We start from the raw sequence: 142,835 nt of genomic DNA, 5'->3' as shown, positions 1-142,835 counted from the left end.
CTAACGCATGAGTTTTGATATTCCTGCCTCAACATTGGTATTATCATTAGCTATGAGCACACTGCGTATTCTTGATACCCATACCAATGGCCACTCCCTTTCTGAGTCTTGCTAAGTTCTGGGCCTCAACAATTTCCTGTGGGAATGAGTTCCATAGTTTAATGATGTGATGTGTAGAAAAATATTTCCTTTGATTGGTTTGGAATATCTCACCTTTTAATTGAATTGACTGTCCCCTGGTTCATGTGTTATGAGACATGGAGAACAGAAGCTCCTGATGTCCATTGTCTAGCACAGTCATTTTTTATATACTTTTGTCATGTCCCCCCAACCTTATTCCTCTCTTTTCTACAGTAAACAATCCCAATCTTTACAATCTCTTTCATGTTAGAGATTTTCCAATCCCTCCATCATCCCTGTTGATCATGTCCAAACCTCCATCAGTTCTGCAATATCTTATTTCAGATGGGGAGATCAGTACTGCACACAGTATTTCAGATGAGGCCACACCATTGATTTACCTGAAGCAACTAGACTATTCTCTGTAATATTCACTCTTCCATTCCATCTGTGTCCTAACATCGTTACTTCTTTGACCAGAGCCGCACATGAGATTGAACACAAACCCAGCTTGATGAAACAAACTTACCCAGAATAGTAGCCGCTCATGACTAACTCCAGGGCAGGATGGAGAATTAGCCTCCTACTCAGAATCAGGCACCACCTGGGTCCTCATGCTTCAAGGTCAGGGTCCTCCCTACACAGTTCTGGGTTTAGGGGCGCACTTAGGGATGGCATGGTGCCGGATGTCCCTTCTGCCAAGGCTGCTTCTGCTTCTACCCTTTGGAGTCTCTATCTGGTTCTCCCCCCACTCCCCGTCACACACACCCAGGCAGAGCGTAGAGAGGAGAGGCACATTCCTGTCATTTATGTCAATGTGATCATGCATATTCACTGAATTATAGTATTAAGATATTTGCATGAAATCTCCAGATTTTGGAACCTCTTGCCTAGATAGACAGGATAGATCATTAAATAGATTAGATAGATCATTAGATTAGATCTAGTATTGCAGGGTACTTCCTTCACCTCATCGACCTCAGTGGCAGGGCCTGGAGTAAATCAGTCTGACTCTGAGGGTTTTTCTCTTCACTCTGGTTTTATTTTTCCTTATTTACATGGTAGGCCTCAGGGTAGGCCCAAGAAGTTCTCTTAAGCAAAAACAAAAAAAAAAAATCTCCAAACTCACAACGGAAACAGGAATACATGTCCCTGTCCCCTCTCCCTGGTGTTACCCTGCTATGCTGGCTCCTTCTTGCCAGTCCTTCCCCCGGGCCGCTGTTAACTCAGTTCCTTTCCCTATTGGGAGGAGAGACAGCCTTCCACCAAGCCTTTCCTTTCTGGTGGTGCCACTACCCCATTGCAGCCTGTCTCTCATCTCTCCCCTCCTCACTCTCCCCAGAAGGGGTCGTAAGATCACTGACAGCCTTTAACTGGCCTTCACCTGAGGTAACCTTTTTTCAGCTCATAGGGAACAGGACCTTCACCATCCAAGGGCTGATATATCTGCCCCCCACCACTCTGTCTGTCAGGATTGACTTTGTCACGATAGATAGATCCACAACTTCTAGCCACTTCCCATTAATTGCCATATGTACAACCCACCGCACAGACCATATGCTTTTTCTCTTAGGTTTCCTCTAAACAATTCTTTAATTCACACCAGAGGGGTGTCTATTTTAGTCCCCACTAGTGAGTCATGCACTAACTGACCTACGTGGACCCTCGTGGCGCAAACTAAAAGTTCTCACATTAACATAGGCCTATCTGAAACAGGGCTACGGTAATGCACACCAGAGAACTTTCGGTGCATGCCAACAGGGCGCACACAAGCCAGTTAGCAAGCAGCATGCTAGTGCAGACTACAATTTACCCCTCTGACGTGGACTAAAGCACCATGTAGACAAACACTTAGTATATGTTTCATACTCCAGATGTATCTAGGGTCTGTTAGTGTCTTTGACTAGCTCTCTATGACACTCCCTAGTTTAAAGGAATCTGAAGATGCTATTGTTTCACATTCTTTCCTTTGTTTTTCTTTTGAGTAGAGCATGTATATTTCGCTTGAGCACAGGGTGTATTTTTCTCAAGCTCTTCTTTCTTGAGTTCCCAGTCTTCATCTGTCTGGTCCAGTTGAATTCCTTTCAATCCTGCCTCCAAACAGTAGTCCCTGCACTCCACCTCAGCTCTACAGAAGAAAGAAAAAACATCGCCATAACCACTGCACACTGCGCAGTCAGACTACACTTGTAGGACTGCTGTGGACTTTCCATTTAATGAAACACACTAAAACATTGCAAACCAGTCACACACAAAAATTCAGTTAAAAATAACCAGCCTAAGTCTCTTCATTTCCCCTCTTTCTGCTATCGCTTATTATTTAGAACTAGAGATGGTTCAGAACCAAAACACCAGATCAGAACAGCAGGAAAATCTGAAGAAGTTTCAGGCCCAATTTACACTTTGCAGATGGTGGTGTCTCTAAAGTGGTCTGACCCAAACCTGGAACCATAACAACCCTAAACTTAATTTTACATCCAAATCCAGATTTGAACTTGGCAACTCAAGCCCACTTCTTCTTAGAAATATATTGTTCTGCTTTATTCACTAATGCAACTCTGAATAGCATTCTGGGATACAGTTTGCATGGAAGATGCTATAAAAAATAAAGCTGTGTTGTAGAAGTTCAAATTTTAAATTAGAAATGTAAAGAAAAATTACCATAATACGCTAGCAGGATCTCTGGCATTTCCTACATTTAGTTTTAGTGCACTGTCATGAACATCTGTCCTTCTACAAGATGATTAAAATAATTATCTTATTTCTGTGCATGGCTCTTTGGATGAAAGTGCAAATATCCATGAATGACACTGATACTCATGAAGAGGATACTCTTGCCATGTACATTCCTCATTAATCAGGTGAATAACTAGGAAGAGAAACATATCCACTTATTTTATTTTGTTTAACTATTCAAAGCTGTGTTTTCTGTATATGGGATGCAGACAAAGAGTAGTGCATATGTCAACCAGACTCCAATAGCAAACATGGCAGAGAGAGTGGTTCTTCTGGAACAAAAGTTCTGTACCTCTTCAAGAATGACAGCTAATAGTTGTAATGTTCAAAATGGAGGTAAGGCTATTGTATCCAAGATAATTTTCCTAGTGATCACAATAACTGTGGCTACTGAAAGGCTACCTCTACTCTAAGTTCCTGAGAGTTTAGACCTGATGGTTAAACCATTAATCCATCTTTAAGAAAAGGATTGATGATTTTCCATCGACAAAACCTAGATACATAACAAAAATTGAGAATAATAAGGGCCAGCTCCTGGCATTTGCTGATGATTGCAACTCCTGTTGATTTCAAGGGATCCTGTGGATTCCGGACACCATTCTGGATGAGGGCCCATCAGGGTTGACACAAGACAGCTTGACCAGGAAGGGGCCTCATAGAACAGCAACTGTGGCTTCAACATTAAGCACTCTGAAAATGAGATGGAAACATATTGAAGAGCCAGGTTCTCAGCTTCCTTGCACCTTGGTTAGCCATTGGCACTGGTGCAAAATTGGTGTAAAAGAACCCAAGATGGGGAATTTCTGCTGCAGAACAAAACTGATGTAAACTGTGTTTTTTTTGTTCCAGAAAATATCCCAGGCCTCTGACACAAACATTGTTTTTAACTCTGTACATGACTCTCCATGTGATACTCAAATATCTGGGAGTGACACGGACCCTCAGTAACAGAATACACCTCACATTTACATGCCTAGTATAGCAGGAACAATTCCATTTACGTATACATATTAAGCCATGTTTTGCATGCGTGACATATAGAGAGAAGGGCAGCGCATCTGTCGCCCAGATTCTAACACAGCGCTGCATGAAAACCTTTGACCTCTGGGAAAATACTTGTGTACAATGGGAGGCAAGAGTTGTAATGTTCCCAAAGCTTTGTTGGCTTTTGGCTAAATTCATTGTGGCTGTCAAAAAAGAGAGGCCTGAACTCAGGTGATAAGATCTTGACCATTCTGGGGATCTCCAGGTTTTGCTTCTTGTGCACAGCAATGCTAAGGGTTTTCTATATGACATTCTCTGCTAGCTTCTGTCCTAGGACCAATGCATAACGAGCATTCACAGCTGTCAGCTGATTTCTAAGCTCTCCCATCCTCTGGGCAGCCTGTTTATAGCTCTTTTACCATGTCAGAGTTGCAGATTTCAGCTCCCTTTCTTCATCCACCTAAACCTGCAAATCTCCAAGCTGAGAGTCTGGTAGCGTCTCATGCTTATGTTTTTATCCTTAGTCAACAGCATCCCTTTCTTCTGTGACATCTACAAAATGCAATGTTATTATTCTGTTCCCAGTCTCTCAGAAAATAACACTATGAAAGACTTGATCTTGGAGACATATTTGTTTTTCTTTTCCATGGCTCTGGATTTTCTGTGGCTTTTGCCACATTCATCATTTCTCCCCTCCTCTTCTTCTCTCTCTCTGGAGTCACACCTGGCAGATGCAAAACAAGTAAGCCAGTTTCAGGAGCCCCCATTCAAGAAGTGAAAAGCATAATGTCCTTCTGTGATGGGGTGTGGACCCCACACTGGCCCTGCAAGAGCTGGGCTAGGTCAAGAGGGCCCAAACAGCTAATTAGGCTGCAAACAGGAGAGCTTTAGGCTGGAGGCAGCTAACTAGAGAGAAGCTCACCAGCAAGGGACAGGTGGGGCTGATACAAAAGACCAGAAAACAGGAAGCAGAGGGGGCAGCAGGGGAAAAAATGCAGTCACTCCTTGGGGGAAGGGAGGAGTGTTTGGGCTGAGTTATTCCCAGGGAGGAGGGAGACTGGCAAATGCAAGGGAGTGGGAGAGACCAGGAAGTATGGAAGTAGTTTAGGGAAAGACAGTAAGGTTCAGGGAACTAGCTGGAATCCGGAGTAGAGGGTGGGCCCATGTTCCCCTGCCAGCCACTGTGGGAGTGGTACTGTGAGGCAGTGAAGCAGAAGACTGCCTGAGATGGCTGGAGAGCAGGAACCTAAGGGGAAACCCCACTAGTGACCTGGCCAGAGGGCTGAGTCAGGGAGAGAACGCTGTAGTTCCTGCGAGCAAGAGAGGAAGCAGGGGACAAACTGATGCACTGTGAGTTGGAAAGTAAATTTCTCTTTTAAAATATGTATTTAATCAAAAATCTAGGCCTGCCTCTCACAGAAGTGAAATGCAGGTTCTCAGGACCTGCATTAAAACTGCCTGGGGTCTGCGTCAGCTGCCTGGCTGTCTCACGAAACTGGAGCTGAAGCTGCAATTGCTATTGTCACCCCATACTCCAGCTTGAGAGGGGGGATATCACATCACCAGAGAAGGCCTTGGCACTCGTCAGCTCCATTGTCTGTCCTTAATCATCAGCATATGATCTAGCCCAAAGGGTTTTATTTTAAAAACAGTTTGTTTCAGAATAGTTTTTGACATTGTAACATGTTTTATTTGTCTGAAGGCTCCTGGGTGTTACATGATATATTACTTTGCTTCGTAACTCATGTTAATGTGCTTTGACTATTAATAATAGTGTTGTTTATTAAAACTTTTACTCCAGTAATTAAATGTGAATGAAATGCGGAGTGCCTGGCTTTCATTTACACTAAGTCCCCTTTACACACCTCTGGGGTGGAAAGGGCATGTAGCAGCATTCCTGCAGGGCCCTCCTGGCTCCTGCCCCTTCTGGGCTGAGAAAGTCACACAGAGACCTTTTGATGCAGTGCTCACCTGATGCTTTTAGTTATAGGTTGTGCTCCCACCACCTTTCCACCATACAAATAGTCCCCTTCTTGCAGTCCACCGGCAGGAGAGAGGGGGCAAGCTATCTCTCTCTGCTTCCCCTCACTGCCTTTCCTCTCCTGCAGCTTTCCTCTTTCCAGCTCCCCCCTGGCTTCCTTCCTCTGGGACTCTTAGCCAGCCCCAGCCTGATGAGGCAGCAACTGTTCAAGCTTCCCCAATCAGGGACAAGTGGTCAGGGCCGGCTTCAGCGTTTTCACTGCCCCAAGAGGCAAAAAAAAGAAGCCGCCGCGATTGGCAGCACTTCGGTGGGAGCTCTACCACCGCCACTTCATTCTTCTGTGGCAATTCGGTGGCTGGTCTTTCCCTCCTAGAGGGACTGAGGGACTCGCCGCCAAATTGCCACTGAAGAGCCAGACGTGCCGCCCCTTTCCATTGGCTGCCCCAAGCACCTGCTTGCTGAGCTGGTGCCTGGAGCTGGCTCTGCAGGTGGTCTACCCAGCTCCAATTAGGGTGACCAGATGTCCTGATTTTATTGGGACAGTCCCGATTTTGGGTTTTTTTTTGTTATCTAGGCTCCTATTACCCCCCACCCCCCATCCCAATTTTTCACACTTGCTGTCTGGTCACCCTAGCTCCAATTCATCTCTCTTAATTTGAGCTGGAGTGAGAGAGGGTTGGCTAAGCAGTTTTCTGCTTAGCACCCGGTCACAGGGCCCTTAGTGTACCTGAAAATCCAAGCAGAAAGTTGGGCAGCCAGTTTCACAACATGGGACCTGCACTATTGGAACAGACCAGTGGTCTAAGACATATCCTCCCTTTAGTAATGGTGTCACTGGCTCTTCATCTCATTCTGGGATACAATTTGGGTAAAATCAGCTTTTCCAAGTACAGTTGTATTGTATCTTTGAGATCTAACTAAGCTAGTAAAGCCAAAGAAATTTTTTTATTCAGATTCCAGTTAGAATCATGGCCCATTTCCAGCAGCTAGTGTAAATTGGCATAACTCCATTGAAGTCAACACTAATTTTCACCACAAGCAAACACATATGATCAACAGAGCAAACATACAAATGGCCTGTTGGGTCAGTTGAGTGTGGAAATCACATGTGTAATTCTAAATGATAGCTTTTAACAGTGTAAATAATTGTATTCCAAAGGTGAGAAACAGTGAAAACATACATAATAGCGTATTGACTTGACAGATCTGGCTAAATTTGAATGAGTATGTTTTTGTTTGAATATTAAGCAGGAAAAAATTAAGGATATATGCTCTAATTTCATAGTTACATATGGTTAGTGCAGTGGTGGTGGTGTACGTGTTTCTTGAATATATTATTTTTTGCCTGCAATTAGAAGTAGAACTGTTTTTTGTCCTAAATAAAGAATGTATTTGATTTATCCCTTCTTTTGCAAATTATTTGTGAACCAATCCTGATTGCTACCAGAGTAACTGTTATTTCTAAGCATTAACCGGTTAGCTTGGATGAACAGTGTTCTGCCAAAGGGCTGTTCACTTTACTTATTCAGTGTTCATGCCGTGCAATTGGTCACCCAGGTCACACAATTCTTTCAGCTTCCTCAATGGATGTCTGAGGCTTTTAAAAAATAAAACAAAAAATGGTGAAGAGGAAATAACAAATAGTCCTCTTTATGCATGAATACCCCGTTTTTGCATGTGACTATGGGTAGTCATATGACGAACAACCAATCCCCCCCAAATATCTGTGGGAACATAATCTCAATGGCATGAATGTTTGTGAAGAGTGAAGAAAAAGGGGCCTAGCAACCCATTCAGCATTAGAAGACTTGCTAGTGAGAAGCCTTACGGATGCAATGGTAAATGCTTGAGGTAGCTATGAGACAATAGAGCTGGCTGGAACATTCTCCACAAAATGCTTTTGCATCGGAAATGTGGAAAGACACGAAATTTCGAAATCTCAAAAGTCTTCACAGAATTAAATTGTCACACTCCGGCCAGCTCCGCACGAGTTAACTCTCCCTTCTACCTTCCGAGGCAGCTGGGATTTCTTGGGTTTAGACCCAGAAAGCAGGGACTGGTTTGTGTAAATTGGACGGCCTAGAGTATTCTAGTTTGTTTTGGAAAATAAATATAAAAGCCTCACAGTCCTACTATTCACTCACAAGAAAACAGCGTAGCAGTGACAGCACCAGTTGAAGAAAGCTAGTGAGGCTCTTTTCTATTTCTCCCATCATAGAACCAGGATACAGCTGAAGCTCATCAGCCTAGAAGTGGGAACTATGGATATGTCTACACTGTAATAAAGCACCCACCACTGGCCTGTGTCAGCTGATGCAGGCTCAGGCTGCGGGCCTATAAAATTGCAGTGCAGACATTTGGACTCAGGCAGGAAACTGGGCTTTGGGATCCTCCCTCTCCTGGAATCCCAGACTGTGGGCTCCAGCCCAAGCCTGGACATCTACGCTTCAATTTAATTGCCCCATAAGCCCGCGTCAGCTGAGACAGGCCAGCCATGGGTGTTTTATTGCAGTGGAGACATACCCATAGTTTTCTGAAGAGCTCAGCTCCCCTGTAAGCACCACTGTGAAGCGGCCAGATTTTCACAAGGGCTCAGTACCCAGAAGCTCCTGTTTATTCTCTCTTGAAAATCTGGCCACTTCATTTCAGAGCTTAAATAGTCATAGAACATTTAAAATTCAAGCCACTTATATATGTGCCTTAAGGGGAGCTCCTGGGTGCTTAACTCTTTAGGAACCCTGGACCTATAGCCAGAATACTTTGAAAAGATGGAAAATGATGACGTGCTGTTCAGTGGCAGCAAGTCACTTAAGATAATTGGCTCAGTGGATTCACTGAAATCAACAAAGGTCTTCCCATTTGCTCACCCCTGTGCAGAAGCCCAGCAGAAGGCCTAAGCACATTTATATGCCACTTAAACCCTAGGGCTTGCACAGGTTTTAGCTTGAAATGCGAGTCATGCATAGGCCATTGCGCTGGCCCTCACTGGCTTCCACTTCATTTACTGCGGCTGTTTGCAGAATTCTGTCACTACTTACATTTCTAAGAACTTCGCACAGTCTTTGTGGCCGTAGATTTCTGCAATCCTTCTCGGAGTGTCCCCATAGAGATCTGCTGCATCGATGGTGGCATGCAAAAAATGAAGAGTCCTTAGCACACCTACTCTTCCTGATTCAGCCGCAAAATGAGCTGGAGTCCAACCCACATCAGTTCTCAAGCAAAGGCGAGCGCCGTGCTGCACAAGTAGCTTTACCATCTCCGATTGCCCTTGTAGGTATGCAGAAAACACAGGGAGAAAAAGAAATGGTTCAAAGGTGCAATAATCAAGATGCTCTATAAACTATATGGTAGTGTAAAGAATCTGAATCCATGGACAACAAGCACGGCCGTGACGTCACCAGCTAAATGGCGCGTACTTAGGAACTCTGGTTCCAACACGCACAAACCTCTATCACTTGTGCTGATGCTCTGCTAGCTGAACTAGTGTTAGGTCTTATAACCTCTGTAGACAGAAAATAGCCACAATCAGCTGATTGGGTCTGACCTTCCATCCAGACAATGGTACTGAAGTTCATATCCACACATGTGGTATACAGTATATTACATACTCCCTCTAGTTAGGCAGAGCTTGTCCTCGAGCATCTGGGCTACAGGAATTCAAATCTCAGCAGTTGGACGACATCCACTCTGAATGCATGTATGAGCTTCAGCTGGGGTGGCCATGGTTTATGGCTGTGGATTGGTCATTGCTGCGTTTCCAGCACTTGCAAATCTGACTCTTGTGATTTTCTTTTTAGGGCATGGGTATTTTTTTAAAATCACTAGGGACTCACATAAGCAAAATTAAAATCTATATTTTTAATACCTTTTTAAAAATAACGAGATCCCCAGTCTCTTTATCCAGACCTCATGAGAGCAGGGTCAACTCAAGCTTTTTTCATGCCCCAAGCGGCGAAGGGGGAAAAAACTCTGCCGCCACTTCATTTCTCGGCAGCAATTTGGCAGTGGGTCCTTTGGTCTGAGAGAGACCGAGGGACCTGCCACCAAAGACCCAAAGTTGCCACCCCTTCCCATTGGCCATCCCAACCACCTGCTTCGTTCGCTGGTGCCTGGAGCCAGCCCTGCCTGGGAGATGAATAAGCCAATCAGGGTACATCTACACAGCAAAAAAAAAAAAAACCCTCAGCAAAATCTCAGGGTATCTCTACACAGGGATAAATGACCCATGGCACAGTCATGGCTGACGTGGGTCAGCTGTGAGGCTAAAAATAGCGGTGCAGACATTCAGAATCAGGCTGGAGCCTGGGCTCTGGAACCCAGCGAGGAGGGACGGTCTTGGAGTCCTGCTCCAGCCGAAACCCAACCAACTGCACTGCTCTGTCTAATCCCACAGCACAAGCCCCAGGAGCCCAAGTCAGTTGATCTCAGCTCTGAGATTCGCTGATGCATTTTTATTTCTGCTGTGTAAACAAACACCTTTGAGACTTACCTTGTTCTGTGGCCTTACCCAGAAATACACGCACATTTTTGAGCAGCCCAGTACAACGAACACTGTAGCACAGATAAGTGAAACACGGAGTTCAAAATTCACCCACAATAGCCCTTATATACCATCTCTGTGCCACGTTAACTTGCCTCCCGGTCGGGACCCTGCTCATCTGCAGAATATTTAACCACAGACTGCTGTATTGTAGTCATTAACTCTTTATATTTCACCGAGCCTTCATCTATCCCAGGTGACATTAGTCAATAACAGAAACACTACATCTCTGGGCAATATCCTGTCCAGCTGTGATCGTGGAAAGAAAGAAACTGCAGAGAGATTCACTCAATTCCTAGAGTGCCCTAGTGGCTGGCCAGAAAGCAGTGCAGATAGATTCGAAGCCTACCAAATATGGCTCTAGCATAGAAATAAATACTTAGGTCCTGACTCGTTACTCCATTGATTCCAAAGGGAGTTTTGCCAGGCTGAAGGCTGAGTAAGAACAGAGCAAAGACCTCAGGATCTGACTCACAGATTTTTTTTAGTTTGGGGAGGGAGGCTTGGGTGGGAGTCAGAAAGACATAGATTTTTCTGTGCAAAAACCTGTCCTTCCAGCTTGTTCTCAGCTTTGTATTCCATCCACGCTTACACATGATTTCTTTCCCTGAAATGCTGAGGGAGAAAACCTGGCTGAGTTCGGACATGAATACAAAGCACAGCCCTGGGCTGCACAGCGTGTGAAACTGTTCATCCAGGTCAATGAAAAATACTGAGGAAAATTTTATATTGATGTTTAACGCTTTGAAGAGCTGGATGTAGGGTGTTTAGATTGTGAGTGCTGGTTGCAGAGGGTTAGCATTTTGTATACTATTGTGACACAATACAATACACAATGGACCGGAACCTCTTTTGAAGTCAATGGAGCTATGCCAGTTTACGTTAGCTGAGAACAGGCCCAATATCAATAACTTAACCTTTTATATCCAACTACCATTAACCTGCCACAGTGAGATATCACTTTGTTTCCCACTCTTCCAAACTCCTATATTTCATTTAACCTTTTATCACTTGTCCTTCTCAGCTCCAATCCCAGGGTTTCATATCATCACATATTCTAACATAGGTCCCAATCCTGCAGTGTGTTGAGCACCTCCAGCAAGGTCCTGGGTGCCCTTAATCCCTGCTGAAGCTAATGGGAGTTGAGGGCACTAGGTAACTGCAGGAGGTGCTCAGCAACTTTCAGGATCAGGCCCTTAGACTGTAAGTGTAACGCTGATGCTCCAGGTTGGGTTATCAGCAGCAGGGATCAGACCCCTGGATCTTAATACGTAAGGCTCAACTGCCTGAACGAAAAGATCCAGCTCTCTGAGTCAAGGACATAGCTAGCTATTCCAGTGTGAAATTAAAGTGAGGGAAGAAACAGGGCCCTTATATGCACACAGTGTGTAAAAATTACACATTAGCCCTTTAAAATAATCAAACTTTATATAGACAAGAAATTATCACTTGGGGTCCAATCCCACATGTTCTTTTACAGGCAAAATTCCCTTTCAATTCAATATTTTGTCTGTTTGGGCAAGGACAGAAGACTCAGAACCTCTCAGTGTAAATATCGGTACGCTGCATAACCCCATTAATAGCCTGCACAGCTGTGGTGCTAGAACAATTTGTGTAGTGGGGGTGCTGAGAGCCATTGAACCAAACTGTAAACCCTGTATATGATGGAAACTACTTCAAGCCAGGAGATGCGACAGCATCCCCAGCATCCCTAGTTCCAGCACCTATGCTGCATAATGTAGTATAATAAAAAGCAGCACTATCTTCTATAACTTCAATGTCAGGATCTACATGGGCTACTGAGTACAGGGCTCTCTTACCTTTAGCAGCAGCCCAGTGTAGTGGTGTCCTGTCATTCCAGTCCGTATCTTTGTAATTCACATCACAAAGCCCTTTTTTCAGAAGCTCATTCACTAAATCGTAATCGCCCAGAGCTACAGCTTCATGAAGCTCTGTCATGTTGCACCGTTCTAACAACCCCTGGTACAAGAACAACAAAACAACAACTTCATGCGCATGCTTTATATAGCAGTTTTCAGTAACTGGGGCTCAGAAAGCCTCCGCCCAAGAGACAATTTGAAAGGATTAGGCAGTATCCACACTGAACATTCAGACATTAACCATCTGTAGCAAGATTTTATCAAAGGCCAAAACAAGAAAGGCAGAGAGACAAAAAGAAAGGAAGAAAATTAACATCCACAGTTAATTGAACTTAAACCAATTACTGATTACAGTCTGCTGGTGATGTTTGCTAGATATTTAGTCTCTGAGTTCAGGGAAATCTGTTACAAAGTGCAACTCAGTAAATAAAGAAAACCACAGATAAAACCATAGTGTATTTCTCAAAGATGTCGCTGAAGATCTGCCAGCTCACGACACACATTGGCTTCCAAGTCTGTTGTTACTTATTTACCATGGAAACTGGCTCCTCCCTTGTTAAAGTTGCAGGCTTATTATACAGTTTTGGTTTTGGTTTTTTTTTTAAAAGAAAAGACGTTACTGCTCAGATATTTCCCATGTTTTTTGGGGCATTTCTTGACATGCCACACTGCTTATAAAAAAATATAATGCTGTTCTCCCCCAGGGGCATGCTCTGCATTTGTGCAGGAGCCTTGAGGCTATCCCACAGCACAGGCGCTATCCTATGAATCCCACTGGGTGTGAGGCCCGTGCAATGTGTGTTATCCCACTTTGGGTCTCTCACTGTGTTAGGAGATCACTTAAGTGGCTGCTTTGCTGACAAATTATGAGCCTCTCCAGAAAACAAAACTAGCTCTTCTAGGAACACTGGGTATTTCCTCCAGTGATGTACTCAGCTGGAAGGATTATTGCTAAGGAAAGCTCTCCCTTCTTCCAAGTGCAGCACGCAGTACTCGTCTCTTACCAAACAGGGTGCTAGGAGCCAGGCTTTAGAGATTGATGCAGGTTTTACTATAATAGATGCACAGGGTCTACAAGCATAGCACAAGCAGAAGGGGTAAAGGGATCGTCTCCTTTAATGCAAAGGGTGCCGTTCACTCCTCCTGGCACAAAGCCTCAAGAGGGAGAAGAGCCAGTTGAGTTGAGTGAGGAAGCTAGTCCAGGCAGGCACAGAAAGAACACAGGCTGGACAGCTCAGATACAATGTGTATCAACCCCGCCCTCCCCCAGGCACCGACGTAACCCCAGGCGGGGGAAGGGGAGGGGACCGGGAATCCCCACGGGCAGCCGTGTCGCCACAGACAGCCGGGCGGAGCAGACCCATCTCCCTCCCAGGACCCATCTCCTCCACACACACACTTCACAGAGCAAAGCTAGTGGAGAGGAAACCAGACAGCATGGGACAGACCAAGGCAGTTGGGGCATGAGGTAACAGGGGAATGTAAGTTGAAAATTGGGAGATGAATTGTCAGGGGATTTCTAACATCAGCTCAGGAAAGAATTGTTGGCCAAAATGTCCAATTCACTCAGTACCGTTGTGCATGGACCACCCCGCTGCTGGGAGGAAGCACACACACTCCTCCACAGCCGTAGAAGAACTGGTTCCAAGGTCAGGGAATCGACAGAAGGGGCTAACCAGCAGGCCCTTTCAGAAGTCCTGAGAGGCCCAGAATACTTCCAGCTTTGGAGGCCCCTAGTCATCATAAAAATAAAAAATGACGACACATAAAAACAAAATAAGGCACCAAAAAAAGAGTGAGACATAATTTGAACATTTTTTTATTTAGTAAATGCTTTTCTGGCCTTTTTCTATGCAAATGCACTCATTATTGAGGAAAAATGTAGCTTTCGTGCAGTGTCACAATTGATATTAAGCATGGGGAGCCCATTCATATGTTCTTGTCCCATAGTTGAATAGTGATAGTTCTTTACCTGCTTCAACACATTGAAGGTGCGTTCACCTCAAGCCACCTCAAGCAGGCAAACTGACAAAAATACTCAGTGCAATTGTGATATTAGGAAACACCCCAGAAAGTCCAAGTTCAAGTATTTCTTGAAGCAATTCCTTTGGCTTGCAATCCAATTTAAAGTTCATGGAATATATTTGTTTGAGGAAGATGACCTCATCACTGAGATCTTTCGAGATTTCTTTGTTGTACTGTTGCTGAAATTGTTCAGCTGCAGAAAGTAAATCTTCATTACTCAGTCTATTGAACTGCCAAAGAAACCCAAAAAGGGTACAAATTAGTCGCAGTGACTCATATTGACATGTAAGACCTGATTGAAAGAGTCAATGATGACAAGGAAGACATTGACCCTATAATGCTGCTCATCATTGGATTCAATAGGTAAGTTGCTATTGGTGGAGAACTCAGATGAAATGTCAATATTCTGGGCTACTAATTTGGACTCAGGATCACATCCCATTGTTCACAAATCTGTTGAATGTCATTGATAAGAATTTCAGTGTTATCTCTCTCAACATTGCATGCTTCAATTACCAGATTAGTTTGGTGGACCATCGTAAGTAGCTTCATCCACAAAGATGACATCAGGATGGATTCAAATTTGTACACATGCTTCTGAATAGACTGAAGTTCAGTTTGAGCCTGTGCAGTGAGATTGAGAGATTCAAGCTCATTTAAAGCCTTTTTCACTGAATTCAAATCAGTCCACCTAGTTTTGGACAGGGAGATATTGCTTCAGATTTCCCGCCCTCGTGGACTACTACTGATGAGATTGTACATTTGCTGAACAGTTCCAAAGTAAGTCATTGCCTCCTTGCATGATTCAGCACAGTTAACACCTACAAGATTTAGCGTGTCGTTTCCACAGTTGGAGAACATACACTTTGAATTATGCTCAAGCAGAACTGCTTGTACACCTTTGTACCTCCCAGCCATATTAGGTCCATCGTCACAGGCTTGACCCATGCAAACTTGAAAATCTAACTTAAAACCTTCTAGAATTGCAGGTACTCAGGCAGCAAATTTCTTTTCCAGCTTTTCTCGTGAAATTATCAAGCAAAATAAACCTTTCTTCAGTTGAAAATTCTGAGCTGTCTACAATCTTAACATATCGAATAACCATTGTAGTCTGTTCCTTGTAAGAACAATCTGGAGTGGCATCAACAATGATTGAAAAATACGTGGCATCTCGAATCTCATCAAAAATTATTTTTTGTACAAATGTCACACATAGCTCAATAAACTCATTTTGTATGCATGTGGAGAGATAATGGACTTGCATGCACTTTTGACTCTCTTGTGATTCTTGAACACGTTTAACATGCTCTGATAAAAGTGAGTCATATTTGTTGAGATCAACTATGCCTAGAAAGTTTCCATTTGCACGATCACAAATAAGTTGACTGGAACCAAAGAAAGCCAATCCCTGCTCAGAAAGAAAAAGGACGACATTCAGGATGCGCTCAAGAAGTTTTTTCCAGTTATTAGTTTCTGTAGAGAGTTCAGTCAAGAGTAAATTCTCAACTGAACTTTCATCTGACACTGTCCTACTGGCTGATTTCCAAGCCAATAGTTTTCTCTGTGTGACGTTGAACTCTCATGTGATGGTACTGAGTCTTTCAACTTCCTCCAACCTCTGTTGATGCTTCATCCTGATTGATCAGAGAGAACGGATGCATTTGCAACACTTTTGTTCGAAATGAAGCAGGGTGCATAGTACGGAGATTGTATTTCCGTACTCCAGCATAGCCAGTTTCTAGTGCAGGTCTCACCATTTGGAAGAGTTTTGTCAGCAGACGAGTAGGGAAAGCATGATTATCAGCATCTCGTGGAATGTTACTTGGAATTTCAAAACAACTAATTTGAAGAAAAGATTGCATTTGGACATCATTACTCTTGTCAATAATGCCAATGTCAGTCACAGTCAAACCTGTAATACTCACAAATTGCTCTTGCTGCGTAAGATCTTCCTCTTCCTGTTGCTGTTGAGTTTCTTGATTGCACACAGGATCTTCTGCTGCATCTGTTACTGTTGGCACATCTCCTTCTTGACTACTGTCCTCATGTTCAGGTATTGGCATTGAAATATCACCTGTTGCAGTTGCGGAGTTTTCATTACCTGTAGCATTGTTTGTTGGGTAAGGTGTGTTTTCCAGTGGTTTCAGAAGTTATTGGCTTTGAGCTCTTAGCTTCACTCAGTTGTTTTCGCCGTCTCTTGCTTGCACCACTTTCAAATCTCCTCTTCATAGTGATCTATCTGGTCAATATGTAGCCTATCTACACTTGAAATATTCTGCTGTAAATAAGTAGCTTATCTACACTTGAAATCATCAATTGTAAACATGTACACAAATGCTGAAAAGATTTAAAACGAAGAAATACTAATTAAGAACACAAAATGAAACAGTCAGACAGATTATTAACCTTATCGCTGAATCAAAACTCAAGCACGCAAGGTATCATATAACAGGCTGAGCTGAAGACAAAGGGAAGACATATAAATATATATAGTAAACACAGACATGGACACAGACCGAGGGATATTGTCCAAAAATTTCAAACGTGTGTCCTCATGAAACTCACTGTACAAGATTGTCCTCACAAATTTTCACCTTGAATCTGGGCCTATAGACTACAAAAGCCTATAATGATGACCAAGCTAGGACTCAACCAACCAACCAGTCACCTCTTTTAGCTACCATATGACGATAATAATGAGGAATTCTCACACATAAATAATTTCTTAGTCACCTAGACATAAAAGTATAAAGACACTAAAATGTAACAATTATCTACATTTCAACATGCAATTGATCCAGCACCAGCCACTAGTAGTGGTTTGTTTATATAATCAGCTGATCTGAGAGGACACGTTCATGATAGTCTGATCTTGTGCCATCAGAACTGATATTTTTTTATTAATATTTATGAACATTTTTCACTCTTTAATATGGCAAAATCTATATCAGTTAACAAAAAAAATTATAAAGAGTCCTGTGGCACCATAAAGACTAACAGATCCAGACTAACACGGCTACCCCCTGATAAAAAAATTATGTCTTTTACCAAATCACATTTCTTATTTGCTTAAATTTGCAGCTCAAAGCTGAGAGAGTGTGTCACATTTTGCTCCTATATGGATGTGCATAAAATCAAGTTGTGAAACTTATCAAATGCCAAAAAATTAACAAGTGTCTAAATCTGAGGCCCACTTTGAGTCTGAGACCCAGGACAAATGGCTCTCTTGCCCCTCTCCCCACCCCCCATTGGCCATGCTAATTAGAGAGATGAGGTGGATGAGGTAATATCTTTTATAGGCAAATGGCCTTTCTGATAACAATCCCTGATATGAATAGACTTTCACAGCTCAGCCGAGCTTTACATCAACTGAAAGGGATAGAGAAAAGATGACAGGGTAAAATCAAAGTCAACAAGATTAGGCCCCAAATCCCCACCTCATCCTTGCCTTGTGACCCCCCCATGCAGGGGTGGCTCTAGATATTTTACCACCCCAAACACGGCGGCACGCCTGCGGAGGGTCCACTGGTCCCACGGTTTTGGTGGACCTCCCGCAGGTGTGCCTGCGGAGGGTCTGCTGGTCCTGCTGCTCTACTGAAGCTGCGGGACCAGCAGACCCTCCGCAGGCACGCCTGCAGGAGGTCCACCGGAGCTGCGGGACCAGCGGACCCTCCGCAGGCATGCCGCTGAAAGCTGCCTGCCTGCTGCCTCCCCGGTGACTGGCAGAGCACTCCCTGCGGCATGCCGCCCCAAGCATGCGCTTGGCGTGCTGGGGCCTGGAGCCGCCCCATTCCCCATGGGCCATATGGGGAGCTTTGTATTTTGAGAGGGTGTTCTCAGATCAGCCCAACTGCCAGTGGAGAGTTACCCAGCTGTTCACATCTGGCCAGAGCATCTGGAATCTTAGCTTCCAGCCCTGGAGGTGGGGAGGTTGCAGGGGAAAAAGAGGTCTGGGGGCATCTTGGAGGGTCTCTGGGTCACAACATGCCATCAAGGTTTACAAATGGGTCCTGAGCTCAGAAAGATTGGGAACCACTTTTCTAATGGCCCTTGCTGTCTTCTGTATTTCAGAAGCCACTAGAACTCAACCTTGTCAGAGTAGTGTGTATTTATGTAGCTAGGCTGCACATATTGTAGAAAGTGAATCAACACAGTTATTTGGACTCCACTATGTCCATATGGTTCCTTCATATGAGTTTCCCCATATATAAAATGGGGATAATGATACTGACTGCTTTTGTAAAACACTTTGAGAACTACTGATGAAAAGTGCTAGATAAGATCTAAGTGTTTATTAAGCACAACACAGACAATGGGAGCATCTAAAAAAAGTCATATATTGTTGCCATAGGAAGTCACAAAAGTGTCATTGGTTTCAGGGTTTCGGCAGCACTGATGTCACATGCATTGTATTCCCCTCCTCCACCTCTCCAACCCTGCTATTGTCCTTGCTGAACCTGTTTCTTGAATAAACACACGTCTCTAGGGCTGACCTTTTACCGACATTAAATTCTACCATACAAACGATATGCTCTGCTGGATCCAACCTTCATTTAGCACTACAGCTGGTCAAAACACAGGGGCAGAGGGGGAATCCTGAAAATGTTCGCAAACTTCATTCCCATTTTCAACCAAAAATGTCATTCAGATTTCAGCCAGTTCTCACCTAGTCATATTCACACATGCACTGAGCAGCCACATTCTCTCCTACCCTGGAGGGAAGCAGTCTCAGAGATCTGTGAAGTTCACTCCGCAGAGCTCTCACTCTCCCCTTCTCACATGCCACACTCCCTGGCTTGAAGTGGTTTCCCTCATATGCAGGGTTTACAGTTTGATTCAATGGCTCTCAGCACCCCCATGATAGAAATTGTTTCAGCATCCCTGCAGCGGAGAACAGAATTTGGCTCAAATCACTGCTACAAGGAGCTTTCAGTGTCAGAGCTAGATCCTACTCATGTGCGGTACAACACAGGGATGCTGGAACAATTGAGGGGGCAGAAGAGACTGAGAGCCTTTGCACCCAACTGTAAACCCTGTATATCAAAAGTTCTCAAACTTTGGTATGTGGACCACCGGTGGTCTGTGAGCGCCATTCAGGTGGTCCGCGGATAGTTCCCTCTAAGGTGCACACCCGGACAGCTGCACACGAGAGAATGAAGGGCCACGCACCTAATTAGTGGCGCTGCTCAGGTGTGGCTCCACTAATTAGGTGTCTGGACTCTGGAGAAGATGCATATGTAAGGTGAGGTGGTGGCCTTGGGGGGAATTGGGGGGGGGGTAGGTGGGAGGGGGCAGTGGGGAGAGAAGACGGGGTGGAAGGAATTTGGGATGTGCAGGGCAGCAGTGGCCAAAGAGGCCACTTTCCCCAGCTCCAGGGCTGTGGCTGCAGGGGTGAGACAGCCCTCCTTCCCAGCCTCATCTCTGTGGCTGCTGTGGTGGGGGAGATCCCCCTTTCCTTCCCAGCCTCATCTCTGTGGCTGCTGTGGTGGGGAAGAGCCCTGTCTCCTTCCCAACCTCATCTCTGTGGCTGCTGTGGTAGAGGAGAGACTCCATCTCCTTCCCAGCCCCAGGTCTGTGGCTGCTGTGGTGGGGGAGAGACCTCCTCTCCTTCCCAGCCCCAGCTCTGTGGGCTGGCTGCTGTGGTGGGGGAGAGAGGGGACATCCATTGCGTAAGAGAAATAAGACTACTGATTTTAAAATATGAGTTGTGTGCTTTTATCTGTAGAACAAAAAAAATTAATAATTATTGTTGTTTTTAATGTAGTGCTTTTATCCCAAGCACTTTACAACAGTTAGCTAACGGTACAAACAACATTTGGAAAGATCATTAAGTGATCCACCAAGACCCTCAGCAATTTTCAAGTGGAGCGTGGGAAAAAAAAAAGGTGTGACAACCACTGTTGCATAGGATGGAAACCACTTCAAGCCAGGGGGTGTGGCAGCACCCCCAGATCCCTAGCTCCAGCACCTATGCTCAGCTGCCCTGGTGCAATTGGGGCTGGTGGCAGCACTGGCTCCCTTGCGACAGTCTGTAAAACAGCCAGGGGGCTGAAGAAGTAGCACAGAAATGAGCCCCAGCCTGGCTGGCTGTGAGTGAGCTCCAGCCCCCGCGCCGTGCGCTGTTACACAACCTCCTGTAAACACACAGCGTCCTAACGGCGAGGCCCGTCACTGGCGTTCCGGGCCCGGGGGGGACGCTGCACAGAAGGAAAAGCTGCCGCTCTGCAAGGAGCCTTGCAAGTCCCTCCCTTCTGTGGCGAGCCAGGCAGAGCCCGACAGAAAGAGAAACAGCCCCGGAGCAGCAGCCGGCGAGTGCGTTGGCTGTCTCGGGGAGCCAGGCTGCTCCAGGACAGCGGCAAGCAGCGCCCCCGGAGACAGGAGAGCCGGGAGGCCGCTCCCGGGGACCCCGCGCAGGAGGTAAGGGGCGTGGGAGAAGGAAGACAAAGAAAAGAGCCCCGGAGGGAGGAGGCTGCCAGAGGGGATCTGTAAAGGGCTCTGTTCTAAGCCCTGTGTTTCTAGCTGCCCTCGCTCCTCTTTCTCAGTCCAGCCTGCCCCAGGCTAGCACCTGCCCCACATCCCCACTCCCGGCCTGGCATCTCCCCCTCTGCCCAGAGACTGTCTTGTGCCAGCCCCCTCCACTCAGACTATCATCTCGCCTCCTCCTGCCACCCAGAGCAGCATGTCCTCACCCCCTCCCGATGCCCCCCAGAGTGGCATTTCACCCCCGCGGCACAGACTAGCATCTTGCTACATCCCACGGGGCTAGTCCTGTCCAGCAGACACAAGTCAAAAGCGTTTTGCAGCCTGATTCACTGGGGCTTCTGGATTCAGCGCGCCGCCGTCTCCCCCTCAGCTACCCCAATTTTTTGTGCCATACCTGCTGGGGGAGGGAGGAGTCCTTCCTGTCGGACTGGGAGGGCGAATAAGTGGCATGGCTTGGATCTGATGTATATACGGAGAGAGTTGGAGGAAGAGTGGATGAAGGCATCCCAGAGCCAGGGGAAACTACTTTGTTCTGGGGTGTACAAAGAGGGAGTGAGCCTGGGAATCCAGGGGACTTTACATTGTCACCAAAACTTTGCACAAAGCAGCTTGTACTGCACCCTACATGGCATCGGCATGTGAGTAGTTTACATGCAGTTACTGAGGTAGAAACAGCGACTATGGTGTCAGCTGGATTCACAGCAGTCATGATATTATTTGTAGTACCATAGTGCCTGTGAACGTCACTCACGGAACACACACACACACACAAACACAGACTGGAAGCTTGTCTTTTTGTTCTAAGTGCCAGACGAGACAGCAGAAGGATCAGTTAGAATCGATTAGTCTCGTTATAGTGTGTATGACAACACCCATTTTTTCATGTTTTCTGTGTATATATATCTTCCTACTGTATTTTCCACTGCGTGCCTCCGATGAAGTGGGTTTTAGTCCATGAAAGTTTATGCCCAAATAAATGTTAGTCTCTAAGGTGCCACAAGGACTCCTCATTCTTTTAGTGGAAGGATGTAAATTGATGGGGTGGGGAACACAAGGAAACAATGAGACAGTATTGGTCAGCATGATAGGCAGTGGTGGCAGCAGGTCAGCTGCCTAGCCACTGTCAGATTTAAATAGATATCACGGCAAAAGAGAGTTTTAAGGAGCAATTTGAAGGGGAGTATTGATGTAGCTTTATGACTGTGGTGGCAGATCCTCAGTAGAGCTAGGCTGATTTACACTAGTCCAGAATCTGGCCCTCTGTTGTGTCTTATTAACATTGAAACAGTGGACCATGTGAGGGTAAGCAGGAGATGCATTAATATGCATTATTATGATTGTTCTTTATTGCCTCAGTGCCCAAACATGGGCTACAAGGCTCCCAAAGCAGATAAAAGTTGTAAGAGTTATTTACAACACATCATTTGGACCTATTAGCTTCATCTGTGTTGGAAAGTTAGTCATTAAACAAGCAGAAGAGTCAACAGCTATTTTATATTATATTATTATTCAGTTTTGTGAGGGGTGAAGAGTTTGCCATTCTGCCCCAAGGAAGAGCGGGGTCACTAGGTACCATGCATAAGCTGCCTCAGAAATACTAGAGTCAATGTGTTAGATTAGATTGCTATCTTGCCAGCCTTTCTGCAAGCTGCCAGTTGGGTCTTTTTCTATTAAAGACCAAGAGGCATTAATGTAAGGAACCCTTGTGCCAAAGGAGGAGTTATATTTTGCTACAACTGTAAAGAAAGGGTATGGGGCAGAAACTGCTTCCAAGGGGCAGAAAGATGCTTTCCAAGTAAATGCACCCAACTGGGAGTTACACGTTTAGTTCCTGGATTTGGCAAAGATTTACAGTATGACCCTGGGCAAGTCACTGCCTTTCAGAGCCCCCTTTTCCCATCTGTACAACGGGGATACCATTACTTCTTTGCTTTTCCTTGTGGAGTTTGATGCTACAGTGATGGCAGCTAAAGACTTAATTTAGTCACTTTGTGTAAGATGCTTTCAAACATCAGCTAGAAGTTGCTATAGAAGTGCAAAGTCTTATTGTTTACCAGACTTGGTGCCTAGAGCAGCCCTGTCGTATTTCGCTCAGTTGTTCTTGTTCGTGGTCCCTGCAGTACGAAAGCCTTTGGCTTAAGGACATTCTTTGTCCTCAGGCTCCGTCAGTCTGATTCACCACTCATCCATTAGTAACTATTTAATCTGACTAAACTCTTCCTCCCTCTCAACCTTCCTAATAATACAACATGCTGAGCAGAGGTTATGGACAGGGCCAAGCTCAGAAAAACTGACAGTGTTTGATTAAAGAGATTAACTTTCCAGTCCTACCACCATAAAGTGTGAGAAGTTTCCATTTACTGGAGGAGTGGGGGGATGGGGCTGCTCACAAATTAATTTGCATGGAGGTCACTTGCCTTAGCCCCACATTTCCCTTTCTCTTTCATATATGCGATCCTAACTCAGCACTGACCTTAGCAGTGCTGACTCATGCCATGCTGTAATAAAGTTTGGCATGCATTCTTATACACTGTTTCAGAATGAAATACTTGTTTCCAGCTTCCTTCGCTGAGGCTTTTTGCATCCCACATTTTAGGTGGGTCATACACTTTAAAGATCTCAGGAACTGGGGAACTCATTCATTTGCGTAAGAGACTTCGGAGCAAGTTAATGTCATGCATGGGCCAGTCACAGACACTAAATTGTATTGCACCACTTGTAGCCTGTGTTTATAAACTTCCTTGTGGTCAGGGTCACTCACTGACATGGATGATTGTCCAGAACAAATTGAGTAGCTAGCGTACATCATGAAAACAAACAGGCAAGGGAGCGTCTAATGATAATCATCTAGGGCCTGATCCTACCGCTCTGACATAGATGTAATTGTCACTGGAACCTAGGGGAGTTTTACGTATGAGAGAACTACAAGATGAGGCCTAAAGTGGCCAAGTGAGGCCAGACCCTCAGCTGATTCAACTCTACTGGTCAGTGCTGATTCACTCTAGCTTTGGATCTAGCCCAGGGGAGTTTAGAAATGAATAGTTACCTTTCTATATGTCTTGAGTACATAAAGGAGAGGCCTCCCTGACTGCTCTCTGCTCCTTCCCCAGGGGCTCTTGTGACCATTTCCCTGAAGCCCTCCACATGGGCAGGCAGTGGTTTGCCACCAGTGAAATTGCAGGAGTGGTTAACATGGAAAATTATGTGATAAGCAGCACTCTGATTCCTCTTGTGTCTGATGCCAATTGACATCCCTCCCCACTTTTCCCCAGCTCTCTCTTCTGCACTTACTCCACTAATTCCCCTTCTTGTCTGATGCTCCGCTTCATGGCACTTAGCTGCAGACATGCTGCTCTATACTATACAGCTGTAGACTCACTATTCCTCCTAACTTCAGGCCCACACGTAATAGTGGGAATAACATGCTTGCTACAGAGCATTAAACTAGGAGAAGCCTATAACAAAAGTGTCACTTCAGTCAAATATTGCCAAAGAAAGGCTCCTGCCAGCATAATGCAAAGTCTAGCACAGTGGGTCTCAAACTTTTTTCCTGGTGACCCCTTTCACATCGCAAGCATCTGAGTGCGACCCCCCTAATAAATTAAACACACTTTTTAGTGCATTTAACACCATTATAAATGCTGGAGGCAAGTGGGATTTGGGGTGGAGGTTGACAGCTCACGACCCCCCATGTAATGATGTCACGATCCCCAGAGAGGTCCCAACCCCCAGTTTGAGAACCCCTGGGCGAGGACCTTTGAACACACTGAAAGGAAGCGCTGATCAAATCAAGGTGGTGGTTGGTTTGTTTTTTTGCTCACTAATTTCCTTTAACTACGTATCTCTTCCTCTGCAGTGCCACAAACTTACTCTCCTTTTACTTAAGTGTCAACATGATTGGTTCACATACAGAAAACCCCGTGCAAACAGTGCTTGAAGTTTACCAGTTTCTTACCATTTCCCTTGACCAGTAACTGATATTTTTGATATGTTGCAGTTGTGCATAGTGGGTTGTGGGTTGTGGGGGGGGGGGTTGGAGCTAGAAGACATTCTCCATCGCACATTTATATAGTGCAGTTCTTGTAGTATGCCCATATATATGATCCAAAGAAGAGTTAGAGCTGGGGGCTCATCTACCTTCAGATACATTTCACACATTATGTATGCCCCAAGAACAGGCAGATAAGTGGCAGGATATCCTGAAACAAAGTTTTGGGCCTTTACTTTCTGAAGCAGCTGCTAAGGGACCAGAGTACCATTCCCACATAACACACAGTCTTTCTGGGAAAAATCAGTTAGAAATAATTGCACCTCAGATTAATTTAACTGGCTACAGCATTGGGGATTTAGTCTCTCTGCCTCAGTTTCTCCATCTGTAAAATAGGATTAATAAAGTAACATATTTGCAGGAGTGCAGGGGTGCTTAGAAGAAAGGTACAAATAAGTAGTATGATGATAATGAAACAGACTGATGCCCACAAATGCCATCAAAGTTAAGGGTCAGCATTTCCAGTCCCTCATTTTATTACTAACTCAGCCACAGAAAGGTGTTGTAAGATGACATAAGGGTTTTTTTTCTGTGGGATTCAGGCTGATTGGGAAGCTCTTCCCAACCTACTGTGACCACTGAAGTACCACATCATTTTTCTGTGTTTAACCCTGCCCCCCAGATAGACACTTACAATTCCCCAGGGCATCACCAGGAGTTGCTCGGGTAGACCTTATAGCACAGGGATCGGCAACCTATGGCATGGGTGCCAAAGATGGCACACAAGCTGATTTTCAGTGGCACTCACACTGCCCGGGTCCTGGCCACCTGTCCGGGGGAGGGGGGCTCTGCATTTTAATTTAATTTTAAATGAAACCTCTTAAACATTTTAAAAACCTTGTTTACTTTACATACAACAATAGTTTAGTTACATATTATAGACTTAGAGAAAGAGACTTTCTAAATGTCTTTTAAAATGTATGACTGGCACACAAAACCTTAAATTAGAGTGAATAAATGAAGACTCGGCACACCACTTCTGAAAGGTTGCTGACACGTTATAGCATAGTTGTGCCCTTCCTCCTGTAAGTAGGGTTCTGGTAACTACAGCTTCCTGCCACCAAGAAGAGAAGGGGTGATTCATCAGCACCAGATGAATGGGTGTTTCTGAACAAACATCAGTCATGCACACCCAGGCCTTCTATGTTTGAGGCAAGGAGGTCCTCAAGATTCACTGGACCCTTTTCTTTGTATTAGAAAGGAGGAGCTAGCTCCAGTTGAGCAACAGAAGACAGAGCACTAGAGCAATGGTATAATTAGTGTTATGCAGCTAAATGTGAACTGCAAATGTATGTATTTTTTTTTTAAATCCCCCAAATACGTTTGTAAAGTGTGATCAGAGCTGCATTTTAACCACGCTGGAGACGTACAAAATCCAGACTGTTTGGTCTCTTAGCTAGAGGGACAAACAATTCCTACCATATAAAGGGCTTTGAAAGACCAATTCCTTCCTAAGTTTTAGTTCCCTGTTTACAATAATAACAACAGTCATTCACCGTAGGAGAGATTTTTCAGTTTCTTAGGAAAGTATTTTAGTTAAAGCAGATTATTATACTTTCAACAGTTTCCTAATCTCCCCACCTGTGCTGGAATCCTAAAAAAAATACATTTTTCACTTAAGGATTTTTAAAAATCCTTTGTTTTACTAATATCTTGATTAAAATGGAAAGAAGTTTGAAAATCTAGTTTGCTCCCTTGCCATTTATGGTAGTTTATTTAAATTAGTGCACACACTGCAGGTACACACACACACACACTTACTTCTGCAAATTGAAATTGGTGTCCATTTAACTCTCTGTGGTTTCATTGTAAACTTCTGTTTTTACAGCCATCCAGAAGGAAGATAAAGAATAGAGTCTGCTGGCACATTTAATGATATGTATGAAATTTCAAAGACAGACTTACAATTATTATGTCCAAAACTACATGTGCCCTTTTCTAGCATGGCTACAGTTTCACTTAATTTTGGTTTGCTCAGTTTCCTTCTAGGAAAGAAAAATTTAACTAGGCAGTTCATAGCAGATTTCAAAGCTGTGCGTAGCTTATTAGTGCCAAATTGAATTCAATTTATTTTTCATTGGGGTCAGCTACAAAAACTAATTATTAATCTGGAGTCTTGCTAAAACTAGAATTATTGTCAACGGCTTTACTCATTTCAATGTCCAGTTTAACCATCAGTTTGCAAAATTCATAAGTCAGTGGTGTAAAAATGAGAGCTTTAGGTTCAACTCTGGAGCTTACTGGGTATGTGGGTATATCAAAGATACTCAACTCACAGTTAAAACAACGAGGCATCCTTATGGCACCTTAGAGACTAACAAATTTATTTGGGCATAAGCTTTTGTGGGCTAGAACCCACTTCATCAGATGCATGGAGTGGAAAATACAGTAGCAGGTATATATACACACAGTACATGAAAAGATAGGAGTTGCCTTAACAAGTGGGAGGTCAGTCTAACAAGACAATTCAATTAACAGTAGAATACCAAGGGAGGAAAAAATCAGTTTTGTAGTGAAACAATCTTCCACACAAATTTCCTCATGGCTGGACTTTACAAAAACTAGACAAGCCACGTACACCACACACTTTGCTTCTCTCCAGAGGAAAAAGGACATTAAAACTATCTAAGCTCCTACATGCCACAAGGGGCCACAACAGTGGTTCCCTTAACTCACTCAACAATATTGTTAATCTATCCAGCTATACTCCTAGCCTGGCAGAAGAGTTTATCCTATCTCAGGGCCTCTCCTTCTCCCTCCCTCCGCCCCCTAAACATGATACAGTTCTGCAGTGTCCTAAAAGCCTACTTTTAACGTCTCTGACTCAAGGAATATTTCCAACACACCACTGAACAGCACACTGACCCACAGAAATCTTCCTATCAATGGTACAAAAAGGATTCTGCATGGACTCCTCCTGAAGGTCTAAACAACAGACTGGACTTCTACGTAGAGTGCTTCCGCCAACGTGCAGGGGCTGAAATTGTGGAAAAGCAGCATCACTTGCCCTATAACCTCAGCCGTGCGGAACACAATGCCATCCATAGCCTCAGAAACAACTCTGACATAATAAAAAAGGCTGACAAAGGAGGCGCTTTAGTCATCATGAATAGGTTGGAATATGAACAAGAGGCTTCTAGACAACTCTCTGACAACACATTCTATAGGCCATTACCTGTGGACCCCACTGAGGATTATCAAAAAAAAAATACATCCTCTGCTTAAAATACTCACTGAAGATGCTCAGGAACAAATCTACACTGACGCATCCCTAAAGCCCCAACCAGATATATTCTATCTGCTACCCAAAATCCATAAACCTAGGAACCCTGGACGCTTCTTCATCTCAGGCACTAGCACTCTGACAGCAGGATTATCTGACTATGCAGACTCTCTCCTCAGGCCCCACGCTATCAGCATTCCCAGCTATCTTTGAGAAACCACTGACTTCCTGAGGAAACTACAATCCATTGGTGATCTTCCAGAAAACACCATCCTGGCCACTATGGATGCAGAAGCACTCTGCACTAACATTCCACACAAAGATGGACTAAAAGCAGGAATAGCATCCCCAATGTCACAGTAAACCTGGTGGCTGAACTTTGTGACTTTGTCCTCACCCACAACCATTTCAGATTTGGGGACAATTTATACCTTCAAGTCATCAGCACTGCTATGGGTACTCACATGGCCCCACAGTATACCAACATTTTTATGGCTGACTTAGAACAACGCTTCCTCAGCTCTCATCTCCTAATGCCCCTACTCTACTTTCACTACATTGATGACACCTTCATCATCTTGACCCATGGGAAGGAAGCCCTTAAGGAATTCCACCAGGATTTCAACAATTTCCACTCCACCATCAACCTCAGCCTGGACCAGTCCACACAAGAGATCCACTTCCTAGACACTACAGTGCTAATAAGTGATGGTCACATAAGGCTTTATGGAAATATGCTTATGAATGTATATATGACATAACTGGAATATGTTTTATGCTACATATGCCATGTAACAAGTCTCCGTAAAGGTTATGATCTACTGAATCTATTCATCCTATTTGTATGCTTGTAACATTTTTGTATTCGAAGTTATGAATATTGGCTGTGTACTTGCTTGATGTTTTTTTAGCCTCAGTAAAGCATTTGGTCAGCTTCTTGAGAAAGGATGTGCAAATTAAGTGCTCAATCAAGAAACACTTAATGAACAATGGATCTTGGAAGGCTCCAATCCACATAAGAAGTCTTCCTGGAAACATTCAAGATTGCATATGGGCAATGGCTGCTGCCTGTAAAAACTGAGTCATGCATGGACCTGTGACTTGCCCATGTGACTCCAAAACTCCATCTTAGAGCTGGACTTTGCATAGGAGAGATGAGGGGGCCTCCACCCACAAGTCTATTTAAGCCTGAGAGAGACCCCTCCATTGTGGTCTTCAGCTGACTCAAGAGATATCCTTTAGGGGTGGAGAGGCTACCTGAAAGAAACTGGAACAAGGGACAGCAACCACAGAGAGTGTGATTGCTGGACCCAGAGTAGAAGGAGACTAGTCTGTAAAAGGAAGCTTACTGGTACACGTCTGAGGGTGAGGTTTTATCTCTATTCAGTTTTCTCACTGTATTAGGCATAGGCTTGCATGTTTTATTTTACTTGGTAATTCACTTTGTTCTGTCTGTTACTACTTGGAACCACTTAAATCCTACTTTCTGTATTTAATAAAGTCACTTTTTACATATTACTGTATTTAACCCAGAGTATGCATAATTAAAACAGCTGTGCATCTCTCTCTATCAGTGTTATAGAGGGTGAACAATTTAGGAGTTTACAGGGTAAAACGGATTTATTTGGGGTTTGGACCCCATTGGGAGTTGGGCTTCTGAGTTCTAGAGACAGGGACACTTCTTAAGCTGCTTTCAATTAAGCTTGCAGTTTGTGGCCGGCAAGTGTGTCTGGCACAGCCAGGCAAGGCTCTGGAGTCCCAGTTGTCAGGGGAAGCAGGGGCAGAAGTAGTCTTGGTACATCAGTTGGCAGCCCCAAGGGGATTTCTGTGATGCAACCCATCACAGTCACCACCCTATACTGGAAACCTACTGGCCACTATACTTACCTACATCCTTCAGCTTTCATCCAGACCACATCACATGATCTGTTGTCTACCGCCAAGCTCTAAGATACAACCCTGTTTGCTCCAATCTCTCAGACAGAAACAAACACCTTCAGGATCTCTATCAAGCATTCTTAAAGCCACAATACTGACCTGGTGAAGTTAAGAAACAGATTGACAGAGCCAGGACGGTACCCAGAAGTCACCTACTGCAAGACAGGCCCAACAAAGAAAGTAACAGAATGCCACTAGCCATCACCTATGGCCCCCAGCTAAAACCTCTCTAGTGTATCATCAAGGATCCACAGCCTATCCTGAAGGATGATCCCTCACTCTCACAGGCGTTAGGAGGCAGGCCAGTCCTCGCTTACAGACAGCCCCTGATCTGAAGCAAATACTCACCAGGAACCATACATCACACAACAAAAGCACCAACCCAGGAATCAAATACTGCTACAAACCCCGGTGCCAACTCTGTCCACATATCTATTCAAGGGACACCATCATAGGACCTAACCACATCATCAGGCTTGTTCACCTGCCCATCTACCAATGTGATATATGCCATCATGGGCCCGCAATGCCCCCTGCCATGTACATTGGCCAAATTGGACAGTCTCTATGCCAAAGAATAAATGGACACAAATCTGACATCAGGAAATAAAACCAGTAGGAGAACACTTCAACCTCCCTGGATACTCAGTAGCAGACTTAAAAGTGGCAATTCAACAAAAAAAATCTTCAAAAACAGACTAACGTGAAACTGCAGAAATGGAATTAATTTGCAAACTGGACACCATCAAATTAGGCCTGAATAAAGAGTGGGAGTGAAGGTCATTACAAAAACTGGTCTTACCATACTAATTCCCCCCTACTTTTACTCACACCTTCTTGTCAACTGTTTGAAATGGGCCACCCTCATTACCAGTACAGAAGTGATTTTTCTTTCCTTAGTATTCTACTGTTAATTGAATTGTCTTGTTAGACTGACCCCCCACTTGGTAAGGCAACTCTCATCTTTTCACGTACTGTGTGTGAACACACACACACACACACACACACACCTACCTGCTACTGTATTTTCCACTCCATGCATCTGATGAAGTGGGTTCTAGCCCACAAAAGCTTATGCCCAAATAAGTGTGTTACTCTGTAAGGTGCCAAAGGACTTGTTTTTGTGAATACAGATTAACACGGCTATCACTTTGAAACCTGTCAACTCATAGTGCTTCTAAAGCCAAATGTCTCTTCAGTCACCAGTTAGAATCTTTACTAAAAGGTTATGGAGGGTTGGTTTTTCATTATTTTTAAGTCTGTGGCTTAACCCATAGGACAATGAGCACATGTTCATCCTCACCACTTGGGCCTAAGGGATAGTGTGCCGTGTCTGTCTTCTCCTTGTCAAAGGGTCCCTAATGTCCTCTTTCCTGAGGAGATGCTTCTCCTGCTGGCAGTCTGGCTGAGGTGCTTACATGTGCTGTGAATGCTCTGTAGCAGTAATGCACATCAACTCCCCAGTTGGCGGCAGGCTCCTGGAAGTAGTTGGGAACCTGAAGCAAAAGGGGATGGTGCATGAAAGAGTGAAGGTAGGATGTGGAAGGTTCCTAAAAACCCCAGACGTGATAGCAGGTGAGAAGAAGGGACTTAGAGCAGGCATTAAACCAGATCCAGTTCCTTCCTATCTAAACATCCCCACATCAGCAGCAAGAAACCCTGGACGTTCATTAGCCAGACCCTGTGTAACATATGGAGAGCAGGTAACTTTCAAAGGGTTAAAACAGCAAAATCAGGAGAGCTCCTCTCTCTGTCAGAGTCCTAGCACCACATCACTGTATAACATCAGGAGAGCACACAGCCATGAAACTAACAGCATTTTAGCGTGTTAGTGCTGAACAGAGAGAGTGGGAGCCATACCATTAGTCCAACTCCATACACTGTCTCCTCGCCTGCTTGGTAGGCAAAAAATAGATCACAACCTTGCTATTTATGCATTGCTTTACATGCTTTGCTCCTTTTTCTCAAACTCTATGCCACCAGTATACTAGTATTGCTGAAGGATAGCTGCTTCAGTAGAGGAAAAGTTTCAAATTCCATCATGGCATAAAGCAGACATGGGAAATTACAGCCCATGGGCCGGACTGTCCTGCCTGGCTCCTGAGCTCTCAGCCGCTCACCCACTGCCCGCCCCCCCCCCCCCCACAGCCAGGCAGGCAGTGCTCTGGGTGGCGGAGCTGTCTGCTCCTGCCAAGCAGAGTGGCAGCATGTCTGGCTCCGGCCAGCGCAGCAGCCAGACATGCTGCTCTACTCAGCATGGTAAGTGGGCTAGGGGGTTGTATAAGGGGTGGGAGGGTCCCGGAGAGTGGGGGTGAGCAGTCAGGGGACAGTTGAATGGGGCGAAGGTTCTGCCGGGGGGAGGGAGTGTTGGATAGGCGTAGAGTCCCAGGAGCAGGGGTGTGGATAGAGTCGGGGCAGTCAGAGGACTAGGAGCAGGGGGTTGGATAGGGGGTGAGGTTCCAGGGGACGGGGCAGTTAGGGGACAAGGAACAAGGGAGGTTGGATGGGCTGGGGGTTCTGAGGGGGGCAGTCAGGGGGTGGGGGCCAGGCTGTTTGGGGAGGCACAGCCTTTCCTACCCAGCACTCCATCGTTTTGCAACCCCAATGTGGCCCTCAGGCCAAAAAGTTTGTCCAGTCTGGCATAAAGTATTAATGACCCAAAGTTTTCCTGGGCAACTACCCACTCACCTATTTTTAACGTGGTTAGCTTCAAGATTTTCAAAGCACTTTTCAGTTTGTTTAGGGTTTTTTTTTGTTTTGTTTTAAAGGTGTTAGTACCATCCTCGATAAGATTTTCTCAAAATTATGAATGATTTACATTCTGGTTGGCAGAAAAATAGTTACATCCATACTACTAAAATATATATTGTATTTCTCTTTTAATAACTCCCCTTTTAACATTAAAGGGACAGTAGCTTTAAAACAAAACCAAGTTAAAAAAAAACCACACAGTAGCACCTATCTGTGCTACAGTTGGATAAAAGGAAAAATATATTTCCCGTCAGTTTCATGTTGTGGATTTAACAGCATGACAACTGAAGACAACTTTATAGTTTCCTCTGTATAGTTGGTTTCCTTTAGTCTTTAAGCTATTTAAGGTTATAAACCACAAAAATGGTGAGGTAGAGCAAGGTGAAGATACTTTTAACTCTGTTTGAAATTCAGTAGATTGCAACTTGGTATGGTGTGAGTGGCTTTCACTCTGCTACCTGCTTTTGAAGTACACTTTTGTTCAGATGGATTCCCATCACCATCTGTTGATGCGTTAACCTCTAGCAGGCAGAAAGCTAAGCCTAAACTCAACTTTACAACCATGCCAATATTGAAGAATTGCAACTCAGGTGCCACAACAACAATAGCACTGTGTTGCCAGTATTCCATTCTAATCCCATGATCCATGTGTGAAACTTCCATTGTAAGTGACCTGAGTTCAATTCCTTGCTCTGTAGCAGACAGAAGTTAGGAAAGACCCTTAGTCCTTCTGTGCCTCAGCTTCCCTTCTGTAAAATGGGTATGCTCGTACTTCCCCCACCTTGCTGCAGTGCTATGAGGATAAAGATGCCCAGACACTACAGTAATGAACATGTAAGTGCCTTAGGCCTGGTCTACACCGGGGGGCGGGGGGAGGGAAGTAGATCTATGTGAATAACATAGCTGAAGTCAACATACTTAGATTGACTTACTGTGGTGTCTTCACCACAATGAGTTGACTGCTGCCACTCCCCCGGCGACTGACTGCACCTCTCGCCGAGCTGGAGTACAGGAGTCGACGGGAAAGCGCTGGGGGGGGAGGGGGTGTCAATTTATTGTGTCTAGTCTAGATGCAATAAATCGACCCCTACTGGATTGATCACTGCCCGCCAATCCAGCGGCTTGTGTAGATATACCCTCAGACAGGTCACAAGTATGCACATTATCCACTCTATAAGACCTTATCCACACTAGAAAGGATCTCCTGGTATAGTTCTACTTCCTAGTAACAAGGCCAGTTCCTACCAGTTCCCCAAACAAAATAAGCTATACCAGCGAAAGCCCTTGTTTGTCTGCATAGTTATGTCCAATATTTTTTCCCTCCACATTGCTAAATGACACAAAATACACCAGCAACACTCTTCAGTATAAAAAGGCCTTCAGAAGATTTAGCTCTCTGAGCTCCTTGGGGCAAAATGCCTAGCACGTAAATAGCGCTACCATAAACAATAAATCTGCAAGATGTAACATAACTATGCAGAAAAATAAAGACAACAGGAAATACACTTGTGACCACTATGAAGACAGAACTAGGCCAGGTGCCTGAAAATCCACAGACAAATTAATAATGAACCATTTAAAATTTAGTTTTAGTTTAAGTTATTGGTGAAGTGCCTGTTCCAGTTCAAAAGTGAAACGAACATATTCAATTTTATTACTCTAGGGCAGGAGAAAAAAAAAAAAGGGAAAGACACCTCAGCTCATGCTTTAAAGAAATCAAATGACTGTTGTAAGACAAGTAATTTCAGCTTTATTAAACGTTAGAAAGTCATGAGGACTGTTTTAGCTATTGCTACAGATTACAATGTTAGCATAACTAGCAAAGTTTAATTCTGAAAACAGAACTATCCCTGTTGATTTATTTTTGAAGGAGAGACTATTGTTGAGAGAGAAACTCTTTGACAAGACAAAGTATAAAACCTGTATCTGTTCCACCATCACGTTTGTGCAACAGCATTTACATCTTCAGTCACCCTCTACATTGTTTTCCTGGCCAGGAGAGCATTTGTTCATCAGTCCCTTCTAGATACCCCTTTGATGGTGACAACACAACACCACCATTCTGTCTGTTCTGCTAATGGTCTTTGCAGCAGGAGGGTACAATGTCACAGAGGTGGCAGAGGCTTGGAGACAGTGACTTACAGCCCATCTGGTCAGAAGTCCCTTCCTACAGGAGGTGGGTGTTACTGGCCTCAGCCCACCTGGCCAGGATCCCTTCACAGGGAGGTGGTCGGAAGCAGGCATAGTAGCACAAGTGAGCCAAGAGCCCTTTGCAGAGGTGGTGGGTGGTATCAGACAAGGCCCATCTGGGCCAGGAATCCCTTTGGAGGGGGAGGTGACACACAGAATTGGGCCTGGGCAGCACATGCAGGCCAAGCCCCACTCCCCGCGGCATGGAGAGGCAGCATATCCGGGTCCAGAGTCTCCTCTCAGGCTGGTGGGGTGGATTATCCTAGCAGGCCAGGTCGAAGTCATCCCTCTCCTGGTTGTAGTTCAGCACGTGCTGGCGGATGCGGGACGAGTCGGTCCAGGTGATGAAATCCTCCATGGCCCGGGTCACCAGGTAGGCGGGGTCGGTCACCACCTCGGGCCCCACCCGCACGTGTCCCTGCTCGATGAAGGTGACGGCGTCGCGCAGCTTCTGGGCCATGCGGAGCCGGAGCAGCAGCCAGGGCAGGCGGCGGCGGCAGAAGGAGCTGGCCGAGACCCGGTCGCACAGCTCCAGCGAGTGCTTGGAGCTCACCAGCCCCAGCCCGTAGAGCTTCTCCAGCAGCGCGGCGGTGCAGCGGGCCCGGAAGGCGGCGTGGGCCTGGCCCAGGTCGCGGATGCGGCGCGCCAGCTCCCGCACAGCCCGGCTCAGCTGGTTGTAGCGCGTGTAGTCCTCCCGGCGCTGCAGGCGGTAGCGCCGCAGCACCCGCAGCTCGGCCAGGTTCCCCGAGGCCGCCTCCCAGCTCACCAGGTCCAGCCGCTTCAGCAGCTTCTGCTCGTGGAACTTCAGCTTCCGCACCATCCTGCCGCGGGGGGCCGGGCGCTGGCGGGGCCGAGGCTGGGCCGGGCCTGCGGGGGGCCGGGCGCTGGCAGGGCCGAGGCTGAGCCGGGCGCTGGCGGGGCCGAGGCTGGGCCGGGCCCGCGGGGGGGCCGGGCGCTGGCGGGGCCGAGGCTGGGCCGGGCCCGCGGGGAGCCGGGCGCCGCCGGGACCGAGGCTGGCCCACGGGAGCTGTCTGTCACGTGTCGCCGCCGGCAAGCAGTACAGCGACCCCGGCGCGCTCACAGCCACGGGCGGGGGAAACCGGAACTTCCGCCTCGCCCGCTGCCCTTTGCTCTCATTGGCCAGCGGGAGGGGCAGCCCACCAGTCACATTTTTGATGGGAGGGGGGAAGTTGCGGACTGGGAAGTGGTGCATGATGGGATACAGAGGGACTGGGAGCCAGAGGCTGCGGGGTGGGGGTGGTCTCTCGTGAGGCGGGGTCTTGCGGCGCACGGGTCGCCCAGGCTGCACGCGGCGGGGGCGGGGGGCAGGCGGCTGGCTGGGCGGAGCGGGCAGCCGCGTCGCGCAGGGGAGCCCGAGGCTCGGACGGGTTCACAGCCCTGGCTGTGCCAGGGGCCTGACGTTAGCTCAGAGCCCTCTCCTGCCTCCCCTTCCGTCCAGGAGCCCGCTCGCCGCTTCTCCCCTCCCAGCCCGCCTGCCCAGCGCCAGTCTCCACTACCTCCTGCACGTGTTCTGCGGTGCCTGCCCGCTGGAACCGCCTTCTGGGGTCTCTCTGCCCCCTCCAGGCTGAATCCCTCCTGCAAGCCCCCCCTGGCTTATCCCTCGCCTACCCCGACTCGCTTCCTCTGTTTAACTTTGTATTTTGGGATAAAGTTCATGACAGTGGCTCTAGTATATAACGTATTATGACATCACTAGTGGTTACTGTCCCCAGAGCCCTTTAGAACCTCAAGAACAGCATTTATGTAACCACCCAAGTGTAGACAATTGCATGTTAAAGGCAAAAGGCTCCTCCACCACCCTGAAAACGTGGTTAAAAGAACATAGGCTGTTTTGCAAGATTATAGTAAGTTACAGGACCCACTGTTCAGCTAGTATGGTATCGAGAAATATTTAACAGAATTCAGGCACAGAAGAGCATGTCTTTAACCAACAAAATTAAGAGATTCAAAATGCAAGTGTCTTCACTAGGGTTGGGTTTCAGTTTTCTGAATGATATTTGTTTGGCACAAATAACTTCTTGAGTATTGCAATCGACATATCTTGGTTTATTTTTTTGCTAGCCTGCTTCCTTTATGTTCAGGGGTGTGTATGTCTTTTGTGACTGAAGTAGTCTCTTTACTGAGTCTTAAGTATAACAGTTTAAAGGGTCTCAATGTCTATAAGAGAACACTCTTTGTGCGTCTGTCATGCTTTTCATACAAGGCTCTTACAGAACTTTATAAATAACGATTGAAGCCTCACATACCCTTGTGAGTTAGGGAAGTATTATTCCCATTTTTCAGACGGGCTTGTCTATGCTTAAAACACTACAGTGGCACAGTTGTGCTGCTGTAGTGCTTCAGAGTAGACAGTACCTATGCTGATGGGAGAGATTCTGCCGTTGGCATAGGTAATCCACCTTCCTGGGCAGCGGTAGCTTGATTGATGGAAGAATTCTTCCATTGACCTAGTGCTATCAACACGGGGACTCGGGTTGGCTTAACTACACTGCTCAAGGGTGTTGCTTTTTCAAATGCCTGAGTAGAGTAGTTATGCTGAACTAATTTTCTAGTGCAGATGAGGATTCAGTCTGTTCAAATTCAGATTAGGGCCCTGATTGTCAGCAGCTCTGCAGTCTCTACACCACTCCTTATACACAAAAGTGTACATCTACACAGAAACCCCTCCCACCTCGTGACAGTGAGTCTCAGAGCCCAGGTCAACTGACTGGGGGCTTGCAAAACTAAAAATAGCTATAGATGGAGTGAAACCAGGGCTTCCTCCCGCTCGCAGAGGTTCATAGCCTGGGTTCCCGCCTGAGCCTGAATATTGTCACCACAATTTTTAACCACACAGTCAGTTGACCCAGGCTCTTGAGACTCACTGTGGGGAAGCTGTACCCTAAGGGTATGCCTACACTGCAATAAAAGACTTGTGACATGGCCACAGTTGGCCCAGGCCACATAGGCGCCAACTCCGTGGGTGCTCTGGGGCTGGAGCACCCAAGCGAAAAAATTGGTGGGTGCTCCCTGCCCCCTGCCCAGCTCACCTCCACCCCCTCCCCGGAGTGTGCTGCGTGTCTGCTTTTTCCCCCTAGCTCCCAGCGCTTGTGCTGTGAAACAGCTGTTTTGTGCGGCTGGGAAGGATGGGGGAAGAAGGGGAATGCGGCACGCTCGGAGAAGAGGTGGAGCCAGAGCAGGGATTTTGGGAAGGGGTCCAATATGGGCAGGGAGGGGGCGGAGTTGGGGTGGGGACTTTCGGGAAGGTGTTGGAATGGGGGCAGGGCAGAGGAGAGGGTGGAGTCGGGGCAGGGCCGGGGGCAGTGGGGCACGAGCACCTACCAGCACCGGGGAAAGTTGGTGCCCTTGCCAGGCCAGCTGATTCGGGCTCAAGCTGCGGGGCTATAAAGTAGCAGTGTAGAAATCTGGACTTGGGCTGAAATCTGGGTTCTGAGATTCTGCAAGGGCGAGGAACTCAAGCCTGGTCTACACTGGGGGGGGGGATCAATTTAAGATACTCAACTTCAGCTACGAGAACAGCGGAGCTGAAGTTGACGTATCTTAGATCAACTTAGAATCACTTACTTCGCGTCCTCGCGGTGCGGGATCAACGGCCGCTGCTCCCATCAACTTTGCCTCTCGTCGAGCTGGAGTTCAGCAGTTGACGGGAGAGCGATCGAGGATCGATTTATCGCATCTACACTACACGCAATAAATCAATCCCCGAGAGATTGATCGCTACCCACCGATCTGGCAGGTAGTGTAGATGTACCCTCAGAGCCCAGGTTTCCAGCCTGACTTTGAATGTCTATGCTGCTATTTTTCAGCCTTGCAGCCCAAGCCATGAGAGCTCAAGTCAGCTGGTGGGGCTTTGAGACTCGGTGCCGTGGGTTTTTAGTTGCAGTGTAGACATGACCACAAGGTCTAGAAAACAGCTAGATTCCCCCAGCACAGGGGGATTCCCAAAGAGGTGAAGAGCCATTAAAAAGGCTTTCCCCTCTTGCAGCTGTCATTGTAGGGGTTGCTGGGGGTGGTATAGGGCCCAGAAGAGAGGTGCTATGGGAGGAAAAGTGTGACTGGGGTATTCTCTGCTCCAGCTGTTCTGGGCTTGGAAGGATTAGATCTTTATTGGTAAACAAAGATTTCATCACACACAAACAAACAGATAACAAGATATTTCTATTAATAATAACCAAAATTAGAGATAGGCAAAGAAAGAAAAATGCTGCTTGAGAACTTATTAGTGTTTGATTTAATGATATTTACTTTGTATATTTTGACATGTGACATTGACTATTGGTGTTTTAAAGATTATAAACGTTAACTTTTTGAATCTGAACATCTGCTGTCATTTAATAATTATTGTCTGGACCCCCCATCCATAATGTCTCTTAGCTATGAAAATTTAAATAGATTAAAAAAAAAACATAGAACCATCATTTTGCACAACTGTGAACATTTAAATCAATTAAAATTAAATATTCTTAAAAATATTTAAGAATGTATTATGGTGTCTCTAGAGACTGTTTGCCAGAAGCTGGGAATGGGAAACAGGAGGTGGATCACTTGATGATAACCTGTTCTGTTCAATCCTGTGAAGCACCTGGCATTGGCCACTGTCAGAAGACAGAATACTAAGATAAATGGACCATTGGTCTGACTCAGTATGGCCGTTCTTATGTTCTTATAAACGTTGATATTATCAGTTGAAATTATAAAAAAAAATAAAAGCTGAATTCTGCCAATTCTACCAATGGGGGCCTTGGGGAGCTGCCCAGGGACTGCTCTAAATTATGCTGGAGACTGACTGGCCCTCAATTTATCCCACAATCCAGGAGGCTTGAAAGGGGCATACAGTTGCCTTTACCTAACCTCTATGCACTCCCGTGAGGCACAGCACAGAATGTGGTCCTAGGGCTGTAATGACCAGTCAATGTAATTACGATCTGATGGCTCTGTGGTGGAGGATGGGGGTGCTACGTGAAAAGAGCTGATGCTCTCAGACCACGTTGTAGTGAAGCAGGAATTCACATCACAAAAAAACAGCCCCCACAATTGGCTCTCTTGGCAGACTCAGCAAGGATTGAATGGCCAGGGAGACTGAACAAGGCTCTCAATCTTTTGCTAATCCAGATGCCATCCTTAAAATGAAAACAAAAACTAAATTGCTTTTGAATATTTGTTGCGTATATGGTTTTAAATTATTTGCTTTGACTAAGATCATGAAGCTGAAAGACGTTCGTGAATAGAAGATATAGTGAATAGAAGATGCAGTCTTCAAAATTTCAATTACTTTTCCATTTCTGATACTGGTTACTCTGGACTAGCATAGGGAAATTGGCAGAAATTAAATTAGCAGGTAAGAAATGTATCCTTCAATGGTGCAGCTATCATTAATTTGTAGGAGACTAACAAAATACAAAAAAAGGGTGAGAAATGTGATTTTGCACCTGTTACCTCAAAGCTCTTAATTTATGTGCAGACTACCAGTTCATTATGCACCTCATTCAGTAACTCCTCCATGCATGAAGTTTCATGCCAGCAGCAGCTTCAGAACTGGGACCCATTAGTGCCTTTGGCTATTTAATGGGACATTATTTTATGAGGAATAATGATCTTGTGGCTATAACACAGGACTGGGAGAGAGAAGATCTGACTTGAAGTCCCATCTCTGGCACAGACTGTTTGTGTAACCTTGCACAGGTCACGTAACCACTCTGTGCCTCAGTTTCCCAATGTGTGAAATGGAGATGATTCTTTATTGCCTTACATTTTATGTAGTCATCTACACCTGTGCAAACAGACTGCTAGCATTTTAACACCATCGTGTCTCTATTTACATAATGTAAATAACTACACAAGGGCCAAGGCAATAGAGAATCTGGCCCTGTAAGGATGGTCTAAAGCTCAGTTCATTACTGTTCGTAAAGCCCTTTGAGACCCTAGGATGGAGGTCATCATAGAACAAAGTATTATTTTATTATCACACTTGATCCAAAAATTAGCCCATCCTTATTTAACATTTTTCTCGATCCTGATGTTAGGAATCATTAAATAAGGGATAGAGAATAAGACAAAGAATATCTTATTACCCTTGTATAAATCCAAGGTACGCCCACATCTTGAATACTGCATATAGATGTGGTCTCCTCATTTCAAAAAAGATATACTGGCATTAGAAAAGGTTCAGAGAAGGGCAACTAAAATGATTAGGAGTTTGGAATGGGTATGAGGAGAGATTAATAAGACTTGGACTTTTCAGCTTGGAAAAGAGGAGACTAAAGGGGGATATGATAGAGGTATATAAAATCATGAGTGATGTGGAGAAAGTGAATAAAGAAAAGTTATTTACCTGTTCCCATAATATAAGAACTAGGAGCCACCAAATGAAATTAATGGGCAGCAGGTTTAAAACAAATAAAAGGAAGTTCTTCTTCACACAGCGCACAGTCAACCTGTGGAACTCCTTGCCTGAGGAGGTTGTGAGGGCTAGGACGATAACAAGGTTTAAAAGAGAACTAGATAAGTTAATTGAGGTTAAGTCCAATAATGGTTATTAGCCAGGATGGGTAGGGAATGGTGTCCCTAGCCTCTGTTTGTCAGAGGGTGAAGATGGATGGCAAGACAGAGATCACTTGATCATTACCTGTTATGTTCACTCCCTTTGGGACACCTAGCATTGGTCACTGTCGGTAGACAGGATACTGGGCTGGATGGACCTTTGGTCAGGGCCGGCTCCAGGTTTCTTGCTGCTCCAAGCAAAAAAAAAAAAAAACAAGGCCGGAGTGCCTTGAAAAGTGCCCCCCTAAAGAGCCAGAGTGCCGTCCCACACACATGCTTGGAATGCTGGTGCCTAAAGCTGGCCCTGCCTTTAGTCTGACCCAGTATAGCCATTCTTATGTTCTTATCCTGAAATATCCATCAGTTCTGAACAGAATCTGAAACACTGATACAGTTCCATTTTCTCAGCTGGGTAAGCCATTCTCAAGCATTCCAGAGCACTAGTCACAGGCATGTGTGAGCTCTGAGACTGATTTTCAGAATGCTGAGCACTCAAAGCTATTTAACTGGAAATTGTGGGCACATCACCATTCTGAAAATCAGGCTTACTTTGTGCTGTCTCTTCCTTCATCCAATTTCACACAAATGAGACATGCAATCCTCCAGTATGAAGGAGGAAATTTTCCTAATTCTAGGCCAATTAGCCTTTGAGCCTTTTAGTAGCAGACAAAATGCTGAGGTTTGAAAAGCAGCTATTGACCACAGGCATTTATTTCCATGGGGTTTTACAGCGTGCACATATAATCTGCCTGTGAATTAGAATAAGGCAGTTGATCTGTTTTTTTTAAATATTTCATGTATTTTTATGTGAATATGAAACCTGTGCCAAATCAGTGGTGAAAAGCAATAGGCTGGTCCTAGCAGTGTAATGGATGTCATTCAAAGTACTTTTTCCAGTGGATCCCAATGTGAGTTATAAATGTACTGACTGTACCAACTGGTTCTATCTGTGCCGACTAATTATTATGCAATTTAGAAAGATTAATCTAGAGTAGGAGTATGGCTATTTTACCCCCACTCTCCTCCCTCAGGGCTTTGCTGAGGGCTGGGCTGCAGAGTGTCTGATATCACATGAGACATGCACACATTCAGAAGCCCTGTCATGCAGATCTCCAGTGCCGTTGGCAAGTCACACATCAAGCAGGTCTGCAAGGATTCTGCTGGTGTTTCTCCTCCTGGCCACCGGGGACAGCTATGTTGAAAGAATTGCAGACCCCCAAGCTGCCTCTCACCTGTTCTTGCTGCTCCCCTGCAGGATGCATGCCAACATGGAGCACCAGGAAGGAGGAGGTGGTTCCCATTGGCAAGGGAGCCAGGAGTCAGCAGGAGGAGGAGTGACTGGGGGAGGAGCCAGGGGGAAGCTAGCTTGGAGAGGGAGGGGGACAGTGTCAGGGCATAGGCTGGGGACAGGATGGGTATCGGGTTGAAAGATTGGAGGAAGCATGGGGATCAGACTGAAGCAGGAGCTGAAAGGGGACAGGGCAGGGTGGAGAAGATTAATGCAGACAAGACAGAGTTTGGGGCGGCTTTAAGGTAACAAGTGGTAGAATGGGGGAGGCTGAACCAAGCTCCTCCATGCAGGCTGCTCCAAGATCTCCTAACCCTGCCCTATCAAATATCGCTCCTGACCGAGTATCGCTATTCATCCCCCCAGCAATCTCAGGCTTCTGCCAGCTTCCTAGTCCCCACATACTCTGGTGATCCCTGCCCCTGGCTCTCTTGTCTCCTCCCCTCATCATTCCCTCCCAGCCGTCTGTGGCTTGCCCAGGTGAAAGTCTCCTGGATGAAATTCTATGGCCTATGATACACAGGAGATCATAATGGTCCTTTCTGGCTTTAAAATCTGTGAATCCTGTGCCTGTTTCTCATCACCCTGTCAGCTCAGCCCTGAATCTCAAAAGTCCTGAATCTTTAATATCCTATGTCCTTTTCAGCAGATATGAGTCTCATCTTCTGTTTTTTCCACCCAGGCTTGTCTGTTAATGCACAGAAGGAAATGGAGAGCAAGAGCTCTACAAAATTGTATGGAATCCCCGAGGGGAAGGGCCCTTACTCTATTGGCTGCACGGACCTGATGACTGATTACACGATTCAGGTATGACAGACACAACCTTCCTGTCACTCACTACTTTATTTTGACATAAGTCACAAGTCCAACATTGTAGCTTTCATCATACTATTAGGTATTAATTAAATGAAAAGTTTCCCTGGTTCTGATAGGTGGAAGTTCACCTGAGCAGAGTGGCAGGACAAAGCCTGCTTAAGCCCCCAGGCATTTTATTTTTTGTGAACAAAATGTTTCATAAAGGTAAGAGTAATGACACAGGATGGCCACTGTGGCACAGGGGTATCACTAGAAGTGTAAGGCTGTAATGACAGGGATATACTGTAAATCAGCAGATTCTGTCAGCTACTAGGATATAGATTTTATAAACTGAAATTGGCAGGCAAAAATGTCCAGATATAGATACCATCATTTTACCTCCAAAACTTGGAGAAGTTCAGAACGGAATCCTTATCTAAATCTAAGCTTTGTAGCTTGGACCCATCTCTAAGTACAATTTAAGAACCTGATTCCACTTTCCTAGTTAAGACAATCCTCCTTAGCCAAGATCCTCAAAGGTATTTAGACACCAAACTCCCACAGAATTCACATAGCTCATCATAGTGAATTTTTTGGAACGGGGCAGGAAAACTCTTCCTCATTGTTCCACGTGGCGCAGTGAAGGTGGGAAATGTGGTTTGCCACCTCATGGAATGATCCAGAGGTCCTTCCTCTGAGATATGCAAGACCATTCAAACAGAGCCCAATACCTCTGGATTCCTGGCACCCGCCCCCATCCTTCCTGGCGACTTAGCTCCAGTGGAGACCCACCACCAAGGTCTCCCATGACTTCAGCTATCCCCATCAGAAAAGTCCCCCTAGCAGGGCAAATGAGGGATGATATATAGCATTTCTGCTGTGTGTTAAAAAGTAACAATTATGGAATTTGTACCTATTTAAAAAGAAAGGTTACAGTCTTCAGAATTGGTGTAGAACCATTACAGAACGAAGCAATTACCTCTCAAGTTCCCAAGAATGCAGATAAAGTTATACGCAGTTAATGGGCTTGCAGCTCATTCAGCCTATTCAATGCTGATTTGCATTTTCAGATACAGTAGCCTCACAATTTTTCTACTAAATTTTTTAGTCTTGCCCTTTGTTGTTCGCATTTCCTGTAGCATTGGCATTGCATTTTTAAACTCCAAGCAAAGCTTTTATAGTGGAATTTGCTTGTAGTGATCGTGGTGAGTAGAGATCATTTGGATATTTTGGTCTGTGAATTTTATAAGGATTTATTGTGTGCCTACATTACATAATGATTGGCATGGTAGAGTTTAACTGCTTCAAATTAGCTTTCATGCCTATAGTAGGTAAGTGATCTGGATTATTAACATTCTCTAAAATCTAGATTATGAACTTTACTCACGCTGGTAACCAGTTATTCACCTGAGTAATGCATTAAGGACTAATCAGGTGAGTAACTCCTCATCACTGTCAGGGTTTTGCAATCTGTTCCTAAATAAGCTTTTGTCAAAAATGATCATTCATTACAGCGTGTTGTGTAAATGGAAGGAAGATTCATCAGATAAGCTCTTCATGTGCCTTGAGTAATAGATCAGAAACTTAATATTCAAGCAACCTAAACAGTTTTTAAAAGTCCAGTTTAAAATAAGTATTGTTCTTAACAGCCATCTTGCCCTATTGTTTAGGACATTCTGCATGGACTCCTACAATTAATTCACTGAAACACAATATAATCAGAGAGATTTTGAATAGTGTGCTCCAAAGTCACTTTTGTCCTAAAGAGTAAGAATACAAACTGTACATACTTTTTATCTGACAGGCACCTTCTTTATTACATTAAATTACTTGTACATAGTCCCACCCCATGGTCCTTGCAGAAGAAACATTCTAATAAAAAAACATACCCAATGGCTTTCATGGTTCACAAGAAGAGCAGGGGTGTCCAGCTGGAGAAGAGAAAGGACCCAAAAGAAAGGAAATTGAGAGGGGGGAGAGAACAGTAGTAAGAGTTTGGAAGAGAGAAAATACTACTAAAAAAAATGCATAGGGGAACAGAGACCACAGCAGATATGAAAACAGCTTGAAAGAGACTGGTTTGGAGGGAAAAATAAACTGAAACATTTAACAAAGAAGAAACACTATAGAAAATTATTAATGGGAGTATTTTGTATTTACGCAGCTTTGATCTGTAGCTATCAAAGTGCTTTACAAAGAGGGTAAGTATCACTGTCCTCAGTTTAGACAGAGAAACTGAGGCACGGAGGAGTAATGGGCGCACAGCAAGTCAGTGCCTAAGCTGTGTATAAAGGTCAGATCTCCTGACTCACAGTCTGTGCTCTATCTGCTGGAACACATTGCCTGAAACAAGTCTGAGGGAAATGCAGGCTCTGAACAAGTCTGAAGAAATATGATGCACGAGGAAACAGAAAATAGGAAGATAATTGGGAAAAAAGGAGAAATAAGAGAATGGAGGCAGCAAATGCTCTAAAGTTTGCACTGTACATTTTGAAATAACGCTTTGATGGTAGCTTAGCCTGGAAGGGAATGTTATCTAACTTTAACTGGATGCCAGAGATCATGTCTGTTTGGTTCCCAGGTATGAAAAATACAGTGACATTTGGTGGCTAAAACATCTGAGCCTTTATTGTTAATTTTCTCGTTGGACTCTCTCTTACACCTTGTGGTATCATTTTAATATGTTAAATTCTTTGGTAAAAATATTTTTATTTTTTAGCAACTTCAGTGAGAAAATCTGTTTCTTTTTCTGATTCAATCACAGGGAAGCTTCTTTCGTCTGTATTATCCTTCACAAAATGGGGCAAGTAGTGAAGAAACCAAGTGGATCCCCAGGAAGGAATATTATCGTGGACTTTCTGACTTCCTCAACATGTACCGGATGTTAGGAGAGACATTTTTTCAGTACTATGTTGGTAAGATGAGTTTATTTCTAATTGCCTTACTGGTGAGACATTGTGTGCTATGGTCACTTAGTTATGGCACCTGTACGTGAGGAATGTGTTAATACTGCAGGAGCCCAAGGTAATTTCCTTTGCAGAACTGTTTCTCTTCCTTTTCTATGGGGCAGTAACATTCAGGTGACTTATGACTGTATGTTTCACTGCACCATGTGCCCAAATACCACTGTCATGGGTGTCTGGGAATATTCCCAGTAGTAAGTGGCAGCCCTATGGGTAAAATTCATCCTTGAGCAAAGGGCCACCACTTAAGTCCTGTAGGGAAGCTTTTTGAAGGCACAAAGGGGACGCTAAGTGCCCAGCTCTGATTGAAAGTCAGTGGGAGTTGGATTCCTAATGGCCTTTGTGCCCTTGAAAGTCTTCCCCTACAGAATTTAAGTGGGACAGAGGCCTTATGCTGGCTTTCCGTATGGGGGGAATTTCACCCTTTTCCTGGTAATAAATGTTTCTAGGATCAGGCTTTATAGTGCAGAATACGAACTAAGGTCTTTAGTCTTACTTGCCTTGTGTTTCTCACTCAAATAATCTAATTGAAATCAGTGGGTCAATCTGAGGAATAAAGCAGCTACTCAAGATAAGGGAGGGTATACGAACGTCTCTTGAAGAAGTGGTTACATGAGAAGCCACACTAACTGCAGGTATCCTGTCTTATCTAGGCTCAGTGACATGTCCTGCAAAATGGAATGCTGCTTTCAAGCCTGGAGAGAAATACCCCCTCATTATTTTTTCCCATGGACTTGGAGCTTTCCGGTAATGCTGCAGTTTGTGGCCTCAGACCACATGTTGACAAGGACTCTCCAATGTAACTCCAGTGTGATCAGTGGAGTTATGCCAGGGAGGAATTTAGCCCAGGAAATTGACAATTCTTGAGACTGGTTTTGAACAGTATTTCAATAAAGTTGTGTTGGATCCATCACAGCATTAGCTAAAACTGGTTTTAAAAGCAATAAGCCAGATCCTCAGCTGGTGTAAAGTAGTATATCTCCATGGAAATCAATGCCAATTTATAAAAGCTGAGGGCCTGCTCCAAGTTTCGCTTACTTATATGTTTCCCTATTTGAAAACACTTGTTTCTTAGGAGTATTGTGAGAATCAGTTATTTAATGTCTGTAAAGCACTTTGAAGATGTAAAGTATTATGCAGATGATATTATTGTATATAATCATTAGTTTCTTTTCCTCAAAAAATCCTCTTCAAAATGGGTGTTGATATAAAGATAGAGAGGCTGTATGGCTTGGTGGACAGAGCACTGGACTGGGACTCAGGAGACCTCAGAGGGATTCCTGGCTGAGCCACTGGCCTACTGGGTGACCTTAGGCAATCACTTCCCTGCCCTGTGCCTCAGTTTCTCCATCTAAAAATGGAGATAATGATAGTGACATCCTTTCGCAAGCACTTTGAGTTCTATGCATGAAAGCACCATATAAGAGCTAGCTGTTATTAGTAATTATTATTATTTATGTGGGACTTTGAATATGTTTTACAGACTTCCACATAAAAATCAGTCCTGTAGTAACTTGAGAAGGAAAGGAGGCATTGATCTACAACATAAAATATTAAATTGGGTGTAGTACAAATATGGCCTATATGTTATTTCAGGAGCAAGGTATTGAAATTGTGTATTTAAGCAGTGTATTTTTTTGATTTCAGGACTATATATTCTGCTATCTGCATTGAGATGGCATCTCAGGGTTTTATAGTTGCTGCTGTGGAGCACAGGTTTGTATAGTACATCTACAAGAGGCGAACAGTTATTTCACAAAGTCCTATGCTTATAATTTGATCTTGCAAGGTGCTGTGTGCAAAACCTGAGACCTTGTTAAATTTGATATAAACACTTAAATTTGACGGGGGAAGATTATTTTTATCAGCAACGTCTTGAGTCTAAAAGACGCAAACAGAAAATAGTGTTTATTGTACAGTATAACTTAGATGTATTTAAAAAGACTAAATAGTATTAATTTTCTTCAAAACCCAAGTAATTCCCATTGTTCAACTCTCAATCTAAACCAGGGGTCTCCAAACTTTATGAGACGAGGGCCATATTAGATTTTTGAACAGGCTTCGCGGGTCGAAGCGACTATGAAAAAAATTAAATGGATGCAAAATCATTAAAAAACAACACTCCTGTGTCAGTGTTGCATTAAATTCTAAATCAGGTATAAAAGTCAATCGATGCAGGTACTGTGAAATCACACAAAATATTTGTCAATACATTAAAAATCATTTTCACTTTTTTATTTTATTTCTAAATACTCACACATTTGTATCTGTCATAAACAGATAGTTAAGGGTTAATGTCTCTTTTACCTGTAAAGGGTTAAGAAGCTCAGTAAACCTGGCTGACACCTGACCAGAGGACCAATGGGGGGACAAGATAGACAAGATACTTTCAAATCCTGGTGGAGGGAAGTCTTTGTTTGTGCTCTTTGTTTTGTTCGTTGTTCGCTCTTGGGACTAAGAGGGACCAGACATACATCCAGGCTCTCCAAATCTTTCTAAATTAGTCTCTCATGTTTCAAACGTGTAAGTAATCAGCCAGGCAAGGCATGTTAGTCTTATATTTGTTTTCTCAACTTGTAAATGTTTCTTTTTGCTGGAAGGATTTTTACCTCTGTTTGCTGTAACTTTGAACCCAAGGCTGGGGGTGGGGGGTCCCTCTGGTCTATAGGAATCTGATTACCCTGTAAAGCATTTTCCACCCTGATTTTACAGAGATGATTTTTATCTTTCTTTCTTTAATTAAAAACTTTCTTTTTAAGAACGTGATTGATTTTTCCTTGTTTTAAGATCCAAGGGAATTGGGTCTGAACTCACCAGGGATTGGTGGGGGAAAAGGACGGGGGATGGTTAATTCCTCCTTGTTTTAAGATCCAAGGGGTTTGAATCTGTGTTCACCAGGGAATTGGTGAAGCCTCTCAAGGCAACCCAGGGAGGGGAAAGTTTGGGGGGGACAGGGAGTGCGCCAGACACTGAATTTCTGGCTGGTGGCAGTGTTACCAAATCTAAGCTAGTAATTAAGCTTAGAGTGTTCATGCAGGTCCCTACATTTGTACTCTAAAGTTCAAAGTGGGGGAAAAAACCTTGACAGTATCATACAAATACTGTTTGGTTTCATTAGTGCTGTAGTTAAATTTTAACCATTATGAAATTGTTAATTTCCATCTTCTTTACTCCCTTTATTGGAGGTGTAATTAAGCATCTGGCTTGTATTTTTACTCTAAGGCAGGGGTCCATGCCTGCTCAGCTCCAGCAGCAACTCTCCCCTAAGTTGGCTCCCCTTTTAGGGGGACACTGGCTCCTGGGGGCATTCACCCCTCCACACAGCTCAGCTGAGCTTACCTCCCTCCCCGTGAGCTGCTGCCAGAAGCCCCTCCCCCTGCCAGTTCGGAGTGCCTACTCAGCTGCAGCCTGCCTGTTTGCTTCTCCCTGTACCTGCTCAGCTGCAGCAATGACTGTCCTCTAAGTTGGCTCCCCTTTGGGGGGACACTGGCTCCCAGAGGAACTCACCCCTCTGCACAGCTCAGCTGAGCTACGTCCCTTCCCCCTCAATTCATGCGGGCTGCTGCCAGCGGCCCTTCCCGCTGCCTGCTCCGCATGCCTACTCAGCTGTTCGCTTCTCCCCTGTTGGTTGTAGGGCCGGACAAATGGAAACCCTGGGCCAAATCCGGCCCAGGGGCCGTAGTTTGGAGACTCCTGATCTAAAGAAAGAGCAAGTTACTTGAATTCTTTGACTATGGTAGCTGTCAGTTGTCTATGTAATTTTTTTAAATGCACTATTTGTGGCTGTTTAATATTAGACTCTGGCAAAACAAGGTCTGTTTTCTTTTCATTTAGACTTTATTATATACATTCAATTATAATGCTGCTCTAGTTAGTTTCTTGGTGCCAGGAGCCAGCTTTTCTTGACAGGGAGTGAAATCCTAGCCCCATTGAAATCAGTGACACCAGTCCCATTAACTTCAATGGAGACATGATTTCACCCCTGAAGTCCATGTGGGTTGAGCACTGTTGGCATGAGTGTGAACTAGCCTTCAGAAATAACTTTTTTCCTATATTATAGAGATAAATCCTCTTCTGCGACTTATTACCATAAGGAGAATCCTGGTTGTGAAGCACAAGAAGAGGCTACAGAAAATCCGAACGAGGAATGGATCTACTACAGAAAACTAAAACGAAGTGAACAGGAATTTCCTCTACGCAACCAACAGGTATTTGTTGTGGAATGCTGATCTAACAAATGACGAAGATGCAATCTAGCACCCAAGAGGTGCTAAGGGATTGATTAAAGCTGGCATATTTGCAAGGCCACTAACCCATCAGACTTCCTACCTCAGGCCAGGTCTACACTACAGACTTTTACCAGCATAGCTATGTCGCTCAGGAGCATAATAAGGTATGATTTGTGACCAACATAGCTGTGCTGGCAAAAGCCTCTAACATAGATGTGGTTATAGCAGCACAACTGTGCTTTTGGCAGTATAGCTTATTTTGCTCAGAGATGGGGGAAGGAGGGAGGCCTCAAATAAGCTATACTAGCAAAAGAGCAGCTTTGCTGGCATAAGCTGTGTCCATACTAGGTGTGCTTAACAGGAACAGTACACCTATATAGTTATACCCACAAAGCCTTCCAAGTGCCGAGCTGGCCACAGAAGCATGCCAGCAGTTTTTCTTTCTTGATCCAATCCCCACTTATGTCAGTAGAAGTCTTTCCACTGATTTCAATAGCCTTCGGATGAGGTCCTTAGTGAGTCTCTGGTGAAAGTGTACACACCAGTAAGGCAACAACTGATATCTCATATATACATCCAGTATCCTATTCGTGAGCCTAAATTCATGCCAGTTAGAGAAACGTTGGGAATAACCTGCAGAGATATTGCCCATTGGAATGATCTCTCTGGTGGAGTTCGGCAGGTGTTTCAAGGATTCGTAGTGATTTCAGTGGCATATAGACCTCGTCTGCACGGGGGTGAATTTCACCGTCACATAGAAAGCTGGTTCCAAAAAGAGAGAAAAATATTATTTTTCCTGTCTGGTAAAATATAAAAATCAAAAGGAATACAAAACCATCTCCCAACCGTCATTAGGTAATGCGTATACAATACAAGAAGGGCTCTCCGACTGGTTCCCATTGAGGGCTTGTCTAGATGAAGCCAAACAGCATATTAACACACTTTAAAGCTCCAGTATAGACAGGGCATGTTGTCCTGTAACACAATAGCTCATTCAGGCGAACCCCAGAAGAGAGACAAGGGGTCATCTGGACCAGCCAAGTTTTAAATACATTTTTTATCCAAGTTCTGATAAGCCTTCTCCTGAAAAGTACTGACTCCATGGGAGTTGCTCTCATGGGGCTAAATTCACTCTCGTGCAGCATGAGCTCACCGCCACTTCAGTCCTAGGGGCCAAATTCTCTAAACTAGTATAGCTCCTTTAATTTGTTTCTATTTATGGATCCAAGCTCCAATTCTGCAAAGTGCTTATCTTTGAACATGAGAATAATCCCAATGACTTGAAGCACTAGATGTTTCTAAGATTTGTTCTTAAGTGTTTTAACTGAATGCTGGGTAGCTTGTTTTTTTTTTTCCCTGAAGAATCATTGTTGCTGTCTTTTATCTATGTCTAGTTGCAGCAGAGAACAGAGGAGTGTATCAGAGCTCTTGACCTCATTCTTGATATTAATAATGGAAATCATGTAGTGAATGTACTATCTTTAAACTTTGATTGGACTCTGTTAAAGGTGAGTGAAGAGATCTAGACTCCTTTTAATAATAGCTTGATCACCCTTCTGTTTTCGCTTTGTGATCCCCACATCAGCCAAATATATTAGTTGTATGACAGTTTCATCTCATGTGATCCTGAAGCTGTGTATTTATAGCTGCTATCATTCTATTTCCATTCTAGTAGTCTCCAGCTTTTAAAATAGATAAGGTGTAACGACTAAAAGTTGGGAAAGGAATGTTCCTTGCAGCATCTTGATTTCTTTTACAGGAGTCTATTGATACTGACAGAATAGCAGTGATGGGACACTCTTTTGGTGCTGCCACAGCCATTAAGACTCTTAGCAAAGACACTAGATTCAAGTAAGTAGCATAAAGCAAAGGCAGGTCCCAGGGCTTTGGGATGGTATCATTCTGCATTTATGTTTTTTGCTTTTCTTGGCTATGCTGAGATCTCATTTAACTACTACTAACTGTAATGATCACAGCAATTGTAAAGAAAATGGCTTTGCTTACTATGGACAATTTTTCCCTTACTTACTCCTGCTTCTGAGAGCTCCGGGGAGCCAGAACATCTGGAACAGACACACAGGCTTCCTCATTCCTTGGTACCATGTGGAAATGTCTCTGCCAGAGCTTCTCAGGGACGGGACCGAATGGAACAACAGCCTGCTCCCTGCCCTACCAAATAGATTTCCAGTCTGAAATGAAAGCACGCTGTCCCTTCAGGAATTCTTTTAGCCTGTTTATCCATAAACACTGTAACACAAGGCACACAGACTACCCTATGAAGCATTCTACATCAGTGATATGATCGCACAGCTCCTTTTTTGCAGGTGTGGCATTGCCCTGGATGCATGGATGCTTCCTCTAGATGATGAAGTTTATTCCGGCTTCGAACAGCCATTGTTGTTTATCAACTCAGAAAAATTCCAGTGGGTTTCAAATGTTCTAAAAATGAAGAAACTTTACTCCACTGGCAAAATAAGAAAAATGATCACTATCAAGTAAGTATTACAGCACTATAGTCCTGTCTTCTTCTCTAGAGACTGGATTCATTGCTTGTAAAATCTACAGGCGGAAAACTACAGGCTTCTAACCAGAGTTGGTGGTTTATCTGTAGGAATCTAGCGGTGCCAGTTATTACAACCTCACCAGAAGTATTTACCATGCAAGGTATTTTTATTTTCAAATCTCTTCATATAAAAGTCTGGTGTCATAGCAAAGGGCTTTGTGCACAGAATCAATACAGACTTCCCATGTAATCCAACCAAAGATGCAAGATATATATAGGTTCTTATCCTGTGGCCATCACCATAGTATCTGTGTAACCTGGCCGTGAGACTGGGAGCTAAAGTAGCAACTGCAGCCCACTGTGCAACACCCCGGTGGGATTTGTGACCCGTGGATCTGCATACCCCAGCAACTTCCCCGGACTACTAACAAATCATTTCAATTGAAGTTAGGTGCTTAAATATTTCTGTGGAGCTGGGTCATGTGACTTGCCCATGACCATAAAAAGAGAGTCCTTTTTGAGAACTTCATCTCTCCTAAGCAGAGAACACCTCTGTAGCCAGTAGTTAGGACAAATTCTAAAAATTCCTGACTCATCCACTCGTACAGAAGGCCCTAAAGGTGATGGGGTGGAGAAGAACATAAGAAGCCCACACAAGGGGTTGGTATTCCTTCAGTGACACAGAGAACAAGGATGCTGATAAACTGGAGAGGGTTCAAAGAAGATCCACAAGACTGATTAGATTAGAAAACATGCCTTATAGCGATAGGTTCAAGGACAGTAAGTAGTGAACGGCAAACAGTCGCCACTAAGAGCTGCAGGGGGCTGTGCCTGCGGACAGTCGACGTCTGGAAAATGTCTCGCAGCCCACAATCAGCTTATGCTGATGGGCCGGAGGTTGCCCACCACTACTCAAGGAGCTCAATTTGTTTAGCGTAACAAAGGCTAAGAGGTAACTTGATCACAGTCTATAAGTATCTACATGTGGAACAAATATTTGATAATGGAATCTTCAGTCCAGCAGAGAAAGATAAAACATGATCCAGTGGCTGGAAGTTGAACCTAGACAAATTTGGACTGGAAATAATGCATGCATTTTCAACAGGGGTAATTAACCTTTGGAACAATTTACTACAGGTCATGGATACTCCATCACTAGCGTTTAAATCAAGATTGGGTGTTTTTTCTAAAGATATGCTCTAGGAATTTTTGGCAGGAAGTTCTATGGCCTGTGTTATACTGGAGGTCAGACTAGATGATCCCTTCTGGCCCAGGAATCTGTGACTCTATTAACAGTTTCAAGGGTCCTTAAGGGGCATTTGGAGAGTGTGGGGAGCAAATCCAATGAATATGATTATTTGGATCCATTAGATAACACATCCCAAACAACTGGGCAAGAGCTGTTAGGGGCAGAGGATTATTGCAGCCCTAAGGATATCAGATTCATAGACAGAATTGCTGTCCTCGACTTCAAGGCTGCTCATGTAGACACATACTTCAAGACAGAATTTACCCTTTGGATTTTTCTACACTTGAAAGTTATTCCGATTTAAGGCAGGATTTGAATTTAACACACAATAGCTATTCCCAAATAACAGAGTATAGACAAGCCCTGAAGCAGCAGTAGCAATAGAGGAATAGAAGTCTCCTATCCCAATTAAATATATAATCCATGATTATCTTTGCAAATCACTTGATTTACACGCATTACCTTTTTATTGCAAAACTGCCTTCCAATTAACTTATTTAAAACTGTCTCTTTTATGTTTACAGGGGATCAGTACATCAGAGTTTTCCAGATTTTACTTTCCTGAGTGGTAAGTTTGTTGGAAAGATTTTCAAATGAAAGGGAGAAATAGACCCAAACATAGCTATAGATATTAGCAACAAAGCTTCCTTAGCCTTCTTGCAGAAACATTTAGGTAAGTAGCAGTATTAAAAAGTAGTTTTGTTTAAAAGGCTCGGGTGACTATTAAGTTCTATATGAATAAGTGGTAACTCTTTATTCCTATGCAGCTCCTCAAACTAACCCACTATTTCCTTTAAGCCAAAAATCAAAATGTGAATTATCTCAGTATTTGCTGACCTGCCTCTTGCTGAAAATGTGTGAATACTTAGATAGTTGACCTTTTTCTCTGGGTTTGTAACATGACTGTAAAAAGTTTCTCCCAGCTGCAAGATCGGGTTAAAGTGCCTCAAGTTAGGAACATTTAAATTTTCTTCATTTTGTTCATTTCTAATTTATGAGATATGTAAATCGTTGAAGGTTTCCCCACTTCATACTTTATTTTGTTCCAACATCTTCCAAACCAGTTTGATTTAAAAGATGAAATTGGAAAGGAATTAGCTCATTATCTAGTAGTGTAATTTTAATTAATCATTTTTGCATTTGTCACCTTCAGACAGTAGTTGTTTTGGTCACATTTGTTTTTGCTTCCACATTCCACAGGTCTGAAGAAAGATTTTGATCAGTGGGACGCTCTTGTAGATGGCGAAGGCCATAATGTCATTCCTGGAACCAACATTGATCTACCCTCAACTCAGCCTGAATCACTAGAATGAAGAAACTGATAATACCGTGCCTTGGTAGTACTGCCGGTCAGCTACTTCCAACAGCTCCAGCGTTTTTCTTTCTCTTGGCAGTCTCACTGCACATTGATAAAAGAGTTGCAGGGGTTTAAATTCATACCAGCCTATAAACTTATTCTTTAAAATACTGTAATAAACTTTTGCTTTCTACCAATTACATATTAAATCAGCTATTGGATGGATGTCTGGCTCTAAATTAGGAAAGAAGCAGTGTTAGCTAGTGTTTACATCAGGCAACTTTTGTTCTGGCAAGAGTTTGGGCAAAATGTTTAACCTCTCTGCTCTTCAGCATCTCCATCTTTAACATGGAGACAATGCCTAACCAGCATATCAAATGCTCTGAGCTCTCCAGCTGTACAGTGCTACATAAATCCTGAAAAAAAAAATGAGTAGGCCTAAGTTAGCTTGACTTCAAGAATATCAAACGGGAAACCCAGATTCCGTTTCTTAAGATTCTGATCCCAAATGGAGAAATGTTGTAAAATCCATTTCCACTGGCCACCAGCACCACTGGACGCCTCCTGAGAGCAATTGTTCTTGGGAGAGTTCCTGTAAGATTTCTGGAAGTTTGGCTCTTCTTGTGAAGATTCAATTCCATCTGAACTGCAAACTGAAGGAAGGCTCTTTCTAGTTTTGGATTTGACCCAGAACCAAAATTGCCAGGACAGATTGGGATCTAGGGACTTTAATCACAGTCCTGCCTCCCAAAATTCAAACCAGTTTGGACTGTAGGTGCCACATATGGTATGTTTAGTAGTTATATACTTTAATAACTGATTGTTTTTTAGAAGCCACACTACACATGCTTAAGCATTCCTGCCATGCTCTAAGAAACCAAAACTGCACACAAATTAGCTGAAATGTTTTCCCTCAATGAGGGACAATGGAAGACTAGTAGAATTTCTTGTCAAGATTACAAAGCACGTGGAGCACTTGGGTTGGATTTTCCAAAGCAGCTTAGTGACATGAGCACAAGTCCTCTAAAAGTTAATGGGACTCGTGCACCTTCTCCATCCAGCCTTTGCCTCCTTTGTAATCATCAGTTGGGGATGAGGCTGATCCTGAAGAGAAAACTCAACTCTCAAGGCAGCACAGTCTTCATTTTTAAGAGTAATTCTTTTGTGTTTATATACATTTTCCTGCTTTGTACAAATGCCATCTCACCATATTGTGACATGCACTATTACTATTAGGGATGCTTTTTTACATGTTATAAGAAAACTGTAGCCTAGTTCCAGGACAAGTTGCAGTTTTCTGACATTGTGCGTGCCCCTCCAATACAAATCTATGTTTTCAACCATAAACAAGCTCTTGAATTGGAATTTGCTGTACAAAGGGAAATAGAAAAGTTTATTTTTAAGCTACATTATCTCCAACTTAAAAGTGTGCTTCCTTCCCCTCAAGGGGTCATTCTGTGTCTGTTAGACCTCAGGAGCTCTCCTTTTTAATTCCCCCCAAATAAACATCTCCCCCCTCACAGAATCACTATTCTGGCAAAGGACAACTAAACTCCTTCCATAGAGCCATTAGCAGTCAGAGGAAGAGAGCTTTAAGACCATGTCTATTGCACAGATAGAGTACTGTTCCCCCTCAGCAGAGAATCTGTGGAGCCTAGGGTAGGCCATTAGCCCCGATGCTGTGATAAAATTTCATTTTTGAGACTGCCAAGCAGTCATTATTTGTGTTATGTACACGAGTTCTCCAGCTACATTATCACCTACTAGAGATGGTCTGTTCCCAGTTCTGCCCATGGCATTGTCACCTTCCCCTTGCTCCCACCCTGCTATTTGACACAAGTAATTGACCCACATACTTCCTAGTCAATACCCGTTTGGTTGATATAGACTCATAGACTCTAGGACTGGAAGGGACCTCAAGAGTTATTTAGAATGCTATAGCTACAATACCATCTGCATGATCAGCCGCTGCCCTTTCCCTTCTATCTTCTCTAGAAGGCATCATCTGACAGTTTTGTTTTCATAGGTGTGGCAAGGAGTAGCTATAGTACTCGTACGCTATGTCCACACTACAGACCTTACAGCAGCACTGCTGTACCGCTACCGCTGTGTTGCTGTAAGGTCTCCCATGAAGCCGCTCTTTGCCAGCAGGAGAGGGTGATGGGTTCGATCACAGAGACCCCCTTGGAACTGTCAACTGATGTGCTGAAACTGCCTCTGAGCCAGTTTTCCCTGATGGCTTGGGACTCCAGAACCCTGTCTTGTTGAGCCAGACACACTACCCTGCTGCAACACACCCCAAAGCTGCAGACTTAACTGAAAACAGCTCAGCAGATACTCTTGTCTCCAGCATGCAGACACCCAGCTCCCAGTGGGATCCAACCCCCAAATAAATCTGTTTTACTCTGTCTAAAGCTTATACAGGGTAAACTCATAAATTGTCCACTCTCTATACCACTGATAGATATGCACAGCTGTTTGCTCCCTGCAAAGTATTAATCACTTAATCCCAGTTAATTAATAAACAAGTGATTTTATTAAGTATAAAAATAGGATTTAAGTGGTTTCAAGTAATAATAGAACAAAGTTAGTTACCAAGAAATATAAAACAAAAACACAAATCAAAGCCTAATACATTAGGAAACTGAATACAGATAAATCTCACCCTTAGAGATGTTCCAATAAGCTTCTCTAATAGACTAGACTCCTTCCTAGTCTGGGCACAATCCTTTCCCCAGGCACAGTTCTTGTTAGTTTCAGATCAGGCGGTAACTAGGGGATTTCTCATGACTGCCAGCTTCCCTTGTTCTGCTCCACCTCCTTTTATAGCATTGGCCCAAGGCCGGAATCCTTTGTCTTTCTGGGTTCCCTCCCTTCCTCCTAAATGGAAAAGCACCAGGTTTAAAATGGATTCCAGTATCATGTGACTGACAATGGGATTTGTGTTCCTAAATCACAATTGCATGGAAAAATCTGACAGCTTTGTGGAGAATCTACCTTACCTGATTATGGCACAAAACATGTTTTCATCTTAATCTTACCAAACTTGTGAGAATTCTGACATATTACTCATAGCATGGCAGCAGGCCTTTGCCTTTAAGAGAAAATGGTAATATCTAATGAAACTTGCTCTGTTCCACAGCAATTTCCACACATGCAACAGAAAAAGTTTATTTCACTCACTGTGCTTACAATTCTATTTGAAGGTTTTGTTCCTATTTGCAAAGTGAGAACAAGCAAGTCCGTACTTTTGCATACACATTTGCAGTGTTTGGAAACATTTAGAACAGTGCCAGATGTTGGAACTGGATAATGGGGGATGGATCACCCAAATTGTCCTGTTCTGTTCACTCCCTCTGCAGAATCTGGCACCGGCCACTGTTGGAAGAGGCTACTGAGCTAGATGTCCTGAAGGAATTCTGTGCCAAAAAATTAAAAATTCTGTGCACAATATTTTAAAATTCTGCATATTTCATTTGTGAACAAACATACATGGAGGCTCCAGCATGGCAGTGCAGAGCACAGTCCACTGGCTGCATGGAGGTGGAAGATCACCCAGATTTGGCCACGAAGTTGACCCAACTCTGACAGTGCAGGGGCCAGGTCTGCCCCACAAACACCCCAGGGCCCTGTCCCTCCAAGTCAGGTGCACCAAACTAGTAAGCAACAGGGAGAGTGTCTCACACATGCCCAGCCCTGGCCCCCAATCCAGGTGTGGGGCAAGCAGGCTCAGTCCAGCAGGATCCAAGTGTGGAGGGGTTTAGTGTGAGGTGATCCAGGTGCAGGGTAATCTGGGTGTGGGTGGCTTGGTGGGGGATCTGGATACACGGGGGCTTGTTGATGGGTTCTGAGTGCAAGGGGAATGGGACTCCGCAGGTGATGCTGGGGGAGTGGAGTTTAGTGTGGTGGAGGTCCAGGTGCAGCTGGTTGGGCTCAATGGGGGGGGGGGCACCTGGGTGCAGGGGGAAAATGGGGATAGTCTGGGTGGAGGGGGTGGGGGTCTGGATGCAGGGGGGAGGACCTTGATGGCAGGGTCCAAGTGTGGGGAGTGAGGCTCAGCAGGGGGAAAAGAGGGTTCAGGTGCAGGAGGGTTCTGGATGCAGGGGATGAGGCTCAGCAGGGTGGGGGCGGGGGTTCTAGGTAGGGATGGGTCTGGCTGCATGTGGGATGAGCAATAGGGGCAAGCAGTAAGAGGGGGTGCAGAACTTCCTGCAGTCAGTCAGTCAGGGGAAGTTTCTGGGGGGTGAGTCTGACCTGGCCCCAGCTGCACCCTGTAAGGGAAGAGGAAGTTCTGGCCTCCCCGCCTCAGCCCAGCCAGGACTAGCAGCAAGCCTGGCACAGGGTAGGAGCCAGCGGCTGGGGTGTGCCCAGCCCCTTCCCAAGGTGATTTACTTCTCTGCTAATTGCTCCAGGTGCCCAGAAAGACATGCCTGCACTGCTGGGGAGGATTGTATGACCATTCTTTTGGCTTCCCTGTCATTTTCTGTGGGGAAGCAAAGAAATCTGCAGAGGACATGAATTCTGTATTCACGCAGTGGTGCAGCATTGCGCCAGGAGTATAGATGGACCCATTCATGTGACCCAGTATATGGCCATTCTTATGCTCTTATGTTTAATATTCCTGGGGTGCTCTGTACTTATTGGTCCTGTTTTTAAAAAGAGTGTTCATCCAACAGATTGTAGTCAATTAATTATAGATGAAGGAAGTGTCCCTTATACACTAAAGTAATGTAGTGGAGAAATCTAAAAGATCAAAAAAGACAAGATAATGCACCAGCATCAGCTTTATTCCAGCTTGTTCCATAGTTAGCATAGTAGTATAAATGCAGAGTTCAAACTGAAGTAAATATTTACCATAAAGGAGGACAAAACATTCAAAGTAACTGGTGCAAAATATCCTCTAATTTTTTTTTAGGAGAGCTTTTCTAACAAAGAAATCTCAGTGTTCATCAGAAAGCAGTGTTGCACAATGTACAGCCGTTTGTATACATCTGAGTAAGCTTCATTTAAGCAAACCCAAAAACTTAAATCAAGTATAGTTCCAACAGAAATAAAGAGCGTAAGCAATCTACATATGCAAAAAGTTTAACAATCTAGTTATTACAACTATTGGCGCAACAGACTAAAACATTCAATAGCAGAAACTCCACTGGTCAAGGGCTGCCCAAATTCTCACTTAAATGAAGGCAGCACAATTTTAAGAAGCTAGATGCCAGCACTATCAAAACATCTACAGATTGCATGTAGGCATTATGTTGTCTTACATAAGTGTGAAGTGCTATTATAGAAATATGGCATACAAGTTAGACATTATTTGCTCAGCTGCTTGAAAACCATGCTCAAAATACTTCTACAATGTATAACTCCGTAATCTCAGGAAAGTCATGTTCATAAGACTTTGCTTCTCCAATACGTGAGTGAACTAGAAGCCTTACTCGGTGGCATTTTCAGGACTGCTGGACAACGTATATGGATCAACCATTACATCTGAGCTGCAACTAGCCCTTTTTTCTAGGAAAAGAGGAAAAAGAAAGACAGAGGTAAGAATAGGACCATGAAGATCCAAAAATATACTTACACAGTAACAGTCACTAAAGAGTGTGAGCTGTATGTTTTTTGGTAGTCTGAAAGACTGTAGTACAATTTCAGACCAACTTTGTCTACTTCATGGTCCTGTACTAAGTTTACCCCAACGATTACACGATTGAAAGACTCTTGTGTACAATGAATTAATTACGGCAGCTGGAACTTTAGTCAAAGGTGAAGTGATGCACCTGGACGCAAGCATGCAACGTTTACAAGACAGTCTCCACTTGTGTTGTATTGTTCAGTTTAAGAGCTAACCTGTTTCACCTGCAGATAGTCATAGTAGATATTTTAAAATGTAGTTTAAGATAGTGTTTTATTGATAAAACGTTGATTCTGGTAACATGTACAGTTTGTAGCAGACATTCAGATACTGTGACATTCTGCGGATAGATCAGTTTGTATCTGAAGGTTTTTTAAAGTTAAAACAGTCATTAACAGGACTGAGTGGAAGAGAATCAGCCACCATTTGCAGACTTATACACATTTGACTTGAAGATATCCTGATTAGAGCTTGTTTGCTCTCTCATATGCACACGCACAATTTTTTTGTAAACACAGAAAAACTATTAATAGAACATTACACTTACAAAGTCAAGCACTCCAGAGTCAGGAAATGCCAGCATGATGGTTACCTGTGCACTCCTTGTGCATATGCATTCCGACGGTCTAATTACATGATAACAGGACCTTTGCTTCATTCTATGCACAGGATGGATGGTGCTCAAGGATCAGATATTCAATATTTTATTCTTATATAATGCACACTATTCATACCCTGCTCTGAAGACAGGATTATTAATTACTCTATGGCACTCTCGGGGAGTTGGTAATATCCCCATTTTACACATGGAAAGTTGAGACAGAGAGTAAGGTCAAAGGTATCAGCTAGTTTTGGGTGCCCTCGGCCACCTAGGATCTGATTTTTCAGAATACTTAGCATTATATAGCACTCTACAAGTCGAAAGCACAGCTCCTATTGAGCATTCACATCTCCTACTGAAATCAACACATGAGAAACCACGGCCTCAATTTGGGCTCCCAGAAAATGAGGACCACAATTAGTGACTGCCTGTGGAAAGTTTGGTTTAAGAGCATCCCAGTGTAACCCCAGCATCACATAGGAACTCTACGGCACAGGCAAAGATAGAATCTGGTTCTTCAGGGTAGCATTCACTTCCCTCGATCACCAAACTCACTTTCTCTTCCTGCAATGCACTGCTTCATTCACTATACACCTTTCAACTTCTGCAACAAATAATGCAGGACCTTACAGACAACACAGTCTCCTTTACCACACAATCCTAATTTATCCCCAGAGCAAGACCATCCTGTACACTGAATGAGGCAAAGGACCCATAGAAAAAATAATCTGTGATCATGTAATTAAAGACCGTCAGAATGCATATGCACAAGGGGGCCAAATTAAGGTTGCACCTTAATCATGGCATTTCCTCACTCTTGGGGGCTTGACAGTGCAGCCTCAATTTTTTCGATGTAGGTGTGTGTGTAATTTCTTGGGTTTTCAGAAAACAAACTAAAAAAAAAAAAGTAGAAATGCCTTCACATGGCATGTGACACATCTAGGTGTCAATAAGCAGTGTTGGAACCTTTCAGTCCACCACAGATCTCTGTCACTTGAACTAATGGAGTGCCTGATAGCTGTAGTAGGTTGCCATCCTCTATGTGTACATTACAGTACTGAAAAAAAGAATCCTGGCAATAAACCAGACAAACTTAAGTAAACCAGTGCTAGTTGTAGGAAGGTCTATTACACACTTTTGACTCAAATGCGAAAAGCATATTATCTAATAGCTTTTTCAGGCACTGTAAAACGGCAGGAAGAAAGTATCACCAGCTAAGCTTTTTATTTCTAGTATCAGTCTACAGCAGGCCTGCCCAACTCGTAAAGTGGTGAGGGCCACATTATTCCAAAGAAAACAGTGAGAGCCGAAACCCCCCAGCCCCGAGGAAACACTCCCCCCCACCGGCCCAGCAGAAACATTCCTCCACAGCACCGCCCAGCCCTGCAGAAACAAACCCTCCTTTCCCAGTGCCGCCCCACCAAAACAGCTGTGGGCCAAAAAGGAAGGTTGGGGGTGGGGAGGTGATACTTGATTTTAAATCAGCTAGGGGCTCCCAGTTGAAGAGCTGGCTGGGAGCCCTCAGGGTCAAATTAAAGGGCCCAGGGCTCCGGCAGCTGCGGGAACCTGGAGCTTTGTGGGGCTGGGGCAGGGATTTAAAGGGCCCAGAGCTCCTGCTGCTGAGGGGAGCCCGAGCCCTTTAAATCCCAGCCCCAGCACATCAGCTGGAGCCGCCGCCGGGATTCAAAGGGCTCTGGGCTGCCCGTGGCGGTGGGAAGCCCTGAGCCCTTTAATCTTAGCCATGGCCGAGAATCTCTGCAGGCAGCTCAGAGTCCTTTGAATCCCGTCCGCAGCTGGCAGGGCCGGCTTTAGGAAGTGCGTGGCCCAATTTGAACATTTTCAGTGGGTCCCCGGCCGGGATGACTTAAAGAAAAAAAAAATGTAAAAAAAAAAAAAAAAAAGCCTTTCATTTCTTAGCAACCGGTTCCCTATAAAAAGTTCTGCCATAGTATGTATTTTTTGTAACAATAGGGTTACCATATGTCCGTATTTTCCTCCTGGATGGCGATTTAAGATCCAAAAAGCCTGACATGTCCAGGAAAGTACAGATGTATGTTAATTCTACCTAACGTTCTTCTTTAAAAAGATGTGTCTGAACTAAGAGAGAGCTCCGCCACTCCCTGAGGGTGTGCTAGAGTGCACATGTGGGTCCCAGCTGCTCCCTGCCCACCTCATTGAAGCAAGTGTGCAGGGTTACTTCCCTGGGAACTACAGGGCACCAGTGGACATGGGGCTGGCTGGAGGTGGGGGGGAGGTGGCTGGAGCTGGGGTCTGGCTGCAGGCTGGGCAAGGGGTGTGGGATGGGCTGGCTGGCTTCAAGCAGGGCCACAGGGGGCGTGCGGCATGGGTTGGCAGGCTGGAGACAAAGGAGTGCAGGACTGGCTGGCTTCAGGCAGGGGGGTGCGGCAAGGGTTGGCTGGAGATAGGGAAGGGGGTGCAGGGCTGGCTGGAGACAGGGGTTGGTGCAGGGCTGAAGGCAAGGCAGGGGGTGAGGGGCTGGCTGGAGATGGGCTGGCTGTGGGCAGCGGGTGCAGGGCTGGCTGCACACAGGAACTGGTGCAGGCAGGGCAGGAGGTGCAGCAGGGGTTGGCTGTGGGCAACTGGTGCAGGGACAGGGGGTACAGCCCATCCTGTATGGTGAGTGCCGCCTCCTCATGCCTCCCCCACCAGGATAGAAGTAGCAGCCCGTGGCTCAGGAGCTATTTAAAGGGCCTGGGGCTCCCCTGCTTCCACTGCCCGAGCCCTGTAAATAGCTGCAGGAGCCCTGGAGAAGTGGTGGGGCTCCAGGGGCTATTTAAAGGGCAGGGGCAGTAAAAGCAACAGGAACCCTGGACTTCTTAAATAGCCCCCAGAGCCCCACAGCCCTACCCCAGGGTTCCAGCAGTGGTGCTCTGGTGGCAATTTAAAGGGCAGGGGAGCCACAGGCCTTTTAAATTGCCCCCTGCGGAAGCTGGGCCACCCCACTACAGTGCATTGGCTTTTGCTGGTACACCGTACTGCGGTTTGGGCATGTGGCCCTCTTAGGGGCGGGCTGATTCAGGGGAATTGGTTGAATCGGCCTAAAGCCGGCCCTGGGGCTGAGATATAAAGGGCTCTGGGCTCTCTGCGGCTGGGGGCAGCCCAGAGCCCTTTGAATCCCAGCTGCGGCTGAGATTTAAAGAGCTCTGGGCTCGCGGCTGCCTGCAGCTCAGAGCCTTTTGAATTCCAGCCGCTGCTGAGATTTAAATGGCTCTGGGCTCCCTGCCGCTCCGGGCAGCCCAGAGCCCTATGAATCCCGGCCGCGGCTGAGATTTGAATGGCTCTGGGCTCCCCGCCGCTGCGGGCAGCTCAGAGCCTTTTGAATTTCTGTCGCGGCTGAGATTTAAAGAGCTCTGGGCTCCCTGCCGCTGCAGGCAGCCCAGAGCCCTATGAATCCTGGCCGCAGCTGAGAGTTATATGGCTCTGGGCTCCCCACCGGTGCGGGCAGCCCAGAGCCTTTTAAATCCCGGCCACTGGGATTTAAAGAGCTCTGGGCTCCCTGCCGCTGTGGGCAGCTCAGAGCCTTTTGAATCCCGCCGCCGCCGCACAGTGAGCCTCTGCGGGCCACATGGTGTGCAGGCCTGGTCTACAGGTTGGCAAGTTAAACCCCATCATCTCAGAGAAAAGAACAGAACATAAGTTTTCTTGTACTTTTTTTTGTAAGAACAAACAAAAATAAGAGAAGAGCTACAAAGAGACCACATGCCTCAGGTGATCAGTAATGGATACAAAGACTTTCATGTGACAGTCACTACCACTTTACAAAGATTTGAGGGCCTACAAGACCTGACTTGGTGATCACAGTTCAGTTCTCCAAGTGGAAAAGTACTGAAGAGATGAGCCACAATTGGTACAACTCAGCAGAAAGGCCAAGGATTTGACCAGGCATGAAAACAGAACTATTATTTTCCCTCAGGGATAGTCCTTCCAGACAAGGCAATATGGGGAGTCTTGCACTGTTACTGCCTGTGCTGTACCTGCTAGTGAAGAACCCAAAAAATTATTCTATTGTTACTGGTTAGTCCAATTGCACTTCACAGCTGGAAATTATTCTGTTTATAATATACTAGAATATCATGCTTTTAGCCTTTTGAAGCAAAAGACAGATACTTAACATCCAACTAACAATGAACTCTTCATATGGCAGGAGTTTAGAAAGTAAAATTGAAGTTCTACCTTTCAACTCTGAGCCCTCCGCTGATAAGGAGTGCAAGCTATCTGCCTAAAACAAAAACAAAAAACACAGGTTCTGTTGAAAGGGACAAAAGCACAACTGCTGAAAGACTTCTTGTATCTGCATCTGATTTAAAAGTAGACTCATTTTTACATTAACATTCAGGTATTCACTCATGCTGAGGTATGAAAATTATTTTCCTATCTCAACCCACTAGAATTGGCTTTGTGTCCATCTTATTTCTTCAAGCCAGGCTTCTATTGCAGGAATGAAGAAGAAGAAAATTGATTCCACCACCTTCTTCATAATAATCAGCATCTGTGACAAATGACTCTGGCATAATTCAAGATTAGGTTCCTGGACGTAATGCCATAACAGCACTGTCCTCAAAGCAAAATACATATGCAAGACCTCTTTAAGATCATTTCTATTACTAAATAGTTATGAAATATTTCACATTGTTCCTTGTGCAATGTTTCTTTAAGTTCTTTCTTAGCACGATATTGTCAGAACTGATGCACCAATAGCATTATTCAAAATGGCCAAGTCTGACAGCAATAAGCAGTTTCTGCACTTGCTGATATTTCTTCTACCTAAGACTGTGTTTATTCACTTTCAGTATTACCTGTTTTCTGGAACTGGATTTCACACAACCCAAAACAATGTTCCTAATCAAAATAACTAGTTGAGGGCTAGCCAGTTACACTCCACTCTTCAGGTTTTAAAAAAGGAGGGCCACAGAGGTCACGTAGATGCTACAGTGTATCAGGCAGTTTGATGAACTTTAACATTCAGATTTTCCAGATAAAGGTTGGATTGGTGTGGGTGTCATCCCTCATGGTAACACAAAGATTACAACTCTCAATTCCAGACACTCGATATTTTATCTCCACTAGGTTTCCCCAAATATTTACCAAGAGCTATAACACCGTACCTCATATGGACTCTTAGTCACTTCAGGAATGCCATTCCAAACATTCTCAGGATTCACTATCTCCTCATGGCCAGCAGAGAGATTCAAATCCTGTATCGATAAGACATTAACCTTAGTCTAGCAGGCATTACCCGTTATACAGAATACACAGAACACATTAATGGGAAAAAGTCCACAACTGGCATATCATGTAAAACACTAAGTAGATAATTCCTGTAAAATGAAAGGGAGAAAAGAGTATATAGTGTTCGGTTTCTGGTTTAGAAATTTATTCGTCTAAAGAGTATAATCAGATATCTGCAGCTACTCTTCAAAACCATTCAAAAATCAAACTAGGAAACAAAGATTTAATAGAAAGTTCTTGAAAACCTTTACACTGGCACCTCCTGGCATCCACTTACCAAGTGAATTTCCATTAAGTCAATCTCCCAATACAAGAGGCAACTGCAACTATGTATTCTAGAAATCCAGAAGCAGCAAGCAATGCTAACTACAGTAAAACCTCAGTTACGCTGAGAATGGAGGTCGTTTGTGTTTGTAACTCTGAAAAACATGTTATGGTTCTTTCAAAAGTTTACAACTGAACATTGACTTAACACTGCTTTGAAGCTTTTCTATGCAGAGGAAAAATGCTGCTTTCCCTTTATTTTTTAGTAGTTTGTGTTTAACCCAGTACAGCACTGTATTTGCTATTTTTTTTTGTTTTGGTCTCTGCTGCAGCCTGATTGTGTATTTCCAGTGCCAAAAGAGGTGTCTGGCTGACTGATCAGTTCCTAACATTGGTGTTCATAACTCTGAGGTTCTACTGTAGCTGTTTTAATTTCTGTAACTGGAACCCCTCTAGTAATCTGAGTCTGGAGAACATGGGATGCACGTGGAGCAACCAAAGCATTTCTAATATACATGGAATCTTTTTTACACATGGAGAGAGCTTTGAAGTCCTACTTACCTTGGTGCCTTCATCAGATATCTTCGAAATCCGAGCCTCATACCACTTCAGACATGACCACACCACATATTTGGAGCCAACAGCAAATCCCTCTAGATTACAGGCATGCTCACTTTGCTCTACAAGATTTGAAATGTCACCAAAATTTGCTGTAATAGTTTTAGACTTGATTAAACACTGTCAATGTATTTAGCTGCCTGTCTGCCTGCTGCTTTTTCTGTCTCTGTTTGTAGGTAAGAAACTACTCCTATTTGTCAGAGTTAGTAATGGACAAATTTTACAGGAGACATTTGCAGTGCTAACTCATTACTAAAACCCAGGAATTTAAGAGGTTTTAAGGGTGGAACAAATCTAAATCAAGTGTGTCTCTTGGACCACAACACTCTGTTCATATATTAATTCTTTAGCAACTATAGCACTTTTTATGCACCTTACCTCACAGTCCTCATTTCCTAATCCCTTCTCCCCATCTAATCTTAAAATATAGACTTAACATTACAATTAATTTCTTTTCCAAAACACACCCCAATTCAAATATTTTATAGACAATTAAGCTAAATTTTGCATGTGCAACTGATTTTTTTAAACAAAATGTTACTGTGCTGTACAGTTTGAGTCTATAGCTCTTTAAAATAATTAAAGGTACATACCTGTACCATGACCAGCTAAAGTTGCATCCTGCTTTTCTCTTATTTCAATTTCTTCTTCATCTGATGGTTTATACCTCAGGGACTCCCCAATCACAAGAGAAGTTTTATACTCTCTGAACACTTCATGCAAGTCTGTTTTCATCTGTTCTGCACAACTCTTTTCCTGCAAAGTTAGCCATTTCTTACATTTTTCACCTCTGCTATCGGCTTTTCCTACACCACACAGCTCGACAGGGCAAGTAGACACTTTCTTTTTTAAGTCGGTTTTCCAGAATGAAAACTGATCCGCACTATCTACAGAAAGCTCTAAAATAGATGGTTCCAACTCTAACGGGTCCTTCCTTGTTTCATCACCAAGAGAAGCCTGCACTTCCGATGGCACCAGTTCCAATACCTCTTTTCTTTCCGCACCAAGCAAAGACTGGACTTTGTGCATCTCTGGTTCCAGCTCCTTCCTGGCTCCGTTACTAAGTAAAGTTTTTACTAGGGAAGACTCCACTTCCAACTCAGTTGGTGCAGCTTTCACTTGATGAACTTCAAGCAAGTCCAAGTCCCAATCCACTTTCTCCTTCGTTTCTTCTCCCAAGGAAATCTGTACCTCACATGGTATCAGTTCAAACAGTTTCCGTCTTTCATCACCGCATACAGGCTGTATTTCAAGCAATGACTCCATTTCCAACCAATTCTCTCTATTACTAAATGAAGGTGATACTTCAAGTGATTTCAGGTTCATCAGCTCCCCCTTTTCATCATCCAAAAGCTGTACTTGGAGTGATTCCAATTCTGACAATTTTTCCTTTGTTTCATCAGTCAAGGAAGTCTGCACTTCTAGTGACTCCGGTTCCAGTACCTCTTTTTTTGTTTTGTCACCCAAGAAAGGGTGCCCTTTGAGTGACTTTAGTTCCAGCAAGAGCTTTTTTAGTTCATCAGGTAAAGAATGCATTTGTAACCGCTTCATTTCCAACAGCTTCACATTCTCATCCAGGGAAAGCTGCACCTCAGCTGATGGAAATTCCAACAGCTCCATTCTTTCTTCACCCAAGAAAGACTGTACTTCAAGTGATAATTCTAACATCTCTGCTTTGAGTTCATCCTCCTCCAAGAACTGTGCTTCAAATGGCTCAAGATTTAAGTCCTTTGTTTCACTATTGGCAAGAAGCTTTGGTTCAGATGTTTTTGGTTCTACATATATCTTTATTGAAAAAAGAGACTGAGAGCAAAACAAAGGAGTCTCTGCTTCATTAAGTATTTCAAAATTGGTCTGATGCTCATTAGCAGTTTTGAGAATCACTTTTTCTTCAATTTCTGCAGTATTTTGACATCTCTTGTCTGTCAGGTAGAATGGTTCTGCACAAAGTAAAGCATCCTGCAGAGCACTATTTTCCTGCTTGGCATCTCCAGTAGAAGCCACAGCTTTTTCAAGGCAAACAGCATCTGTACTATCTGTCCCTGGACCCTCATTCTTTTCACTGAAATCGTTCTGAATGTTTGCCAAAGTCATGTCAGTGTTATACTTCCAAAAACATTTCATCTCCTCGTTGATGTTTTTTTCGTTACATACCACTTTAACAACAGATAAGGGAATTTCAGAAGAGTTATCCTTTTGTATTTCCATTACTGTGACCGCTAGTAAATAGTCTGCAGTCATGTCATAGAACTTGTCTTCTGCTTCATTACTCCATGAACCCTCTGGGGAATTAAATCCAGATAGGGAGCATGGAAAAGCTTGCATAGGTATTGTAAGCAACTGATCAGGAATTTGTCTAATCATCTCTCTGCCAACAAGTTCCTCAGATCCATAATCCACATGTCTGACAGTTAGGTTGTTATCTTTTATGCTGCTAACTTTTGCTCTGTAAAATTTTCCATCTTCACTATACTTTGCTATGCAAATATCACCACTTCTAATACTAGATCTGAACTCATCCACACTGCTTATTTCAAGTTCTCCAGTTTCCTGTAGTTTTTTTTCTAAGTAGTTTATAATTTCTGGGTCAGCCATCTGACACCAAAAGTATTCTGGGCCCTTTACAACAGTAACATAGGTTTCTACAGTCTGAGCTATCTCTGGAGTCTTCCAGAAGAATGATTTAGTGTCAGTTATACTAGAAGCTTTATTGTTCTCATCAAAAGGCAGAGGTTCACACTGATTTGACACATCAGCACCACTCTCTCTTCTGTCAAGTGCATCTGTTGACTGAGATTCTTCTCTCATTCCAAAGGTTTCATTAATCAAATCCACTGCTATCATACCTTTCTCGTCATAGAGAACAATTTCCCATCTGTCTTTGAGTTTCTCTACAAATTCACAGTTTAGTTGAACTTCACTTGTTCTTTCTGAAAAAGAACTCACTGCTTCCTGTGTCCAATTTGTAAACTGTTTACACTGAACTCCAGCCAATGAGGAATGAATACTCATCATTGGAACTGATGAATATTTTTCAAGCAGTCTACTTGTTTCACAAATATTAACTACGAAAGTGTTGCCATAATCTATATATTGTACACTTATCTGTTCATCAGATAGTTTCTCTTTTACTACAGCTCGATACCACAAGCCGTCTTCTGAAAAAACGGCACAAATTAAGTCTCCTACTTGTACCTGTTGTTGACCGAGACCCTCTGTTGCTGTTTTATTGTTTAATCCTTCTGAAATATCGTTAAGTTGAGGCTCATCACTTGCTAATTGAATATAAAAATCGGAAGGGTTATTTACATGAGAAATGTATACTGAAGTTTTCAGACCAGGCACTAAGTTCCTTGGAGGCAAGTCACATATGCTTTTAAGTGGAAAAAGTGTACTATTTTCTCCTTGATTTCTAGTTTTAACAGCATCAGGTTTAACAGTATCAGATTTTATCTCTTTCTTTACAAAGGGTAAAGATTTATTTTCACCTACTTCTTTACCTACTAAGGAAGTACTTGCTGATGGAAAAACGTTTTTACTGTTAAATCTTTCCACAGATCCTAGAAACTTGGTTGACAACTCTCTTTCTACAGCAGGTTGGAAGTGTTTTACATCCTTACATGCAAAACTGGTCTTGGTATTGCACTCTTCTACTTGGATTTCAGATCTCCAAGTTTTAGTCTCAGACTCTCTCATGTATGTTGCTGATGACTTTAGGTTTTCATTCCTCTCTTCATTGGCATTAATGTTTTTAGAGTGTAGAGTTTCATTTTCTACATATTTGTTAGACTCTCTATTTCTTGGTAAGCTTAAATCCTCTTTCATTTTTGCATTAATTTGAATATTGCCATCATATAGTTCAACTATCAGCTTTCCATCAGATTCTTTTGCTACCACTATCATCTTTAAAGGCTTATCCAAGACAGTGGTTTCAAACCATGTGGTAGCTTCTTTCGGTACATAAAAGACATCAGATAGTGAACATTTTATGGCTTGCATTGGCAAAAGCAAGATATCATATGCATCACTGGGTATAGGAATCAAGTCTTCTTTCTTTACCACCTGTGTATTCCCAAAATCTACAAAGAAGACTTCTTTATTAGGCTTGGTTTTCAAAACTGCTCCTCTGTACCAGTGATTGTCAGTATACCTTGCAAGATATAGGTTTCCAGGGTTTTGTGACATTTTTAAACTGTGCAGTACTTTTCCTAGTCGACCAATGTTATCCGTTAGCTGTTCTAGGACATTTGCACTTCTGGCAAGTTGGCAGTAAAATTTCCATGGATTGTCAACATGTGTTACATAAATCTCTTCTTCACTTCCAATTTTGATGTCATGTGGAGAATAATAGTAAGAGTGTAGCTGAACGGAGGATGCCAGAGGTTTTTGAGGTGGTACAGGTCTGGCCAACCCTTTCTCTGTTAAAAAATGGCACACACTCTGAAAAGGCGTAATTAAGTCCACAACATTAAACAGCTCTTTATTGTTTATGGCAGCTAGAGCAAATATTGTACACTTCAGTTCCAAATGATCTGCTCTGTGATCAACAAACTCTTGAAAAGCTAGGATTGCTTCTTCATCCCAAACAAAAGGATCCTGACCATTTGGTTGGATTAAATTGTAAAGGCTGCATCTGAAAGCCTGAGCCTTTAATTTCAGAAAGTTTGCATTAATGGAGCGGAGATTCTCTACAGAAACCAGCTCCTTGTTCCCATAGTCAACATAGATTACTTCTACCTGTTCTGTAGAACACTCTCCACTAATAATCAAAGCTCTGTACCATTTCTCATCCTCTGAATACTTAGCTAAACACACTCGACTTGCCCAATGATGTGGCTGTGCTGACGTCTTGCAATAATCCTGAATTTCAGCCATTAATGACTTAAGTTCTTGATTGTTTCTACTCAACTGACACCAAAAGTAGCCAGGACTTTCAGCATACGATATTACCACCTGAACTGTACTACCAACTTCCAGCTGACCTTCATAAGGAGATCCTGGTTTTATTTCCAAGTTGTATTGTATAAGAGAGGAGGGCAGATTTAGGTTTCCCTTAATTTTGTTTTCATCAGGAGCTGAGTCACTTGATAAATGGCAACTTTCTGCAGTAGGCTGGTCTTCGACTGTCAAAGGTATAGAGGGATTCAGCACTATATTGTCTCTTACTGTTTTGGTTTGCACTCCACTCTTCCTTGCTGCTGAACTCACTAGCTCCCCCTCGCCAGCATGTTCTTTGGGATCCTGCCTCAGAGACTGAGCAGATAACTTCTGAAGAGTCTCTGGAATATCAGCCCCTTGGAATTTTGCATAGCCTCCTTGGGACAAAATTTTGCTTATATTTTTCTCCCCTGTTTGAGACTGATCAAGAACTTCAATCACATGCTTGTCACCCTGCGTACCCAACACCCGGATCACCAGCTCTTTGCTCTGCACTGTCCTTTTAAAGTGAGCCACAGCCTCTTTACTCCATGTCTCTCCCAGAGGACAGACATCTGCTAAACAGCACTTCAGAGCTACAGCAGGCAGCTCCCTGAACTGAGGTAGCAGTTCCTTCACCTCATCCCAATTCAAGATCTCCCTGTTGCCTCTATCCACCAGGTGCACTTCCACCCCGAGCCCTAGCACACTGGTGATAACGGCCAGATAGTAGGCATTCTCCTTCAGCTGCAGCCAGAACTCGGACGGGTCTCTGATGAAAGACACCCACGCATGGAAGAACACTCCCCCCTTCACCCGCACGCCCGGCAGGTGGGCAGTAGCCGGGTCCCTCGGAGCCGCAGTTGCAGGGAGTGTGTCCGGTGGCGGCCCCGGCTCCTTAGGAGGGGCGGCATCCTCCTCTTCCGGCCGCTCCTGCGCTCCCTGGCTGCCCTGCAGCAGGCTGTGGGCCAGACAGCGGGTCTGCACCCCGTAGAGGCAGTTCAGGTTGAGGCCGTTCTCCCCGTACAGGTTCACGTAGTAGAGGTGCTCGAAGGGATTGTAGGCTTCGATGCGGGCGCTCACCGCCTTGCCCAGCAGCAGCGCCTTGAGCCCGCTGAGCTGGGAGCGGGACCAGCCGCAGCCCCCGTCCGAGATGCCCTGCAGGGCGCAAGGGTAGGTCACTACTGGCATGCGGAAACACTCCACGGGCAGGCGGCGGAGGTTAGCCCTGGTGACGAATTCCTTCCTGCCGTGGTCCACGCAGATCACATGGGCCATCAGCCGACCCTGCTCCTCGGGGAAGATCTCCAGCAACAGCGCGCGGTACCAGCGCCCGTCTATGCCGCGTGCAGCGCAAGGGGAGCCCGGCTTGGGGAGCGGATCCTGCTCCCGCCTGGCCGCCATCTCGTAGATCTGGTGCAAGGAGTCCGAGAGGCGCTGGATCTCCTGAGAAAGACTCTGCAGCTGGCAATAGACGCGGTGGGGGTCGGAGATCTGGGTCACCAGCACCGGCTCAGTCACCCCCATTTGCAGCCGTGGGTAGAAGAAATCCAAGGCGGCCGGGCCCGGCTGGGGAGTGATAGCAACAGGATATTGCTGAGCCGAAGTAGGGCCGGGGGGCTCCGGCTTGGGCTGGCGGGGCGTTGCCAGGCAGCGCTTGGCCAGGGCTCGGAAGCAGCTGGGAGTGACCTGCTTGCCCAGGCCCAGGTGGTGCATCTGGGCCAGCAGCCAAGGCAGCTCGAGCAGGACCAGGCGCTGTGGCATCAGCGCCTCTCGGACCAGCCCCGACACCTCCTTGGCGTTCAGGTATCTCAGGAACTCCAGGGCACCCGCCGACCAGCTGGCGGCCGGCTGCTCCCCGCCGCCCGCCCCGGCCCCCCCGGCCCCCGGCGGCACCAGGTCGGCCAGCAGGCAGCCCAGCACCTCGGAGGGCAGGTGGAAGAATTCGTCCCTGCCCCGGGCCAAGTAGTAGGCGTCGGCCGCCACCGTGTGACCCTCGTCCAGCAGGAAGACTCGGCAGTGCTGGCCTTGGCGGCTCACGACCCGGCAGCGGTTCCAACGGTCCCCTAGTTCCACCAGGCACAGGTCCCCCGGGCACAGCCCGGCCCCCGCCGCCGGCCAGACGGCTCCCGGGGCGCTGACCAGGCGCGGCCCGGCCTTAGCCTGGATGTCCTGGTACAGCCGGACATACTCCTCCCGGCGCTCGCCCAGCAGGCCCCACAGCCGCACCAGCGGCACCTCCGGGTGAACGTCCACAAAGGAGACCCTCAGGCTGATGGTGGTGCCGGGGCTGGGGATGTCCTGCACGGAGCACATCCCGCAGCGCGGCGCGGCTGCCCTGGGACGGGAGCTAGCGGCGGTTCCTCAGGTGTAGAGTCACGTGACCGCCCCCAACTGCCCCTCACGGAGCCGACCGGCTATGCCTAGAACGGTGCACGGTTATAGGCTGTTCTTGCTCACGTGACCCTTCCCGCCCCCGCCGGGTGGTCCGCGCGCTTCACTGGAAGGGAAGTCAGTTAAACCAACGAGGTTTGTGTTAGGAGGGAGGTCGCGTTGGTCCGGTCCATTTTGCCTGGGAGGGGGGTAAGTACAGGCTGGCGGCCCTTGCTGTTAGCGGGGGGCGGGGAGGAAGGGGGTGTCAGGGCGCCGCCGCGGCAGCCGGCAGCCCAGGGGGTCCCCCGGGTCAGGGCGGCAGCCGGCAGCCCAAGGGGTCCCCCGGGTCAGGGCGCCGCCGCGGCAGCCGGGAGCCCAGGGGGTCCCCCGGGTCAGGGCGGCAGCCGGCAGCCCAGGGGGGTCCCCCGGGTCAGGGCGGCGCCGCCGCGGCAGCCGGCAGCCCAGGGGGTCCCCCGGGTCAGGGCGGCGCCGCCGCGGCAGCCGGCAGCCCAGGGGGTCCCCGGGTCAGGGCGGGCGCCGCGGCAGCCGGCAGCCAGGGGGTCCCCCGGGTCAGGGGCGCCGCGGCAGCGGCAGCCCAGGGGGTCCCCCGGGTCAGGGCGGGGCCGCCGCGGCAGCCGGCAGCCCAGGGGGTCCCCCGGGTCAGGGCGGCGCCGCGGCAGCCGGCAGCCCAGGGGGTCCCCCGGGTCAGGGCGCCGCCGCGGCAGCCGGCAGCCCAGGGGGTCCCCCGGGTCAGGGCGGCAGCCGGCAGCCCAGGGGGTCCCCCGGGTCAGGGCGCCGCCGCGGCAGCCGGCAGCCCAGGGGGTCCCCCGGGTCAGGGCGGCCGCCGCGGCGCGGCAGCCCAGGGGGTCCCCCGGGTCAGGGCGGCGCCGCCGCGGCAGCGGCAGCCCCGGGGGTCCCCCGGGTCAGGGCGGCGCCGCCGCGGCAGCCCAGGGGGTCCCCCGGGTCAGGGCGGCGCCGCCGCGGCAGCCGGCAGCCCAGGGGGTCCCCCGGGTCAGGGCGGCGCCGCCGCGGCAGCCGGCAGCCCAGGGGGTCCCCCGGGTCAGGGCGCCGCCGCGGCACCGGCAGCCCAGGGGGTCCCACGGGTCAGGGCGCCGCCGCGGCAGCCCAGAGGTTCGGGCTGCCCCCGGCGCGCTGACCCAGGGGAATCCCTGGGCTGCCGGCAGAGGCTCAGAATCCCTCTCCCTCCCGGAGCAGGGGCTCCAGCCTGTGCCGTTTTTCTCGTTGCCGGGGGGGGGGCGCCGGCGGCTGGGCAGAGCTGCAGCAGCTCTGCTTAGGGCACGTGGCAGGAGCTCTGCGAGGGTAGCGGGACACCAGGGCTTCTGGAGGAAAGCGGGGGCTGGCCCCTGGCTCAGCCTCCACGTCAGCCCCAGCGAGGGGCATGGAGAAGAAAAGAGCCTCAGCCGTGGTCTGGTGGAGCGGAGGAAGAAAGAGAACCCCGATGCTCATGCGTTGGGCAAGGTAAGCAAGTGCCTCCCCACAGGTTGGCCTCAGGTGCCTGTGCTCCTGCCCCCTTGGTCCTTAGCTGGTCCCTGCTGCTGCTCTCCTTGTGCCTGGATGGCTGGAGAGAACAGCAGCCTGCAGAGCTGAGCTGCCCCAGTGCCCCCAGGCACCCCCCTCACCCCATCCACCTCATAGCCCTGACCCCCAGCTCTGAGCCCAGTCCCTCTGAGCTGGAAACCCCCTTGACGCCATCCTCCCCACAGCCCTGATCCCCAGCTCCAAGCCCAGTCCCTCTGAGCTGGAAACCCCCTGACCCCATCCTCCCCACAGCCCTGACCCCCGGCTTACAGATAGTGTCCCTAACACAGTTATTGCTCTTCGCATCCTCTTGACTCTATTGCTATTCGAGGAAGGACTGCTAGGAACAGATGGCGTTCACCTTTCGAAGAGGGGAAAGGCCTTATTTGCGCACAGACTGGCTAACCTAGTAAGGAGGGCTTTAAACTAGGTTCGACGGGGACAGGTGAGCAAAGCCCACAGGTAAGTGGGGAACAAGACCTGGGAGATGGGTTGGAAACAGGAGGGAGCACGGGCTATAATGGCAGAGAGGAAGGAGGGTCAGGGCGAAGCTGGGAGGCAAGATCAAACTAGTATCTTAGATGCCTATATACAAATGCAAGAAGTATGGGTAATAAGCAGGAAGAACTGGAAGTGCTAATAAATAAATACAACTATGACATTATTGGCATTACTGAAACTTGGTGGGATAATACACACGACTGGAATGTTGGTGTGGATGGGTATAGTTTGCTCAGGAAGGATAGACAGGGGAAAAAGGGAGGAGGTGTTGCCTTATATATTAAAAATGCACACACTTGGACTGAGGTGGAGATGGACATAGGAGATGGAAGTGTTGAGAGTCTCTGGGTTAGGCTAAAAGGGGTAAAAAACACAGGTGATGTCGTGCTGGGAGTCTACTACAGGCCACCTAATCAGGTGGAAGAGGTGGATAAGGCTTTTTTCAAACAACTAACAAAATCATCCAAAGCCCAAGATATGGTGGTGATGGGGGACTTCAACTATCCAGATATATGCTGGGAAAATAACACCGCGGGGCACAGACTATCCAATAAGTTCCTGGACTGCATTGCAGACAACTTTTTGTTTCAGAAAGTTGAAAAAGCTACTGGGGGGAAGCTGTTCTAGACTTGATTTTAACAAATAGGGAGGAACTTGTTGAGAATTTGAAAGTAGAAGGAAGCTTGGGTGAAAGTGATCATGAAATCATAGAGTTTGCAATTCTAAGGAAGGGTAGAAGGGAGTACAGCAAAATAGAGACAATGGATTTCAGGAAGGCAGATTTTGGTAAGCTCAGAGAGCTGATAGGTAAGGTCCCATGGGAATTAAGACTGAGGGGAAAAACAACTGAGGAAAGTTGGCAGTTTTTCAAAGGGACACTATTAAGGGCCCAAAAGCAAGTTATTCCAATGGTTAGGAAAGATAGAAAATGTGGCAAAAGACCACCTTGGCTTACCCTTGAGATCTTGCGTGACCTACAAAATAAAAAGGCATCATATAAAAAATGGAAACTAGGTCAGATCACGAAGGATGAATATAGGCAAATAACACAGGAATGCAGAGGCAAGATTAGAAAGGCAAAGGCACAAAATGAGCTCAAACTAGCTATGGGAATAAAGGGAAACAAGAAGACTTTTTATCAATACATTAGAAGCAAGAGGAGGACTAAGGACAGGGTAGGCCCACTGCTCAATGAGGAGGGGGAAACAGTAACGGGAGACTTGGAAATGGCAGAGATGCTTAATGACTTCTTTGTTTCGGTCTTCACTGAGAAGTCTGAAGGAATGTCTAGTATAGTGAATGCTTACGGGAAGAGGGTAGGTTTAGAAGAGAAAATAAAAAAAGAGCAAGTAAAAAATCACTTAGAAAAGTTAGATGCCTGCAAGTCACCAGGGCCTGATGAAATGCATCCTAGAATACTCAAGGAGTTAATAGAAGAGGTATCTGAGCCTCTAGCTATTATCTTTGGGAAATCATGGGAGACGGGGGAGATTCCAGAAGACTGGAAGGGGGCAAATATAGTGCCCATCTATAAAAAGGGAAATAAAAACAACCCAGGAAACTACAGACCAGTTAGTTTAACTTCTGTGCCAGGGAAGATAATGGAGCAGGTAATCAAAGAAATCATCTGCAAACACTTGGAAGGTGGTAAAGTGATAGGGAATAGCCAGCATGGATTTGTAAAGAACAAATCGTGTCAAACTAATCTGATAGCGTTCTTTGATAGGATAACGAGCCTTGTGGATAAGGGAGAAGCGGTGGATGTGATATACCTAGACTTTAGTAAGGCATTTGATACAGTCTCGCATGATATCCTTATAGATAAACTAGGAAAGTACAATTTAGATGGGGCTACTATAAGGTGGGTGCATAACTGGCTGGATAACCGTACTCAGAGAGTAGTTGTTAATGGCTCTCAATCCTGCTGGAAAGGTATAACAAGTGGGGTTCCGCAGGGGTCTGTTTTGGGACCGGTTCTGTTCAATATCTTCATCAATGATTTAGATGTTGGCATAGAAAGTACGCTTATTAAGTTTGCGGACGATACCAAACTGGGAGGGATTGCAACTGCTTTGGAGGACAGGGTCAAAATTCAAAATGATCTGGACAAATTGGAGAAATGGTGTGAGGCAAACAGGATGAAGTTTAATAAAGATAAATGCAAAGTGCTCCACCTAGGAAGGAACAATCAGTTTCACACATACAGAATGGGAAGAGACTGTCTAGGAAGGAGTATGGCAGAAAGAGATCTAGGGGTCATAGTGGACCACAAGCTTAATATGAGTCAACAGTGTGATACTGTTGCAAAAAAAGCAAACATGATTTTGGGATGCATTAACAGGTGTGTTGTAAACAAGACACGAGAAGTCATTCTTCCGCTTTACTCTGCGCTGGTTAGGCCTCAACTGGAGTATTGTGTCCAGTTCTGGGCACCGCATTTCAAGAAAGATGTGGAGAAATTGGAGAGGGTCCAGAGAAGAGCAACAAGAATGATTAAAGGTCTTGAGAACATGACCTATGAAGGAAGGCTGAAGGAATTGGGTTTGTTTAGTTTGGAAAAGAGAAGACTGAGAGGGGACATGATAGCAGTTTTCAGGTATCTAAAAGGGTGTCATAAGGAGGAGGGAGAAAACTTGTTCACCTTAGTTCCAATGATAGAACAAGAAGCAATGGGCTTAAACTGCAGCAAGGGAGATTTAGGTTGGACATTAGGAAAAAGTTCCTAACTGTCAGGGTAGTTAAACACTGGAATAAATTGCCTAGGGAGGTTGTGGAATCTCCATCTCTGGAGATATTTAAGAGTGGGTTAGATAAATGTCTATCAGGGATGGTCTAGACAGTATTTGGTCCTGCCATGAGGGCAGGGGACTGGACTTGATGACCTCTCGAGGTCCCTTCCAGTCCTAGAGTCATCTGTATTTCTATGAAACTCTCCCAGTTTCTGTGGCCAGTGGTGAGCGAAGCTTCTCGAAGCTCAAATTGATAAAAACATACATGCGAACATCAATGTTGCAACAAAGACTTGTTGGGCTATCTACCTTGTCACTAGAACATGACTTTCATTGCTCACAGCATTGACTTGGAGGAACTTGTTTCTAAATTTGCTAAACTTAAAGCGCAGAAACATAAATTCTAAATAACATGTTACTCTGTGTGTATTGTCTATAATGTATGTGATTTGGGGGGGGGCGCAAGATGGAAGTTTCACCTAGGGCGCAAAATATGCTTGCACCGGCCCTGGGTGAGGGCCAGGAATACCACTTGGTGCGGGATGGGTGGGTGGAGGCCTGTGGCGGTGGGGTAGGCAGGGCCGGCACTACCATTTAGAATTGCTGGAGGGGGCGGCAGGCGGCTCCGGTGGAACTGCCGCAGTGGTGCCTGCAGAGGGTCCGGTGCTCCGCGGCTCCGGTGGAGCTACCGCAGTCATGCCTGCAGACGGTTGGCTGCTCACGCGGCTCCGGTGGACCTTCTGCAGGCATGACTGCGGCAGCTCCACCGGAGCCGCGGGAGCAGCGCGCGGGGCGGCGAAATTGCCATCCGCCTAGAGCACTCAAACCCCTAGCGCCAGTCCTGGGGGTAGGCCTGCGCCTGGCAGCTGTACTCCCCCGGCTCAGGGTCACACACAGCCTGCTGGGCTCTGTCCCAACCTGTTGCCTTCATGGGCTGCCCCTGGCTGCTCAGGGTGACGCATTTCATACTGAGGTGTGAAACATGACGTGGGGCTTGTTTACATGCTACTTGACATCAGGGGAGAGCATTGCATGCTGGGAGGGACCTGCTTTTACAAGCTGTTTGGGCTGAGGAGCAAGCATTGCATTCTGGGAGCTGTCTCTACAGGGAGCTCAGCCTCAGGGTGAAGCATTACTCGATGGGACTTGCGTACAGACGACTTGAGGTCAAGCTGAAGTATTGGATGCTGGGACCTGGCACTGCATATTGCTCAGGGTGAAGCATTTCATGCTGGGACCTGTCTCTGTAAGTTGCAGCTTGGGCTCAGTGTTAAGTGCTGGGAATTGTCTGTGGGCCGCACCCAGCTGCTCAGTTCAAACAGTGGTTGTGATGCCAGTGCACAGTTGGGAGCATGTTTCTGTGTGGATGCAATCTGTATTACACCTCTACTAGCAGGATCACATGGTTAGCATGTAAAATTTCTCTAAAGCACACAAGATGAGGGCTGAGTGCTAAGCTCAGCTCCCCAAAAACACAGGACAATAAGATCCTAAAATTAGCCATTAGGTGTCATAAAGTACTTTTGTAAATTAGCAGGACAGGGACAGCTGTAATTTAAACAGCTTCCCACATCTGTCTGTGGGCCACTGCAACAGCCCAGAATAGCCAATGCACAAAACAAATTGTCTGTACCCCAGAGCTGATACACCCCTGCAGCAGGGCTGAACTGGGGCAAGTGAGTATAAGGGTATTATACCACGCCTATGATCTCCAGGGAGTCATCCTTAGCCTGGGGAATTCCCAGATAGGATGATCTATCTGTATTTCTGTGGCATAGAGGAGAGGGAATGCAGCTCAGAAATGAGGCCAGTCCCTCACATTTAAAATGTACTGTTTCAAGAAATTTGATACACTACATAATTGGCAATGTTGACCAAGTAATACGAATAAACAAGGTTAACATTTTGTCACAGATATTTTTAGTAAAAGTCATGGGCAATAAAGAAAAAATAATGGAAGCCTGTGTCCTGTCCATAACTTTTTCTAAAAATATTCGGTAGGGGTTCGGAGCTCCAGGATCCTCCTGCCACTCAGCAGCTCTGGGGTACTCCCACTGTCTGCAGTGACCCAAGAGTTCTGGGGGCCACCCACTACCTGCATTTCCCTGCAGGCAGGGGGAACTTGCAGCTCCAGGCTGCTATGGGCTGAAGTCATGGAGGTTGCTGGAAGTCATAGATTCCATGACTTCCGCGACCTCTGTGAAAAAATCGTAGCCTCACATATAAATGTACACCAAAAAAATCAAACAAAGGTGTTTAAAACAAAACGCCTAAATAAGAGTGGCCTTATTTTCAGAGATGCTTAGTTTCCCACTGAAGTAAGAATTATGGCCACTTTACATGGCTGAACATCAGCAGTTTATTCAGATGTCTAATGGATTTAAGTGTCTAACTTGGGGAACCTATGTTTGAACATTGTGGCCTGGGTGTTTATTACTATGCATTAGTGTATTTGACACTTAATGTACTTACAACTTTTAATACTTACATTTTAATTTATTTGTAAACATAAAGCATGCCAGATTCCTGCCATCAATATTAAACTTTATTAAGCATTATGCTTCTTCCTTAAATATTTCTTCCCTAGGTACAGCTTTAGTAAAAGCCAAACAGTGTCTTTCATCAAAATGCTGTAATACACTGAAAAGTGACTGTAAACATAGCATCTGAAGAGATACATCTATTTGGGTGGCCAGACTTGCAGGGCCATTGAAGGTGAGGGCAGAATTTTGCCTGCAGATTTATTATTGATTGTGATGATGTGTGAGAAATAAGGAACAGGCTGAGTTTTCAGGACAGTTAGGAAAAAAAATTCTACTTATGAACAGAAAACATTTGACATCAAAGACACTGAGACATGAACACGGGACCTTACATTCTTACAGAGCAATTTTTCAGAGCAGGCTTGCACTTTGTGTTCCAGCATACTATCCAAATGTTGGCCAGTGTCAGCTGGTTGTATCCTCCCCTCTCCTCTGCAATCCAGACAGTATTTGGAGGGTGTCTGGTTAGACAGGCTATAGTTTTCATCCTCCAACTGCAGGATGTTGTTCAGTTTCCATCCAATCTGATTAAGATGCTCAAAATGTTCATAACATCATTGAACAATTTGTAGATTGAAAACATTTTGTGTTTATGAACGAGAATCCAGAAACATGTAGGCCAGAGGTGGGCAACTGTGGCCCGCAGGACCCTCCTGCCCAGCCCCTGAGCTCTTGCCCTGGGAGGCTTGCCCCCAGCCTCTCCCCTGCTGTTCCTCCTCCCCCACAGCCTCAGCTCACCCCACCGCTGGCACAGTGCTCTGGGTGGCAGGGCTGCAAGCTCCTAGGGCAGCACAGCTGCAGAGCCGCAGCCTGACCTGGTGCTCTGTGCTGTGCAGTGGTGTGGCTGGCTCCAGCCGGGTGGCACGGTGGCTGCCTGTTCTGCTGCTCTAGGCGGCACAGCTGTAGCATCGCCAGCCACCGGTGCTCCAGGCAGCATGGTAAGGGGGCAGAGAGCGGGGGGGTTGGATAGCAGGCAAGGGCGTTCGGGGTGGTGGTCGCGGGGGTGTGGATGGGGTCGAAGTGGTGAGAGGGCGGGGAATGGGGGTTGAATGGGGGCAGGGGTCCCGGGAGGGCAGTCAGGAAGGGGAGAGGGGGTTGGATGGAGCAGCGGGGGGCAGTCGGGCAGGGGTTCTGGGGACAGTCAGGGGACAGGGAGAAGGGATAGTTGGATGGGGCAGAGGTCCCGGGGGGCAGTCAGGAAGGAGACAGGGGGTTGGATGGGGCGGCAGAGGGTCCGGGAGCTGTTGGGACAGGGAATGGGGAGGGTTGGATGGGGCATGAGTCATCAGGGGACAGGGGGCTGTCAGGGGGCAAGCAGCGGGGGGCAGGGGAGCAGATAGGGGGCAGGGACCAGGCCACGCCTGGCTGTTTGGGGAGGTACAAACTCCACTAACCAGCCCTCCATACAATTTTGGAAACCAGATGCGGCCCTCAGGCCAAAAATTTGCCCGCCCTGATCGAGGCAGACTGAGGGCAGGTACTATACATGTTTTTACACAAAGTTCTGCTGGTACAAATTAGTCCTGACTTGCTAACTTACCCCTGGAGTTTTCAAAAGACATCTCTGTCCAAAAGACCTGCTGTGGGACTTAAGCAGTCTCTAGTCATTGTGATTCCCTCTGTACTGGTGAATTTCATCAATAGCACAGTAGTGTGTCCAAACAGGTACTGGTGGTGTGAAGTGGGTATACATCCATTGAGAAATAAGTTGAGCCTATCAATTTCTTTCACATGTTATATCAAACATATCTGAGGCCAGGTCTGCACAGCTGAATCTACTGTATTAACCTATTACAGCACCTAGTACTTAATGCTTGGTTTGCTAAGAAATGACAGACTTCTAATGAAGAGGTAGCTACAGGAGATTTTCCTTTATTGTGCGTGTGTGTCTTATTCTAATGAAAGGCTCCAAAATTTACACTCGAGTCTTTTATCCACAGAACATGTATAATACACGATTAAAAAGGTACATGTTCTATAGAACTACCTAGAGCTCAGTCAAGTCTCATCCTCAGCTACAGGAGCCTTCTCTAGGATTAAAAAAGTAATTTGTTTTGCCTCTGCTGAATCTTCCAGCACGGCTGGTGCTTATTGCTAGTTGGGAGTAGTGCTTTTTGTGATGGACACTTATGCCATGGAGACCACCAACTCTATATACCGCTTTAGCAACCACCTCTGAAGAGAGACCACCTGTCACATGCGACTACTTGCAGAGGCCACAGAAAGTTTTTCCCCTATAATTTAACTGCGAAGAAACTGTAAAGAGGGATGACCTGTCATCTGCAACCAGCAACCACATTTTCTTTACTCCCATTCATAAACACAAACCTGCAGGAGAAACTGATCTTCACTTCTCAGTAGGAGTCTAGTGTACCATACCAGGCCACCCTTACTTCTGCACTTTGCTGATGATGGCACTGCTGGTGAGAATAGCCAAGCAGGGCACCCAGCCAGCAGCCAATGCTCTCCCATGTGCAAACCTTTGAAGACTGACCACCTCTTACAAGAGACCACTTTTGATAACTCGCAAGAGTGATTGCTCTTGGCAGGTTTTACTGTACTGTAGTCTGTCAAGTGGCAGTCAGAAGGTAATATTAAATCACTATCACCAAGACTGAATTTGAAGTGATGACCTAAAGGTGAGAAACTATTGCCAGCTCCTAAAATAACCAGTTTCCTTAGGGATGGGGTGTTTTATTGATGATCTACTGGATTTCCAACTGTGTTTTATTTGTTATGTGATTATTAATATATGCTTTCAAGATCTTAAAAAGAACTAACTCCGCAGATCCTTCTGATTTGTTCATAGGTAAGCCAGAATACCAATGACCAAGGAGCCTGGAAAAGTAACCACACAAATTTTTACAAACTTAGAACAGAGGAAACATTTTAGTAAGTATTCATTAGCCACTTTAACAGGGATAAATACATAACTATATTGAAGTGTTTGTCTTAGCTAGATTATAAGAAGTTTATGGACGGTGTCGTATTGTATGTTGCCTATAGTTAAAATTGCCCAGCCTTTCCAATAAAGAGCCTCTTTCCAATTTATTTTGCTCAAATGTAACCCTTTGGGCTGAAATTTTCCATGCCAGGCATCTGCTACAGGCTGAATTTTTTCAGAAATTTTAGTAAAAATTGTTCAGCTGTTTCCAAAAATGAAATTAGGGGAAAATACATAGTTTTGCCCATGTCAAATAAATTCTCACAACTGTTTAGATGAGCAGCTCTAAACCAACATACTTTGGAGAAAGGAACTGAAATTTGACAGGGTGCTTGTCTGTGTCAGAGATGTGCTTTTGGTTTTTTCTATGAAAAACTATGCAAAATTGGCCAAATTATAAACCTTTGAAAAAAATCTCAGTTGGCACATGCTCATAGAGACTTGTAAGAGTTTGGTTGCTAAATTCCCTGAAGATTCCATCTGTACTGGGCATAGTCTAGCCCAGGGATACAGTAGCTGAGCAGGACTTTCCTTGCAATTGTTCTTTCTAGCTGCTGTGATACCAGGCACAGGAACTGAGAGCAGAAAGATTTTCTTTCCTGTGCTCTCTTTGCTGGTGCCCAGGTACCCTGAAAGAGGAAGCTGCTTGACTTGAATGCAGACAACAAGAGTCAGACTGGGTGGGAAGGGAAGCGGGGGGAGTAAATTGGTGCCAGTGGGACTGGGACTAGTTGGCAAAGGAGACTGGGAGCTGAGGAAAAGGAACCAGGGGATTGAGAATAAGTGGGTGGGTAGAAGACTGACATTGGTCAAGGACCCAGAAGAGGGGGAGACTGGAACAAGGAGCCTAGGGGAGGTGAGAGTGGTTGGACAAGAAGATTGGGGCAATCAGAATAATATCACATTTGTTTTGGAATATAGTGTCCACACAGAGAGTTACACTGAGATGGCTTTAGCAGAATCATTATCCCACTATAGCTATGCCTGTCTGCTTCCCTGTGTAGACAAGCACCTGGCTTATGAGATTTGAGAACTTGACAATTCAGGATGAGTGAAGGCAGGCATATAACCAGACACAAAACTCTGTCAGTACACATCAATCTTGATCTGCAACATCCCTATTATTCCAGGCCTGAAACCTCTTCTGAGCAAACACTAATGGTCATGTCAGCCAATGTGGTTGGTTGATGGAGTGGACAAATGAGAACTCTAATCTAGCGAAGGAGTTTTTATGGTGCCTGTTATGAAGGTATTTAAACACAGTGACCAGTCTTTCCCATGTAACCATAAGCAAGGCTTGGGTTCATGCCTCCATGACTAGTAAATGACTAGTGTACTAAGAATGCACACTAATTCACTTTATTTTAAAAACCTCATATTAATATTTTCCAAGTTTAATGATATAGTAAATGCAACAAAGGACTATGAAATACATATTTTAATATCAGTATTGCTGTAAGATATTCTGTGTAGTTCTCTAATTGTTTTAGGACCCAATCCTGCAGGGTGCTGAGTGCCTCCTACAAAGCACTCCAACTTCAGTTCCCAGCAAAGTCAATGGGAATTGAAGGCATTCAGCAACTGGCAGGATAAGACTCTTAACGCATCAAAGGAACCCCTGTAGTTGTACAACACTGCATTACAAACTATCTAGCTGTAAAGAATTTATACTAAAAGAGGAAAAGTCATTTACCATTCGCATCCAGGTTGGTAAAAAGCCTTTGTATAGAGACATAAATCCTTCACCTTGTATAGCCTGAATCAAGCAGTCTGCAGAAGACTTATACAGCAGTCCTCTACACATGAGGAAGGAGAACAAAATGAAGTTGGTGTTACAAATACACAAGTAGACTGTAGGAAATGAAAGTATTTCAGCACCATCATCCCCACCCAATATAACACCCCCACATCTTCCATCAGGGTAGTTCCTATGAAAGGTTATATTTAGAAACAAGATCCCTGTCGTAGACTCACTGAAGTCAATGAAGCTATACCAGGGATTAATTCAGCCCAAAAAATAAACTATATGTAAAGTTCTCACTTAGTTTAAAGTATAATTATGGACCATTACTACAAAAATATCTTTTATATACAAAAATAAACACCAAGACTAAAGCAGAACGATAAGAGTAGACTAGAGATCCAAGGCCTGATGTATCAAAGAAATCAATGTGAATCTTTCCATTGACTTCATGGGGAGTTCAGTTTGGGTCCCAAATTACTACTGAAGTTGGGAAATACCCTCTAGAAATATCCATACCTTCCCTGTTTATCTCTTGGTTGGTTCATTATCCGTGTCTTGACAACATCAGCAGGAGTTCCCAGGATAGCAGCTACCAGGCCAGAACACGCACTATCAATAAAAAACAATATTTGAAGGAAAAACATATCAAAGTTTATCATCCCAATTCAACCACCTAGATCTCAGTTTCAAAAATAAAGATTTTTTAGGGCTGTTGTCATTAAACCATGATTAATGCCTCATAACTTAAATGTGGGTTTTCCAGTTAGGCTAGAGCTGGGAACAATTGCCTCAGCTCTGGCACTCACGTATCTCCACTCAGAGTCAGTTGGCCTGGCTTCACTGGCACAATGTGAGGCATGTACAATGTGTAGGGGGGTATGCGAGGTCAAGTGCCCCCCTAGATTTCTGCTTGGTGGAGGAAGGGAGAGGGGTTCCCTTCTCTTGCTGTGCCTGCGCCCCAGCAAGCTGCGCCCCGGCAAGCTCCACCCCTGTCCCTGGCAGCCGAGCCTGGGCAGGGAGCAGAAAGGGCAGGACCAGCAATTCTGTGCAGCACAGCAGCTGCCTGTGAGACAGCCTGGCTAGGGCAGTGGCCTGCCCTGCCCCCTCTGCTCCCGGCTGCCAGGGCCTGGGCCCAAGCAAGCCAGAAATGTGATGGGGGAAGGAGGGCTCCAGCTTGCTCAACCCTTGTCTTGGGCAGCCAGGCTGGGTGGGGAGCAGAGGGGGTGGGCCAGCCTGGGCCGCCACCCCAGCCAGGTTCTCTCTGGCAGCCACTGTACTGCATAGAGTCAGTGACCTGGAGTGGCCAGTTTCAGCTGCTGTGAGAAACGGCTCCATCCCACTCCCTGCCCAGGCCCAGCTGCCAGGGACAAGTTCTGAACATGCTTGGAGGTGCACTAGGAGACAGACCGAGATCCTACCATCCCGAAAGGTAACTGCTGGGGTGGGGAGAGTAGGGTGGCCCCAGGTAGGGTGCAGGGCAGGGAGGTTGCTGGGCAGAGGAAACACATGGGGTGGTCATGTGCCCTCCGTTTAGATTGTGCCCCCTCCCCCCCGCAGTATCAGGAGGCACAAGTCATCATGAGGTAGTACATATCCTTGAAGAGCAGCTGGAAATCTTGTGGAGCATGGGACCTTCTTAAGGGAACAACATGCACAAATACTCAAACACCAGGAAACACTCTCTGGGAAAATAGTGTATGTAGGTACTGTAGAATCACACCATAATAGTTCTATGGAGCCAAGAATACAACAGAATAGAACAGTAGGTTATACTGGGACAGAGGAAAAATGAATAAAGATCAGATGGGATAATGGAAGGTAACTGGTATAAATTAGCATTGCTTCACTGATTTTAATGGAGCTATACTGATTTACAGCAGCCAAGGATCTGGCCCATCACTAACAACTCCTAAAATGCAAGACTAATCCATTTAAAGTCTTGTAGTTTTGGATATGTGCGACTAGTGAAATTAAGGCAACCAGCGGGATTACAGTGCATCACAAACTGAATGAGCCAAAAATGTCATGCAGTTGTGAAAAAAGCTATATTTTTTTCAAGTGTATTAATAGAATGTCCTGTGTAAGATACATTGGAGTTAATTGTTCTGCTCTACTTAGAATTGATGAGGCCTCAGCTGCAGTACTGTGTCCACTTTTGGGCACCACATTTTAAGAAAGAAGTGGAAAAACTGGAAAGCCTCTGAAGGAGAGCAACAAAAATCATAAAAGATTTAGAACACCTGACCTACGAGGGAAGGTTAAAAAAGAACTGGGCATGTTTAGCCTTGAGAAAAGACGACAAAAGGGGGCCCTGGTAAGTTTTCAGATACGTTAAGGGGCTGTCACAGAGAACAGTGATCAATTGTGTTCCCTGTCCACTGAAGGTAAGACAAGAAGCTTAATCTGCATCAAGGGAGATCTAGTTAGAATTTTTCCCCTAATATAGTTAAATACTGGAATAGGTGACCAAGGGAGGTCGTGTAATCCATCATTGGAGGTTTTTAAGAACAGGTTAGACAAACACCTGTCAGGGATGGTTTATGTATACTTGGGCTCACCTCAGTGTAGGGGGAGAAGGGAAGAGACTAGATGACCTCTCTAGTTCCCCCCTCTATGATTCTGTCAGTCAAAGTGGAAAACACCAGAAGTGAGAGAGTCTGTGAAATTAATGGTCTTTCTAGTTTCGGAGCCAATCTTTGACAGGTCCAGATACTTCAAAGGAAAATATAAAAGCACCATAACGGACAATTATGCAATATCATGCCTGAAGGAGAAGTTTCTTCCTAGTCCCAGGGAGTTAGTGTTTGTTTTATATCCTGACATATTAGGGTTGGTATTCTTCTATCTCACTGATTGGCACATTTAAAATTAGACTGGACAAAGCACTAGAAAAATCTAGAAAAGGGAAGAATCCTGCACTGGCAGAGATGAGGGGACAGATAATTTTTTTTTATGTTATGGGCCATGTGCTTTGCTGGTTTAAATTGTCATAGCCACACTGACGTAAATGTAGCTATACCAGTTTTCCCCAGCTGCAGATCTGATCCTATGATTCTAGGACCTAAATTGTGCCAGGACTGAGGGAAAAAAAACAATTTAAGGACCAAATAAAATCAGCTGGAAAGAGAGTTATCTGCATGATACATTCACAATTTCTATAACTGGGAGGAACATGCTGCTACTGAACCTGTTAATACCCGGGTCACGAATTGATTACACATACATATATAATGCAATTCTGCTTAGGTCAGCCATAGCACTGACTGTAAGAACTGGGGATGAATCCCCGCCAAGGAGAATTTCAAGGTGGGTAAAACAGTAAGCAAAAGAAACCACAAATTTCCTAAGCCCTGGAGGGGGCTCATGTCCCAGAGATAAAGCCCTATGTGCTTATTATGAAGAGTTGCCATGTACATGTAGAGGGCAGAAGACAAAATGCAGATAAAGTAGTTTAGCACCTAACCCTACCAGACCTAATTTTTCCATACACACAGATACGTTGGTCTCCAGAGAAGCAGCATATGTACATAGTTAAAAACAGCCTATGGAGAGAGGCCCAGAAATCCATCTAAAGTGTGTCTGATTTTAATATTCCTTCCATTGAGCAGATGGAATGAGATGGGGAGAAATAGATTTCCTGAGTCCCAGACCATTGCTTAAACTGCAAGACTATTCCTTCTTTCCTCTCTCCTTAGGATCATTTCGAATACTGACACCTTTATTGGAATATTATTTGTCTTGGTGCTCAAGAGGCAGTATACCATCCTATTCTCTACATCAGTGGTCTCCAAACTTTTTTGATCGCGTACCCCTATCAGGAAAAATTTTTTGAGCATGCACCACCTGCCGTGCCAGCTCTACCATTTTTGCCAAAGCCAAAAAAAAAAGGCGCTCAGACTCCTGCCCGAACTGACGAAGAAAAAAAAAATGCTCCTCCTCCTGTGCACCCCCAAGGATCCTCTTGTGCACCTCACTTTGGAGACCACTGTTCTACATCTGGCCCACTTCTGGCTAGGATCAAGTTCTTCACCATGGAGACACCTATCAACACTACGTGCGTCTCCTGTTCTAATAGTTCCCTTTCAGTTCTTGCTTTTTGGTTACTGGTCAGCTACTGTCTATTCTCTGTCTGCTTGTGCTCTACCTCCAGGTGGAATACTTAGTCACAGAATTCCAAATATAGTGTATAATTTAGCACTTTCATATGCAATCTCAAAGTGCTTTGCAACATTGGGTAAGTACCACATGGGTAACTGAAGCAACAAGAAGCGAAGTGACTTGCCCACGCTTACACAGCAAGTTACTGGCAGAGCTGGGAATAGAACCCACGTTTCCAGGTCACAGATGAGTGCCCTGTTATGGTTACCTCTGAAGAAGCAATAATTGGACGACAGAGGAAAGCAGCAATGTGACTGTCCTGAAAATTATAACATCACTGAGTGATTAGCTTGTGGCTAAAAGTTATCTCCTTAGAGATGTGGGAGGAGATAATAAAATAATAAGGCACCTTGCAAGGCTGTGAGTCACACTATTGTCCTGAAGGGGTGTGTTCAGAAGTAAAAAGTGTTTCACTGAGTCATAAGTAGTCAGATCTGTAAAGAGAGTAATTAGTGGAAATAAGCATAAATGAGAAGTTACATGGTATTCAGGCTCCTTGTTATTGATTTAGGTGATAAAGACCTGAGCTAAATAAATCCCTGGTGTAACCTATTGACTTGCACCAGTCTGGTATATACCCTATTCCCCATTACTACTGCCTTCAACTACATCCAGCGCCTCCTCTCTGCTTTCCGACTGCCTCCATCACAAAACATATTATTGGAGTATGCATACAGAGTAACTGAACTCTCTCTCTTCCTGAAACCACCCACCTCTTCTGTTTAACGTGAAAACAGTAACTTGGAAAACAAAATTCCAAGAGGAAATTGGGCAAAAATGTTGTCAAACAAAATTGGAAACATTCACATAACTCTAAAAAGGATTTTTTTCCCCCACTTCTCTATCACTTTTCTTTCCCTGGGTAAGCACCATTATCCCCATTTTGCAAATGGCAAAAATGACAATAGAGGGCATAAGAGAGTCTAAATTGGGATAACTTGAGGGGTTGGAAAGAAGAGTAAGTTAAAGTGACTAAGGATTTAAATGAAGACCAGTAGTCTCCTAGAAAATTAAAAGTAGATTTAGGAATAGAAGACAGGTGTCCTGACCTTAGATTTGGTGCTTTATCTACAGAACCATGCTGACTTCCTTAGTACTTTATAGTAGGGCTGTCAAGCAATTTTAAAAAAATTAATTGCGATTAATCACACCTAAACAATAGAATACCATTTATTTAAATATTTTTGGATGTTTTCTACATTTGCAAATATATTGATTTCAATTACAACACAAAATACGAAGTGTATAGTGCTCCCTTTATTTTTGATTACAAGTATATTTGCACTGTAAAATAAATAGTGTTTTTCAATTTACCTAATACAAGTACTGTAGTGCAATCTCTTTATCATGAAAGCTGAACTTATGAATGTAGAATTATGTACAAAAAAACCTGCATTCAGAAATAAAACAATGTAAAATTTTAGAGCCTACAAGTCCACTCAGCACTACTTCTTGTTCAGCCAATCGCTCAGACAAACAAGTTTGTTTACATTTTCAGGAGATAATGCTGTCTGCTTCTTGTTTACACTATCACCTGAAAGTTAGAACATGCGTTGGCATGGCACTGTTGTAGCCAGTGTCACAAGATATTTAGGTGCCAGATGTGCTAAAGATTCACATGTCCCTTCATGCTTCAACCACCATTTCAAGGGATGTGTCCATGCTGATGATGGGTTCTGCTTGATAACAATCCAAAGCAGTGGGGACCGATGCATGTTCTTTTTCATCATCTGAGTCAGATGTCACCAGCAGAAGGTTGATTTTCTTTTTTGGTGGTTCGGGTTCTGTAGTTTCTCTTTAAGATGTCTCTTTTAAGGCTTCTTTAAGACTTGCTCTTTTAAGACTTCTGAAAGCATACTTCACACCTCGTCCCTCTCAGATTTTGGATGGCACTTCAGACTCTTAAACCTTGGTCAAGTGCTGTAGCTATCTTTCAAAATCTCACATTGATACTTTCTTTGCGTTTTGTCAAATCTGCAGTGAAAGTGCTCTTAAAATGAACATGTGCTGGGTCATCATCTGAGACTGCTATAGCATGAAATATATGGCAGACTGCAGGTAAAACAGAGATGGGGACATACAATTCTCCCCCAAGGAGTTCACTCACAAATTTAATTAATGCATTCTTTTTTTAATGAGCATCATCAGCATGGAAGCATGTCCTCTGGAATGGTGGCCGGAGCATGAAAGGGCATATGAATGTTTAGCATATCTGGCACGTAAATACTTTGCAATGCTGGCTACAAAAGTCCCATGCGAATACCTGTTCTCACTTTCTGGTGACATTGTAAACAAGAAGAGGGTGGCATTATCTCCTGCAAATGTAACCAGACTTGTTTGTCTTAGCGTCTGGCTGAACAAGAAGTAGGATTGAGTGGACTTGCAGGCTATGAAGTTTTACACTGTTTTGGTTCTGAGTGCAGGTATGTAACAGAAAAAGAAATCTACATTTGTAAGTTGCACTTTCAGGACAAAGACTGCACTACAGTACTTGTATGAGGTGAATTGAAAAATACTATCTTTCATGTCTACAGTGCAAATATTTGTAATAAAAAATAATATACACTGATTTCAATTACAACACAATACAATATATATATATGAAAATATGGGAAAACATTCAAAATATTTAAAAAATTTCAATTGGTATTTTATTGTTTAACAGTGTGATTAAAACGGCAATTCATCACAATTTTTTTAATCACAATTTTATTAAGTTAATCGTGTGAGTTAACTGCAAGTAGTCGACAACCCTACTTTATAGTGTTTTTCAGGCCAAAATGTGTAAGGTGGTAGAAGTTACATGTTAGTAAACAGATGTAAGTAAATGTAAGGAAGTCTGAATTTGTATAGCTTTTGTTATGAGGAATGGAAAGACTAAATTAAAGTGTGTGTGTGTGAGAGAGAGAGAGCGCTTCTGAGGGATGGAAAGACTAAATTAAAGTGTGTGTGTGTGTGTGTGTGTGTGTGTGTGTGTGTGTGTGTGTGTGTGTGTGTGTGTGTGTGTGTGTGTGTGTGAGAGAGAGAGAGAGAGAGAGAGAGAGCGCAATCCTAGACATGAGCACCCTCCAATGACCAACCTCAGCAACACAAGCATAAATCGCATAAAACGTTTAACTACAGGTAAGGGTTTCTAGACAAGAATTCCACCACTCTTTAGTTGTTCTGACAACCAACCTGGTCTTCTTTATTGGCACAATTTTACCTTCTTACTCCCACAATCACAGGAGGATTTCCCAAATTCAAACACCCAGTGTACAGACACAACAACAGGCTCTTCTTCCCCCGAGAGTTCTTCCAGTCCAACCATTCCTGGGCTTTTCTTTCTTAAAACTGTCTTAAACCTAGTCCTCAATAACTGTACCTCCAGACTCCCTCCACAAGGTGGTTCCTCTCAGGGCTTTCACCAGAGGCAGGCTTCTTCCCTAAGCCCCGAGCACTTTTCTTTTCCCAACTTAGGGATTCTTGGTGCCCCTCACAAGGCCCACCCTGCTGGTCCTTCCAATATCATGCTAGCCTCCTTCTTCCTATTAACTATCACATGATCCCCCTTCTAAATTTAGAGGTAATTAGTTGGTCACAGGTGGACAAGACCCACACATTCTTAAAGGACCAATTTCACCTGTGACACAATGGATACTTTAATACCTTCTTGTTAGTTGTTATCCTTTCCCTAGCCCTTACAACACCCTTAGTGATGTGTAACTTATACCACCTCTGACACTGGCCCATCAATCTTAAAACTGGGATTTACATACATCAGCAACAAATACTTAAAATAGCCTTCGGCCAAGTAGCCTAGAAATTACCAGCCATTCTGCTAAGCAAATTCAAACAGGCCAACGAAAAAATGACGAAAGATCAAAAGTAAACTGATGCACAGAAACAGGCCTTCTACTGAGCATTGGGACATTGAGGGACATGCTTCTGGAGGGAGTTCCTTAGGCAACATCCCTGAACCCAGAAGACCTCACCATCCTACAGATAAAACCTCAGGAAGGATGGCAAAGACAACACAACTTATCTCAATGATCCTGGAAGGACAAAGGAAGAGAGAATCACTTAAGGAGCTCAGGCCTACTTTATTATGTTTACCTCCCATGTTTACCAGAGCAGCTCTTTGGACATTTGGCACCCAACCTGCCCAAAGGCCCCGAATTCCCCCTTCAGACAGGATCTTCACAAATGCATGGTGCACTCCATGAAATCTGAAATAAATAATATTTGACATTTCTCTAGCATCTCATGTCTTTACAAACATTCATTCATTCAGCTAATGCATAGAGAATTCAGTGATGGACAAACTTCTGTTGTACATATGCCAGGAGGACTTCTTGTGCTTTCTGTAGCACACATTTAAAAAAAAATTCTTAGGAATGTTTAATGCTAGTAAAGGTTATTGACCTAACAGCCCTGAAGACTGAAGTCCTCTATCCACAGAAGAGATCCTTTACATTAAGGGCAATAATAATGCAAGCTTCCCTACACTGCCCCACCGATGTGCCTCAACCATATCTTCAAGGAACTGTTTTGATGGGAGTTCAGTCTCCAGTCAGATCCTTAGCTCATATAAATACGCAGAGTTCTATTGATGGAGTTATGCTGAAATACACCAGCTGAGGATCTGGGCTCTTTGTGTCCATTTAATCACTTAAGCTCTGTGTAACAGTGTTCTCTGTAAAAAACAAACAAACAAAAAACAAAACACCTTACCTAACCACAGGGTTTTGTGCAGTAATGGTGTGTATAAATTAGGTGCATATATTTTTTGAACATACAGTAACTCCTTGCTTAACATTGTAGTTATAGTCCTGAAAAATGCGACTTTAAGCGAAACGATGTTAAGCAAATCCAATTTCCCCATAAGCATTAATGTAAATGGGGAGGGGGGGTTAAGTTCCAGGAAAAAAAATTTTCACCAGACAAAAAACTATATATTATATAGATATACACACAGTATATGTTTTAAACAAACAATTTAATACTGTTCACAGCTATGATGATTGTGAAGCGTGGTTGAGGTGGTGAAGTTAGAGGGTGGAAGAGGGAGGGATATTTCCCAGGGAATGCCTTGCTGCTAAATGATGAACTAGCACTCGGCTGAGCCCTCAAGGGTTAACACGTTGTTAATGTAGCCTCTCATCAAGGCAGCATGAACAGGAGTGAGGAGAGACGGCATAGCAGACAGAGACAGATACACCTTGTGTGTGGGACAGTGAGAGAGATGCACACTGCCCCTTTAAGTCAGCTGACCCACTCTTAAGTACATTGTCTTTTTAAGTGGATCAGGAAGTTGAGACAGCAGCTGCTGCCCCAAGTTCTCTCTGTCTCTCTTCATCTGTCCATGTTCCCTCCCTGCTCTATATGGAGAAGGGGTAAGCGGGGTGCAGGAGCGGTGGAGAGGGGGACACCTGACATTAGCGCCTCTCCCCCTTCCCCCCACACAGCAAGCAGGAGTCTCTGGAAGCAGCTCCAAGGCAGAGGGCAGGAGCAGCACATGGCAATTGGGGGGAGGGGCAGCTGAACTGCCTTGATAGCCTGCTGAGCAGCAGCAGCACAAGGAACTTAGGGGAGCAGGTAGCTGATAGGAGGGCTGCCGGTCCTGGTTACAAGTCCTCACCAGCTAGCTGCAACGGGCTGCCCTTCCTGCAAGCAGTGGACAAAGCAGGCGGCTGCCAAATGGCGTTAGAAGGCATTGCACAACTTTAAACGAGCATGTTCCCTAATTGATCAGCAACGTAACAACAAAACAACATTAACCGGGACCACTTTAAGTAATGAATTACTGTACAAAGTCCTAAAAATCTGTCCCACACTGCATGATAATTGTCAACTTCCACAGAATGACCACTGACAACAAAAAAAATGCCAATTAAAATTAGCTTACTTGAGAACTCACCGTAATGGTTTCCCTTCTAGTCTCCTCTTTCCTTCCATTTGCATCTGCACCTTCACCAGATCAGTTGGACTGGCAAAAAACTGACCAATGGCACCAGCTGCCATCCCTCCAACTACAGATTTCCTGTACAAAAGTAAAGTGGGAACTAAGCTCTCATTTTTCTCCAGAATACATTCAAGATGTTAACAACTATGAAGCCACAATGCCTGTTTCCCCAGTGAAAATAAATGCCTGACCTAACAAGCTCTGTAGCATCTTCCAGGTGAAATGGAATCTTAAACAGCCACTTCTCACGTGAACAACCAGAGCTTAATCAATGATTGTAGTAACTCCAGATGGCTAATATAGTCTGTAATGTTCTTCTCAGTTTTATACAGTGTTAAAAGGTAACTTGGAAATAAAATATTTAATATACATCACCAATATGTGCTGGTTGCACTCAGGAACCATAGAAATAGCCAGAAGTTAGTTCCTTCCCCTTAACTGCACTTTCTCTTTGTGATTTCTCTTTTTTATTTGGGAAGAAATTGGTATCAAATACTTAAAGTCAATATAGTCTTTTTCTGTTTTTTGTAAAGTGAATTTGAACAGCAGTGGGATGTGGGGCTCACAAATGGTCTTCTTGGCAACTCTTGCTATTCCCATTGCATTCCAAGTTGTTACTTTCATGGTTACACCATCTGCAGCAGCTCCTCAAATTCTGAGATTTTTGGAGGTAGCCCCCAGAAGTCTGAGCTTAGGGAGGTAATGCAACTAGCCAGGTTGAAAGGGAGGGGCATTCAGTATATTAACACTTCAAAGGGAAAACAATGAGGCATCCTTGTGGTACCTTAGAGACTAAAAATTTATTTGGGCATAAGCTTTCGTGGGCTAAAACCCACTTCATCAGATGCATGGAGTGAAAAATACAGTAGGCAGGTACAAATATACAGCACATGGAAAGATGGGAGTTGCCTGACCAAGTTGGGGGGCAGTGCTAATGAGGCCAATTCAGTCAGGGTGGCCTATTCCCAGCAGTTGACAAGAAGAGGTGAATATCAACAGAGGGAAAATTACTTTTTGCAGTGACCCAGCCACTCCCAGTCTTTATTCAGGCCTAATTTGATGTTTGCAAATTAATTCCAGTTCTGCAGTTTCTCGTTGAAGTCTGGTTTTGAAGTTTTTTTTGTTGAAGACTGGCCACTTTTAAGTCTGTTATTGAGTGTCCAGGGAGATTGAAGTGCTGTCCTACTGGTTTTTGAATGTTACAATTCTTGATGTCTGATTTGTGACCATTTATTCTTTTGCATAGAGACTGTCCAGTTTGACCAATGTACATGAGGGGCATTGCTGACACATGATGGCATATATCACATTGGTAGATGTGCAAGTGAACAAGCCCCTGATGGTGTGGCTGATGTGGTTAGGTCCTATGATGGTGTACCTTGAATAGATATGTGGACAGAGTTGGCAATGGGGGTTGTTGCAGGGACTGGTTCCTGGGTTAGTATTTTTGTTGTATGTTGTGTAGTTGCTGGTGAGTATTTGCTTCAGGTTGCGGAGCTGTCTGTAAGCGAGGACTGGCCTGTCTCCCAAGGTCTGTGAGAATGAACAATTGTCCTTCAGGATAGGTTGTAGATCATTGATGATGTGTTGGAGAGGTTTTAGGGAATCTTTTGTTTGTCGGTTTGAATAGTCATCCCAACTTGCGCATCACTGAATCTAGCTCCATTGAGATACCCCTGAATGTTTCTACTGATGTTAATTGTGCTGAAGCATGAGAGATCAGGCATGTGGTGATTTTTAGCATATGATGCCCTTTTCTTTGTCTCGATAAAAATGTTTTTATACCCATACTTCCACTTACAAAAGGAAGCTGGTTTCTGCAGTGGAGAGGAAATAAAATCCTCTGAAAACCTCTTATATTTAGGGTTTTCCTCACACTTACAATTTAAAGGCAAGATAAAAATGAACATATAATTTACAAATAAGTCCTTACTTGTGCTCCATATATTACTAGTATAACTGAAAGGTATTACTAAATCTAAATTACTTTCACCAGAAAAGGTGACCTTAACAGAGGGTTAAATGTTAGGGTGGGGGGAGATATGGAAAATTATAATAGGATCAAAGGAGCAAGAAGAAAGAAATGAGTAGGGGAAAATATTGATATAGAGGGGTGTGGCTTGTTCAGAAAGCACAGGCAGGGAAAAAAGGGAGGAGGGTGGCATTATGCAAAAAGGATATATACTTGTTCTGAGGTCCAGAAGGTGGTGGGAAACGGACTAGCTGAGAGTCTGGATAAAGATAAAAGGATTAAAATAGGGGTAATGTCATGAGGGGGGAGGTCCCTACTTTCAACCACCCAAACAGGAAGAGGAGGTGAACGAGGCATTTCTAAAAACAACAGAAATATCCAAAATACTGAACCTGGTAGTAATGGGGGACTTTAACTACCAAGACATCTGTTGGAAAAGTAATAAGGGTAACATACACAATTTCCAACAAGTTCTTGAACTGTATCAGTAAGTGGAGGAAGTAACGGGGGAGATGGCCATTTTAGACTTGATTCTGACCAGCACAGAGGGATTGGTAGTGAATCTGAAGGTAAAAGGCAATTTCGGTGACAGTAAAATGACAGATTTTGTAATTCTAAGGAAAGAAGGGAGTGACAACAGCAGAATAAAGACAATGGACTTCAAAAAAGCATAATAAGTGCAGAGAATTGGTAACTAAGGTCCCATGGGAAGACAATCTAAGTGAAAAAGGAGTTCAGGACAGCTGGCAGTTCCTCAAGGAGACAATATTAAAGGAACAACTGCAAACTATTCTGATGCAAAGAAAAGATAGGAAGTATAGTAAAAAGCCAATACAGCTCCATCAGGAGTTCTTTAGTGACCCGGAATCCTACAAAAAGTGGAAAGATGGTCAAACTGATAAGGAGAAGTACAAAAGAACACTACAAATATGTAGAGACAAAATCAAAAAGGCTAAGGCACAAAATGAGTTGTACCTGGCAAGGGACATAAAAGGCAATAGGAGGAGCTTATTTAAATACACTAGGAGCAAGAGAAAGACACAGGAAAGTGTAGGTTGTCTACTTAGTAGGGAAGGAGAGCTGAAAACTCTGCAGCTCCCCATTTTGTCATGCATCTTTTTAGCAAAAGTCATGGATAGGGAAAGCCCCTGGCAGTCCGGGCCGGTTTGTTTACCTGCCACATCTGCAGGTTCGGCCAATCGCGGCTCCCACTGGCCATGGTTCGCCGTCCCAGGCCAATGGGGGCTGTGGGAAGAGTGGCCAGTACATCCCTCAGCCTGCGCTGCTTCCCACTGTCCCCACTGGCCTGGGACGGCGAACCGTGGCCAGTGGGAGCCGCAATCAGCCGAACCTGCAGACGCGGCAGGTAAACAAACCGGCCTGAACTGCCAGGGGTTTTCCCTGAAAAAGCGGCGGCCCGACTTTGAGAAGCACTGGTCTAGGTGGAATTACTATAAGGTAGGTGCACAACTGTTCAGAAGATAGTACTTGAAGAGTATCAGAGGGGTAGCCGTGTTAATTTGGATCTGTAAAAGCAGCAAAGAATCCTGTGGCATCTTATAGACTAACAGACGTTTTGGAGCATGAGCTTTCGTGGGTGAATACCCACTTCGTCGGATGCATGTGAACTACTTGAAGAGTAGTTATTAGTGGTTTGCCTTTAATTTGTGAGGACACACCAAGTGGGTGTGTCTTGCAGGGTCCTTTCCTGAGTCTAGTACTATTCAATATGTTCATTAATGACTTGGATAATCGAGTAGCGAGTATGCTTATAAAATTTGCCAATGACACCAAGGTGGGAGGGATTGCAAGCACTTTGGAGGACAGGTTTAAAATTGAAAATGACCTTGACAAATAGGAGAATTAGTCTGAATTAAATCACATGAAATTTAATAAAGACAAGTTCAAAGTACTTCACTTAGGAAGGAAAAATCAAAAACCACAACTAAAAATAGGGAATAACTGGCTGTGCAGTAGTACTGAAGTAGAGGATCTGGGGGTCATTCAGCACTTCTGCCATTTCCACATTTTCTGTTATTGTTTCCCCTTGCTCCCCACCATTGAATAACAGGCCTACCCTGTCCTTGGTCTTCCTCTTCCTCATAATGTATGTGTAGAATGTTATTGTTATTTATGTCTCTAGCTAGTTTAATCTAATTTTGTGCCTTGGCCTTTCTTATTTTGTCTCTACATGCTTGTGTTGTTTGTTTCTATTCATCCTCTGTAATATGACCTAGTTTCCACTTCTTGTGGGACTCTTTTTGGAGTTTCAGATCCTTGAAGATCTCTTGCTTAAGCCAGGGCTGTCTCTTGCCATACTTCCTATCTTTCCTATGCAGTGGGATAGTTTTCTCTTGTGCCCTCAATAATGTCTCAGTAATAAAATTGCCAACTCTCTTTAATAACAGAGAGATTCATTGCAAATTACTGACTTGCAAGTTATTGATTTAGGGTGAAATTCACTCTGTACAAACAACCAATGCAAGGACTATGTATCACTTAAATCTTCAAAGTAGAGATCGAATAGTACCTTACACGTTGCATAGGCCTTGTGTTGGCCAACTGCATACGAATGAATTTCACTCCAGGCCCTAGTCTACACAGGAAAGTTGCACAGGTTTTTAAACTAATTTGGTCAAACCAGTGGAAACCCCTGTGTGGATACTCCTATTGCAGTTTTGCTCAAACCTGTTCCCAGTCAACTTAAACCAAGGGAAGCTGCTCTTCAACTGAAATAAGAGTTCCTCACAGATGTTTGTACTGGATTTATTAAATCAACTTAAATTCACACTTTAGTTAAACCAGTGCAGCTTTCTTGTGTAGACAAGCTGTGAGAGACATTTTTCCAGGGCCTACAGAACTGCTGTAACAACGACAACCCCAACAGTAAGCAGTAGCACATATATACAGAATTACCAAAGAGGAAAGCTCTTGTCTTCAGCTCTGCCAAGCACAGAGTCACGAATGTGCTCATATGTAACCATCCGCACTCCGGAGTATACTACAGAAAACAAAACCACAAGAGAATTTTTAGAGCAGCCCTCTCTTTTGTTTGTACTATAATAGAAAACCAAGAGATTAATTGTAAAACACCTACCACAATAGGACCGTTGGTCTTGACTGAGGCATTTGGTTGCTACTGTAATAATAAATAATCCAAAAGGGAAGGAAGAAGAGGCTGAGTGAAATATTTGCCCTAGCCATGAACTTATTAGTGTAACGGAATCTCTTTTGCTAAGTGGTATTTCTTGTCACAGATACGAGGTGTCTCCGCACTTTAAGACACTTTACTTCACTGGCCATCTCACCACCAATCTGTGAGATTTGTTTCCTTTCCAGCAAGCTAGCCATTAATGAATCCTCTATGTGCGTTCCCTCCCACAGGTGCAATCCCTTTAAGATTTGCTGCTGTCAGTGTATTTGCAATTAAAAAAAATACAAACCAGCTATCTCTGAGAACCTCTTCCTGCTAATGAGAAGGGAATGTGGTATAATGGATGGGGCACTAGACTGCAGTTCGGATTGCATGGTTTGAAGTCCTGGCCCTGCATGGACCTGCTGGGTGACCTTGGAGAAGTCACTTCCCTTCTGTAAATTAAGGGTAATCATACTGACCTCCTTTGTGAAGCACTTTGAGACCTACTGATGAAAAGTGCTGTATAACTATCCACTTCAAATTCCAGCCTTTAGTTAATTTGGATTGATTTTCTTGGATGTCCCCATGTAGACAAGCCCTTTGAGTCCTGGACCTCAATGGAAAAATAGGGGGTTCAATTGAAAATGTTTGATTGTATGATTTGACTGCACATTCCAACTCAGGCAAGGATGTAAGTAACAGCAAAAAGGCTGGGAAATAGAGCACTTGGGTCCCTCTACAGGCTATAATTAAGGCTGTGAGTCTGTCACGGAGATCCTGGATTCCGTGACTCTCCAGGACTTCCATGACTCCTGCAGCAGCTGGTACGGCTGACCCCTGGGGCCAACTGCACCGGCTGCTGCTCAGGCGGCCTCAGGCAGCTGGCCCCAGGGGCCACCAGAGGAGCAGCAGTCCTGGGCGCTGCCCCGAAGTAGGAGCAGTGCCCTCAGCTGCCTCCCCTCTGGAGCAGCAGCGGAGCCCCTGAGCAGCAGTAGTGCGCCAGAGCAGGGCCGGCTTTAGGAGGTGCAGTTTCGATGGAGCCCCGCCAGGGATGACTTAAAAAACAAAAAACCACATAAAAAAACACGTGAGGCTTGTACTTACCGGGCGGTGCTCCAAGTCTTTGACAGCACTTCGGCGGCAGGTCCTTCACTCACTCCGGGTCTTCAGCAGCACTGAAGGACCCACAGCCGAAGTGCCGCCGAAGACCCAGAGCAAGTGAAGGACCCGCCACTGAAGTGCTGCTGAAGACCCGGAGCGCCGCCAGGTGAGTAAAAGTTAAAAAGGCGCCTCTAGCCAGGGAAGGGATTCTCACTGGGCACGGGGCCCTCTTAGACGTGGGGCCTGCTTCGGAGGAATTGGTGGAATAGCCTAAAGCCGGCCCTGGCCCAGAATCCTCCCCGCCTCTGAGCAGCAGTGGAGCCCCAGGCGCACCTAAGATTTAGTCAGGGGTATCTATAATACAAGTCATGGGTAGGTCACGGGCCGTGAATTTTTGTTTATTGCCCGTGATCTGTCTATGACCCTTACTAATTACCTGTGACTAAATCTTAGCCTTAATTATAGTGTTGTTTACTCATAGTTCTACATACTGCATTGGAACTAGTTTATATTTTGATTGCATAAATGATAACACATTGTAAAACATTACAAGTTGTACAGTCTGATTAGGGAATGCATTCAAGTTCAGCAAGGTAGGGTTGGGAGAACTCCACTCTAAAGACCAGGAGCTTTATGCCAACAAGCACGACTCTGTCTCAGGATCTAGTGTTCCTCTCCATTCCCTACCTGGAGATTCCAAACCCTGTGCAGAGTGATTCTCTAGGACTGAACTGATGGCAGTGGCAACGGTGCAGAACTGACTTCACAGCCCTGTTTTTAAATTGTCTGTCCCCTACCCTGTACTGAGACAACACAGGATGTTGTTTTGTCTGGTTTCGTGACTAGGGGATGCCATTTTGAAGAGCACACTGCCCCACCCCTGCCTACGTGACCTAACATGCACAATGCATGCCAGTCATTCTGCTGAGGGTGGAGATATGCAGGCAGGGCAACGTCCCATCTTCTGGGGTTGTGTAAGTGGCATTCTTGGCACTCATTCAGGGCACATCTTCACTAGCAACATTAAAGCACTGCTTTAAACAGGGCTGTCTGACCTAAAACTGGATGAATGGCCTGCCTAACATGACTGCTCTGGTTGGGTCTTGCCATGAAGTCAGTTCTGCATCCCCACCACAGTTTGTCCAATTGGGCCTCACTGTGAAATCAGTTCTGCAGACCCGTCACAGATGGTCTTGGTGAGGTGTTCCTGTGAAGTCAGTTCTGGTACCCTTGCCACAGCTGGTCTAGTCGGGCCTTACAGTGTGGCTTCATCGCCGTTGCCACTGCCATCAGTTCAGTCCTACAGAATCACTCTGCACAGGGTTTGGAATCTCCAGGTAGGGAATGGAGAGGAACACTAGACCCTGAGACAGAGTAGTGCTTGCTGTCATAAAGCTCCTGGTCTTTAGAGTGGAGTTCTCACAACCCTGCTAAACCCAGAGTTGTGAGTTCAGCCCTTGAGAGGGCCACTTAGGGATCTGGGGCAAAATCAGTACTTGGTCCTGCTAGTGAAGGCAGGAGGCTGGACTCGATGACCTTTTGGGGTCCCTTCCAGCTCTAGGAGATAAATTAAATTAATGGAGATATACCTAATTTAATTTAGCTCTCCCAGCACTATAAAAAACCCACCTCCAAGTGAGGAACAGCTCCCAGCACTGGTGCACTGTCTAAACTGGCACTTTACAGCGCTGAAACTTGCAGCGCCCAGGGCAGTGTTTTTTCACACCCCTGAGCAAGAAAGTTGCAACACTGTAAAGTGCCAGTGTAGACAAGTCCTCAGACAAGCCCTAATTAGAGCTGGAAGTGGGGTTTCAGGTGGGTGAGAACTGTTGTGTGATTAAGGGTCCTCAGTAAGCTGGCCAGTTACTGTCTGCAGGGTTGACTGAACAACTGACGTACTAACGGGATTTGGGTTGTTGTGTTGCATGTAAATATATGTGCAGTGATCATGCTTTAGGACTTTTTTCTTTCCCCCTGCCAAATAAAAGGAACCAGTGGCTCCAGGATCCCAAGGATGCTGAGTGCCTGTGAGTGGGAAACAACAGCCTGCAAAGGTAACAGGCGAAGTTTAACTTTAACTTCTCAGAGCCAGAAGTCAGAATACGGCTCTGGGTGATGGCTCAAGCCACAGTTTAAGAGGACCTCGAGGCACAATGAATGAGCCCCTGTGCTGCCATTGGCACTTGCCAGAAGGGTTACAAATAGACATGGCAGGATTATGACACAAGACAGCATAGCTGTGGGATATAGCACACAGCAGTGGTTTTCAAACTGCGGGTCACAACCCAGTACTGGGTTGCAGAATGTAAGGCACTGGGTTGCAGTGGCTCTGGTCAGCACCGCCGACAGGGCCATTAAAAGTCCTGTTGGTGGTGCTGCCCGGCTAGGCAGGCAAGTTTCTACCTGTTCCAACGCCGCGCTGTGCCCTGGAAGCAGCCAGCAGCAGGTCTGGCTCCTAGGTAGGGGGGCCACGGAGCTCTGCAGACTGTCCCCACCCTGAGCACCAACTCTGCACTCCCAGGGGCCGTGCCTGCAGGTGAGAGCTGCATGGAGCTGCTTGCACGCCTCTGCCTAGGAACTGGACCTGCTGCTGGCCACTTCCAGGGTGCTGTGTGGTCCACGGGTCCTCTGCACCAGCCCTGAGTCCCCCCCAAACCCAGAGCCCCCTCCTGCACCCCAAACCCCTCATCCCCGTCTCCACCCCAGAGCCTGCCATCCCAGCCCAGAGCCATGACCCCCTCCTGCACCCTACCCTGCAGTCCTCAGCCCTGCACCCCAACCCTCTGCCCGAGCCCCTCCCACACCTCAGACCCCTCATCCCCCACTCAACTAGGTCATGGGAATCAACAGTTTTCTTCAGCTGGGTCACCAGAAAAAAAGTTTGAAAATCACTGGCATATAGCATTCTGACTCATTGCTATGGGAAAAGATAATCACCTATGTGTCTGTAGACAGCAGGTGTTGCTCCTTGCCAGAGTTTTAGTAAGCCTTCCTCCTGAACAATCCCTGCTGCAGTACGTAGCATGCCACGGTAGGGTACAGCTCTTCTGGCAGCAGCTCCATACCGACGAACAGCAGCTTCACCTTGGATCTGTAGTCGCGTTTTCGTGAGATCCAGGGGAAAGGTTACTAGCAGAAAATAACAGGGAACACAGCTGAACCAGGCCACATCCTGCAGAACACAATGTTGCGAAACAGAGGCTGGCAGCATTTGATTTGCTGCAAGCACTGTTAGCAGGCGCTCATCCTGACTGAGGCAGGAGGATCATTATTCATGGTGCCTTTTGACAAGATAGCAAAAATATATCAATCGCCTTTCATTCCATCCCAAGTTCTTGTCATTCCAAATCCAATGCTTACCACCTGTCCCACTTCTGAAGTTTCTTTGGAGAAGCATTTGGAGTTTCTGGAAGATGCTGGACCACGTTAAATCCTTCTTAGTTACTTCCACCCTTTTACATACTCTGTGACCAAGACGTTGGTGTGCACAATGCAGTGCACCTCATTCTCAAGTGGCCACTCTGAATTTCCAGAGGGAAAGCACACTTTGCAGAGCCAGTAATCTCCTCATCCCTATGCAGGGGAGCATGAAATGGGCAGATGTTTGACTGCTCCATCCCACAAAGTGGGGGAGCTGCTTTGAGCAGAGGGGGAAGCAATATTCTATTGGCATGGATTAGGGGTCGGCAACCTCTGGCACGCAGCTCACCAGGGTAAGCACCTTGGTGGGCCAGGCCAGTTTGTTTACCTGCCGCATCCTCAGGTTCGGCCGATCGCGGCTTCCACTGGCTGCGGTTCACCACTCCAGGCCAATGGGGGCTGCAAGAAGTTGCGGCCAGCACATCCATTAGCCCGCACCGCTTTCCATAGCCCCTATTGGCCTGGAGCGGCGAACCGTGGCCAGTGGAAGCCGTGATTGGCCAAACCTGCGGATGCAGCAGGTAAACAAACCAGCCCGGCCCGCCAGGGTGCTTACCCTGGCGAGCCACATGCCAGAGGCTGCCGACCCCTGGCGTGGATTAATAGAAGATTACTTTTCCCCATTGGAACAAAGCAGAACCAGAGAAGAAAGTGTCCCTTAGTCCATTCCCTGTGCTGCTTCTGGGGCAATGCAGTTACACACTGCCCTTACATAAAAATAAACTTGACAACAGCTAAGCTGCTGGTGTGCTGAGACCACCGCCTCTTGTGCTAACCAACACTGCCTTATATTTCCCAGGCTGCCTGTATCCATCGGTTGTCTCTTGTTTTATACTATATTGTAATGTCTGTGGAGTACAGACTATCTCTTGGTTCTGTGTTTGTACAGAGCCTAGCACAATGGGGTTCTGGCCCGTGCCTCGGGCTCCTAGGCACTACAATAATACAAATAATAAACAAAACTAATAATAATACTTAGAGATGCCGGTAAAGTCACAGTATAATCTTATTATTATTTCTTGTATTGGATATCTTTAAACAATAAAGAACCCTTAAATCACTAGAACATTGCACCAAGTTTGCATGTACAAATTAATAGTTTACACTACACAGATATTACAAAATATCAAATTATTTATCACAGTGCAGCATTGCATAGGCATTCCCTCTTCCTTAAATATCTGCTATCTCTTTGTTGCACGGGCACATCTCTAAAGACAGCTCAGCTGTAATTAGAAACATGAGCTTCCCAACTAGATTAGATCTCTTTTTGGAGAGAAGGGGGAACGCTACTCTAAACTAATTGTAGAAGGCAAATTAATAGTTTACACTAGTTTACAGGCAAATTCTCTTCAATTCTTCCTGTTGAAGGAAGGGGTCCGCGCAGAGACAGATGCATCGTGGAGGTGAATGCCTGGCTGCGAAGATGGTGTCGCCAGGAGGGCTTTGGCTTCCTCGACCACGGGATGCTATTTGAGGAAGGACTGCTAGGAACAGATGGCGTTCACCTTTCGAAGCGGGGAAAGGCCTTATTTGCGCACAGACTGGCTAACCTAGTAAGGAGGGCTTTAAACTAGGTTCGACGGGGACAGGTGAGCAAAGCCCACAGGTAAGTGGGGAACAAGACCTGGGAGATGGGTTGGAAACAGGAGGGAGCACGGGCTATAATGGCAGAGAGGAAGGAGGGTCAGGGCAAAGCTGGGAGGCAAGATCAAATCAGTATCTTAGATGCCTTTATACAAATGCAAGAAGTATGGGTAATAAGCAGGAAGAACTGGAAGTGCTAATAAATAAATACAACTATGACATTATTGGCATTACTGAAACTTGGTGGGATAATACACACGACTGGAATGTTGGTGTGGATGGGTATAGTTTGCTCAGGAAGGATAGACAGGGGAAAAAGGGAGGAGGTGTTGCCTTATATATTAAAAATGTACACACTTGGACTGAGGTGGAGATGGACATAGGAGACGGAAGGGTGGAGAGTCTCTGGGTTAGGCTAAAAGGGGTAAAAAACACAGGTGATGTCGTGCTGGGAGTCTACTACAGGCCACCTAATCAGGTGGAAGAGGTGGATGAGGCTTTTTTCAAACAACTAACAAAATCATCCAAAGCCCAAGATTTGGTGGTGATGGGGGACTTCAACTATCCAGATATATGTTGGGAAAATAACACCGCGGGGCACAGACTATCCAATAAGTTCCTGGACTGCATTGCAGACAACTTTTTATTTCAGAAAGTTGAAAAAGCTACTGGGGGGAAGCTGTTCTAGACTTGATTTTAACCAATAGGGAGGAACTTGTTGAGAATTTGAAAGTAGAAGGAAGCTTGGGTGAAAGTGATCATGAAATCATAGAATTTGCAATTCTAAGGAAGGGTAGAAAGGAGTACAGCAGAATAGAGACAATGGATTTCAGGAAGGCGGATTTTGGTAAGCTCAGAGAGCTGATAGGCAAGGTCCCATGGGAATTAAGACTGAGGGGAAAAACAACTGAGGAAAGTTGGCAGTTTTTCAAAGGGACGCTATTAAGGGCCCAAAAGCAAGTTATTCCGATGGTTAGGAAAGATAGAAAATGTGGCAAAAGACCACCTTGGCTTACCCTTGAGATCTTGCGTGACCTACAAAATAAAAAGGCGTCATATAAAAAATGGAAACTAGGTCAGATCACGAAGGATGAATATAGGCAAATAACACAGGAATGCAGAGGCAAGATTAGAAAAGCAAAGGCACAAAATGAACTCAAACTAGCTATGGGAATAAAGGGAAACAAGAAGACTTTTTATCAATACATTAGAAGCAAGAGGAAGACTAAGGACAGGGTAGGCCCACTGCTCAATGAGGAGGGGGTAACAGTAACGGGAGACTTGGAAATGGCAGAGATGCTTAATGACTTCTTTGTTTCGGTCTTCACTGAGAAGTCTGAAGGAATGTCTAGTATAGTGAATGCTTACGGGAAGAGGGTAGGTTTAGAAGAGAAAATAAGGAAAGAGCAAGTAAAAAATCACTTAGAAAAGTTAGATGCCTGCAAGTCACCAGGGCCTGATGAAATGCATCCTAGAATACTCAAGGAGTTAATAGAGGAGGTATCTGAGCCTCTAGCTATTATCTTTGGGAAATCATGGGAGACGGGGGAGATTCCAGAAGACTGGAAGGGGGCAAATATAGTGCCCATCTATAAAAAGGGAAATAAAAACAACCCAGGAAACTACAGACCAGTTAGTTTAACTTCTGTGCCAGGGAAGATAATGGAGCAGGTAATCAAAGAAATCATCTGCAAACACTTGGAAGGTGGTAAGGTGATAGGGAATAGCCAGCATGGATTTGTAAAGAACAAATCATGTCAAACTAACCTGATAGCGTTCTTTGATAGGATAACGAGCCTTGTGGATAAGGGAGAAGCGGTGGATGTGATATACCTAGACTTTAGTAAGGCATTTGATACAGTTTCGCATGATATTCTTATAGATAAGCTAGGAAAGTACAATTTAGATGGGGCTACTATAAGGTGGGTGCATAACTGGCTGGATAACCGTACTCAGAGAGTAGTTGTTAATGGCTCCCAATCCTGCTGGAAAGGTATAACAAGTGGGGTTCCGCAGGGGTCTGTTTTGGGACCGGTTCTGTTCAATATCTTCATCAACGATTTAGATGTTGGCATAGAAAGTACGCTTATTAAGTTTGCGGACGATACCAAACTGGGAGGGATTGCAACTGCTCTGGAGGACAGGGTCAAAATTCAAAATGATCTGGACAAATTGGAGAAATGGTCTGAGGTAAACAGGATGAAGTTCAACAAAGATAAATGCAAAGTGCTCCACTTAGGAAGGAACAATCAGTTTCACACATACAGAATGGGAAGAGACTGTCTAGGAAGGAGTATGGCAGAAAGAGATCTAGGGGTCATAGTGGACCACAAGCTTAATATGAGTGAACAGTGTGATACTGTTGCAAAAAAAGCAAACATGATTCTGGGATGCATTAACAGGTGTGTTGTAAACAAGACACGAGAAGTCATTCTTCCGCTTTACTCTGCGCTGGTTAGGCCTCAACTGGAGTATTGTGTCCAGTTCTGGGCACCGCATTTCAAGAAAGATGTGGAGAAATTGGAGAGGGTCCAGAGAAGAGCAACAAGAATGATTAAAGGTCTTGAGAACATGACCTATGAAGGAAGGCTGAAGGAATTGGGTTTGTTTAGTTTGGAAAAGAGAAGACTGAGAGGGGACCTGATAGCAGTTTTCAGGTATCTAAAAGGGTGTCATCAGGAGGAGGGAGAAAACTTGTTCACCTTAGCCTCCAATGATATAACAAGAAGCAATGGGCTTAAACTGCAGCAAGGGAGATTTAGGTTGGACATTAGAAAAAAGTTCCTAACTGTCAGGGTAGTTAAACACTGGAATAGATTGCCTAGGGAAGTTGTGGAATCTCCATCGCTGGAGATATTTAAGAGTAGGTTAGATAAATGTCTATCAGGGATGGTCTAGACAGTATTTGGTCCTGCCATGAGGGCAGGGGACTGGACTCGATGACCTCTCGAGGTCCCTTCCAGTCCTAGAGTCTATGAGTCTTTTAGGGTTGGCATAGAAAAAGTTCTACTGCAGGTAGTTAACCACTGGAATGATTCCTAGGAAATAATGTGTGGATCTCCATCGCTGGAGGATCTTTAAGAGGTAGGTTATATAAATTCTATCAGGAGATGGTCTAGACGTATTTTGTCCTGCCATGAGGGCAGGGTACTGGATCGCTACTCCGAGGTCCCTTCCAGTCCTAGAGTCTATGAGTTCTAGGATATTACTCATACAGGTCAACTTCACAACTTATTATCCGCCTTTTTGGTGTTCTATCAAAATAAGAGTAACGTTTGCCATTTAAATCACTCAGAACTTGCCCGATTCGTACACTGCATTCCACTGTTCTCAACAGCAAAGAATTTGGGGCTAGTCTACATTGGCAACGCTAAAGTGTTGCTCTCCCAGCACTATAAAAAAACCTCACATCCATGAGGGGCATGGCTCCCAGCACTGGTGCACTGTCTACACTGGCACTTTACAGTGCTGAAACTTGCTGCACTCGGGGGTGTTTTTTCACACCCCCAAGCAAGAAAGTTGCACCGCTGTAAATTGCCAGTGTAGAGAAGCCCTAGATCTGAAATACCTACCGCGGAGCAATACCAAGTTTGCAAAGCAGCAGACCCGGAGAAACTATGTGATCACCCAGTACTTCCAGACCAGCTTCCTACAGCAGCCAGAGCCCCGGCCCTTTAAATCTCCTCCCAAACCCCAGGTAGTGGCAGCAGGGCTTCAGCAGTGATTTAGAGGGCCCAGGGCTCCAACACTGCGGGGAGCCCTGGGACCTTTAAATCACTGCCGGAGCCCTGCCGCCACTATCCTGGGGCTCCAGCAGTGGGACTCAGGTGGCACTTTAAAGGGCCCAGGACACCTCCTGCTGTGGGGAGCCCTGGGCCCTTTAAAGCACCACCCAAGCCCTGGGGTAGCGGCAGTAGGGCTCTGGTGGTGATTTAAAGGGCCAGGGCTCCCCGCAGCACCTGGAGCCCCTGGCCCTTTAAAGCACTGCCTGAACCCCGCTGCCGGAGCCCTGGGGTGGCAGCATCAGGGCTCCATTGGCAATTTAAAGGGCCTGGAGCTCCACTGCTGTAGTGGTGGCTGGAGCCCCGGGCCCCTTAAATCACCCCTGAGCCCTGGGGCTCCCAGCCACCTCTGCAGCTGGTGGCTCCTGGGTTGATTTAAAGGCCACGCCTCTTCCAGGTGAGGCTACATCTCTTCTGGTTGAGGCCACACTCGTGGTCAGGACTCCAGCATACTGGTAAGTCCTTTAAGTTACTTTCACCCCTGCATGTGATGTAATATATTTTGTAAGATACACTACATAGAAAAGTATAAAGAGGAGACACCAGGGTAACAAGTTCCCTGCACTAGGAAGTTGTTGAATGTTAAAGCAGCAGTGAACAGAGAGCTGAGGGAATGGGGCTGAGCATTTTCCCTACTCCCCCCCCCCCCCCCCCCCGCAACCCAGTCAATCACGACTCCCTTCCCTCTAATAAAATCAAAGTGGCTGGTACCTAGTTCTGCAACAGCCGCTGCACAGGCTGACAGCAGGAACTTGCTGGCTCGGGGCCATCTCTCGGGGAAAGGCAAACTTCTCTCCTCCTGGGAATAGCATTCAGCATGTAACATAACAGGCGCACTCACCCACCCACCCAAAAGAATCTGGAAAGAATTAAAAGTCAGTGACCTCTCTTGAGGTCATTTTCCTGAAGTTCCAGCAGCACCAGGGAGCACTCACTCCACGTCGTCTCCCGATAAGCAGGCTCCAAAGTCTCTGCTCAGTGACATAACCAAGTCCTAGAGAGGGTTCTGGGAAATGTAGTCTTTCATCCAATCTCTCTCACACATGCGGTAGCGAAAGTTGGTTTTTAAGCCGTTATTTATTACCAGTCGCTGATATTCAAAAATTATTAGTCCGGTCCCCAAAGTCATGAGATTGGTTTACACATAGTGAGACTTTTAAAAGATTATAGTTGCCTTTAGCTATTTGAGTGGTTAAAGTTCATGTTTTCAAACTTTGCTCTGCAATCATAAGGGCTAGAAAAAAAAATTTTTCTAACTGAAAGCTAAGATTCTCACATAGTCAGGACTCCAGGACAGGGGTGCCATTTCAGATTTTAACTGTAATTTCAGAGGCTACTTAGGCACCTGAAAGCTCTATCTGTGGTGGTTTTGTTTTGCAGATAAGTTAGAAATTAACTGATGGGAACACTGTATCTAATTCCTATATAAAGAAAGGAAAAACACCAATTAAAGCCATATTTTGTTTATATGTAAATTTAGAACAATCAGGCGATAATACAAGATATTTCCAAACCCATGCATTGAGGTATCCATTTTGGAGCCTTAGCACAGATATCAGAAACACAAGTTTGATACTTTGTACACCATCTTTAGTAGAGATAAATAAAAATAAATAAAATTTGCCTAATATTTGCTTACTTTCTCTGACACACTCTGTGTTACTGCCGTTATCCACTCTGTTTTAGTCAATTGTTTTTTCACTCCACTAAAAACATATTTACTTAATTTTAACGTGCACGATTAAGTTCCTCCCCGCCATATTAAGAATGGGAATTTATTTGTTTAATTACACTGCTCTACAGCCAAAATGCTTCTGAAATAAATGTAGTCCAACTTTACTAATTCTGGGTCACTGAGAACGAAAATGATGCTTAAAATTGTTGATTGGCTCTAGTTTTCTAGATATGCTATTGGGTCAGGATATATGACCCTTGACTTGGGAATGGCGGAGGATAAGTGAGTTATAAAGGGAAGGGATCTCAATTTAAACCAGAAATGACTAAAATACATCTTTGACTAGATCTATGAATAAATCTGTGACTGGGTTTGGACAGTACTTGCTTTTTAGGAAAAACAATGAATGATGCAATCTGAAGCTGGTATTGCGTCATACATGATATGAATTGAATCATGTTATTCCTAGAAGTCATGGATGATGCAATCACAATGAAGCTTACATCACTCCGCTGAACAAATTGCCCTATATCAGCTCTAGAAGTCATACAGTGTTGTGCTCTCTTATTTGTCAGTGTTTGATTTTGCAAAGGGACACATTTCTGTTTAGCCAAAGTGAGCAGAGATGCCTCATACTTGTGTGAACAGTGCAGATAACTTCTGCTATGTTTGTAGTGAAGTGACTTTTGCATCACAAAAGTGCAGTATAACCACTATGGTTAAGAAAGCCTATCACCTTTATTTTGGCTGCAAAATTGGAGATCAGGACAAGAGGTGGGCCCCACACATATGCTGCAACACTTGTGCAACAAATCTTCGCCAGTGGTTGAACAGGAAAAGGAAATCTATGCCTTTTGCAGTGCCAATGATTTGGAGAGAGCCAACATATCATACCAGCAATTGTTACTTCTGCATGGTGCCTCCAGTTGGGAAAGGTGTGTCAAAGAAGAAAAAGTGGACTGTGCATTATCCAAACATTCCATCAGCTATACGCCCAGTACCCCAAGGAGAAGGACTGCCGGTTCCTGATGCACCAGAATCATTCTCACTTGAGTCACATGAGGAAGAGGGATGAAACTTCTGGTCCTGAACCATCAATGTCACAGGACCCACATTTTCTCCCGTCCTCCTCTTCTGAGCCACACCTCATAACACAAGATGAACTGAATGACCTAGTCAGGGATTTGGAACTACCCAAGAGTAAGGCAGAGCTGTTGGGCTCCAGACTACAGCAGTGGAATCTCCTGGCAGGCTATCAGGGCAAATGGAGCCCGTCAATGCTTGCAGACTATTGCTGGACAGTGACAAGAGATGCTCCATTTGATGAATACAAGAGACAAGCAAAGAAGCGTCGAGTAGACACTGAATAGGACTAAACTATGTACATCATAGTTTTTTGCCTTTTGTTTCATAATAAATTTTATTTATATAACCCTTTTGCTGATTTTTAAAGTGTTACATAAACAGGACAGGTGAAATATCATGTAAAGCAACCATAAACACATGAAAAGACCTAGATTTACAATTTATGATTAAAACTCTACTATCTACACAATATACATAGACATAAAATGTAAAAACTTAAATATCTTAGAAACAGTAGCCAATCAGTTGTTTTAATTGTCATATTTGAATTCAGCACATCAAAATACATAATAAATATCACATTTTATCTCTGAAGCAGACGACCTCTCAAAAATTGTAGACCAGTGTTATTCTGGCATTTCTGTTTATTGAACACAATCATATATGTGACTCTAATATTTAAATTCATAATTACTATTAGTATCAGACTTGAAACTGCATTTATTTTCATATTAATTTTGTTATTTTACAGATATAATTAAAATATAATTTGAAAATAAGCAACCTTCATCTGCACAGTGTTCAGTATTTTTTTTTTTTTAAAAAAACAGGCATTGCTAAGGTGAGTACAAGCTAAATTTACATTCTGGAAGGATATGATTATTTGATTGTGTGTGTGTTAGGGAGAGCGTGTGGGAGACTGAAGGTGTGTGTTGGGGGGAGTGTGTGTGTGAGATTGTGTCAGCACACTGTCTCTTTAAGCCAAGCACACACGAGTCTGAACACTTGTTCAGTACAGCAGCAGCAGCAGCTCCCACTCCTGAGCCAGAGGCATCTGCACAGACAGGTGTCCTGTCCCCACCTCCCCAGCTCGGTGGAGACCCACTTGGGCACGATATGTCCCCATATCTACTCTAGTGACACCATCAGAGGACCCAACCACATCAGCCACACCATCAAGGACTCATTCACCTGCACATCTATTAATGTTATATATGCCATCATGTGCCAGCAATGCCCCTCTGCCATGTACATTGGCCAAACCGGACAGTCTTTGCGTAAAAGAATAAATGGACATAAATCAGACATCAGGAATGGTAACATACAAAAGCCAGTAGGAGAACTCTTCAGTCTTTCTCGATATTCTATAACAGATTTAAAACTAGCCATACTGGAACAAAAAAACTTCAGAAACAGACTTCAAAGAGAAACTGCAGAATTAAGGCCTGGTCTACGCTGCAGGGGGTGGGGGGTAATCAATCTAAGTTATGCAACTGCAGCTACATGAATAACGTAGCTGAAGTCGATGTACTTAGATTGACTTACTGTGGTGTCTTCACTGCAGTGAGTCAACTGCTGACGCTCCCCCGTCGACTCTGCCTGCGCCTCTCACCGAACTGGAGTACAGGAGTTGACGGGAGAGTGCTCAGGGGGGTCAATTTATCATGTCTAGATTAGACATAAATGCGATAAATCGACCCTCGCTGGATCGATCTGGCAGGTAGTGTAGACATACCCTAAAATTCATTTGCAAATTTAACATCATTAATTTGGGCTTGAATAGGTTGAATAAGTTGGGGTTGACTAGGGACTGGCTCATTACAGCTTTGCATCTCTTGGAATTGACGACACCTCATCAATTATTGGGAGTGGACTACATCCACCCTGATCAAATTGGCCCTGTCAACACTGGTTCTCTGCTTGTGAGGTAACTCTCTTCTCTTCATGTGTCAATATATTTTTGCCTGCATCTGTAATTTTCACTCCAGGCATCTGAAGTGGGTTTTTTACCCATGAAAGCTTATGCCCAAATAAATCTGTTAGTCTTTAAGGTGCCACAGGACTCCTTGTTGTTTTTACTCGGGCGCGGCCATCTCTATCATCAGACGAACTACTCCAATGCTGCACCAGCCATGGATCAACTTCCCAGAGAAGAGGAGACTGGCAGGGTGGCGGAAGCTGGGCAGCGGAGCATGGTGGCTGCTGACTGGGCAACCAGCTCTGTGAGGGATGCTACGGGTTGGGCTGAGACAAATTTTGGGGTGGCTATAGTCCCCGCAAATCTCCTCTTGCCCCACCCTGTTTGTAAAATTATAATGTGGTATGAAACTCGGGGGAGGGGACAGGTCCCTGCTTCCCTCCCTAAATGGTGCCCCACTCCAGGAGCTGGGGCTTCAATAAAACGACCCAAAATTGCGAGGCTCATGAAAAAACTAACAAGATTTGGCAACACTATTGGACCAAATTCTATAATGGAGATATGCAAAACAATAAACAGCCATACTTTGCCCTTTACAACCATAGATCTGAAAGTACTTTACACAGAAGTATAAGTATTACTATTTGTATTTTAAAGATGGGGAAACTGAGGCAGAGCAGGTGAGTGAATTGCCCAAGGTGACACAATAAGTCAGCAGCAGAACCAGGAAAACAACTCAGGGCTCTGACTCTCACAACCACATCCTTGTACTTCACCAAGCGGCTTCCCAGGAAGTAAGCATGCTACAGAAAGCATAAGATCTCTAGTTCCACTGACACCCCTTCCTGCCTCCAAAACTGGGCAGACCCGCCTTGCAGAAATGATACAAGGGACCCAGAAAGAGGACATGTCATGGAACTGTTTCTCCCCTTCTATGCCCCCAGATGAGTTCTCCTTGCTTTGTAACCTTTCCTGCCATAGAAACACTGTGGAGAATCCATCCCTTTGCGATTACGTGCCTTTAATTAAATAAAACATTCTGAGGACATTAGGGTGTGGCTCTTACCAGCTTCCTTCTACACCCCTTACTTAAGAAGAACCTGTATTTCGTATCACTGGCATTACATGGGTGGATAAGATGTTAGAATCAAAGTGGGAGAATAATAATTGTATTATTATTTATAATTTGTATTTATCGTAGCCAACCCAACCAGCCTAGGAACCTAGTTATGGACCAGGACTCCATTGTGCTAGGTGCTGTACACACACACAGAGCAAAAAGACAGTCCCTGTCCTGAAGAGCTTACAATCTAAATATAAAGTAGAGGCAACAGATGGATGCAGACAGATGGGGAGTACAAGGCAACAAATGAGACAGTACTGCCAGCATGATAGGCTGTCGTCTCAGCACTCCAGCAGCCTAACCATTGCCAATTTTTAGTAGGGATCTTGATCAAGGAGAGTTAAAGGGGTTTTGAAGGAGGACAATGAGTAAGTTTTATGGATATTTACAGTGAGCTTCTCCCAAGGGTGAGGGGCAGTGTTGGAGAAAGCACAAAAGTTGGCGGTTTGCCCTTACACCCAGTTCCTGCATGCACTTACACATACACCTCTACCCTGATATAACACTGTTCTTGGGAGCCAAAAAATCTTATCGCGTTATAGGTGAAACCGTGTTATATCGAACTTGCTTTGATCCAACGGAGTGCGCAGCCCCACCCACCCAGAGCACTATGTTACTGCGTGTTATATCGGGTGGCGTTATATCGACATAGTGGCATATTAGGAGCTTTGCACACTGAACACAATGGATCTACTCACACATGTAAAGTTACTCACATGCATAAGAGTTTGCTACCATGGTGGCTCCAGGGCAGAGATTGTATCACCTGTACGTTCTGCAAAGCCCCTTGCTTTACATGGGTCAAAAATGTGCTAAAAGCCGTAATGTGAATATTACATTTCTGCTGCTCAAAGGGGTATACACTAAAGGAATTTGTTTTAAAAACTCTGGCCCAATCCTTCACCCACAGAATTCACTAGGAGTTTGTAAATGACTTCAGAGAGGGCTGAATCCAATTGCAATGCCAAACGAAACTACCAAAAGGTTAGTTGTCTCAAATGGATGCTGTGATGTTTTGCAATGTTTTATTGTAGAGTGTAATCATTATTCTTCGCCTCGAGTGTTGCTCTCTGTACAGAATTTTGATGTACTTGTAAGAGTTCATTTTGATTCTCCTCTGCTGTCCTGTTGAAGATGCATCCACTTACCTGAATAACAATCCCATTAAAGTTAATTTGACCACTTGTTTGCTGAGATCTGCTAAAGGACACTTTTCTCTCTTCTGTACAGACAAAAAAACTAAACTCCTCAACCCAAAGCACCTCGGAGTGATAAACACATAGTGCCAAATTCTTATCTAATTTATACTCCCTGCTGTCAACGTCAACATCAACATCTCTAAATATAAGGCACAGAACAGGTAACAGGGTGAAATTTTATGGCCTGTAACATACAGAAAATCAGATTAGATGATCTAATAGTTCCTTCCGGCCTTAAAAAAATCTATGAATCTAAAGTTTGTCCTTTATTCTACATATCTGTTCATTTCTCATGTTGATAGCTATAACCTCCTCTCTCTACTCCTCAGTCTAGTCTATCCAAAATGGGCTTGATACAATCATCTTCCTCTCCTGTCATTCTGACCTTATTTCTTTATGATACTTATATGGCCTCCATCACCACTGAATCTTAGTACCTCACCATTTTTAATACATTTACCTTCACAGTGCCCCAGTAAGGTGCGGAAATGCTATTATTCCTGTTGTTGCCGACACAGATGGTGCCCGAGGCAAGCAACAGCAGTTCGTTGCCCAGAGTGCGTAGCGCCAATGAACACACCAGGGTGGAGAAGCAAAACACAAGTTTATTTGAGCCCAAATAAGGTGCAAGGGAGAAATAACAATCTCAAATCCTGCACCCCTAAAACAAGCAGTTTCTTCCTTTGATATCCCAGTTGTTTACTACAAAACTTTTTCTTGCTGACTAGCTGATCTCTCACTTCCCCCTCCCTTCCCATCCAGCTGCAGTATCTTTTCTCATTCAATCTTTTGTCTTCCCCCTTTCTCCCCCCTCTCCGCTATTGAGACATGTATACAGTATCTTAAAATGGCCTTGAGCGTGCTTTAGCCTAGCTTCAATGTATTACAACCGAGAACTGGCTGTTACAACCGAGAACTGGCTGTTACAACCGAGAACTAACTGCTAACACTACAGTTTTGCAGCTATAAGTACATCAGGTTACACTAGGTTACACAAAGTGTTTAACATGGAGGAACAATGGTTCATTAAGGCCTGAGCAGGAGGGCTTCATCGGCACTCATGATCGTCCACCCTCCCGAGCTACCTAGATTTATGCCAAGTGACACCAACGCCGTGCTACAATTGAGGCACAAAGAGACTGAGTAACTTTCCTAAGGTCATAGAGGAAGTCTCTGAGAGGGCTGGGAACTGAACCTCGTTCTTCAAACTCCTAGGCTGGCAGTGTAACTACTGGTCATCCTTCCTCTATCTGCTCCAGCTTACTTAGCCAGCTTCTGCATCGAATCCAAGCTCTTCATCATCATTGCCCAGACTACAAAGTTCCTTACATACCTGCACATTTTTCCTTCTGCTCCCATACAACTATTAGCTTCTCCCTTTGGACTTGGTCTAAGGCCCATGGAACTCAAAGGGAATCTTTCCATTGACCTCAATGGACTTTGGAACAAGCTATATCTGTTCTGCATCCGCACCTACTATTATGTCTTCTTCTAACCCATAAATAACAATTGGAAGAGTTTATGAATAATCAACCAACTCTCCTCCTCTTTTACATTACAAACATTTTTCACAGACCCACCCACTCCACCACATATGCTACGTTAACAGCCACACCCCATTTTTCATTTATCGTATTCAAAACAGTTCTTCAGTTCAGATACATTCAGCACATTTACCCTGTGTACAGCCCTAAGTACACCCATGTACACTATATAAATACTACAATACATCAATAAGGGAGCCTCAGAAGCAGCAGCAGAAGCCAGTTTGGAATCAACAGCAACATTTCTCTACATCATCAGTCATTGGTGTTAGGGACGAAATGGACATAGATGTTACTGTTGTCTTGGCTTTAGTCCTTGGGCTTATTATTATTATGTATTTTTTGTTTCAGCCAAGAAATCCAAATTCCCCACCTTTAATCCGCGGCTGGATCCCTTGGTTTGGAGCTGCATTTCAGTTTGGGAAAGCTCCTCTGAAGTTTATAGAACAAGCCAGAATCAAGGTAATAAGCTTGTAGAGAGTATGAATAAATAATATATTATTGGAGAAATGGGATATTACCATATAACTGAAGATGGTGTTGTAATGTATAAGCAAAAAAAAGCAGACTTTTGAATATTTAACCTTCATTTTTGCATTTCCTGACTTTTGACCATTTAAATTTATACCATTAGCTTAGCTTTTCTATTCTAATTTCCATACTTTATTTTTAAGCCTATTTTTATTAATGCTGAGAATACAAGGCTCCCCTTCCCACTGATCTTACAAACCATACTTTGAAACATACAGCAGTGGTTTTCAGCCTATGATCTGCGGACCCCGTGGAGTCTACAGACAAAGTCTAGAGGGTCCACAATAGGTTGTCATTATTATAGAACAGTGGCTTTCAACCTGGGATCCACAGATCCTTGGGGGTCCGCAAACTATGCCTAAGATTTCCAAAAGGGTCCACATCTCCATCTGAAAACTTCTAGGGGGTCCACAAATGAAAAAAAGGTTGAAACCCACTGCTGTATTGGTTGGAAGTAGATCTGATGAAAATTTTTCAGCTGAACAGTTTTTATTGGAAATGATGTTTTGTCAACATCAATTTTTTTTGAGGGAACGTCAATTTTTATTAACATTTTGACCAGAAAACATTTGAAACCTTCAAAATCAGAATGCACTATTCTATTTTGATTTTGTTGTTTCATTTCATTTCGACATTCTTGTTCAGTTCAGCTCTAACTCTCATTTCATTTAGATTTATAATTTAACAAAAAAACTTTAATGTTATTATACTTATTTAAATTACACATGCATATATTATATTTAATAGTGTCATGTTTCAAGGTTATCAAAATGAAAACTTTTGATAATGTCATTGCAATGTTTCCAAATGGAAATAGTTTGAAATTTCCATTCCACAAAATATTTTGAGCTTGCAACTGTTTGTTCTGATTCGGGATGATCCCCCCCGCAGCAACACTGGTCAAGACAGTATTTGGGGCATGAGGGCAGGGGACTGGACTCGATGACCTCTCGAGGTCCCTTCCAGTCCTAGAATCTATGAATCTATTAATTGGAATTTCCCACTGGACAGAAGTTCTGTTTTCTGACCAGCTTAGAAGCCATTTGGGCAGACTTTATAAAATCTTCCAATGGCATCACAGCCAGGCACATACTTAGAATTGCCTAGGTAGAAGTCAGGGGGTCAGTCATAGATGACTTGTTTTCCCCCCATCCTGGAGGGACACAAGCTAAAGGGGAGGACAGATGGCCACCCCACGTGTCTCCTCTGCCCAGAGACCTCCCTGCCCTGCACCCAGCCAGTTGCCTCACTGTCCCCACTCCACGTTACCTACGGGGGAGGGGCTCTGTCCTTCTCCTGCTGCACCCTCCCCCGCACGTTTGGCCGCTCTCCCTGGCAGCCGGGTGGGGAGCGGGATGGAGCCGCTTCTCATGCGGCTGAAGCAGGCTGCTCCGGGTCACTGCTCTGTGCCGTGCAGCAGCCGCCTGAGAGAGCCTGGCAGCGGCCCACTCCCGGGACAGGGGCCGAGAGAGCCAGAAAAATACTTAGGGGGAGAGGAGACTCTGACTCTCTCAGCCCCTGTCCCTGGCAGCCGGGCCCAGGCAGGGAGCCTCCTGCAGCTCCCACCGAGGTTCTTGCAGGCAGCTGCTGATCTGCACCGAGCCGCGACCCAGTGCTGCCAACACCAGACATGGCTGGTCCCACCCCCTCCATTTCCCACCCAGGCCCGGCTGCCAGGGATGGGGGCCGAGCATGCCGGGGGACAGGTGCAGCGAGTGGACAGAGCCCCTCTCCTCCCCCCAACCTCACAGGCCAGTCGGGGGTGGGGGAGCACTTAACCCCACATGCCCCCCACTCATCTACTCTGGGGGCTGTTGCCCTCAACCACAACCCCATCTGTATGCTCCACTTTTTGCCTCACCCAAACTTTGCAGGATATAATATAAGCACACATAATGTCCTGTAGGCTGACACTCCTCCTCCACTCCCCTCCACTGATTTTTTCTGAAATGATGCCCCTGTTAGAGATTTTTTTCTGTGAAGCTCAGGATCACCACAAGGAAGAGTGAGTTTCTCTCCATGTCCAGCACAGTTCCACAGGAGAGGGGATCTTCGCCTACAGAGCTCTTAATTCTGCATAAGAATGCAGGCAGATTTGGGTGAAGACTCTGTTCATGCACTGAAATCTGTCTACGAAAGTTCTTATGGGTCACCTCAAATCCTGCCCAGTTATGCAGTGAATGAAAATTGTTACGTTATGCAGTTTATGTGAAAGGAATTGATTAATACAATTCAGCTACTAGTGAAAAAGTATTTAAATCACAACCATCCTCTTAACTGACTTCCTTGTTTGGAGTCTTAGAAAATCCAAGTACATAATTTTGATCCCAGAAGCAGATCAAATTTGTAGTAGTATCATACCTCACAGTACTGTATACACTGATAGAATATAAAACACCTGATGTTATGAAAACATTATGAAGCCAGATTTTTAGAAGTCAGCCTTGTTTTTGCAATTTAGGTTATTTAGAGGCCAAAGTAGCAGATTGTGTTACAAATAATTGTGAAAGCAAAATAGCATCCATAAAAACAGGCTTCATAAAGATCAGACTGAAATTTATCCTAATAGTTGTAGCAATGCATAATTTGAGCTATTTTGGCTTTTTAAACTTTTTTTTAAGTTAACCCTAAACCCAAGTCTCAAATATTGTTGGCCCAAAATTCTGAGTGCAATTAAATTGTTCTCACAATTGGACTCAACCCTCTGATTTATGGATGCAGTCAGTTAAGTAGTATAAATGTGGTCACTTCATATTGTTCAGTGCTGGAAATCAAAACACAACTGCATTGTGCTAGTACAAGAAAACAAAATAGTGAAACTTACACAACTTATTGCATCATCCATGGAAATATAGAAGGTAAACCCAAAGCATTCTGGGCTGATTCAAAACCCCTTTACTAGTAATAACATGGGTAAGAACTCCATGCACTCCATGCATCTGACGAAAGCTCATGCCCAAATAAATCTGTTAGTCTTTAAGGTGCCACCAGACTCCTTGTTGTTTTTATGGGTAAGAACTGATTTTAAATATTCTCCATTCCATTAAACCACTTTTACATTGGTGCAACTCCACTGAAAATGTTAACTCTATTGAATGGAACATTTTGTGTGTGAACATTATCATGTTTTTGTGGACATTATTTTGCACTCAGTTATTTGTGGATGCAGTCTGCTATTTAGGCATCTAAATGACCTAAATTACAAAAAAAAAAAAAAAAAAAAAAAGGCCAACTTCTAAAATATCTGGCCTCATAATGTTTTAACACCGTGTTTTCTTAGGTAAAACTGTAATAACAGAGTGCAGAATCAGGCTCATAATTTTCATCTTGACAGTGTCCATTTGAAGTGGGTTTTAACTCTTGCTTAATTGGCAATTGCTGAAGTTATGGGAAATATCTTGGTGTTCTATAAAATACACTAATCATAAAAAATCCTGACAAATGTTGTATTATTGTTTGTTCTAGTATGGACCAGTGTTCACTGTGTACATTCTGGGAAATCGATTAACCTTTGTGACTGAGACAGAGGATGTTCTTGAATTTCTGAAGTCTAAAGAAACAGATTTGGATGAAGCGGTGCAGCAAGCCATCCAACGCACGGGTACAGGATATTCTCTTATGTAGACCTCAAATCTAGTCACATATCAAGATTAAGAAGCTTATTTGGATCCACGGTCAAGTCACAAACTTAGGGAGAAGAATCCATCCAGTACACAGAAATACTGGGCTAGATCCTTGGTTGATGTGAATTGGCATATCTCCATTGGCTTCTAACCCATTATTTTAGTAATGCCCAAAACCTCAATCAAGGCCTCATGGGGTAGATCTACACAGCAATAAAAGGCCTGCAGCACTGAGTCTCAAAGCCAAGGTCAGCTGACTCAGGCTCACAGGACTCAGGCTGCAGGGCTATAAAACTGCAGTGTAGACATTTGGCCTTGGGCTGGAGCCCAGACTCTGAGACCTTTTTAGATGTAGATGTTCTAGAGCCTTGCAAGCTCGAGTTTGCTGACCTGTAGCCAGTTGCAGCCATGCCATGGGTCTCTTATTACAGTGTTAGACGTAATCTTGATGTTAGATGTTGAAAAACAGAGGAAACAGTTTCCCAATGAGCTTTGTTCTGGTCCTCTACATGGAGTGGATATAACCTTCTGAGCACTCCTTATAGAATCATTGAAATGTAGGGAACTGCAAAAGGTCATTTAGTCATCTTCCCATGCTGGGGCAGGACCAAATATACCTAGGCCCTCATTGACAGATGTTTTGTCTAACCTGTTCTTAAAAACCTTAAATGACAGTGACTCCACAATCTCTCTCGGCAATCTATCCCAGTACTTTATTAATCTTATAGCTAAAAAGATTTCCCTAATATCTAACCTAAATTTCCCTTGCTGCAGATTAAGCCTATTACTTCTTGTCCTATCTTCAGTGGACATGGAAAACAATTGATCATCATCCTCTTTATAACAGCCGTTAACATATTTGAAGACTATTATCAGGTACCCCCCGCCCCCCGTCATGTTTTCTCAGGACGGAACATACTCGAGTTTTTTCAACCTTTCCTTGTAGGTCAGGGTTTCTAGACTCCAATTTGCTCATATTTTTCTTAAAGAGTGGCACCCAGATCTGGACACAATACTCCAGCTAAGGCCTCACCAGAGCTTAGTAGAGCAGGACAATTACCTCCTGTGTCTTACATAGGACACTTCTGTTAATACACTGCAGAATGATATCAGCTTTTTTTGCAACTGCATCATGTTGTTGGCTTATATTTAATTTGTGATCCACTATAAGCCCCAGATCCTTTTCCGCAGTATTACCACCCAGCCAGTTATTCCTCGTTTTGTATTTGTGCATTTGAGTTTTCCTTTCTAAATGTAGTACTGTGCACTTGTCTTTATCAAATTTCATCTTGCTCATTTCAGAGCTATTCTCTAATTTGTCAAAGTCATTTTGAATTCTAATTCTGTCCTCCATAGTGCTTGCGGCCTCTCCCAGCTTTGTGTCATCCACAAATTTTATAAGAATACTTTCTATTCCATTTTCCAATTCAACAAAATTTTGCTTTGGTGAGTGGCTGGGGAATTAACTTGCTGGCTTCCAAAATATGCTATATATCAGGGGTCGGCAACCTACAGCACGCGTGCCATCTTTGGCACACAAGCCGATTTTGCCTGGCACGGGGCTTCCAGCCGGTGTCCTGGCCCCCGGCCCTGCTCAGTGTGTGGCTGGCTGAGTTAATGGAACCCCAGGTCAGCAGAAGCTGAGCAGGGCCGGCGGCTGGGACCCCAGACAGGCAGCAGGCGCGCACCCCCGGCTCCCCCCTCACCGCGCTCGGGTTCTGTGGCTCCCGGGAGTGTGAGCCGCCAGGGCGCGGGACACTGAGCCTGCTGCGGGAGGGGCGGTGATGGCGGCGGCAGCAGCTCACACTCCCGGGAGACGCAGAGCCCAAGCACTGGGGAGGGGGAACCAGGAGGCGCATGGGGACCGCCGCCCGCATGCATCTGCTGCAGGAGCCCCCCCGGGGAGGCACCAGGCCACAGCCCAGGCAGGCACGCCCTTCAGCTCCCCCCTCACTGCGCTCGGGTTCTGTGGCTCACGGAAGTGTGAGCCACCACCGCCGCTGCCCCTCCCACTGCCTCAACACTCCACGTGGTTTTGCCTCCACATGGAGCCAGCATCTGACCAGCATGGACCTGGTAAGGGGAGTCCTAGAGGGAAGTCAGGGAGCAAGGGGAGGGTTGGATGAGTTGGGAGTTCTGGGGATCCTGTCAGGAGACGGGGAGTGGTTGGATGGGACATTAGAGTCCCTGGGGGTCTGTCTGGGGCTGGGGGGGTGGATAAGTGTTGGGGCAGTCAGGGGACAGGTAGGGGGTAGGGTCCTGGGGGGCAGTTAGGGGGGGTTTAAGGAGGGGGCAGTCAGGGGACAACGAGCAGGGAGGCTTAGGTAGAGGGTGGGGTTCTGGGGGACAGCTGGGGCAGGGGTCCCAGGAGGGGGTAGTCAGGGGACAAGGAGTGAGGGGGGTTGGGGGTTCTGATGGGGGCAGTCGGGGTGCGAAGTGGGAGCGAGTGGATGGGGGAGGGGCTAGGGCAGGGCTCTCCCCTCTTTTTTGATTGTTGAAACACTAGGCAAGGAGGGAGCCGGGGGGTGCATGGAGGCTGGTGCCCACATACATCCACTGCAGCCTGCAGGAGCCTCTGGGGGGGGGCACCAGGCCACAGCCTGGGTGGGGTGGGGGCACAGCTGCTCCCTGCTAGCAGTGCCGCTGCCTTTGCAGGGCTCGTGCCCCCCTGCACCACGCTGGCTCCTCCATGGCTGGGGCTCGCTGCTGCCGCAAGCAGGACGCTCTGGCTCTCCGGTGCCTCCGGAAGGCGGCTCCACCCTGCCTGGGTGGGTTGGGGAGGGCTCATGAGGTGGCTGTGCACCCTCCAGGGGAGTTCAGGGGGCAGGGAGGGGGGAACCTGGTCTGGGGTGCAGCCCCTGGGCATGGCTGGCCCCTATAAAGGCTCATTGGGATTTGCCCCTCAATGAATCGATGTGCAGGGGGGTGGTGGTGGGGGCAAGGTGGAAGTTTCTCCTAGGACACAAAATATCCTTGCACCAGCCCTGCCCCAGGGGATGCGTGCAGCCCAGGTTAAGAACCACTGCACTAAACTGATAAGATCTGCATTTTAATTTAATTTTAAATGAAGCTTCTTAAACATTTTTGAAAACTTGTTTACTTTACATACAACTATAGTTTATAGACTTATAGAGAGAGACCTTCTAAAAACATTAAAATGTATTACCAGCACGCGAAACCTTAAATTAGAGTGAATAAATGAAGACTTGGCACAACACTTCTGAAAGATTGCTGACCCCTGCTATATATTTTCTATATAAGTTTCAATCTCCAAAGAAAGCTTTCATCAGAACCGTAGCATGTTCTTCAAATTGATGGTACAACAACTGAATTCCTCTAACCTGCATCAGTTCTCTGAGACTCTGTGTGAAGAATTCCATGAGCACGTGGAGCATTTGGGCAAAGAAGGAACTGAGGATCTCAGTGACCTAGTAAGGTTGGTAGATTTACAATCCAGCTTTATTGCACAAATATCCAGTATGTTTATTAAACATGTAAATATTTATTTGTTGTGTGTGAAATTCACCTCTGTGTTGAGGGTCAACAGAAAAATCTGTGTGTCACCAAAGTCCCATATAAGACTGATCTTGGGGGCTTAATGGGGACTGATGTGATGCAAGGCCCTCTGGAGCCAATTTCACCCTGAATGAATTGTAAGCCAGAATGGGATCTAGCTCACTTTCCAATAGCAGTGTTGGTTCTGCAGGGCTTACAGGAGTAAAAAGTTGTTAATGTATTTCAAGTCAGCAGATCTAATTCTATTATAATCGAGCATCAGATCTGCCAAGTGAGAAGATTCCATTTTACATAGTCACTTTTCTCACCAGAGTCACTCTTAAATACTCTTATATTGCTAACCAAAGAGATTACATTCTTGCCTTAAAAAATGCTTGAATGAATGACTTTTAACCTTCTGTTTTCACAGGCGTATCGTGTGTCCAACAGTAATGAAAACCCTGTTTGGGAAAAGCTTCTGTCCAATAACTGAGGAGTTTGAAAGGCATTTTCAGAATTACGATGAAGGATTTGAACTCGGGTCCCAGATGCCTGAATTTTTTTTAAGGTGAGTTTTATGCTTCATAAATTGTTCCTTAAGGTGCATTTAAAATCCATTTCCATTTATTATCTCCCCCTCTCACAGGAACTGGGCTAAATCCAAAGCCTGGTTACTTAACGTATTTGAAAGGATTGCAACAGACATAAAGAAAGACAAATCTTCAGAAAGTGGCTCTAAGGTAAACCTACCAAAGGATTTTTTTTTTTTTATAAAACGCCAGGATAGCATTGGTATAGTTAGGGGCTAAGTTATGGACATGGGCCAAGATTTTAAAAAATGACTAGTGATTTTGGGTGCCTCCATTTTAGGGTGCTCAAGTTGAGACACATTTGTAAGACCCAAAGGTCTGAAAACTTAAAAGGATAGAATTCTCTGCTACTCCTATGGGAGAAAAGTCAGCTCTGACCAGCTTCAATTACATGAATTCAGTGTTGCTTGCCCATAATTCCACGTTCCAAGTTTTGTTGCTTTGGTTGGAATTTCTGTGTGATTTGATTATTATTCCTGTACTCATGAAAGGGGATGAGATTTGTGCAGGACATGCCCTGGAGTGAGTGGTCTCTCTGATTTAATAAATAGCACCCTTTGGAATGGTAACAAAATTCAAGTCGAACAAGAGGGAGGGGGAAAGGGTTCTATCCTCAGACCCGGGACCGTTAAGTAATAGGACTTTTTTCTTCAGTAAACTAATGTGGTAATGCTGCAGGCAGAGTATGTTAGCAAACCATTCCTTTAGACAATCTCTAACGTACATATTCATTCCCTTGTTTATGAGAGACACTAATACAGCATGTCCTGGACAATCTGCATGGAAATGGAGCTTCCGGTTATTTGCTGCTCTTGTTCTGGGCTTCCCAAATTAATGCTCTTTCGGTAAGTATATTAGCTGAGAAATGCTTTCTTGCATCTCTGATTTGTTGGGAAAAGACAGGAAAAAATAAGAGTCAACATCTGGCAGATTTCTTAAGGAGTGAAGAAGCTTGTAATGTGTTCACTCGACAGAGAGATTGAGGGCTTGTCTACACGAAAAAGCTACAGCAGCGCTGCTGCAGCTGCACTACTGTAGTGTTTCAGCGTAGACACTACCTACACTGATAGGAGGGATTCTCCTGTCGGCGCGGGTAATACATCTCCCAGAGAGGCGATAGCTAGGTCAATGGAAGAATTCTTTCCTCAACCTAGTGCTGTCTCCACGGGGCCTTAGGTCGGCTTAACTATCCAGGGTTGTGGATTTTTCACATCCATGAGCGACGTAGTTATGCTGACCTAATTTTCTAGTGTAAACCAGGCATCAGCAACTGATACAAAGGAATTCAAATTCAGTATTGATAAGGAAAGGGAATATTTTTTTCCCAAATTTATTTCTTCCTAGCACCTTCCACATTCGACAGCCAGTAACAGGCACAAAGAAGTAAAGGTTGGCAGGCAGCTTGTGCACAGGAAATACTCAGGACTTCTCCAACTCCCCCTGGTAGAGCAGGGTCTAACTGACTCACAGGCAACAGGGAAATCTCCCAGGAGGTTCTTGGTCCCCAGCCAGACACAACTGCAACAGAATAGCTGTGCTGTGAAGGCAAGATCTGACTCTTTACTATTGCTAAGAGACAGGCCAGTGCTCTTGGCACTCTTCCCCACACTTTTTGATGGTGCTAACACTGCTGAAGACATGGGTGGCCAGTGAACTGATTATTGGGGCAGGCTAACTCCCGGCCCCTCCCCTTCTGCCCAAGGCCCCAACCCTTACCATCCTCTTCTGCCCCATCTCCCCTGGAGGAGCCCAGAGCAACCCCTGCACCAGGCTGCCCCCAGCCCTGCAGTTCTGGCCAGGCCCCCAACCCCATCCCCAGAGTGCAGGGCAGGCAGCCCCAGCCCCACTTACCCCAAGTCAGTCTGCAGTACGAAAGAGCAGGAACCAGGAAGGAACTGCAGGAAAGGGCCTAGGGCTGGAGTGTGGGTGGAGCCACACCAGGCTGTTTGGGGAGGCACAGCTGAAGAGCACTGCATAATGCATTGTTAGTGCTGATACTAAGGAAGGGAGGATGGTGCTGGTGTCTCATAATTTTTCCTCCACCTCAGAGGTAGCCCCGCAGGCCCCGAACTTGAAAATCTCGTTCTGCATCTCATGCGGAATGCCTTACACAGCAGAACAACATGTTGCCTGCCATCAGAATGGCTGGTATAAAAAGAACATACAACATGGCTTGCTCACTGGGCTCCGTAGGTGGCAGCACATGGAAGATATTGCAGTGCCTGCTCACGCTCTCACATGATACATTGGGCAGTGTTGTGAAAGCCTGACTGAAAGCAGCCACTATTTTTCTGTCACCCCTTTTTGACCGAAATGACTAGTCAAAGTTCCAGGCCTTGGGGATGTTCCAGCTGGGAGCAGAAATTGATGATGGAGTCTGGTATTTTCTTGGATACAATCTTGTTTAAATGCAAGGAGTGTATAAGGTCCTGCTTCTTCAAACTCGTGCCTTTTTAGCTAGCATCAGATCCAAAAAGCTCTCTCTCTAGCTTCTTCCAGGGCCATGCCATGCTTACAGACTTCTGCTTGGATTTCTTCAGGCTCACTCCATTGCATACATGGCCTTATCCAAAACAAAATTCAGCCCAAAGCCCTCCCCCCCCCCAACACCATCCAATAATCCTTTTGTTTTACATCGGGGCATGTGATTAATTTAGCCTTGTACTTATGTTAATTGATGGATGGAATGCATCCTTCAATCTCAATGAGGTTTTAATTCAACCTCTAACAAGGTTTCACCCAGCTCGTAATATTTCCATCACATGTCTCTTGGAGATTTGAGAATGTGAATAGTTGAGTACCTGTGGGGGAGGATTGCCACTTATTCTCTCTTTTTGGTATCAGTGTCTGTTTATGTAGGTGTTGATACTACTCTCATCTGGTTGCCAGGTGTACACACCCTCCAGAATTAAAGAGAGAATATAAAGTGAATCCATCTCTGAGGTGGGCTGTAACTGGATCTTTAATTGGGCTGTAATTAGATACATATTTCTAATAGCTCAGCCTTCAGTCGTGGTTGGAGCCTCAGTTTTGTTAAAACCCTTAAAAAGATAGGAGCCATATGGAAAATTCATACTTGAACTGGAGGATGAGGCCCTGTTCTAGCAGTTGAGGTGTGAAAACCAAGAGAGGAGAAACTGGTTCTGTAATTGGCAAGCCATTCACAGTCTTGTTCAATCCTGAGCTGATGGTGTCAAATTTGCAGATGAACTGAAGCTCAGCAGTTTCTCTTTGAAGTCTGGTCCTGAAGTTTTTTTTGCTGCAGGATGGCCACCTTAAGGTCTGCTATAGTGTGGCCAGGGAGGTTGAAGTGCTCTCCTACAGGTTTTTGTATATTGCCATTCCTAATGTCTGATTTGTGTCCATTTATCCTTTTCCGTAGAGACTGTCCAGTTTGGCCAATGTACATAGCAGAGGGGCATTGCTGGCATATGATGGCGTATATTACATTGGTGGATGTGCAGGTGAATGAACCAGTGATGGTGTGGCTGATCTGGTTAGGTCCTGTGATGGTGTCGCTGGTGTAGATATGTGGGCAGAGTTGGCATCGAGGTTTGTTGCATGGATTGGTTCCTGAGCAAGAGTTATTATGGTGTGGTGTGCAGTTACTGGTGAGAATATGTTTCAGGTTGGCAGGTTGTCTGTGGGCAAGGATTGGCCTGCCACCCAAGGCCTGTGAAAGTGTGGGATCATTGTCCAGGATGGGTTGTAGATCCTTGATGATGCGTTGGAGGGGTTTTAGCTGGGGGCTGTATGTGATGGCCAGTGGAGTCCTGTTGGTTTCTCTCTTGGGTTGTCTTGCAGTAGGAGGCTTCTGGGTACACGTCTGGCTCTGTTGATCTGTTTCCTTATTTCCTCGTGAGGGTATTGTAGTTTTGAGAATGCTTGGTGGAGATTTTGTAGGTGTTGGTCTCTGTCTGAGGGGTTAGAGCAGATGCGGTTGTACCTCAATGCTTGGCTGTAGACAATGGATCGTGTGATGTGCCCGGGATGGAAGCTGGAGGCATGAAGGTAGGCATAGCGGTCGGTGGGTTTTCGATATAGAGTGGTGTTAATGTGACCATCACTGATTTGCACCGTGGTGTCAAGAAAGTGGACCTCCTGTGTAGATTGGTCCAGGCTGAGGTTGATGGTGGGGTGGAAGCTGTTGAAATCATGGTGGAATTTTTCCAGAGTCTCCTTCCCATGGGTCCAGATGATGAAGATGTCATCAATGTAGCGTAGATAGAGAAGGGGTGTGAGTGGACGAGAGCTGAGGAAGCGTTGTTCCAGGTCGGCCATGAAGATATTGGCATATTGTGGGGCCATGCGGGTGCCCATAGCAGTGCCACTGATCTGGAGATATATATTGTCATCAAATTTGAAATAGTTGTGTGTAAGTATAAAGGTACAGAGCTCAGCAGCCAGTTGTGCTGTGGCATCATCAGGGATAGTGTTCCTGACAGCTTGTATTCCATCTGTGTGTGGGATGTTTGTGTAGAGAGCCTCTACATCCATGGTGGCTAGGATGGTGTTTTCTGGGAGGTCACCAATGCATTGTAGTTTCCTCAGGAAATCAGTGGTGTCGCGGAGATAGCTGGGAGTACTGAACTGAGATTTGAACAGCCCCAGGGCTTGGGGGCATACAGGCTGTTTGTTTCTGGCCCATCAATAGTTTTGGATGGTACAAGTAATTTTCTCATGTGAAATAAATGTGTTGGAGTAGGTGACTTTCCTAATCGGATTCAGGGCCTATAAACCCTGCCGTTTAAGCTGGTGGCAGTAAAGCTATTGATTTCAATGGGAGCAGGAATGGGACCTAATTTTGCTATCCACATATCTGTGCAAAAACTTGGCAGTTTCATTTTACAAGGCTGTAACAGGGTCAGGTGCCTCCTGAGCAACTGCTCATGGACAGAGGTTGCTTTGCAGTTCCCAGCCTCATTCTTGGACTTCCCTGGAGGAGCCTCTCTCACTCACTGCAGCTCCTGGTGCTCGTGTAGGGAAATCACTTGATGTCTGTCAGGACTACCTCTTCAGTAGTCAGGCTTGGCTGGCCCCAGGCCTCTAGATCTTAAAGGGCCAAGCCCCCCTGTTACAAGAGAACATTGTGGGACAGATTCACCAATACTCTCTGGCTGCTTTACACCATTCTAGTAATGCAAAGCAGCCATAAACCCTGCTAACCCTTTCAGAGGAGCATCCCAAAATAGTTGGAGCAAACTGGAGAATCTGGCCCTGTGTTTGGTTTTGATGCCTGTGCTTTTGCATCACTTGAGTTCTGTTTTGAGTTCTGCATTTGTGCAGCCTGCAAAGCTCAGAGAAAACTGTTGGGTATCAGCTCGTTTCACACTGAAACCATGAAAACCTGTGAAATACTCCATAACACCCCCTCCCCCACCAAGATTCATCTGAAACCAGGCTCTGGTTCACTGCAGTAGTTTGTAATCTCAACCTTTGGTTCACCGCAATAGTTCATAATCTCAACCTTATGAATCCAGATAAGTGACGTGGTGCTTTGTTGTGAAAACACCGTTCTAGCTGCCAGATCCTCTTCTTTTGTAGACATTGAATGCCTGATTTTCACAGATTCTGCCCTCTCACTATGCAAGGGGAAGGTAAAAGGGGCTATGGGTTCTCAGCTCCTCTGAAAACCAGATCCGTAACATACTGCTTTCTCTTAAAATGTTTTAAATAACATATTATATTTAATTGAATTACCAGCTCTGCCCACCTTACTCACCTGCCCTGTTAACTAGGTGAGGATTACTCATGTGAGTAAGATAAGCAGGCTCTGACCCATTTTAGTGACCTAGTTTTAATTTACCAGAATTTAATATTGCGGAGGTAATTGTTGTCTCTCTTTAGGGTGCCTTTTGGACCCTGGCATTTATACTATCTAACCCTTCTGTTTACAAGAACATCATGGAGGACATAGGTTCTGTTTACGGCAAAGCAGGTAATAAACCAGAAATAAGTGACTGCAGTGGTATGGAACAGAAAGTAAAACCACAGTTAACATACGACCAAAACCCTCAGTCAGTTTTTGCTCTGTCGTTACTCAGCCTGATCCCACTGAAGTCCACGCGTGTTTGGCCACTGGCTTTTTTGACAGTTTGCCTGAATAAGGTCTTGAGGCCCAAATCCTGAAAAGTGCCTCATTTTCCTTGATTTCAATGGGAATGAAGCATCTAAATACCTCTCAGATTCTGGGCCTAAGTAAAATCAGAGTAAGTATTTCTGGATTTAGCTTCTAATGATTTGGCCTTTATATTTGTGTAATATCTTCAACTAAGGCCTTGTCTATACTACCCACTGGATCGGTGGGCAGTGATTGATCCAGCGGGGGTTGGGAGGGGTGTCGATTTGTCGCATGTAGTCTAAACGCGATAAATTGACAGCTGAGTGCTCTTCCGTTGACTCTGGTACTCCACCGGAGTGAGAGGTGGAGTCAATGGGAGTACGTCAGCAGTCGACTCACCGCAGTGAAGACACTGTGGTGAGTAGATCTAAGTATGTTGAACTATGTTATTCACGTAGCTGAAGTTGTGTAACTTAGACTGACCTCCCTCTCCCAAGTGTAAACCAGGCCTAAATGATATTTCTTTCATGTGTGCTGTTCCATGACCTTTCCATGGGCTTTCAGGGATTTCTGTGAGCTTCAGCCTTACTGGAGTTAATAGAATCCTTGCGGTACAAAACTCAAACAAGAGAATGGGATAGCCACAGCGGGTCATTATTATGGGTTTGGGCAGTGTACCCCAATGCAAAGTGATCTCAGCACAAAGTGGGTTCAAATCACTCCCATTCTGATTGGAAATTTTCTAAATTGAAAGGGGGCTGATGTACTACTATTGTCTATCTGTGTCATGCCATCTTGTTTCAACAGGTGAAGCGAAGATTGAAGTTTTTGAAGATGACCTTAAGAAACTTCCATTAATTAAGCAGTGTATTTTGGAAGCCTTACGGTTAGCGGCCCCAGGTTCAATCATAAGGAAAGCACTGAAGCCACTAAAAGTTCAGGTGTTGTATTATTTTAAATGGACTTTGTATTTTCTTGTAAATCTTCTGGAAATAGATGTCACCAGTTCATTCAGATTGTCAAGCCAATTATTGAGAACTCTGCTGTAGTTACCGAAAAAAAACCAACCAAAAAACCCCAACCTGACAATAAAAATGGGTCATGGTGAAATATCCAAAAATTTGTATTTGTTTTGACCTGACTCAAAATTTTCTTCAAACTTTTCAATTTGCTAAACGTAAGACCAGCCATACTAGGTCACACCAGTGGCCCATCTAGCCCAGTATCCGGCCTTTTGACAGTGGTCAATGCCAGATGCTTCAGAGAGAATTAACAGAATGGGGCAATTATTGAGTGATCCTCCCCGGTCATCCAACCCAAGAATCTGTCAGTTAGAGACTTAGGGACACCAAGAGCATGGGGTTGCTTCCCTGACCATTTTCGCTAATAGCCATTGATGGACCAATCCTCCCTGACTTATCTAATTATTTTTTGAATCCAGTCACACTTTGGGCCTTCACAACATCCCCTGGCAACAAGTTCCATAGTTTGACTGTACATTGTGTGGTGAAGTTCTTCCTTTTGTTTGTTTTAAACCTGCTGCCTATTAATTTTGTTGGGTGACCCTGGTTCTTGTGTTATGTGAAGGAGTAAATAACACTTCCTTATGCACTTTCTCCACACTAGTCATGATTTTAGAGACCTCAGTCATATCCCCCCTTAGTTGTCCATTTTCTAAGATGACCAGTCCCAGTCGTCTTAATCTCTCCTCATATGGAAACTGTTGCATACCCATAATCATTTCTGTTGCCCTTTTCTGTATCTTTTTCTAATTCTAATATATCTTTTTTGAGATGGGGCAACTAGAACTGCAGGCAGTATTCAAGATGTGGGCATACCATGGCTTTAGATAGTGGCATTCTAATAGATAATAAGATAGAAACTATCCCTTTCCTAATGGTTCCTAGCATTGTTAGCTTTTTTGACCACTGTTGCACACAGCGCAGATGTTTTCAGATAAGTATCCACAATGACCCCTAGATCTCTTTCTTGAGCATTAACAGCTTAGTTAGACCTCTTTATTTTATATGTATAGTTGGGATTATGTTTTCCAATGTGCATTACTTTGCATTTATCAACACTGAATTTCATCTGCCCTGTTGTTTCCTAGTTTTTCAAAAAGTTGCCCCCAAATTTTTTTTTTGGAATTGCCAACAAATGGAAAAAACCCTGATTCACCCAGATAATTACGATAGCATTTAGGAATGCAATCACGGATCCCATTGTGTGAAGTGCTGTCACTTGACAAGTGCAAACAAGACTGCTCCAAGATGCACACATTCTATATTTTTCATATTCATTATATCCTCAGACCTAGTCCATGCCTCCTACGCAGCATCAGCTTCATTGTTAAGGTGAATCAGCCATGCAAAAGGAGAGTATGTTGATGGTATTGTTTGTATAGCACGCCAGGGGCCTGAGATTCTGTACAGTGGTAAAGTGTGTGAACTGCCTGGAAGAGTTTACAGTCTACTTGTAAAAGTGTGTAAAACAGTGAATATACATTGCCTGTTCTTGATGAAAATACTGGACACATTTCAAAAAAGACAGGAGGATGCATGAATTATTTGGCCACTTTGCCTTAAGGCAAGGAGGTCTTTAAAAAAAATCCCCATCTTTTCTAGTACTGTTTTGTTTGACTCTTAATTAGTCACTTAAGACAGGGGTGTCTCCTGTCGGCAACACTTGAGTCCTAAAAGAAGTGCCGGAACACACTTCTGGTATTTCCAGTAAGTGATAGTACTGCAATACTGTCACAGATGCCCCCCAACTCCCCCCCCCCCCCCCAAAATGCCAGAATGGCATTCGGGAGCAGGACTTGAGCTCAGTCTACAGGTAGTCTTTAGTCCACACGTCACTATAGTAACACTAACAAGAAAACGTATGGTTGATCCCACTGCCGCTGAAGTCAATGAGAGTTTTTTGCCATTGGCTTCAGTGGGAGCAAGATGAAATATTCTGCATATCATCCCAGGATTTTCTTCCCTTGCACAATTTTTATTAGACAAGACATTCTGGTAGCCCGTTGGGCTTGCAGTTATGTATTCCTTTGCTGAAGATTTTTTGTTTCTCATTTAGAATTTTGTCATTCCACCTGGTGACTTTCTGATGGCATCACCTTATTGGTTGCACAGGAATCCAAAATATTTCCCTGAGCCTGAAATATTTAAGCCCGTAAGTTGTTTCTTTTGGGACATGTATTTTGCTCTGTTTTGCCCTGGGCTAGAAAGATGGAGCCATGTGAAGGGCTGAAAGGTCAGCAAACAGTGGTAAAGTGTGCAAACTCCCTGGAAGAGCCTATAGTCTCAGTATAAAACTGAATAGATATTGCCTATTCATGACAAAAAATACTGCAATACCCCTATAATTCATTGGTCAGACCTTGCTACCACCCCTCCCTCTCCTCTTGTGAGAGGGAACTGGAATTCATAACAGATTGACAATAAACCCCAGCAACGATACAGTTTCATATCCGAGGATTAGCTGTGCAAGGTCATTTTTAGCTTGGAGAAATAACATTAAGCCTATTTATACAAGGCTTATTTGGAGAAAAAAATGGTTTTCTTCCCACAGGATCGTTGGGAAGAGGCAACATTAAAGAAGAATGCTTTCTTGGACGGCTATTTGGTATTTGGAGGAGGAAAGCATCGGTGTCCAGGAAGGTCAGTGAAACAGCTGGAGTTTGTTTATTCCTAAATTCAGTGGAAAACAGATCCACTGGAGGGGACGCCTTCTTCATCTCCAAAACATTCTCTTTTTACACCAGTGATCAGTAGCATGCCATTTCTGGGGGACTGCCCAAGGTCAGTCTATTAAAAGACTGTACACAAAGGAAGAGAGATTAGTCTTTTGATGAATGGAAAAGCAGCGTAGAAGATCAGGAGATAGGGATTTTGCAGAAGAGGAGTCAGAAGTCAGCCCAGCTCTGCTGTTCTCCCAGCGTCTTTTCATCAGTGGAAGGTTATTTCAAATACAGGATATGCCAGTTTGAGCTCATGGCATTGGAGTGGCCATAAAACATTCTCTGCCCTTGGAGTAAGGAATAATGCACTAATCTAAGGGCTTTTCTTCATGGGAAAGTTTTACAGTTATGGTTTACCAGCTTGAGTGTCCACAGGGGAGGTTATACTGGTATTAGGGGAGGCTTTTTTCAGTTTTGTTTAAAACCCTCCCCAAGTGGCATAAACTAAACCAAAACCAGCCCTCTAACGTGTGTCATTTGAAATGAACACCTAAGGTAACACTGAAAAAACTCCTCTGTTTAGACCTTGAACTTTCTTATCCCTTATGCCCTTTGTACAGAAAAGGAAGTAGGATTTAAATAGGTAAAAGATACCAGGAAAAAAGCATACAATATAATATGATAATTATATATAAACAGTGCTAGGATCACGATGGATAAGCTTTTTCTTTCTTTTTCTTTCAGGTGGTTTGCTTTAATGGAGATTCACATGTTAGTTATTATACTCCTTTATAAGTATCAGTTTACTCTTTTGGACCCAATGCCAAAGCAGGTAACAGCTAATTGCATTTTACACTGTCAGTATCTGGATCTGTTTTCTTTAGACACTTAAATCTTGTACCTTCAGAGCTCATCTACATGCAAAAGTTGCACTGCTATATCAGCATAGTAAAAGCAGTGTAGTCACTCCATAGCATAGATGCAGTTTTACCAATATAGCTTATTCCATAGAGGGAGGAGAATAAACTATACTGGTATTGGGCACTTTTATTCTTGTCTGACTGCATCCACTATGGGTAGTATCAGTATAACTATATAATAATAATAATAATAAAAAATCACACCCTTACCCAAAATAGTGATGTTACTACACAATGTATAGGCCAGGCCTCAGTTGGAATGTTTATCATTTTGTAAAAAAAGAATTATAAACAAAACACAAGGCCAAATCCTGCAGCCCCCCTGCAGGCAGAATCCCCCCTGAGGGGGAGTCAGTAGGACAAGCTGGCCCTTTCCCACACTCCTTTATGCAGACAATCTAGTTGTGTCTGGACCAACTGGCCAGCTTCCTGACCCATCCACATTCCCCTTCACAGTGTGTAACTTCTCCACCACCTTACCCTTCCACTCAGTGTCAACACCACTGTGACCTTTTTGGAGCAGAAGTGGCTGGCCTGCACAGGCTATGTCTGATAGCAAGGGATCTAGTACAGGTGGATGCTTGAAGCAATGTGGCATTCAAGTATAATTGCTAACTGCTCACTGCTGCCCCATGCCAAACCTCTTAAGGTTCTCAGTAGTGCAGCACGTGTACCATGATCTGGGGACAGGTGTAGAAGGCACTTCAGTGGGTAGGCCTCAAGAGGCGCTAGCCCTGTTGGGTCCCAGGAACAGCACCTCCTAGCCCTTTTCATGAGTAGATCTCAATGCATTTTGCAAAGGATGTCAGGATCACTATCCCCATTTAACAGATGAGGAAGCTAAGACACAGAGGTGAAACAACTTGCCCAAGGACAGCAGTGGAAGGTCTTGGAATAGAACCCAGATCTCCTGAATCCCAGTCCATTGCACTATCTACTAGACCACATTGCCTCCCACCTACTAAACACTTAGACACACGTCTAAGTGAAGGGACATTTATCAGGGCTGGCAGAAAAGGGAAGGGTTGCAAATACCCTAGGCATGCAGAGACTTAGAGTTACATTTCAAGGTAAAACATTCCTAGTCTGGCCTCTGGGGGTATCCAGTCCAGGGTTAGGCCTATTGTCTGGCGTGTCCTCTCCCTCCTCTGCTGCCTAGTCACCCTGCAGCCGCTGTCCTGCCCCAGAGCAAGGAGATTTCTTGGGGCAGGGTCTTTCAAAGAGTTTCTCCTCTGTTGGCCAGGGGAGAAGGATGTGCCTATGTCCAGGCTGGAAGGTCAGCAGGGAGGAGGTTGATGGGAATTCATCACACAAGTCTTTAATGAGGACTTTAGAAGGAAAATTTTCAGCCGACCTTATTTACAGTAAGGAAACAAACTTGTGTAGGCCAGAGATGGATTTGGATTTAAAAATCAGTGTCAAATCTTGTCATGGGGAACTATTAACAAGTTCCTCAAAACACTGCTCTATCAGACTATGGTTATAGAAACCAGAGACTAATGGCGAGATCTTCAGAGGTATTGGGCTTTTCACACTGACTCCAGTGAAAATGGTGGGGGCTTGGCACCTCTGAAAACCAGGCCTTTTTTATTGGTCATCCTAAATAGGGATTTCGGTGTCCAGTTCTAAGACACCCAGATTTGAAAATTTTGGCCTAAAGTGTTAGTCTTATGCTTCAAATGGTATCAGAGAACAGACACTAACCCTCAAAGTTAAGCTTAGTAAAGGCTCATGAACATAAATAATTTGCCAAACAAAACAGAGAATGTAAATGTACTGTATCTTCAAATTGTGATTGACTAATAAAGGGCCCTGATCTCGTGCTGGTTTTACGTATCCTCAGTGAAATTACTCTTGATAACATAACAGAGCAGAATCTGTCCCAAGGGGGACAGATTCTTACAGAGTAAGAGAGTAGCTAGTGCATTGGACTGGCACTCTGGTGACCATGGTTCTATTCCCAGTTTGCTCCAGGGTAACCTTGGGCAAGTAACTTTCCTTTCTGTGCTTGTTTCCCTATATGCCAAATGGGGGGTAATGATACAGACCTTCTTTGTAAATCACTGAGACCTGCTGATGATAAGCCCTATGTAAGAGCTAGGTATTATCGTTAATTACACTAAGGCACCTTTACATCACTCCATGAAGTACTGTCAAATGTCATTTATTCCCACTTTATGGATCCTTTACCCTGCTCTGACATTAATTTGTGTAAGCTTCATCTGTATGTATATTTACAGGTTTCTATTGCTTGTGCTTTTCTACAGAGTCTTCTTCAATTATCAAGCATGCGTCACCCCGATGGACCATGCAGAGTGCAGTATAAACGCAGAGAATGAAAATTTTCTTTTATTAACTTGGTTTCCTATACCAGCCACCTCCAGAGTGATGGACCATTTGGCTTCTCTGATTTGGCATTTCCTCTGTTCCTTAATGAATTCACTTTTCATAGGAAAAGGTTCATATGCTGAGAATGCTCAGAGTCATATCTTCAGATGGTGTAAATCTACGTATCTCCATTGATTTCAGTTGCCTTCAGTGAAAGCGTTGTCAGTTTACACCAGCTGAGGACCTGGTCTTTAGTATCTAACCGATGTGAATGGAATGTTTTTGTGAACAGATTAATAGATTCTAAGGTCAGAAGGAACTGCTCTGATCATCTACTCTGACTTCCTGTCTAAACTCAGGCCACAGAATTTCCTGTAAATACTTTGTTTGAACTACAGCATCTCTTTTAGAAAAACATCTCATCTTGATTTAAAAGTTGTCAATTATAAAGATTCCACCATGACCTGGTAAATGTTCTAGTGATTCATTACACTCATAGTTAAAAATGTACTCCTCATTTCCAA

General features: G+C 44.8%; 5 protein-coding genes across 17 annotated transcripts in view; 2 read left to right on the top strand and 3 right to left on the bottom strand.

Moving 5' to 3' along the window:
• Window positions 1–21,662, bottom strand: part of ANKRD66 (ankyrin repeat domain 66) — a 23,223-nt gene extending 1,561 nt beyond the window's left edge. The window contains exons 1-5 of one of the 5 annotated variants that reach the window (XM_030555290.1): window positions 21,144–21,662; window positions 12,182–12,341; window positions 8,860–9,088; window positions 7,295–7,418; window positions 2,167–2,248 (exon numbers count right to left, since the gene is read on the bottom strand). In XM_030555290.1, coding sequence (XP_030411150.1) covers window positions 7,343–7,418; window positions 8,860–9,088; window positions 12,182–12,341; window positions 21,144–21,458 — 780 coding nt within the window. In that variant the 5' untranslated portion in view covers window positions 21,459–21,662 and the 3' untranslated portion in view covers window positions 2,167–2,248; window positions 7,295–7,342. Of the gene's footprint in view, window positions 2,249–7,294; window positions 7,419–8,859; window positions 9,089–12,181; window positions 12,342–12,586; window positions 12,743–21,143 lie in introns of those variants that run through there. The other 4 variants (XM_030555289.1, XM_030555293.1, XM_030555292.1 and 1 more) reach the window with 4 other exon arrangements.
• On the top strand, window positions 20,437–56,009 carry PLA2G7 (phospholipase A2 group VII). 2 transcript variants are annotated; one of them, XM_030555287.1, is made up of 11 exons: window positions 20,437–20,683; window positions 43,431–43,555; window positions 46,308–46,458; window positions 47,160–47,253; window positions 48,154–48,222; window positions 50,567–50,714; window positions 52,130–52,243; window positions 52,495–52,586; window positions 53,060–53,230; window positions 55,012–55,160; window positions 55,688–56,009. In XM_030555287.1, the coding sequence occupies exons 2-10, from the start codon at window positions 43,457–43,459 to the stop codon at window positions 55,082–55,084; spliced, it is 1,011 nt and encodes a 336-aa protein (XP_030411147.1). In that variant the 5' UTR covers window positions 20,437–20,683; window positions 43,431–43,456; the 3' UTR covers window positions 55,085–55,160; window positions 55,688–56,009. The 2 variants fall into 2 exon arrangements, with proteins under 2 accessions (XP_030411147.1, XP_030411148.1); XM_030555288.1 differs by lacking the exon at window positions 53,060–53,230.
• On the bottom strand, window positions 34,437–35,763 carry IMP3 (IMP U3 small nucleolar ribonucleoprotein 3). The gene has a single exon (XM_030555295.1). It carries the CDS (start codon window positions 35,717–35,719, stop codon window positions 35,162–35,164), a length of 558 nt encoding a protein of 185 aa, XP_030411155.1. The 5' UTR covers window positions 35,720–35,763; the 3' UTR covers window positions 34,437–35,161.
• A 4,554-nt stretch (window positions 56,010–60,563) lies between the features above and the next one.
• LOC115648123 (mitochondrial uncoupling protein 4-like) lies at window positions 60,564–113,610 on the bottom strand. 8 transcript variants are annotated; one of them, XM_030555284.1, is made up of 10 exons: window positions 113,248–113,610; window positions 106,685–106,876; window positions 102,427–102,511; window positions 97,494–97,616; window positions 95,690–95,802; window positions 91,944–92,028; window positions 87,953–88,045; window positions 87,386–87,488; window positions 67,141–67,230; window positions 65,971–66,254 (listed from the first exon to the last, which is right to left on the bottom strand). In XM_030555284.1, the coding sequence occupies exons 1-10, from the start codon at window positions 113,360–113,362 to the stop codon at window positions 66,099–66,101; spliced, it is 1,155 nt and encodes a 384-aa protein (XP_030411144.1). In that variant the 5' UTR covers window positions 113,363–113,610; the 3' UTR covers window positions 65,971–66,098. The 8 variants fall into 8 exon arrangements, with proteins under 8 accessions (XP_030411139.1, XP_030411142.1, XP_030411144.1 ...); XM_030555285.1 differs by lacking the exons at window positions 65,971–66,254; window positions 67,141–67,230 and adding an exon at window positions 84,139–85,586 and having other exon boundaries at window positions 113,248–113,607; XM_030555279.1 differs by lacking the exons at window positions 87,386–87,488; window positions 87,953–88,045; window positions 91,944–92,028; ... (3 more) ...; window positions 106,685–106,876; window positions 113,248–113,610 and adding exons at window positions 60,564–61,295; window positions 68,090–68,238; window positions 68,740–75,405 and having other exon boundaries at window positions 66,209–66,254.
• A 7,750-nt stretch (window positions 113,611–121,360) lies between these two features.
• On the top strand, window positions 121,361–142,599 carry LOC115648125 (24-hydroxycholesterol 7-alpha-hydroxylase-like). Its single transcript, XM_030555286.1, has 12 exons — window positions 121,361–121,543; window positions 125,078–125,213; window positions 128,497–128,671; window positions 129,161–129,298; window positions 129,377–129,470; window positions 130,070–130,165; window positions 135,168–135,258; window positions 136,189–136,322; window positions 138,460–138,555; window positions 138,955–139,043; window positions 139,808–139,895; window positions 142,251–142,599. The coding sequence occupies exons 1-12, from the start codon at window positions 121,361–121,363 to the stop codon at window positions 142,320–142,322; spliced, it is 1,392 nt and encodes a 463-aa protein (XP_030411146.1). The 3' UTR covers window positions 142,323–142,599.
• The last annotated feature ends 236 nt before the right edge of the window (window positions 142,600–142,835 follow it).

This window comes from Gopherus evgoodei, chromosome 3 (genome assembly GCF_007399415.2).
Source record: "Gopherus evgoodei ecotype Sinaloan lineage chromosome 3, rGopEvg1_v1.p, whole genome shotgun sequence".
NCBI classification, from domain to species: Eukaryota; Metazoa; Chordata; order Testudines; family Testudinidae; genus Gopherus; species Gopherus evgoodei.
This window is presented reverse-complemented; position numbering and strand designations above follow the sequence as displayed.

What these genes read in the sequence shown, in the direction of transcription:
- IMP3 (XM_030555295.1), bottom strand. Translation starts at nt 35,719, where the DNA reads ATGGTGCGGAAGCTGAAGTTCCACGAGCAGAAGCTGCTGAAGCGGCTG.
- PLA2G7 (XM_030555287.1), top strand. Translation starts at nt 43,457, where the DNA reads ATGGAGAGCAAGAGCTCTACAAAATTGTATGGAATCCCCGAGGGGAAG. An exon ending in TTGATTGGACTCTGTTAAAG is followed by an intron (nt 52,244 to 52,494) that starts GTGAGTGAAGAG and finishes TTTCTTTTACAG; the next exon opens with GAGTCTATTGATACTGACAG. An exon ending in AGAAAAATGATCACTATCAA is followed by an intron (nt 53,231 to 55,011) that starts GTAAGTATTACA and finishes TTATGTTTACAG; the next exon opens with GGGATCAGTACATCAGAGTT.
- LOC115648123 (XM_030555278.1), bottom strand. Translation starts at nt 75,379, where the DNA reads ATGTGCTCCGTGCAGGACATCCCCAGCCCCGGCACCACCATCAGCCTG. An exon ending in TTTAGCTGGTCATGGTACAG is followed by an intron (nt 68,239 to 68,739) that starts GTATGTACCTTT and finishes AAACTATTACAG; the next exon opens with CAAATTTTGGTGACATTTCA. An exon ending in TATCTGATGAAGGCACCAAG is followed by an intron (nt 67,231 to 68,089) that starts GTAAGTAGGACT and finishes TTATCGATACAG; the next exon opens with GATTTGAATCTCTCTGCTGG.
- LOC115648125 (XM_030555286.1), top strand. Translation starts at nt 121,361, where the DNA reads ATGGACATAGATGTTACTGTTGTCTTGGCTTTAGTCCTTGGGCTTATT. An exon ending in AGCCTGAAATATTTAAGCCC is followed by an intron (nt 138,556 to 138,954) that starts GTAAGTTGTTTC and finishes TTCTTCCCACAG; the next exon opens with GATCGTTGGGAAGAGGCAAC. An exon ending in TGGACCCAATGCCAAAGCAG is followed by an intron (nt 139,896 to 142,250) that starts GTAACAGCTAAT and finishes GCTTTTCTACAG; the next exon opens with AGTCTTCTTCAATTATCAAG.